Source organism: Macrotis lagotis, chromosome 3 (assembly GCF_037893015.1).
Source record: "Macrotis lagotis isolate mMagLag1 chromosome 3, bilby.v1.9.chrom.fasta, whole genome shotgun sequence".
Lineage (NCBI taxonomy): Eukaryota > Metazoa > Chordata > Mammalia > Peramelemorphia > Peramelidae > Macrotis > Macrotis lagotis.
In genome coordinates this window covers 9,439,489-9,565,469 of record NC_133660.1, presented here as the reverse complement: position 1 = coordinate 9,565,469, position 125,981 = coordinate 9,439,489, and the positions used below count along the sequence as shown (strand labels likewise).

The 125,981-nt window shown below is 38.4% G+C and overlaps 2 protein-coding genes across 2 annotated transcripts; one reads left to right on the top strand and one right to left on the bottom strand.

Moving 5' to 3' along the window:
- Window positions 1-4,357: 4,357 nt before the first annotated feature.
- Window positions 4,358-17,761, top strand: LAMTOR3 (late endosomal/lysosomal adaptor, MAPK and MTOR activator 3). The gene is made up of 7 exons (XM_074228101.1): window positions 4,358-4,444; window positions 4,525-4,568; window positions 5,622-5,656; window positions 12,538-12,596; window positions 13,911-14,044; window positions 14,839-14,902; window positions 17,169-17,761. Exons 2-7 carry the CDS (start codon window positions 4,560-4,562, stop codon window positions 17,240-17,242), a joined length of 375 nt encoding a protein of 124 aa, XP_074084202.1. The 5' UTR covers window positions 4,358-4,444; window positions 4,525-4,559; the 3' UTR covers window positions 17,243-17,761.
- A 1,959-nt stretch (window positions 17,762-19,720) lies between these two features.
- On the bottom strand, window positions 19,721-78,521 carry DAPP1 (dual adaptor of phosphotyrosine and 3-phosphoinositides 1). Its single transcript, XM_074228100.1, has 9 exons — window positions 78,280-78,521; window positions 47,851-47,973; window positions 45,304-45,437; window positions 28,449-28,579; window positions 27,679-27,726; window positions 25,782-25,844; window positions 23,953-24,038; window positions 22,736-22,823; window positions 19,721-21,986 (listed from the first exon to the last, which is right to left on the bottom strand). Exons 1-9 carry the CDS (start codon window positions 78,360-78,362, stop codon window positions 21,900-21,902), a joined length of 843 nt encoding a protein of 280 aa, XP_074084201.1. The 5' UTR covers window positions 78,363-78,521; the 3' UTR covers window positions 19,721-21,899.
- Between the last annotated feature and the right edge of the window lie 47,460 nt (window positions 78,522-125,981).

Below are 125,981 nucleotides of genomic sequence, written 5' to 3'. Positions count from 1 at the left end.
GTGAGGAAGAACAAGGCCCTTTGTATCATAGAATGTGTGAAGGGGAATAAACTCATAATCTCAGGAAACCGATGAGAACCAGGGTGTTTATTGCCAGCAGTGTCTGCATTTGTCCCTAGAAGTAGCTGAGCTTCTTTGGCATTGGATCAAGATGATCATCCCTGTGTTTCAGGACTATCAGTTGGGCAGTTGTATGCAAGCTGGTTTGATGAGGGGAGAAACAGACAGGGTCATCCTAATAATTCAAGTGAGACGGGAAGGTTTCGGGCTAAAGAGGTAAGCCATATAGAAAGGACTTGCTGTGACTGAGGAGGAGTTGGAGCCATGAGCTAAAGAACTGAGCGAAAGAGGAAGGCAATGGACCTGGTGACCAGAAGGATGTTGGTGTGCCCTGAAAGAACTAAGATTGGAATGCATGGCAGGGTTTGAAATGACCATATTTCAAATTTAAACAGATCATAGCCTATTGGAGGACCTCATTGCTCAAATAAAAGAAACTTGCCTCTCTTCTAAATTTAATGGATTATCAAGCACAAGGTCAGTCATTTTTTTCTCCAATTAAATTCTTTTCAGAAAGATCTGTTGTAAACAATTATAAAATTGTTTATATGTCAATCGTGGATACTTGAAACAATTTGATCCAAAGTGAATCTGAAACAATTTCTACAATCACTTCTCCCTTCTCTCTTACTGTAGAAGATGGATCTCTGGACTTCTCTGTGTAACAGAAAAGTGTTCTTTTGTACCCATGAGGCCTGGAATAAAATTATTTCCCACATGGGAGCCATGGTCTGACTGGAAAAGCAGGATTTGAGGTTTCAGGAACTCCTCCAGCTCCCATCTAACCTGAACCTCAGAGGGGCAAAAGCAAACACCAGGAAGAATTTCCCAGTTGGCACCATCAAAAAGATAAATGTATCCAATCTTAGGGAGCTTCTGACAGCTTGAGTATTAGTACTTTTAATTCGTAGAAACGAACTAAAATTTTTTTATTTGCCCACAACAGATTTGCTTTCTTTTGTCTGACCCTGTACAGGTACACTACTGTTTCATAGTCTACAAAAATAGTTACGGTTCTAGTACCTGTATTCAACAGTACTGTACTAGGTGCTTTCCAGTATTCCACAAGACTAGGACTGGGAGCTTATAATCTAATTGAGATACAACACATGTAATATTCATAGCATACCAAAGAGCAGGTAGATGGCACAGTAGATAGAGCACCTGCCCTGGAATCGTGAGAGGACCTGAGTTCAAATACAGCCTCATTCACTTGACCCTAATGTGACCATGGGGCCATGTCATTTAACCCTGACTGCCTCATATCTAGGGCCATCTCCAGTCATCCTGATTCATTTCTGGCCACTGGACCCAGATGACTGGAGGAGAGAGTGAGGTTCTTGACTTAGCACCTCCTCACTCATATCCAGGTCATGTTCCTGTCATGTAATCACTTTCCTGATGATGTGGCTTTCTTTGAGAATGAAGGGACAAGTATCTCTAAAATGAGCTGGAGAAGGAAATGGTAAATTACTCCAGTATCTTCAAGAAAATCCCAAGTGACTGAAATAACTGAACACGGCTATGGTAGCAATTTTAGATCCAGAAAAGGCCATGGATTGCTAAAGTATGTGAAAAGGCTTTTATGAAAGAATAATAGAAATGTATTGAAGAACATTTCAGATATGTAGGATACAACCCAATACTATTAAAGGTTGGAAAATTAGACCATGAAGGAAACCTGAATCCAACCCACAAATCAACTGCATAATAGGTGAAAAGAAAAGAAGCCTTGTTACAGTGACTTTGGAGTCATACCAGTGAACTTTTAATCTTGGTTCTGTCATTTTGACAAATTACAACCTCTCCAGCAATAAGAAAACTTTTTGTAGAAAGTAATCTTTGAGCAATGTGTAGACAAAGTCAAAGATGGTCTGAGAGATTCAAGGAAGGAGAGAGACCTTCCAAGAGAGAGGCCAGAAAGGAAGGCATGGAGGATACTCAACATATCACCTCAGTGGTTACTTCCTTGGTTTTCTGGTTCTAGTTAGAAAATGAGCAGTTTGGACTAAATGACATGTAAGGAAAGTCTCTTCCAGCCCTTAGCCTATGGTCTATCTTTTCTTCAGTTGAGTTTTCGGCTACCAATAGGATGTGGTTACCTAGATGTCCTGCCAGTTTGCCAAACTCAATATGTCCATAGGGGAGGTCGTTCTGGTCCCCACATTCTGGACTGTCCCCAGACCTTTGATTTACTGCCTGTGTTTCTTTTTATACTATTCCCCGTTCCCTTCTCTGCCTTTAACACCCTGTTTGAAGGTCACTCTACAAAGTCTAGTCAACATCCCACTGTGCTCTCTCTCTTTCTGTCTGTCTGTCTCTCGCACATGAGCACACACAAAATACTAAAAAGAGGGGAAGCACCCTGGATGTCTCACTATTCCTTGCTTCTTACTTTTGAGAAATGGTGTCATCAACAGTAATATGAAAGGGCTAGACTGGAATCGCTCTTAAGGTCACTCAGGCAAAAGGGAAGGAGAACATTTTGCTCCAAGCTCTGAATGTAAAGGAACAGGCTCTCTCCTCCAGAGTCATCTGGGTCCAATGGCCAGAAATGAATCAGGACGACTGGAGATGGCCCTGGATATGAGGCAGTCGGGGTTAAATGACAGGCCCCCATGGTCACGTTAAGGGCAAGTGAAAGCTGGATTTGAACTCGGGACTTCCTCTCCCGAAAGAGAAGTTGAGCAAAGAATAAACCTCCATTCTTTTTCTGGATCTTAAAAATTTGTGTAAAGGGGAGTACTGTAACAAAAGGCAAGAAAGTAAAGGGGTCAAATTGTGAAGGACCTTGAATGCCAGATTGGGAATTTCTCCCATATTACCAGCTGGTGGTGTGATGGAGAAGATGTTTGAGCCGGGAGTGACCCGGTCAGCTCTATGCCTTGGGGAAATGACTTGGGCATCTGTGTGGTAGAGAGTGGGGACAGGGAAATTAGGAGGCTGCAAGATCTGGAAAGGCAAAACTTGAATTATGTCTAAGGTATGGCAAAAATAAATGTACTTGCTTTGCCACTAATCCCCCTACAAAAGAGCTGTTATCCACCCACTCTTGTCAAGGAAATCATCTCATGGGTTCCACAGGTACAGTCTTCTCCTCTAGAAACAAAAACATAAGAGGCATTCCTGAATTGTAAAATCCAGTTCAAACTACTTTAATAATTGAATAATAAAAGCACATAATGTATGATAAGGGAGAGAGCCACCGTCCCGCCTCTAGGAAAGCATTAGTGGGAGGCAGGCCAGGGAGGTGGACCAGCCCTGGTCACAACAGAAACCCACGCGAACTCATCGAAGACATGCTTCAAAATATACTTCAAGTCCGTTTTTATGTGTCTTGTCTCCCCCATAACGCAAGGCCTCGGACTTGAGTCAGTTTTTATTCCTTCTTTTAATTTAATCTCCTAATTTGCCTGCTCCCAGTGCCACACAGATGCCCAAGTGGCTTCCCCAGCCGCTTGTGCAGATGGGGGGTCTGAGGCGAAGCGGGCGGCCTGGCCAGGATCACAGCTGGGAGGTGGCTGGGGCAGGATTTGGGTACCAGAAGCCTGGGCTGTGGGGCCTTGGCCGAGCCACGGATCTAATGTGGGCCTCGCTTCTGCCACCCAGACAACAAAATGGTGCAGCTCCTTCCGGAAGCCCCTGAATTTTCTCTTTAATTTTAATAACTGACTTTCGACATTGAATTTATTTAAAAAAAATTCTTTTTTTAGATTTTTGCAAGGCAATGGGGCCTGGCGAAGGCCACACGGCTAGGAAGTGGATTTGCACTCGGGGACTCCCGACTGCAGGGCCGGTGCTCGGTCCACCGCAGCCCCCAGCCAACCCCCAGCATGGAATGGAACCAACATTCAGTGAACACCGCCTCATGGGCCAGGCAGTGCCAAGTGGGAGACAGGAAAAGAAGGCCAAGAGTGCCCCTGCCCGCAAGGAGCTGAGTGTAATGGGGGAAAGGGCACACGCGCGCACACACACGCGCACACACACACACACGCGCGCGCGCGCACACACACACACACACACACACACACGCACGCACGCACACGCGCACACACGCGCACACACGCACACACATACACAGGACAAGAGCGAGCAGGCGCATGCGCAGCACTCCCCGGTGCCCTGAGGTGTGAAAGGGGCAGGTCTGGCGCATGCGCGGGACTCCGCGAGAGGAGGAGGCGGGGTGAGGAGTGAAAGGAGAGAAAGGGAGGTCCTCTTTCCCCTGGAGAAGCCGCTTCCGGGGTCCTTACCCTTTACCCCGGAAGTAGTGCGCTCGGGGCCGGGCTTCCGGAGAGGACGGGAGGGGTTGGCAGTCATGTGACGGCGGGTGAAAGAGGAAGCGGTCGCGGCCGAGGACAGCGGCGGCTTCGGCAGCCGGAGCCGGGTAGGGCGCGGGGCCTGCCGCGGGGCGGGGGGCGGCGGGCGGCCCCGGGGCCCCGGCCTCACCGCGTGTCTCTCTTGCAGGTGCGGGACCGACCGGCTGGAGGAAGGGTCTCGTCATGGCGGATGTGAGTGAGACAGCCGCCCCCCCCCCCTCCGGGACCCCCTGCCCCTTCCGCAGCGGGCTCGCCCGGTCACCTCCCGCTCGCCGAGGGGCCGGGGTGCTTGTGCGCCCCCAGAAGCCCCGCCCCTCCAGCGCCCCCTCCGCCTTGCCGGGGACCAGGCCCGCCAAAAGCCGCGGCGCCCCGGGAACGTGGGCCGCCTAGTACTGAGCGCCCCGCGCGGGCGGGCCCCGGGAGTGGGGGGGGGCCCGCCGGGGGGCTTCCGGTGTTTTAGAGGGGAGCCAGGGGTGTGTGGCCGCACGCGACCTCCAGAGGACCCGGGGCTCAAAAGAGGTGCCCCCGTCCCCGCATTAGAGCAGCTCCTGCAACCACTGGGAAAGCGCGCTGGCCTGGAGACAGGCACCCAGGCCCAGGGCAGCCAGGTGGCAAGGCGGGTAGAGCCCCGTGACCCTGGGCGGGTCGCCTGGTTTGCCACAGCACCCCAGGATCTCTTTCACCACAGCCCCAAAAGGGCTCGTGAAGGGTTGGGCAGAATATAACTTAGGCCTGACTCTGACTAACTTTGTGACTCAGCAAATTGCTTAACTTTTTTTATACATGGCAGTAATCATTTCCAACCCATCGGTTGGTTGTAAGGAAAGCTTTCTTGATACTTGACCTGAGAGGTCCCTTTAGCCCCAAATCTATGAATGGTCCGGATGTAAACTTTTTATTAGTTGTAGCTATTAGTCCTTAAATCTATGGGGACACAATTGTAAATTTGAAGATAGACTCTCTCCCACAGGACTCTATGTTTATGAGGGATTTAATAATGGCATATAGGAGTCATACCTAAGATGTGCTTTAGCTCTAACGAACTAAGCTCGGGAATTGTCTAGGTCTGTGGGAGGTATACAAATGGGGTTTGAATGGAAACTATCTTTAGGAGATTTTTTTGAGGGCATCTGGTGAGGAAAGCTTTATAAGATGCTATTCACCCAGATCTGAGGAATTTCCTAAGTTCTTTATTTCTCTCTTGTGATATTTTGTTAAAGCAAACTTTATATCTCCTTTTTTTAGGATTTGAAGAGATTCCTGTACAAAAAGTTACCAAGGTAAAGGACCCGTAGTGATGTCATCTTAAATTCTCAATCAGAGTCTCTCTTTGTTGCCATCTTAAAATAAAAATGCCACATCATTTGTTTTCCTTTTAGACTCATTCTAAGATAAAATTATAATGTACTTAGAAAGGCAATTAAGCTGACACAGAGAAAAGTTAGGGAAAGTCTGATTCTACTCACAGGTGTGCATGTTTTCCACTTACATCACAGCATATGCTATGTAGTTTATTTCCCTTGGGATTATGTGGATATTTTATCAGTTGAGCCTTTCTGCTTTTGCTGGGACAGTTTGTTTGAGGTGTTCTACTAATGAAAAGGACTTGAATTTCTCACTTTTGAGAATTGTCCTTTCTATTCAAATACAGTTCACCTATGTAGATATTTTTAAAAATTGGAAATGAGACTGGACCTATTGTGAGGAAGCTCCCCTTATCAAGGTAGCTTGGAATCTTCTCTGAAACTCACAGCCTTAGAGAGTTGCCTGAGAGGTCAAGTGATTTCTCCAGGGTCATTCAGCTAGTGCATGTGACAGGTGGGTCTTGAAACCATTCTTTCCTGAAAAATGACTTCAGAAAGTTCCTGAGAGTCCTATCTTTCAGATTTACTGATTTCTGAGAGATAGCGAGAGAATGCCATGAGATACCACTTATACTGTTATTGGCAGGGGAGGGGTGTATATGTATGTATGTGAATGTGGGTTTCTAAGTCACTCTGAGCTCACAGGGATCTTGATGCATATATATGGCTTAGTGCTCCTTGTTTTTGTTGTAGTTTGACACCACCATTTTCTCTGTATCCTTTGCCATTGCATAGAAGAATACTTAAGCTGTAAATGGACCATCCTTACTCTCACTCCATCTTACCTATCCTTTTTTCCAGTGTGTTTTATTCTCACAGTTCTTGGTTTGTGCTAGATGACAGTCTACTCAGCCCACCTCATCCTTCTCCATTGTCCTTTGGATACCTCTAAATACTGATTCTTCAGAGGCTCTAATGGACAAGGACTTGTAGATTTCATATTAGTCTCAAAGACTAAGGGCAACTAGATAATGGCACAGTGGATAGAGCATTAAACTTAAGTTAGTAGTGTGGGACCTTTGGCAAGTGATATATAACCTTTGTTGGTCTCAGTTACCTCATTTATGAGATATTGAAAGTACCTGCCTCTCAGAGTTGGTGATATTAGGTATTTTACAAACTTTACAATGTTATATGAATACATTATTATTATTATTGCATTATGGTTAAGTTTTTGGCTGGAGTATCCCCTCCTTTTTTTTTGGCTTTATTTCAAAGCCAAAATAAAATATGGCTTTTATGATTCTAGTCATCCAACTATTAATTTGATGTAGCTTTGTTGTTGTTTTTGTAAAGAATCAACTTCCAGTGATTTGGAAACATGGAAACTTAGTCCTTTTTTAGGACTGAAAATTTTTTTAAAGAAATCTAGAGAAGTCTTTCTTCTATTTGAATGGATAACCTCTTCATAAGGGAATATCAAAGAATAGCTAGGGGGATGCAGTGGCCTGGGTCAGGAAACTCATCTTCCTGAATTCAAATCTGGATTTGGACATTACAGTCTCTTCACCCTGTTTATTTCATTTCCTCATCTGTAAGATGAATTGGAGAAGGAAATGGCAAACCCCAAATAGGATCACAAAAAGTCAGACAAGTCTGAAACAACTGAACAACAGGAATGGGACTATCAGCATTTAAAACAAATATTTTTCCATGTTTCTAGGAAAGTACTGAACCATCATCACAAAGACCAAATGTTTGTTCCACCTGCCTATTGCAACTTTCTCTAGGCTTCTTTCTCAAATAGAAAATAGTAGTGTTTCTTAAACTAATTTGGCCATTAGACCTGAAATATATTAGAGTCATTTATGGAGGTTGTTTGGTCTGGGAGGTTAAAGAAAACTTTGAAGCAAGAAGGTGGAAGCAATCTTGTTCAGAGTGGGGAAATAGACACATGAGGATTTTTATATAGTTGAATGCTAGCAACATTCCTCTCATAACAGTCTTGATCCAGATTTTATATTTTTAGATAGAAATATCACAAATACCAACTGTTTTTCATGGAATGCATGTTAAGGCATTTTGTGCTTTGATAGGAGTCCATGGCAGGTGCTCTGGTGGAGTCCTAGATAACATCTTGTGTCTTTAACTCACTGAATTCTTTTCTCCGCCCTCAAAGGCCATGGAGTTACAGCAGAGGGCCAACTGTTGATGGATAAAAAGGTATAAATTTCCAAGTTACTACTGGACTGTAGTTAAGGGTTTTCTGTTGAAACATCTGTAAATTAATTAAAACCTTTCTAAAGACCTGATCTCTCCCCCCCCCCCCCCCCCCAGTGCCATTCTGCAATCTCATATATACTTTTATCTTCCCCAAGGAGATGTTTGCAAAGTACTAGGCACATAGAATATCAGTGGAATAACTAAATGTTTGTCCCTCCCCTTTTACTCTATAGGCATGATGTGTGTGGTGATGGGCATGTGCTGTTTAACCTCTGTGATTTTTCTCCTTATTTTCTTTGTGACTAGTTGAATTTAGACAGTAGTTTAATGCAATGAAACAGAGTGGTGGCAACAGGCTCACTTGAAAGTTCAACTGAGAACATGATCATATGATGAATTTTGAATTGTACAATCTCAAAATAGAAATAATTGGTGTTTTCTGTAGTTTAAAATTCTCTTAAACAATTGATCATCAACTTAGACTTCTTAGAACATTTTAAGTATTTGCATAAAGCCCATCCAACTGGAATGTATCATTTTGTGAAATTTTAACTTCTCTCTTCTTTCTAAAAATGTTGTACTCTCTCTTTATTACAAATAATTTCAGGTATTATTAGCGAAGTCTGTTTCTTTTTCCAGTGACAGTCCCTTATAGGGTTTATTTATCTTGAATGTCAACACAGGGCCCATTATTTTTATCAACTGATTTCCTTCAGACTCTACTTAAAATATTCTAAGAAGGTTTTGTCTCCATTCTCTAAGTTTTCCAATTTTCCCCCTAATCTTACTCCCCCCCCCCCCCCCACAGAAGGCAATTTGCCAGTCTTTACATTGTTTCCATGGTATGCATTGATCCAAATTGAATGTGATGAGAGAGAAATCATGTCCTTAAGGAAGAAACATAAAGTATAAGAGATAGCAAGATCAGACAATAAGATATCCGGCTTCCCTGAATGCCCATCCCTCCTGGTTTCTGATAGAACAATAGTGTTCCGTGACATATTTATTCCACAATTTGCTAAGCCATTCCCCAATTGAAGGACGTTTACTCAATTTCCAATTCTTTGCCACCACAAACAGGGCTGCTATAACTATTTTTGTACAAGTGATGTTTTTACCCTTTTTCCTCATCTCTTCAGGGTATAGACCCAGTAGTGGTATTACTGGATCAAAGAATATGCACATTTTTTGTTGCCCTTTGGGCATAGTTCCAAATTTCTCTCCAGAAAGGTTGGATGAGTTCACAGCTCCACCAACAATGTAATAATGTCCCAGATTTCCCACAACCCTTCCAACAACGATCATTATCCTTTCTGGTCATATTGGCCAGTCTGAGAAGTGTGAGGTGGTACCTCAGAGAAGCTTTAATTTCCATTTCTCTAATAAGTAATGATTTAGAGCTATTTTTCATATGACTATGGATTACTTTGATCTCATCTATAAATTGCCTTTGCATATCCTTTGACCATTTGTCATTTGGGGAATGGCTTTTTTTTTAAATTTGACTCAGTTCTCTGTATATTTTAGAAATGAGTCCTTTGTCAGAAACATTAGTTGTAAAGATTGTTTCCCAGTTGACTACATTTCTTTTGATCTTGGTTTTGTCTATGCAAAAGCCTTTTAATTTAATGTAATCAAAATCATCTAGTTTGTTTTGAGTGATGTTCTCCGTCTCTTGCTTAATCATGAACTGCTTCCATAAATCTGACAGATAAACTAGTCCTTGATCTTCTAATTTGCTTATAGTACTGTTTTTTATGTCTAAATCCTGTATCCATTTGGATCTTATCTTGGTATAGGGTGTGAGGTGTTGGTCCAATCTAAGTTTCTTCCATACTAACTTTCGATTTTTGCAGCAGTTTTTTATCAAAGAGATAGTTTTTATCCCAATAGCTGGACTCTTTGGGTTTATCAAACAGCAGATTACTGTAATCGTTACCTGCTATTGTACCTAGTCTCTAACTCATTAAAGTAATTTTTCGGAATTTTGATTGGTGTGGCACTTAAACAGGTAGTTTAGTTTTGGTAAAATTGTCACTTTTATTATATTAGCTCTACCTATCCATGAGCAGTTAATGTTTGCCCAGTTATTTAAGTCTGGTTTAATTTGTGTGAGAAGTGTTTTATAATTGTTTTCAAAAAGTTTCTGCCTTGGCAAATAGACTCCCAGGTATTTTATATTGTCTAAGGTTACTTTGAATGGGATCTCTCTTTCTACCTCTTCCTGCTGTATCTTGCTAATCACATATAGAAAAGTTGAGGATTTATGAGGGTTCATTTCATATCCTGACACTTTGCTAAAATTGCTAATTGTTTCTGGTAGTTTTTTTGGATGATTTCTTGGGATTCTCTAGGTATACCATCATGTCATCTTCAAAGAGTGAGAGTTTTGTTTCTTCTTTCCCAATTCAAATTCGGAAGAAATTTCTAATAAAATATAGTAATTTTTCCTGAAAGGTGAGGATCTCTTAGATTACTTTAGAAAGGGCAATTTCAAAGACAATTTCTTTCCACTCTCATTTTCAATCAATAAAATAGTTAAAATTCAGGCTATTGAAACCTAAATTAATAAGTACATGTGAATGGGAGTGGAAATTCTAATTTTTAATATACTGAATTCTAACAGGTTCTGGTATACTGATTTTATATAATTAGGAGTTGAAACGGTTATATTTAAGTACTGAATTTTAGTTAGCTTTTTCATTGTAACATGATGTCACATGAGTTTTCAAATGTTGTTTCTTCCCTGATAGTTTTTCAGAAATTCTCTTATGTATCCTCAGATTGTAGGTCTGTGTTGTCTGTTATTCCTTATGTTCCTATAAGACATAACTGGTGGTTTGGATAACCCCGCCATAGAGGTGCCAAGATTCCTGTTTGACTAGCATCCGTCCTCCACAAATAGGAAGACTGGCCTTCAACTTGGGGCCATTTTCAACATTTTAAAACTATGGCAGGTTTCTGGGTTATATCACAGAGACTTTGGTTTTTCTTTGTATTATACGGGTGAGTTTGTTAATTTGGGGAACTTACCCTCTAAAAATTCCTGTTTTGGCTGTGCAGGAAGGAAATGAAGTAAGTACCTGCTTCCCTTCCCTCTTTCCTGTTCCCCGGCTGACCTCCCAGTGGGCCTGCAAGTCCCCAGATCCTGCTTTCTGCTGCATCATCATCGGTATTTCCAGACCTTTCCATCCCTCCCACAGATGAACTCCCATGTTATCTCCTGAGATGCAGCATCTGCAACTTGAGAGCAGACCCGTAGCACAGTGGTCGTCATCCAGAGAGCTCTTAATAAATGCTTTTTCATTCATTCACTCAGTCAGATTGGCACTGCTCTCGAATGTCTAGCTGCAGTGAGGCACCTGGAGCACCAGAGGCAGGACCTGCCTCTAGATTGCCATGGAGTTACAGCAGAAGATTTACTGTTGATGGGTATAAAGACTAGGCTGCTTTTCACATCACAGAGGCATAATTTATTTTTAAAATGACCCATGGAGCAGCAATTAGGGAAAAGTGGGGGAGTGGGAATAGATTCTCTCTAAAGCATCTCCTAGATGACATCGTTGATTCTGTCTTTCTTTGGTGGATTGGAGACATGGAGATACAGTGTACTTAGAGAAGGAGGTCGAGGAAGAGGCTTGAAGACCTACCATTCTGCATAATGTTTTTTGGTTTTGTTATGGTCTATAGTTGGCTTAGTTAATCCGGGGAGAAGAATTGTACAACAGAATGAGGGGGTTAGGAAAGCCATTGTCTGGTAGCTGCTTACTCTCTTAAGCATGGGGCCACAAGAAGAGGAATGGCTCCATAACTTAGTACATGTGTTGACCATCTCTGCCTTTACATCATTAATTTTGTTAAGATAGTTATAGTTAGCTACTTGAGCATTCCATGTCAACATGGTGTACAGCAATGTTCTCTACACATGCTTCCTGTCATTGGAACATAGAGCAGTCTGAACACTTTAATGATGTTCAGAGTTTTAGGACTTCACTAATCAACCTAAATTCCACTCATAAATTTCAATAGTAGCTCATAGCCAACACTTAGATTTGGCTGATTTTAAGAGTTTTGTTGTAGTTGCCATAATTATTAGATTAAAGTACCCAGAGTTTTGTTGGGTATTGTGTGGGTATAGAATATGCTGGTGTTGTATGGCTCTCCATTGTGGAATGCTGCAATTTCTGAATTATTAGAAATGATTTTCAGGCAGTCAAGGACTAGAGACCTATCGAGTGGGTGTGGAAAGGCAGCACCATATAATAGGGAAGTGTGAGAAAGAATGAAAGGGAAGGCTGTCATCAGAGAACTGCATGCTTAAAAATGAAGATGGGCTGGTGGATAGAGAGCCCTTGGGCTGTATAACAGGAGGAAGTAGGGAAAGCCATCCCTAGCTAATGTGACCTTGTGGAAGGCCCTGGACAGGAGGTAGAAAGGCAAGGTTGGGCCAGCGTCTTAAGTGATTGAATGCAGTATCTGAATCCATGAGATCATATGTCTGATCTAAAAGCTCAGAGAGAGACAGAGAGAGACAGAGAGAGAGAGAGAGAGTGTGTGTGTGTGTTCCTACTTCAGGCTCATATTTTGAGAACATTTAGTATAATGTATTCTAACTAAACTTATTTTCTCTCTAGTGTTGAAGGTCTTCACGCCATTGTAGTTTCAGACCGAGATGGAGTGCCGGTTATCAAAGGTAACAAATATTTAAGTGAAAATTGTCTTTTCTGCTTGCACTGAAAAGCTAAGAAGTTTTACCCAATATGCATGATGAAAGCAAAATGAGGAAACATTTTTTTTTTCCCAGCAAAGGGAAGAAGCTTGTTCGTGGACTTTGAGAAGACATTTGTTTTTAAAACTGTTTGTTGGGGCCTGTAGTTTGTCATTGTCAGATATTTCATGTAACCTATTTGAAAATAGATCTTTGAAAGGTCAGGATATGTGATATGCTGTTGGTAAATCTAAGTTATAAGAGTCAAGTTTACAATTCAATACTTAAAACTATTAATAAATTGATAAAAAGAAAGCCTTTAAAGGCAAAATGTCTTTGTTTAACAGTTTCTTTAATGTAATAGACCTTTATACTCCCATTAAATGCCCTGAAGAAAAACTTAACTTCTAAAATTCATTTTTTCCCCTCTCTGCCTTCATTCTGCAAAATTTTTATACTTAGAATTGAGTTAACCAGAACCCAAGCAACAAGAATTCCTTTTTTTTTTTTTAGGTTTTTTTGCAAGGCAATGGGGTTAAGTAGCTTGCCCAAGGCCACACAGCTATGAAATTATTAAGTGTCTGAGACCGGATTTAAACTCAGGTCCTCCTGACTCCAGGGCCAGCGCTCTATCCACTGTGCCACCTAGCCAACCCCCAACAACAGTTCTTAACCAAAATTTTATTTTTGCATTCCACTTTCAGGAGAAAAGAGAAATCACCAGAAAACAAACTTATAGCTGATATTTATATTAAAAGAAACTTCTGGGGTCAGTATTTATTCAGCCCAATTGCCTAGTTACTTATGCTGTTTGCACCTTATAATATTTTGTGATGAAAATTGATTTTAAGAATGATGATCCAGAGTCTCACTGCACAATCCTTAGTTATCAGAGTCAACTTAATTTGTTTTCATTATATTACATATGAAAGTGTTTTTACACAAGTGGAACTAATCCTTTTTTACTTTATTTTAACTATAACATTCCTTGAGCATTTTAATTTATTTAAATCTTACTATATTTGAGCATGAGATACTCAAATGTTTTTCCTCAGTTATTTAGAGATTTGAGTATGTGGTTAAGGCTTCTTTTCTCTTCCCTACCTGATAAAGCTACGGAAATTCTTTTAAATATATATGTGTAGTTTCCTCTTTGCACTTAAGACGAAACATAAGAGGGAATGTTTGTAGACTTCTGAGTCCAAGGTGTTGTTTGTATTGCTCCATTTGCATTTAACCTGATTTCTTCTCTAGGCTCTTCATAGCCTATATTAAAAATATGCTATCTTTTTTCCCCAGTGGCTAATGATAATGCTCCAGAGCATGCTTTGAGACCTGGTTTCCTGTCAACTTTTGCACTTGCAACAGACCAGGGCAGCAAACTTGGACTTTCAAAAAATAAAAGCATCATTTGCTATTATAACACATACCAAGTAAGTACATAACTGTTGAACTATGGAACCTAAACTATTGAAACATTTAATTGGGATCAGCACAGTGAGTAATAATCCTTTATCAACAAAATCTTTAAATCAATTCCATTTAAACCATTTTACAGTGAAAAATCAAGTGGTAAGGAAAACCACTTAAAAGATTTGATAGTGAAAAATGTTGGGTCAGTTCAGGTCACTATTTCCAGCAGATGGTGCCATTAGCTAGACAACTGTGTGTCACTGAAATAATCTTTTCATTGATATTTTTATTGTTTATAGCTAAAGAATTTGTCTTGAAAAACCTAAAATCAGTATGTAAATTTGAATTGGCAACTAAGTCCTCTCAAAACATCAAATGTACTATTTCTTTCAGTTATAAAAGTAATTCAATATCAGTTCATTAGATTTTTGGTTTTTAAGTCTAACAGGAATATACATTTTTAAGACATAAAGCTCAACTTCCATCAGTTTGTCTAACTCCATCTCATAGTACATTGAATAAGGAGTTATTTACACAAAAGTGAGTAAATATTCAAAATTCTCACAGGTAAGTGGTGACAAAGAAGCAAGTAACCCATTCCAGGTTCTTTAACTTTTGTTATTAGGGAAAGAAATTAATATTATTTAGTTATTCATAGAATCATATCATATTAGACTTGTTGCTCATTTTAAAATTAAATGATAAGTAGAATATGGATCAAGACATTTCATTTTCACATTGGGAACATAAGATACTACATCTATTTCTCTAAAAAGCAATATGTATTTTATCCCCTACCTTTTGTTTTTTAAAGGTAGTCCAGTTCAATCGGTTGCCATTGGTGGTGAGTTTCATAGCAAGCAGCAATGCCAATACTGGTATGTTTTCATTATTTTAAATAGAGATTTAAATTATTGAGATATTGTACTTGATGTTCATTTCTACCCAGCATTTCAAATAGTCTTATGTATTGGGTGTTCTTGTCTTTATGTTTTATTTGCCCCTTCTAAAACAAAATAAATTTTGTGCAGGGCACTTTGATATTCTTCTTAAAAAAGAAATGAGTTTTTTGTGTTTGTTTTTTTTTTCCCCATGTCTACAGGTCATATCTTTGGAAGCCGAGGTATAATCTTATAACACGTTAGATCTTTCAACTTCCACACCAGTGCTTTATCCACTTTTTTTTGGTTAATTATCAGTTATTCAGTATATTCTAAAAGTTAATTTTTACAACTTATTTCCAATTATAGCTTGTTATGGGTACACTTTTCCAAAGTCTAACCTAGCGAAGTTTGAAGAAGCTTCCTGATTACCAAGATGGCCACAGGGTGATGAATTTTTCAGCCTCAATTCTTGAAACCATCCATCTGTTAAGTTGAATTGTGATTTAATAATTATAGAAATCATAAGTCAACATTTGCATAGTGCTTTGGAGTTTGCAAAACACTTAATCCTTGGATTCCCACAATAACTCAGTGAGTCTACATTTCACAGATGAGGAAACTGAGGCTTAGATAGGTTCTGTGACTTGTGTGGGTTCACACAACTAGTAGATATTTAGGACAGTCTTTGAACTTGGGCCATCTTGACTTAATAATAGTGCTCTGTCCACTATACCACCCAGGTACCTGAAATCATCATCATCATTAACATTTATATTGTGTCAAGAGATGCTATCTTGTTAGAGGCATCATTTTCAGATGAGGAAACTGAGGCTGGTAGGTTATGTGACTAATCTGTGGTCACACAACTGCGGGATGTGAGGCAGAACTTAAACTTGGCTCTGACTGTATGTAGCACATTTACCTTGATGACAGTTCCAGGTCTTTTTTTTTTTTTTTAGGTTTTTGCAAGGCAAATGGGGTTAAGTGGCTTGCCCAAGGCCACACAACTAGGTAATTATTAGGTGTCTGAGACCGGATTTGAACCCAGGTACTCCTGACTCCAGGGCCGGTGCTTTATCCACTGTGCCACCTAGCCGCCCCAAGTTCCAGGTCTTTCAAGTCCTTCTGTTACTGATCCAACTTGATTAAAGCTGGTTGAAGGAGTCCTTGGCCAGTCTCTGAGCTCATACTTCCTTGACTTACCACTTCAAGAGTGCTTGTGATGTGACAAATGGTAAAAGGATCCAGAAGAGAATTTTAGGGAAACCAGGAAGATATAGTCAGCCTAGGGAAGTCAGGAGATACTTTAGAGACTTACTATAAGAAAACTAGCTGGCAACTTTCAGATTCTGAACTCATGCAAAACATTGGTGGTGCTGTTTTTAATCTTAGGCTTAGTTTTTCATAGGAAAAGTTAATATCCTTATATATCCATAAATGCTATATGAAGCACAATAGAAAAATAATCTTGGCCAGGATATTTGGAGAACATAATGTTACCTCATCAATTTAGAATGACAAAAGTATACCAACATTTTTTTCAGATAATTTAAAAAAATTAAGCCTGTTTCTGCAAACATAAATATATATAAATACATTTAAGCAGATATTAATAAAGAGACTAATTAATGAAAAAGTTGTAGTTAAGAGACTATACTACTTTAAAAGTTTCTCGATTTCATTTGTGTTAGGTATTCTCTTTACTGACTGAATTTTAATCCTTCTACAGGCAATTTTCATGCATTACTAGAATCAAAGTCTTCCTTTTCTCTTCCCTAAATAAACATTGAACTGATAACCAATCTTTCCAGAATAAGCGTCACTGAATTTAGCCTGACACAATCTATCAACTGGTCTCTCCTTTAGTCTTTTACCGTTTCATAGCAGTTTATAAGAGGGGCGCCTCATTGACCTAAGTTTAGAGAAACCAGGTTATCTGGGTACGATGGCTAAAGTGATACATTGGAGAGTAGACCCATAAAATGAAAGGTTCCTTAAATTCTGATGCTTTTTATCTGAAAAATGCTACTGTTAATCTTTCAATTGTAACAGTATAAAATAAATAGATTTTATCATGGATAGGATTATTGTATTTCATGCTGGTCCTAATTCAGAGAAATATTTGTACCTCTCAGCAATGAAAAGTCTAAAACATTTAAGGTTATGTTTTGGAAGATATTCCAAAGCAACTCAAATTTTGTTTTGTTTTCATCTAAACTGCATTGCACCTTTCTGAAATTTTTTTTTTTCTTTGATGCAGGACTGATTGTCAGCCTAGAAAAGGAACTTGCCCCCTTGTTTGAAGAATTGAGACAGGTCGTGGAAGGTTCTTAACCTGACTAAGGCCTAACTAACCATGGCCATGTTGTGGTCCCAGTGAGTCCAGTCCGGCAACCTTGACTTCTTCAAGTAATGTGACTTCACACACACAGAAAAGACAACTTCCCCACCTTAGATTGAAGAAGTTTGTATTTATTATTTCTAAATCAGTGGACTGTTGTGTTGGGTTTTAGGCTCAATTCTTCTCTAGTATGATTTCTGGGGAGACCACTAAAATGGGTCATATCTATCACAGCTCCCATGGAGTTTAACTCAGCCATCAGTGAGGGATGAGATTCTTATCCAGTGCATCAGAATCGCAATGTAACTCGTGATCCACGAGCCCCCTAAGGCTCCCCTGTTATGTACAGTCCATGCTGGCTTGCAGTAGGCAGGCCCTGCTCTGTATATGCTATTGCTTTGTTGTGAATAATAGAGAACTTATTTTTTTGTGTGCTGTATTGTTGTATGTTTGCCCTGAGTGAGAGGAAGAGAGTCCTAACAGCAGTAATAAATCGGTACAATCACTAACTAGCTCTGTGTATATCATTGTGAGGTAGGAATTTAAGAAAGTGTTACTAATTGGTTTTTCTTTGGTTGTATGTCTAAAAGGAAATCTCTTGCTTTGGATTTACTTTTATATTCAGCTATAATAACCAAGTATTTTGATGTTTTTTTTCTTTGTACAATTTAAGTGTGAAGATCAATATCAAAGCTTTGGTTTGTGACATTTATATGAATACCATAATACAACAGTTCTTTTTTCCTTTTCCTAAATAAGGGTCTAAATAAAATAGTATTTTGTACAAGTATAGCTTGACTACTTAGTTATATAGTATGGGGGGGAATGGGGAAGGGAGAGAAGGTGAAAAGGGTCCACCTCTGAGGTTAAAAAGATGGTAAGGAGTTTCTCCTCATGGCTCAGTCCCTGAGCCATGAGTGCAGCTGATTGAGATAAGAGGTGATGAGAATTCTAAATAGGATGGTTGTCAGGTGACTTGAGAAAAAGGGGGTACCTGATAGCTGGATCTATGAGACTCTAGGAGGTTACAGATGGTTGGCCCAGACATAGAGCATCAGACCAAGATAAGGAGACTTGAGAGGATTCATTCAGATTTAGGAAGAGAGCCAGGATAGATGAGTGTTGTCAAAAAACAGGTAGGCTGAGGATTCAAAAGGCACTTGGACTGAGAGAAGCAGTTCAAAACTCATTCTACCTTCAGAGGTAGAGATGAGGATCTGAAAGACAGCACCAACCCTTCTATTGACTTGTGGCTGACTCTCTGCCCACAGCACTGCCCATGTGTGATGTGCAATGCAAAGGATCAGATAGTGCATTCTGAGGTCAGGGAAGCTTTTACATAGCTCAAGGTGGAGAAGGGGAAGGATGTCAACATGGAGCCTGCCATGGGGAGAGAGTATGTGAGGCTTCTCTGTCCTCACTTTAAGGAGTGGGAATCACTTCATGCTATAAGAAGGAAGTTGGAGCCAGCCTTTATAAACTTCTTGAATCTAAGTGCATCTTGTGTCACGATGGAGTTTTATCTTTTGGATACTTGTAGAAAAGAATATGTGATGTTTTATCTTTACTATCTTTGATTCTACATAGTGGGAAACTATTCCCTTTCATATTTTTAAATAGGATGCATGTAATTATATATTTGTGTGTATATGTATAAATATGTAATTTGTATGTGCATATAGTCAAGATAGTTTAAACTTGATTAAGCTTAAAATTGCTCTTAAGATTTTTGAGATCTGAAAACAGGCTTACATAAGTTATTTTGGAGGGGCTGTGTGGTGTAGTGGAACTACCAGAATTAAAATCAAGAAGACCTGGGTTAAAATCCTGACTCTGGATGGATACTTTAAGTTTATTATGGTCCTGGGATAATCACATAAGTTCTCTAGGACTTAGTTTTCCAGGAAATTGCACTTGGAAAATACTAATAGTAGTTCCCAGGTTGTGACAATCAAGTCACATAATGGTATATAAAAGTGCTTTGCAAATTTTGAAGCACTAAATAAACAGTAATTATTGTTATTATTACATGGCATAGTTTTGAGTGTTTATGCATATTAATATCTGGGAGTTGCTATCCATGTAAATTTCTAGATTTAAAAAAAAACAATTTAAGGTATCTTAATTAAACTGTGGTATAAGAAATGCCATGAAAAGCAAAAGAAAAAAATTATATGAATTTATACTCTCATTTTGGTTCTGTTTACATTGATTTTTGATGTTGTAGGAAGTACTCTGGATTTGAAGTTAAGAGCCTTGGGTTCAAATCCTAGAATGTAAGTGAGGTCACTTCCCCCTAGGAGACATGAGTTTTCTCATCTGTAAAATGCACTTGGAGTAGCACTTGGACTTTCTACCTCACAAAATTTTTGTTAGAAAAGTAATTTGTAACTTTACAGATCCATAGGATATAAATTGTTTATCAGTTGTATTTTTAATGACTAAATATTAAAAACAAAGTGAAACCGCATATGTTGGAAAATAATGCTATTTTTAATAAGCCGAGCAAAAGTATATAAATAAATACATAACATGCTATAAAAATACCTGACAGTTTATCTAAAACATTATGACCCACATAAAAACCAGATGTTTTTTAAAAAACCAACTTCTCTGAGTATACATCCATGTTTCCTCAGTTTCTTGTATTTTTTACTATATTTCTTATACTCAGTTGAGTACAGCTTGATGATTTGTTTCATAGCATCCATTATAATCCTCCCAAAAAACACATTGGAATTTTCTTTTAATGTGCAGTCCAAGCAGGTTTCACATGAATTCATCTCTCAGGGAGTTAATAGTAAATATAAATATAACCTGGCTTCACCCACAGTGTAGTTTCAGGGTACAGGCTGAGCAAGAGTCCCCTGAACTCTTTAAATTCCAAAGTTCTCCTTGAGATTGCTACTTAGAGGAAGGTTTCAAAATGAATTCAGAAGGCTAGGATCAATCTTTGTGTCAATAGTGCTTTTAGAATCATAGAATATAAAAATTTGAAACTGGAAGGGTTCTTCAAAATCAAGGCCAACAGAGGAAGATTAGATGGCCCCCACTTTACAATGCCCAGGACTATAAATCTAACATTTCCTTTCTCTAATCCGGATCATCCTACTTTTCCTCAGCTCTAAAACATTCTGTCTTTATTGTAAATCTCTTGATACTACATGCAACTTCAGTGGTACACCAAGTCTAATTTAAGCTCTGTATACAACTGCTTTGAAGACAAGTTCCTGAACTACAAGGTTCTAAGTACTTAGGAATCCTATTCTAACATCTTTGGGTTAATATGAAAACTGAGGTTATAGGATCATTAGAGCTCAAAGGGACCTCATCTGACCAAACTTCACTTTACAGAAGAGGAAACTGAGGCCCAGAGAGATAAATGACTTATATAGACAATAAGCAGGATTTGAATGAATGTAGGTCCTGTAATTCCTGAACCAATGCACTTTTCCACCATGCCACAATGAGGAAGGGAACTTTATACTAAGATATCCTTTAGATTTCTGTTATCTTCAGTCAAGTAGTATCTGGATTTATTCATTATTACAATGGGACTCATTTTTGACTTAGTCAGATTCCAGCAACATGCTACTTAAAAATGGGTTGATTTCTGACACTATACTTTCCCTCCATATAGACAACATCCCATAGAAAAGTATTTTAAAATACTTAACAAAAGAACAATTCTCTTTCAAGTTTTAATTTTGAACATTTTTTTTAAGGTTTTTGCAAGGCAAATGGGGTTAAGTGGCTTGCCCAAGGCCACACAACTAGGTAATTATTAAGTGTCTGAGACCAGATTTGAACCCTGGTATTCCTGACTCCAGGGCCAGTGCTTTATCCACTGTGCCACCTAGCTGCCCCTGTTTTGTTTTTTAATCAAAATATTTGATAATATTTTGATAATCTATGAGTTTCTTATTCTCATTACAGTTCTCAGAATACAATAGGTACTCAATAAATGTTTATTGTACGGAAAGGGAATGGCAAATTGATCCATTATCGTTATGAAGAAACTCCCAAATGGGGTCACAAAGCATTGGACACTACTGAATAACCACATCATTGAAAAGAAAAGAGCTCTGTTCCTCAAAGTATCATCTTCTCATAGTACATGAACTGCTTGCAAAACCTGTTGATTGTAATTCTTCCAGGCTTGGCAATTACAACTAGAAAGAAAGGGAACCCAATGAAATCACAGGAATCCAAAGTTTTGTAGCAGATAGGGCATAGTCCAGAAGCCTTAAGTTCAAATTCTGCCTTGGACAATGGATTGTGTGTGCATCTCAGCAACTCATATAACTTCTCTGGGCCTCCATGTTCTCTAAAAATGGGATTCAAAGCACCTACTTCACAGGAGTGTTGCAAGGATGAAATAGAGAATGTGTTGAGCACTTTGCAAATCTTCAAGCGCCATATGAAAGTGAGCTATTTTTGTTATTATCAAATGTGTGTTTCCACGAAAAGGATGATTTGAATGTGCCAGCTCCGGGAGATAGCAGTATCTGGACAGGGCAGCCATTTCCGTTCCTTAGCCCATGTGTCATTCTCATCTGTTCTTTGTCCTTGGAGTTGTTTTTCCTTGTAAGTCCACCAGCATTTACAACACTGGTTGTGGAATAGCCTGCCTCCAGGAAAGAATGGACATCAGTTGCCAGAAAGAGACTGCTTAAAAAAGAAAGATTGAGACCTCATGGTGCCTCCATCTTGCCCCAGCTGCTTCCTTATTTGTGACTGAAAAACAGAAGCAGAAACAATAATCATCTGCATATTTATCAAATTTGTTTTTCCTTGCATAACTCTGGTTATAATATCGAGATAGATAGATAGCATAGTTTGGAGGTTTTTCAAATGATAGATTATAAATACTAAAGGCAATATAACTATAAACTAAAAACATGCAAAAACAACAAAATGTAAAAAAAAGCACATAGACTTGCAGAATTTTCTATTATAAATCACTTTACCTTCAGGGAAACAGCTGCAAAGTATATGAACTAAACTTTTTTCCTCAATCAATACAATTGGTTGCTAACTGTGGACAATTTGTCATTTTTCAGACCACCCCTGCAAGTATCTTTAGCATTAGAAATATATGTCCTTATGTGGAGAAATGTGCCAAACTTCCATCATTGGATTCCCTAATCCCCCCTCTTCACCTGCAAACTGATATTGACCCCCTCTATAAATTAGACTGTTATGGTTTCAAGAGACGGCAGCTCAGCAACAATTGAGCCTTCCCTCAAAATTGTGAATAAATTAACAGTTATTCCACAAACCTACCTTCATTAGAAAAGGGAGTATCATTACCCCAGAGTTTGCTGAAATGAATTAAATCACACATGCAGTTCTCTGTTCCCTACGCAGAGGTCAGACTGCTGGTGATCCATTTCCTTATGTTAGTTTGAAAAAAAGTACAGATGGGGTTTGAAAGAAATAAAACATATTTAAAAGAGCTAAGGATAGTAGTGGGTCTTAATTACCATTTTCCATCGGAGTATCTTAATCCATTCATCTGCTTCTACTCCTGTTTTTGCGCATAAATAAAAAGTCCTATATGGAAATACTAAACTGTGGGGGAAGGGAAAAAGGAACAATTTAGATATAGCAGAACATCTTTCTTGCCCCATTCCATCTCCAGCCCCCCGCCCCCATTTTTTCTTGAAGAAAAGTACTTGGTAAAAGGATCAGTTGGGTTTGGAAGGACTGAGATCTAGGAAGCAATTCCTTGAGGAGGGGAGGCAGAACTGCTCAAATTTCTGTAATTGTGGCAGCCGCGTTCTTGTCTAATAAGAATTCAGAGATGAGAAGTCTAGGCTACCATAGGATGGGCATTGTGACCTTGCCATCCATCTAATATGAAATGTTGATTGGAAGAGTAAACCAAAAGAAAGGTATTGCCTGTGGTTTGCCAAAAGACTACCAAAGTCAGCATTCCCCTTCAGAAGCCTCTATTTGTGTTCATCTGGTATGATAAAGTATCGTCCTTTATATATGAAGGCCTCAGCCCCAAGAGAAAATCAACCAGCTCACTTGATCTATTTAAAGAACAGGCAGTTCACTTGTCTATCTCCTTGGTTGCAAGGTCAACGTAATTTGATTTACAAACCTGGCTCTGGCTTTTATCTACACCTGTACTACTGTCTCTGTAATTGGAAGCAATCAAGCATTTATTAAATGCCTACTATTTTGCAAGGCACATGGGAATGCAACAATAAAAATGAAAGTTTATATGGGGGTGGGGTAGAAATAGCATTCACATTTAAATAAATATAAAACAGGTGGTTAAAGCAAAGTGATTGGGTAGGAGAAATAGTAATTGATGTCTGTGGAAGGTCAGAAAAGATTTCATGGTGGAACAATTTGAGTCTAAAGAGTGAAGGTAAGAAGGACGTAGAAAGTGCTGGAAGGCAAGGTTGGGATTTTTAAAAAGCAGTCTGGAGCCTGGTTAAGTGTGTCTTTGAGGGAATGGGATGCCAATAGGAATTGTTCATTGTGTTAGCAGGGGAAATGTTGGGTATGTAGTTAAAAGAACACTAGAATGCCCTTCCTGATTATTGTCATAGGGTCTCCTGGTCTCCATATTTTGGCCGCTGAGTTACAAATCTTTCAACATGTTGAGATGATGCATAGTCTTCGGTCTTTTAGTCTCTTTCAGGAAAAAGGGAAGGGTAAGAATTTAATCTATATCACAATTTACCAGAAACAGTTGACTCTTTCCTGTGTGTAATCAAACTGTACAGCCGAGCATTCTGTTAGATCTAGTGTCCGAATTGGCTCTGGTGTCTGGAAAATAAGATAATCATGTTTGAATGTGAAGACTCCTGGAGCCTGTCCATTGCTCATAACTCCAATAGCCCTTCCCAAGATGTGTGACAACTTTTATTTCCACCAAGGAGCACTGAAATAAGAAAATACGTTATATTTGAAAGAATCACATGCTAAAGGTTTTTAGATGCTCAAGCCCCTGAGCATCAAAGAGAGATGGATTTGGAGTTCCCACTTCAATTTCATATGGAAGGGTTATTACATCTTAGAGACAGCCACATTTTCTTCCCTGCTTTTGATGCAGGTAACGTGTATCTAATGGAAGGAGAATGGTAAACAGGAGACTTGGGTTCTAGGGTTCTACCTGTTAACTGTTGTCACCTGAATATTTTTGAGTCTCAGATTCTTCATCCAACCCAAGTTTATGAATCCATTTGAGCTTCCATTTCCTCATCTAACTGAATCCAGCCCAAGTCTGTAAAACCAGGCATTACACATGCAAAACACACACACACACACACACACACACACACACACACACACACACACACACACACACGGAAGAAAAAGTCCCTGCCTTCAAGGAACTTCTGAATATGTGGGGGCAGTGGGAATACAACATGTAATCAGATTATCATATGCAGGATAATTTGAGGAAGGAGTCAACAAGACAGGTTGGGGTATCAGAAAAGGTTTGCTGTAGAAAGTATCTGATCAATAAAGTGAGCAAGATGGACTCAGACTCTTCCAGGTGTGACATTCCAGGTTTCTGCCTTCTGGGGGGAGAAGGGAGAAATGAAGTAGCTATAGGTTATGAATTGAATAAATGGTAACTCAATGCTTTACATTTAATAGCTTTGCAACCTAGCACCTTAGAGCTTCCAATATGTTGGTTCTCATGTTCTCTTTCCCCAAATCTCGTGAAGTAGAAAGAGGAGCTGTTACCATTGAGTTACAATTGAAGAAATGGGAGATTAGACATAATAAGATCTAGAGTAGAAAGGGATTTCAGAGGCGATCTAGTCCAACTCCCCCATTTTACAAATGGAGAAACAAGCCCAGAGATGTGAAGCTTCTTGCCCAAGGAAAAAACATTCAAGTTAGTAGCGGGACCAGAGAATGCACCCAGGACTTTGGATAGTCTCAGGAAAAAGCCTCATAAGTTTTGACTTGGGGTTGAGGTCTGAGTTTCAACCCTGCCCCCTCCATTTCCTGTTTGGACAAGTCACTTGGCCTAGAAACCTAGGTAGCAGGCAGCATGGCTAGAGTTCAGTTCTGGTCTCAGATGCTTACTAGCTGTGTGACCCCTGGGTAAGTCACTTAACGCTGTTTGCCTCAGTTTTCTCATCTATACAATGAACAGGAAAAAAGAAATAGTAAACCTTCAATACCTTTGCCATGAAAACCCCAAATAGAGTCAAAAAGTTGGACAGAACTGAAACAACTGAACATTAACAAAGGAGGGAGGGGAAAAGAGAAGAGAGCAAACACAATCAGGCACTGTGATTTCACAAATATTATCTCATAATATACTGTTAACCTATAAAATGAAAGAATTGGGTTGGATGTTAGATTAGACTAAGATGCCCTCTGTTTATAATTCCCATGATGCTTCATTTTGTCCTTAAATAATAGGCTAAAAACACTATGTTTTTTGTTGACCAACTCTGCTCAACAGAATAATATGAATTTAAGGGATTTCAGAGATCCTGTTTTCTTCTTTAAAAAAAATTTGATACTACATTGCAATCTGATACTCACCATTTGATCCTTGAAGTATTTCAGTTCATTCCTATGCAAAGTGAACCACCTGGTTTTCCAAGTCTAGGGCAAGGAGGGAAGATGAGAAAAGAAAATGTATAGGTTTTCAATAAAAATAAAAACAATATTTGAACTAAAGTATTTTCTTTGTTAAAAAAAAAAATCTAGCACAGGACTAAAGAATCTTTTATAAGAATCACTTATTGTATAGCACTGCAGACTAAATTTCCATAAAACAAAGTCACCCCCCGGTTCAAATCACTCAAACCCATGGCTTATGAGCCCCCACTAGTGTACGTGCTTTTAGGAAGACACAATGTAAATAAAAGGTATGAAATTGCGCAGTTTAGAAAAAAGGACACATTGTATTCCCTCTCATAAACCTTGAGCATATTTCCTTACTACAAATGCCATTAGTAGGCACTACATAACGACTATTTTTCTGACTTAGTATCCCATGGGAGAAACTGCTGCAATTGTTGTTTGTTACTCATGGATCGAAAACCCACACAAATCGAATCGCTGATTCTCCCAACCAACCATCTAGTAAATCTGTAATGGTCAACATAACCAAAAAAGTCAATATGCAAAATTTTAGATAATTTGCTCAGATCAATGAAGAAAGGTGATTCAGTGTTGAATAAGCATTGAAATTTCTTTTCAAAAAGAAATTGTTGAATTTAAAAGCATGAACTAATAAGTTTTTAAAATACAAGCTACTTTTAATCTCAAAGTAGCTCAAGTAGAGACATTTTATGTTGTATTACATAGGAAGTGGTATTGAAATATTGCATAAAAATTAAAGGCATAATTTCCCCCACCCCCACCTCTTTTCTAAGAAAATCACAGTAAAAAAGAGCAACTTGTGGGAGGTGGGCCAGAATCTAGACCTGGTTCTGCCTTTGATTTTGAACTGTTTTCATTCTGTAAGATGTTCTTGACTAGGTAACCCATAAAAGAGAAATCTTTTCAATTTCACACAGAACAGTTCCTAGGAAGTAATTCATGTCCTTCATTTCAAATCAGACAAAACGAGTTAATTACTCGTCCACAGATATTTTCTTGGGACATCAAGGCGGAACACTGAAAAGGACAAGACCACAAAATGAGAACAATCAAGTATGCTAATTCAGTATTATATTAAAAATGCTTTCTGGTATTTCTTAGACAAGCTGCCATGGCCAAATGAACCTACTGGGATTTGAAACCTCTTTTTAAAGGTACTAAATTTCTACCACTTTTATTGTAAAAAATAAGACAGAAGGAGCTTTCTAGAAGTTTTTTAAGAATCAATTTGCCACCCTCCCTGTCAAGGAGCCTGTTATGAAGCAGCCTGCTTGTAAATTATAAACCTCTTTGTAGGTATTTATCTTGGAACTCTGAAGTCACTTTCCTCTTCAGAAGGACAAACAAGTTTTGAATAATTAGCTATCACAGTGCACTGATGAGGTGCTTCCATCAACTAATCAATCAATTAATTTATTTTGGACCAAATCTGTGATTCCATTGTTATAGGGAACTCCTATTTAAAAAGAAAAAACAACTCCTTCTAGAAATGCGTTCGCTACATTGTCTGAAACATTGACTCATACAAGTATAGACATGTGTGTATTTAAATATATATATTATGTAGTTATAGATAATACATCATATATCATATGCTATTATATATTATGTAATAAATAATATATTTATATGATATAATATAGATTATTTGTACACATATATGCTCGTATAATTTGTCACCCAGAAAAGAATAATTCTTTCCATTAAATTCCATTGAAATTGAAAACAAAAATTGCCCATTGAATACTTCCAAGGACAGAGTCATGTCAAGTTTAGGAGTTCAGGTAGATGCTATACCATTTGCTAATTTTCCTTTTTGGGTGTCACTTACCTTCACTAGTCCCCCTTGTTTCGTTAGGTATCCTTCTTTGGTGCCCAGCTAGGAAAAAAAGCAAGAAACTAGTGAAACAGGAGGTTCCATACTGCATTACCTCTACTCTAAAGGAGTATTGGATTTTTCTCTAGTTCATTAACCTATTCTCTTCTAAGACCTCAGAAATTATCTGTACATCATGAGATGCCATGATCGCTTTGAATCATAGTCTCTTGATCTTAAAATGTGCCTCACGCACATTTTGAGTCTTGCCTTTTCCTTCTGGGAATTGTCAGACTGAGTTCTCTATCACTTCTTGGATGCTTCACATTTTTTCAGAGATCAAAAATGCTTTAGCAATCACATCCACCAATTGTTTTGATGCTTCTTATAAAACCAGAATTCTGCAGTGAAGGAGAGAGAGAGAGAGAGAGAGAGAGAGAGAGAAAGGATGGGGATTGCCAGTGTAGATTGGACAGAAGGCCAGGCAGCCTGGTGAGCCCTAGCTCCTGCTTCATAATGAACAGGATTTAGTAATAGCAACTTAATTTTAGCCAATTTGCTGAAATGAGTAGAAGTGCATAGAATCCAGTTAGGCACAACAATGTTTCAGGGTTTTCTATTTTCTCTTCCTATATAGATAACTATCTTTTTTGTAAAGTTATTTCAAATACCAATAAAACAGGAGAGTAAGAGTAAACCATATCATGTGGTTATTCTACAGCAGACCCATGGACCATCAACTATCCATCATTCTATTGGTAGAAGCAAACATGATAGTTACTCACTGAAGGAGCCGTAGGCACCAGGTCACTCTCTGTTCTTCCTGTCTGCATTGCTGTGTGAACCCTGACCGATTCGTAGATGGATGGCTCTTCCACTTGGCACGGGTAGGGATGTTTCAGAACAATCAAGGTGCCTGAATTGAAAGGAAAATACAGATTCATGCAACTTTACCAGAAACACAAAGTCAAAGGACAGGCTTTCTTGAGGATTTTGCTGAAATTGAATAGAGAAAATATCAATGTATTTCAGAAGTATTTATTGCAGTGCTCTGACTTCATTTCAGTTTTATAATAAGAACTTTAATACATTATGTATTAATCTCTGATCAGTTAAATCATACATCAATGCCCTCTTCCCTCGACTCCCCTCTCATCTCGTCACTAAGTACATTTGCTTTGATCAAGTGAACGTGAAATAAGTATGGACATCATATCTATCTGATTTTTCTCTTAATTTTAACTTGCAGGAAAACCCCATAGGCATCTAGATGGTGCAGTAGCTAGGGAGCTAGAGAGCAAACCCTTCATCAGATGCTTACTAGCTATTTGACCCAGGCAAATTACTTAATCTCTGCCTCATTTCTTCCATCTGTAAAAATGAGGATAATAATAGCTCCTGCCTCCTAGGATGGTGAATAAAAAGATAAGTGAGATAATATTTGTGAAGCCCTTTGTAAATTTTCAAATGCTGTATAAATGCTATTATTATTATTATTATTATTATTATTATTATTATCATTAATTAGTTACCAATTCCATGCAAGAGATGTGGCTGCTCAGGGTCCCTCACAGATGATGTGACCCTTGAACTGAGTTTTGAAAGAAGACAAGGATTCTGAAATCCCAGAAATGGGGATTCTGCATTCTAAGTTTGAGGATGGAGTGGGATAAGAGTTGCGGTGTTGGATTCTGGAAAGTCTTGTTTGTTTGGAATGTAAAATAAAATAAGGTCAGGATACTGTTAGAAATGTAGGGGGAGTCAGATTGTGGGTGGGTGAGAAGGGGTCTTAAATATTTAGCTAAGGAGTTTGTATTTCTTCATTTCTTCAAGCCTTGGTTTAAATGGTCCCATTTTCAAGTCATTTCCCTATTCTTATCCTCCATTCTCAACTGTTGGTGCTTTCTCTCTGAGATCACCCCTAATTTGCTTGAATGTATCTTCAATGTACATATTTGTTTGAATGTCATCTCATTAGATTGTGAGCTCCTCGAGGGAAGGAATGCTGGGGGGGGTTTTATCTTTTTTTTTTTATTAAGAGCTATTAATAAAACTTGTTGTTTGTTTGATTAGACTAGATTAGAGGGACCTCCTGAAAGTTTTGAGGAAGGAAGTCCTCAAATCTATGACTTTGGAAGATTACTTTAGCCAACTGTGAAAAGTCTGGACTGAATCATGAAAAATTCATTGGAGGCCAAAGTTATGATTCCAGTGAAGAAACTGCTACTGGTGTGTTTCATTTGAAAAGGAAGGAGAATGTCATAGAGTGCAAAAACTGAGAAGAAATCCTCAAAAGAGATGACTTTAATTCTGGCCCTTCTTTTAACTTTCAAAACTATCACCTATAGACCCAGATCTCAGTCAATCAATGAGCTTCATTATAAGTTTAACCAGACTGTCCAAAAGGCGAAGAATCCTCTGATTTAGAGATTCAACCAAAGCTAATTAAAACAATGAATAATTTCAGGACATGTTAAAATAATAGTAGTAGAACATATGATTAGCTTATGAAAATCATTAGCCTTTCTGTGTATTATCAGCAAAATCCAAGAAGAGATAAAAATTCCATTGCCAAAATTGCAAAATTTATAAAATATTGGAAAGTCAGATATTAGGTAAGTAGTATAGAACAAAGTTCTGAGCTTAGAGTCAGGAAGATGAGTTCAAAGCTGGCCTCATTTTAGCTGTGTGAACTTAGACCAATCATATAACTTCCATTCACTTCAGTTTCACCAATTATAAAATGGAGATAATACCATCTACTTCCCAGGGTGGTTGTGAGAATTAATTGTGATTATATTTATAAAGGACTTAGTAGATGCCTAGGACATAGTAGGCATTATAAATGTTGTTACTATTATTGGTGTTATTGTTAGGAATATTCACCAACTAAGATATATAAGAAAAGATCATGATTGGTTCATGCCAATATACTAAAAATAAGAATACTGTCTAAATAAATTTATAGAGTCATTGTCACACCAATTGATGTCCCAAAGCAAAATCAAAACTTAACAAATCAGGAAGATAAATAGGTCAAGAATCTCAAGGAGAATAATGAAAAAAAAAGTGAGATCTAGCATCTCACATTATATATCTAAGCAGTAAATTATTTAGTACTGACCAAAAATTAGGAAAGTTGGTCAATTCAACAGAAGTAAGGCAGTGTAATAGCACAGTGTTCAATAAACTAAGCATACTAACAACCAGGATAAGGATTCATATCCAACAAAATCTGATGAAAACCTGAAAAAAATTAGATTTAGATCATGCTCTCATAACACATAACCCTATAAAATCCAAATGGATACATAATCTAGTTGCAAAATATCATATTAAAAACAAATCAGGGGGGGCAGCTAGGTGGCACAGTGGAGTCAGGAGTACCTGGGTTCAGACACTTAATAATTACCTAGCTGTATGGCCTTGGGCAAGCCACTTAACCCCATTTGCCTTGCAAAAAAAAACCTAACCCCCCCCAAAAAAAAACAAATTGGGGGTGGTTAGGTGGTATAGTGGATAGAGCAAAGTGGTGCAGCATCAAGCGAGTAGAACCAGGAGACAATGCAGAGAATGCCTCAATATTGTAATCTAATATTGTAAAGCAATGCCAAAAGACTTAAGATTCTTTTTTTTTTTTTTACAAGGCAATGGGGTTAAGTGGCTTGCCCAAGGCCACACAGCTAGGTAATTATTAAGTGTCTGAGGTCGGATTTGAACTCGGGTCCTCCTGACTCCAGGGCCGGTGCTCTATCCACTGCACCACCTAGCTGCCCCCAAGACTTAAGACTCAATAAAAGCTGTGACTTATCATGACTTCCAAAAACTAATGATGAAGGATGCCTCTATGGAAACATTGGAGGACATTTTTTCTTTAGGCTACACATTAAATTATTAGGATGATTTTTTTTAGTTTAATCACCTTGGCCACTCCTGAATGAGAAATACTATTTCTGAAACAATATCTTAAGTGGGAAAAAATGATTTATTTTTTTTCCCCATCCCATGAGTTCCAGAAGGAAGTTTATTATCCCTTTTGATAGAATACCTCCATCTTGGTTTTAGGAATATGATGTTTCATGGGTATACTAAAAGTAATCTGACTTGCTCTGTTTGATGAAGCAAACTGTTTGCTCAACTTTGAATCTGTGTCTTGAATGTGGAATTTTGTCTATTTTCTAGAATGTCTTGAATTTTAACTTCAGAATAGGTTGTGTTAGTTTTTCGTTGGCATAGGTAGCTATTTCTCTCTGAGCAGAAATTGTTAGAATTAAATAAAAATTAATAAGTATTGTTTCTGGCAGCCTTGTGCCTAAAATACAGAGTATAGAATCTTCTATACTTTTTAGCTCTTAGTAGAAAGGAAAAAGAGATACAGAGTGAAATAAATAAATAAATGCCAATAAATGTGGTAAATAAATAAATAAATTTTTTTTGGATTTTTTTTTCAAGGCAATGGGGTTAAGTGGCTTGCCCAAGGCCACACAGCTAGGTAATTATTAAGTGTCTGAGGTTGGATTTGAACCCTGACTCCAAGGCTGGTGCTCTATTCACTGTGCCACCTAGCCACCCCTAAATAAATATTTGTTAAGTGACTTTTGTATTCTGTCCTAAGCAATGAGTATATAAATAAAAGCAAAAAAAAGTTTTTCTCAAGAAATTCACAATCTGTTGGGGGAAAATGTCACATAAAAAGGCAAAAAGAAGGGTCGGGGAAGGGGTACCAGGAGCAAGGGCATGATGAAATACTGTAGTGGGCTTGGGAAATGATGAGGTGACTACCCTGGATACCCTCCTTAAAGGGTGGAGAACTAGGAGGAGCTCTGATTTCCACCCTCCACCCTTTCCAATCAGAGGGAGGAAGTGGGGTACAGGAGTGTGGGAATACTAGAGATCTGTGTTACAGATGTTATCTTACAAGATGCTGAGGGTGAGTTATGAAGTCTAGAAGAAAAGCATGTTGGAAAATGATGTGCCATTTTTTTGGCTCTGCTATAGCTACTGATTACAATCATGGATTTTTGAAAGGGTGATGTGATTAAAAAAAGAAAAAGATCATCAATGAAACATTTAAAAATACACAAGAGTAGAGAAGGAAGTTCAGAAGGGAATGCAGATAAGTAGGATTCTGTTGTTTTTAATGCATTTAGTTTAATATGTACTTAAAAAAACTATCATAGAGATTCCCAAATCACATAACAATCATTTTTTTCTCTTCTTTGAGTGTGGAAACATTCATATTTGTTCACATTTTTCAAATTCATAATGTAGAAAATGTAATTTAAAAATTAAATAACAAATTGAGGAAGTTGTATTTTATTTTAGTGGCAATGGGAAACAATTGAAGCTTCCTGCATAGGAAATGATTTGTCCAGACATACTTTAAGATGAACTAGATTACTGTTTGGAGGAGAACTGGAGAGGGTGAGATTGAAGCATGGAAATCAATTAGATTGGATAGTTCAGATAAGATGTGGCTAAGGTCAAAATTAAGGGTGGTGGGCATATGAGTCTGGAGAAGGAGAGAGATACCAAAAATATTGTGGAGGGAAAATCAAGACTTGAGTGACTGGCATGGTGCTAGTGACCTTCAAAAAAAAGAAACAGTAGTAAAGGGACAAGCCAGGAATTCCTAAAACAGATTGAAAAATATGACCATAATGGTAGCATCAATTAATATGATGATCCTCCTGCCCCCAAAATGCATTGAAACTTTAGATCTTTGTGTAAATGGGATTATCTCCTACTAGATTATAAAGGATAGGGATAGTGTCTTATTCATCATTGTAATACCTAATATCTTGTACATAGTAGGAACTCAATAAGTGTTTGATGAATGAATGAATGAATAAATAAGTCCCTCTATGGATGAGGTTTAAACTTGGGAAGGACTTTGACAGATCACCCTTTGTTCACAGCCCTGAAGACCTGGACCAGGACAGCCCCAGATGTCCCTAAGCTCCTCCAGGACTTCAGCTTTGACTGTCCTCATCCCCAGAGTGGATTCTAAAACTTTTCCCCTAAACTATTCATAATTTAGCTCAATAAAAGAAGTATGAATGAACTTTCTGCTTCTGAGAAGTGGATTATAAACTGAGAGCAAACTATCAACTGATCTAGTTTAGATAAAAAAATGACAGATGAGCCAACTCATTGTACAACTTCTCATTTCTGTGACCTCAGAGGAGAGGTTTTCTTAATCTGACTGTTGGAACCTGCCTGGGGGAACACAACTAGCTCAATGAGGTCTCTTATGTTTTGGAAAGAGGAATTAGAGTGCCAGACCCAGACGAGGAGACTTCAGTTTACCATCTAGTCAGACCAAGATGGCTTTGGGGCCCACAGATAAGGGGCAAGAGTTGACCGGGGATGGGAGAAGGGTTACAAAGAGGAATAAGGGACTAGTTGCTTAGGAAATATGGCTACAGGTATTACTTCATTTCTGCCCCACTTCTACAAGATACCTCTGAAGTTAAATTTGGTTTCAGAATTACTCAATAAGAGGTACAGTTTTTAGAGTAGAGTTTCTTAACTCTCTCTCTCTCTCTCTCTCTCTCTCTCTCTCTCTCTCTCTCTCGTGTGTGTGTGTGTGTGTGTGTGTGTGTGTGTGTGTGTGTGATGGGCCCTTTTGGCAGTCTAATGGATGCATCCTTTCTCAAAATGTTGTTCTTGTTGCCTACATCTGGCTGTGTTCTAGAGCAAGTTTGTATCGACGAGGGAGGGACAGTTGATCCACTTTCACTGTGAGCATTTACATCTTGGAAATAAGCAAAGACTGTAAAATGATTTATTAAGGTATTTTTAATTATCTAAGCCTGAGAAAGTGATGGAGAAAATATGAATAATGAAGATTACAGTTAAAAATAAATGTGTGAATATTTTTTTACCGATTCAGTTAACCCTTTACCATCATTCTCCTACCTACATCATTCATAGTGGAAGGAGATGCTCAATTTCAGTTAGAAATTAGTTCCCATCTAAGTTTTCAGATGTCCTGAAATCTTTCTAGAGTTTTCTTGGGGGTCTACAGACCATAGATTATAAACTTAGATAATTACTGAATTGAATGACTGAGTGGGCTGGTGGAACACTGGGTCATGAGAGCTGGTTTCCTTGAATGTCTTAGGGTTCTGTACAGCAGGGGTATAAACACATGGGTGGCATTATTGTTGCAATACTCCCTGCTAAATCAGATTAAAACTAAATTGAGGAATATTCAATAAAATAAAAATACAATAAAACAGATAATATGAACATGTAGTTTTCCAAGTCTATATATAGCTCACAGGGATGCTCATGCATAGTTTAATGCTGTCCCCCCTTTTCTCTTTGAGAATGATACCACTATTGTAAAATACAAATATTTACAGACTATCACTCCTTTTTTTTTTGAGGCACCTAAAATTAAATAATTGTCCCAGGGTTTCCCAGTTAGTATCTGAGGCTATATTTGAACTTAGATCCTCCTGACTCTAGGGAGTGCTCCATCCATTACACCACTGCTCTGCCCTTAGATTATTGCTTCGAGAAACAAAATTGTCCACCGTTTAATTGTTGTCCTTGGTTTCAAAAGTAATATTGAATTGATCAATGGTAATGATGGCCAATTACTGCATTAGGCTTTTTTGTTAGTATTTTTTTCATAGTTCTATATGAATGGAAAAACACTATCATATGGTGGAAAGGGCAATGAATTGTGATTCAGGAAATCTGAATTCAATGGTTCTGCCACTAATTTGTGCTGTGACCTTGGACAAGTGATTTCACTCCTCTGAGATTCCATTTCTTCATTTGTGAAATGAAAGAAGATTTCAAGTTTGCTTCAAGGACTGACATTCAATGTTTCTGTGATTATGGAGTTTTATCAACCTCAAAACTTATGAGGTATCCAAGCAGTGAAATGACCAAAATTGAGCCTGGACATCTGTCCACTGAGCCATTAGCTCCTAAAAAGTAGTGACTACACATACTATTAATGATCTGATTGAACTTGAAGTTCAACCCTTATCATATTCTGGCTGGGTGCCCTGGCCCAGGCAACTTTAAGCAGAAAAGGTATCATTCTACTTTGGCTCCCTTAAAACCTTTACTCACTGAGGGTCTAATGAATGTTAAAAACTATCCTTTACCATTATAAGGAAGATTCAATGTCCCAAACCTTGTTGGGAATAAGCATTTCATCAGTTTTGTATCATGCTCCCATATGTTCCAATTTAGCAATTAATCAATCAAGAAACATTTGTTGTCTACTATAGACCAGGCAATGTGCAAGGGCTCTGATGGAAAAAAAAGAAGACAAAAAAGAAATAGTACATGATTCCAAAGAATTGACCTTGGTAGGATATATTGTAACCATCCTCATTAACCTCTCTATTTCCTATGACTGGAAAGTACCACCATTTTCATAATGGGGAGAATAGGAATCCATAGGCGTAAGTTGTTCAGTTCACCCAGGAAGTCTGGTCATGTAAGATATTTGGAATTCCATCATGAAACCCAACCCAAGCTTCTAATGGTTCAAATAATGATGGCAAGTGTTATTAAACACCACAAATAGAGAAACAACTTGGAGTCTCTGGTTAGGAAAGAGAGCCTGTCAAATGCCCATCACCTTGTTATCAGCATGCCATAGTCATTATTCTTGGAGCAGCTAGGTAGTACAGCAGTTAGAGCCCTGGACTTGAAGTCAATAAGACCTAAGTTCAAATCAAACCTCAGACACTGGATTGTGACCTTGACCTCTTAACTTGGTTTGACTGTGTTTTCTCCTCTATAAAATGAGCTGGAGAAGGAAATGGCAAGCCATTCCAGTATCTCTGTCAAGAAAACCCTAAATGGAATCACAAAGAGTCAACACAAATGAACAAGTAATCACCACACTTTACCCATTCATCTTTTTTTTTTTGAGTGACTTGTCCAGGGTCACACAGCCAAGTAAGTGTCTGAAGTCAGATTTGAACTCTGGTCTTCCTGACTCCAGGAAGTTGTCCCACACTCATCTTATTTTGAAGAGGACTTTTCATGTATTTGAGAGACTCAAGCTCTGTATTCCATTGAACCTTGTGTGAGAACTCATTGGCTAGCCAGTTGACCAGTTTTTATACTTGTCAACCCTGAGGCTCTGCTGCATAAATTTCAGATTATTCTTCTGTGATAACAAGTCCTTTCTCTCCTCTCCACTCAGAAATTCCATGTTTCTTGCTGGGATCTTTTGGTCCTTCTCCCTGGTTTTTGAACCTGTGGTCTTTCTGTTTTTCAATATATATATATATATATATCCTTGATAAACTATAAAACGGAATTTTGTAATGTACAGGTTGGACCATATATGCCCCTGATTAAAAACCTCTGCTGCAAGCCACAACACTGCTCCCTATTGCTTTTAAAACAAAATCAAAATCCCTTTAAAAGGCCTTCTTCAGTTTTACTGCAATCTATTTTTCCATTCATATTTACCAGGAGTTAGCAGCAGTCCAGGCAAATTGGATTAGTTCCTAGCTGTTACCCCAGCTCATCTTCCCCTTTGAAATCCTGCACTTCATCTGGGCCAGTTCTAGGTAATTTGCTATACGCAGCATCAAGCCCAAACTTCCTCCTCCTGTGCATTGAAAAGAAGCTCTTCTGGGGGCAGCTTGACAGTGCAGTGGATAGAGCACCAGCCCTGGAGTCAGGAGGACCCGAGTTCAAATCCTACCACAAACACTTCATAATTACCTAGCTGTGTGGCCTTGGGCAAGTCACTTAACTCCATTGACTTACCAAAAAAAAAAGAAAGAAAAGAAGCTCTTCTAACTCAGATTTATTCCAATACCTTTTCTGGATCTCAACTTTGTCTTTATTGTATTCTGCTTTATACTGCTTCACACTTATTAGTACACACACACACACACACACACACACACACACACACACACACACACACACACACACACACACACACATAATCTTCCCCACTAGACTGAAACTGCCTTTCAACTTGATTTTCCCCTAGATCCTAGAAAAGTGACTTATTTGCATAATGATCCGAGGTTCATCCAGTCCTTCTCAAAGGTGACTTACATAGTCTAAATATTTCATGTCCTCATTTTCTGATGAGCAAACTGAAGCTTAGAGAGATTAAATGACGTGTCCCTTCAGTCATAACAGCTGCTAAGTGATGGAATCTGACTCAGTTTTCTTGGCTCCAGATCGAGCTCTCCTTCCACTGCATATGATAGGTGAGGCAACATAGGACAGTGGATAGAACAGCTCCAGGAAAACCTAGATTCAATATGGGCTGTGTGACCTTGACTAAGTCATTTAATCTCTTTAAGCTTCAGTTTTCTTATCTGTAAAATGGAGAAAATAGCATCTGCCTCAGAAGGATTAAATAAAACGCACTAACCTTAAAATCAGTTCAAGTCAATAAATATTGCACCGTTCTAACTGTGGGGAAATACAAAGAAAGACAAAACCAAGCAAACCAAAATACCATTCTCCCCCCCAACTCTGCCCCCGCAAAAGAGCTCACAGTCTAAACAGGGAGATAACATGCAATCAACCATGTGTGAACCAGACAAATGCAAGGTAAATTATTGATAATATCAGAGGGAAAGAGGAGGAAAAGACTTCTAGAAAAGAATTCAAAGAGACAAGAGAAAGCATTGTAAACATGGGGGCAGGGAGCAGGTAGTGAAAATGTCTAGAGTCAGGTGTGTCTTGTGAATATGGGAGGACAAGAAAGTAGTATCACTGGATGTGTATGTGTGTGTGTGTGTGTGTGTGTGTGTGTGTATGTAAGATTAAGGTGTAAGAAGGCTAGAAAATAGGGCATCTAGGTGGCACAGAGGATAGCACACCAGCCCTGGAACCAGGAGTACCTGAGTTCAAATTCGACCTCAGACATTCAATAATTACCTTAACTGTGTGACCTTGGGCAAATCACTTAACACTGTTGCCTTAAATAAATAAACAAATATATAGATAAAGAAGGCTAGAAAAATGGGAAGGGTCCAAGGGATGAAGGTTTTAAAAAAGTCAAACACAAGTTTTAATATTTGATCTTAGAGGGAATAGGGAGCCACTTTTACTAAATAGGGAGTCACTGTTATTGATTAGACATATGCTTGAGTGCTATATAAATATAACTTTTATTATTAAATGGGCAGCTGGGTGGCACAGCAGATAGAGCAATGGACCAGGAGTCAGGAATATTCATCTTCTTAGTTCAAATCTGGCCTCAGGATGATCCTGGGCAAGTACTTCACCTGGTTTACCTTGGTTTCCTCATCTGTAAAATGAACTAGAGGAAACAGTGAATCATTCTAGTATCTGTCAAAAAAACCTCAAATGGGGGTCACAAAAAGTCAGATACAATTGAACCATAACAAAATGCAGACATATTGGATTTCATCAACACAGAAAAAATAAAAGAGGAACATGAATTAGGGTAGAACAGCAATTTATATTGCTTCCAGTTCTTTAAAACAATGGTATCACTTTTATTTATGAAAGTGTCATGGTCAGTGAAAATACCAGAAGTTAGTCAGTCTTCATATTAGCCTTAGCTCTACTATTTATTAGATATGTGACCTTGGATAAATAAATTTAATCCTCTGACCTTCTATTTTCTAATCTTTAAAAAAGGGTTTAAAAATTGGTTAGTGAGACTTCCTGAGTTCAAATCTAGTCTTAGATTCTTGCTAATTAGGTAGCCCTGGACAAGTCACTTCACCTGTTTGCCTCACTTTCCTCATCTGTAAAATGACCTGGAGAAGGAAATGATAAAGCACTCTAGTAGCTCTGCCAAAGAAAACGGGGTCATGAAGAGTCCGATATGATGGAAAGGACCAACAATAGCAGGAACATGAGAATGAAAGGACTTTAGAGGTCCTCTAAGATCAGTAATAAGAGTTCAGTTGGTTTTAAAAGCATTCTTCTTCTAATTTAGCACATTCCATTGGTTTCCTATTACCAAAGAATCAAATATAGGATCAAAAACAGGATATCCCCAAAGTCTTGGTGCATAAGTTTGAAGGGTGAAGAACTGGAAATAAAATTAAATTTCTCTTCTTGTACCTATTTATGTTCTTCTATTTTCATGTGTTGTTAAAAGCCTTAGTATCTTTAAAACTTCACCAAGACTTTTGGGATACACTGTATACCCTTTGTTTAAAGATCAAAAAATTCTCCCCACACTGTCTACATTTATGATTTATCAAATTTGCTTTGCGGATAGCACTCACTCTTTATACAGAGTTGTTACAATACCTTCTAAATGCACAAAAAAGAATGCTAAGTCAATGCATTTTATTATTATGTACCCTCTGGAAAGAATCTGAGCTAGTTAATTATTTAGGTGCTTTTCTTCTATTTTTCAGGGAAGGGGGAGGGTATAGAACAGCTCTTCTTTGCCATGGAAAATCTCATGGTCTCCATAATCTCTGGAAGTGTTATAATAGTCTTAAAATTAATTTCGAATCATTTTAGCTTTTAAAGTGCATATGTGTCACAGAGACCTTTGAAGACACAAGGCTTAGTTTTGTAAGAAAATCATGATAGACCCTTATAAAGTAACTGTGACAGTGGAATAACTTCCTTCAGTCTAGGATCAGAATATTAAGATGAGTGGAAGTTCATCATTAAAGAAAAAGTCAAATAGAATTTTCTTGGCTAACAAGCATTTGTGAAAAGAGGAAAGTCCAGATCTATGCAATAGTTGACTTGAACTCATTTCGTAATGCTGACTGGATTGTTAAAGAGGCAGGAGGTTGTTCAAGAGGCTGTAGATCTCCTGTATGATTATTTCCAAATACATTCCACACATTTCTCATCATTGCCCTTTGGTTCACCTTCATAGTCGATTCTTTGGAGATTTGAATGCTTTGGAAGAGCTCAAAATAAGGATCAATTAACAAGTTAAAAACTCAATTGCGGGCTAAACAAAATAATGAAGCATTAGTCATGAGAAAGTGCCTGATTGGCCTTATGTGTTTAAATTATTGACAAGAGTTGGGTTTGTACTTATTCATCACTTTAAAAAAGTTTTATACTTTAAAATTAAGTTTCAAGAATTTGAAGAACTCTAATAAATGTAAATGTAAGTCCAAAGCAATTTCTTATGGCAATTTGGAATGATTTAATACAATTCATAGTTAAAAAAATTTAATACAACCCATGGTTTAAAAAAAGGGATTAGAATGTAGATCGTCAGAAATGGAGGACAGCCTACAGATCATTTAATCCTCTCCATTTTGCAGATTTTTTTCTTTCATGACACAGACACACAGAAACACAAAGGAAGAGAGTGTAAAACTCAAGATAATTTATAAGTCTACATTGAATCAGAGCCTATTCAACATTGTGGTCCCTGAATACTGGATATCAATCCTAGGAGCCATTGTTATCAAAAAATAAATCTTTTTTTTTTAGGTTTTTGCAAGACAGTGGGGTGAAGTGACTTGTCCAAGGCCACACAGCTAGGTAATTATTAAGTGTCTGAGGCTGGATTTGAACCCAGGTACTCCTGACTCCAGGGCAGGTGCTTTATCCACTGTGCCACCTAACTGCCCCCAAAAAATAAATATTAAAGAAGGCATTGCTGTTCTATTAATCACCACTCATAACACTCACTGCTTCGACAACCACTTGTGATGATGACCTATACAGTTCACCATAGAATCCACCACAGACACACACACACACACACACACACACGGGCACATGCACAGACACACACATGCCTGTAATCTCATTGCTATACCAAGACAGTGAGGAAACATCTTCAGTCAAGGTAGATCTGTACCTGTTCTGCAACTTCTCATCTGAAGGAGTTTCTGGGATCCAGAGGGGATGAGTGAGCTTACTCAGATTCACAGAGTGCTGATGTCAGCTCTCTCTCCACTTTTTTAATTTTTAATTTTTTTTAATTTTTAATTTTACAGATAAGAGGTTTAGAGGGAGAATAAAAGAATCTGGAATTATGTTCTGAATTTCTTATGGCAATTTGGAGTGACTCAATACAGTCCATTATTAAGAAAAAGAATTTTCTTAGAATTAGAAAAAGAAAAAGTATTTCTCTTCATCAACAATTTTATAGAGTGTTTTCTATCCAGAATTAAATATGTTTTCTACCTTATTTAAAACTACAAGACAGAGAGAGAGAGAGAGAGAGAGAGAGAGATAGAGAGAGAGAGAGAGAGAGAGTGAGAGAGAGAGAGATTATTCAGGTAGGTAGATTAGGTAGTTCATGTAAATTTTAGACATTTTTTTTCCTCATTGATGACTATTTTGACTGCATTCCAGAAATTCTAGCATGCTGTCTCATTATTATCAATCTTTCACATAACTATTAATTATTTCTTTTGTTTTTAGGGTTTTTTGCCACCTAGCTGCCCCCTTATTAATTATTTCTATGATTTCCTCTTTGAATCTCATTATAAAGGATGCCATTATTGCTTCTATTTACATCTGTTTCTTTTGCTGGCGATCTCTATGTTAATTGCTAGTTTAATTGTTATGTTCTATAAAGAATATACATGCTTTTTAATATTTATTTGTAAATTCTTTATACCCTGGCCCATGTTTTATTTTTGCTAATATGATATTGAGAATATGCATATTCTTTAAGTTTCCATTCATGCTCTAGGTTGTTTAGATTGATAACAGTTTGTTCTACTCTTTATTTCCCTTTTTTGTCTATATTTTTATTAGAGTAATTCAGGTCTGAGAGAAGAAAGTCAAAGTCTTCTCTAATTGTATTATCTTCTATGTCTTTTGTGGTTCAGTGAGCTTTTCCTCTATTAATTTAGATGGTATACCATTTCTTGGATAAACATTCAATGCTGATCTTATTTCATTGTTTATGGTTCATTTAAGCACAATATGGTCTATTTCTCTTGATACTGAGAAATATTTTTTGTTTGACATCATGGTTGCAACCCTGGCTCCTTCGGAAGCATCTGATATGTAATATATTTTAATTTGGTCTTCTCATTTCTGAAATATATTTTTGTTTTTAGATTTTTTTTGTTGAACTTGTTGTGTCATTTTTAGATTATTTCTTTGGTATTGTTTTACAAGGAATCTAGTGTTGGATAGAATAGGGTGACTTCTGCTCCCTATCTCAAACTTCCTTCTTTCCAGGAAATGATTCAGAATATTCCAGTAGGACTACATGATTCATATTTTTTTCACTTTAATTACAAAGGAAGAGAGTGTAAAAATCAAGATGATTTATAAGTCTACATTGAATCAGAACCTATTCAATATTGTGGTCCCTGAATACTGGATATCAATCCTAGGAGCCATTGTTATCAAAAAATAAATCTTTGCTATTCTATTAATCACCACTCATAACAACACTCAATGCTTCCTCCACGGCTTTTGATGATGACCTATACAGTTCACCATATCCTGATTCTTTGAACTATTTGATATCAGTGGTTGAAAAATGGAATGTTCTTTTGGCATTACTTTGATAGCTTGTTCCCAATTTTAGAAATGCTGATAAAGGAAAGGGGAATTACACAATTAGCTATATCTGCCTAATTGGCTCCAGGCCTTTAAATCACATAGGCATGGATCTGGGGCAGGGCCCTGGGCTTTAAATGTCAAATTTCACCAGATCCCAATTATAATGAACAGAACACAAAGAAAGAAGAGAAAAGAAATAGCTTAGTGTCTCATAGGTGCATGTAGATATCTATGGAGCCCTGGACTTGGAATAAGCAAGAATGAGTTTAAATTTATCTTCATTCACTTAGTAGATGTGAGACCTGTAACCTTCGCCTCAGTTTCCTCATCTGTAACATAGGAACAATACCTACCTCCCAAGATCGTTGTGAAGTGCTTTGGAAACCTCCAAGTACTATATAAATGATAGGTATTATTATTAACATTATTATTATTATTATTATTATCATAATACCCAGGATGAATTTGCTGACAAAGTAGATATTAGCTTTGGAAAGCACTCTCTATTATTTATATAATAAAATGCTTTATTTATTTATTTTAAGTGCCTTCATTACCAACCCTATGCCAAGAGACCTATTCTGAATTCTGTCCTTGGATCTGTGTCAGAAAGGGGAAGCACAGAGATTTACATTTCATTTTGAACCAAGCAAGTTTCCATAGCTTACTGGTGGGAGAAGTATTTTTCCTCTGCGTGAATATGGAAAAGACCCAGAAGGAAGCAATATATGTTATGAAGGGACCAGAAAATAGCTTTAAGGAAGGAAGGTTAGGGGAATGGGGTTGATTTTCCCCAGAGAAAAATCCCTCCCTCCCAAAACCCTGAAGGATCTCAATGGCAATATATATCAGTGGCAATATATACAAAGAATTATTAAATGGATATTACTGAGCAGCTCCCCCTCCCATAATTTAGCAGCTTTTACTTGTTTCAGTTACTAGTCAGTGAAGTTGAGAAGAGCCACCAAATCTACCTTGTCACTGTTATTAATTTGTTATCTGTTGAGATGTCCTTATCAATAAAAAATCAATATACTTTCACTAAGAAGGGATTGTTCTTTACTATTGATTGATCAAAACCATAAATATTTGTTAAGTGTGTGCTCTATGCAGAGTTCTGAGGTGGGGTTGAAGAGAGACTTTAGGTATCTCAGGTTGACTTTATCATAATGATTTTTGTTCAATGTAGACTTATAAGTCATATTTCAGTCATGTCCTACTCTTTGTGACCCTCATCTGTGGTTTTCTTGGCAAAGATACTTGAATGGTTTGCCATTTTCTTCTTCATCTTCTCTTACAGATGAAGAAAATGAGGCAAGCAGGATCAAGTAACTTGTCTAGGGTCACACAACTAAGCATCTGAGTTGGAATTTGATTTCAGATTGTCCTAACTCCAGATGGGGTTCTGTGTCTATTCCTTCACCTAGCTGCCCTTATTTTATGATGAACAGTTTTTTACAGGCCTATTTTACATAGAACTAGTCTTGGAGTCAGGATAGGTCTGAGTTCCAGTCCCATCCCTAACATACACAAGCTGTGTGACCACTTTGGTCAATCACTTCACCTTTCATACAACTCCCAGAGATTTTAAGGTACGGTTCTGGAACGTTGCCTTTTCTATACTGTTGGAGGGAGTCCCCATACTTATTTCCTCAACAACTGGTATCTTTTCCTCCCTTAAACCTAACCAAAGGAAAAAAAAAAAACTTTTGATTCCCTTTTTGTTCTAAAATTCTAAAATTACTTTTTCTTTTAACTCAGCCAAGGAACTTCCTGATGAAGAATCATTTCATGGGTGCAGATTTGAACTTGCTCTTCAACTTAATTTTGGAATTATCTGAAGGGAGTGGCGATAAATGTTATTTCAAGCATTTATTTTTCTTACAAATATTTTCTCATTTGATCCTCATAATAACCCTGGGGTTCTGTTCTTATTCCCATTTTATGGTTGAAGAAACCCAGGCAAACGAGGGTTAAGTGACTTGGCCAGGGCCACACAATGGGTGTCAAATTTCAAATCAACTTTCTCTGATTCAAAGCTAGTAACAAGATAATAACACATTGACTATAAAGAAGATGAACTTGAATTTCACATGTTCCAATTCTAGTGTAGGTGACAAATCATTGTAGTCCTTTCTCCATCTTTCAAACAACCTCTTACAAGTCTCCAATTTAAACACAGCTTACCTGTTTCACTCCCAATCAAAGGCTGGTTTGCAAAGTGATTGACAAATTCCTTCAAACTTGAGAACTCATTAAAGCCAAACTTGAACGAATAGCCAGTGTATTCTACATGAAAGTGTTTGACAGACTCTTTGGCTCTGAAAGGGAAAAACATTGATTATCTCTACATATCTGTTATTTATATGAAATTCATCATTTTCAAAAAGAAATACATAATCCTGATATGATTCTAGTCATTTTTGTCCATCAACTAAGATATTTGATGTAGTGGTTGAATTTTCTCAGGACAGGGTCCATTCTCTAGAGGATCAGACAAATTCTATTTTGCAAAATACATGCAAAACCCAATTCCCCTCTTGGGTGGAATGCAGGGGAATAATCTTCCTTGTGCCTTTATTGGCTTACTTCTTGAAGGACCCCTTTGTATTCAGTTATAAAAAAGGGTGTGTGTTGAGACAAAAAAAAAGAATAGAACATACCTAAAAACACAGATACACACTCACCCACAAGTCTCTTGTATGCGTGGCTGTCTCCATTGACATCTTATAGTTTTTATGCATTGAGAACCTTAATGGTGATCTGTATGTTTATTCAGATTGTAAACTCCTTGAGAGCAAGAATTGCCTTCTGTTGTGCTTAGCATATAATAGGTGCTTCATAAATGTTTATTGATTGATTGCAAGAGGCAGAGGAATTTGACACAAAAGGCACAGGACTTGGAGACAGGGGACGGGGTCTAGCACCTAGTTCTGACATTTTCAGATTGTTTGGACTTGGGCAATACTATGACTCTCTCAGTTTCTTTATGAAATGCTTTCCTTAAAGGGTTGTTAGGAAGAAAGTTTTTTGGAAACCTTAAAGCCAGTAAATGTTGACCATATTCAAGTTTGTCCCCTCACCACCTCATTGCTAGACGTGCCTCTAAAGATTGAAAAGCTGGATCCCTAACATTCTTTTTGAATTCCACAGAGATAAGCTAGTGATGCCACAGTTTCTCCCTCATTGACCCACAGGGAACATTAGGGGTACCAGATAGTCCAAATGCCTCATTTTACAGGTGAAAAAGTGAAGCCAATGTAATTGAGTAATTGACTCAATCAAAGTCATGAAGGAAGAGACAGAGTTGAATCTTGGTCCCCTGCCTCTAGAGACAGTTCTTACTCTATTGTAACACACTGCCTTCAAGAGGAAGCTCATTCTTCCAGATCTCATCATCAAAGACAATAAAACACTTCCACCCTAATGCAACTCCTGCCAGGTTTGGTTAGGATGTTCATGCTACATATAGAATAAAGCAAATGCTGACATTTGGGGATTATCCTCATTAAATATGCATCTCCACATCTCATTGACATTCTAATGAATCTCTTAAGTAGAAAGCATCCTTTAATGCTTAATTACCTAAAAAGGATTGGATAGACATTACCCTTCAAAAATGTAACTTTTATCACAGGTACAATTTAATTGTGAGTGAACAAGCTTGGTTTGGCTGTTTTACTATAAAGGTTTGAGACTGTCTGCTATAAAGGTTAACCAGACTGTCTTAAAAAAGCAATGCAGATGTGATCCACTGGTATAAGTGTGGGGAGATCTAAGTAAAAATGGGAGGAGAATGTCAATTGAATTAATTTTTGCATCCCATTTAAAGTAACTTCATTAACCAGGGAAGAATATTCTTCGTGAATCAAGGGACTTCGTTTAGATTTGAGGAGTTTTTGATCAATTTGGAAGGAGTGAAAGCTAGTAAGAGGATATACAATTCCAAGAAGGTGCGTTAGTCTCATTCATACCCAGTGGTTCTTATATACAGAGAAAAGAGTTCTAGCCAAATTCCTGGGACTGAATCACTCTGGAGGTAGGGAAGAGAGAGAAGAGACTTTGATTTTCCCACCTTGACCAGAAGATGACTTCTTGGACTTCAAAAAGTCAAAGGATTTGAAATTTTTATCAGTGTTCTAACAGAATCTATAGAATAGCTGATGGGAGTATATACATCAGGAGCTGAGGATCAGCGAGATATACTAAAGAAAGACAGTTTGGGGATTCAAGAAGTGTTCGGTAGAAAGATACAGCATACCTAAGAGAACTTCATGGCGGGGGGGGGGGGGGTCAGTTATGAAGAAGAGAAAACTTTTAGCAGAAGGACTTCTATAAACAATGACTTACTCATTTTGTTTCATGTTCTCTAGCCTTGAGCCCACTTTCCCTGGTCTCTGCATAATATTATTATGTGTGGGTTACAGGATTGGAAGGCAGTCTGTACCAACTGTTCTTATTATATTACCTTAATAAATATTTCTAAAAACTATTTAAGTCTGCATAAAATTAATTTATATAAAAGAATAATCAATAAGGGACACACCCTGATGGGGGCTCGTGAGTGCCTACTACTAGAAAAAATATCCTCCATCCAAGAATCTTGAGGGAAAAGGAACTAGCTGAGCTCTCATTGGATCTGTGATAGAATATGCTGGGAGAGTGAACCGACAGCTTGCATTCCATTGATATAATTGCTCATTATTGCGCTGATTTCTTAATTGGATAACATACCTCACTGAAAGAGAGTATAAACCAGTCTTCTCATTACTGTTCCTTAAGAGGTAACTTCCATCAGTTCCATTTGAGAGAAGGAGTGCTTCTGCTGCGTGGCGAGTGAGATTGCCATGATACCATCTGAAAAAGGGAAAAGATCAAGATTACATTCAAGGAAGATGTAGCAATCTCTTGTTTGTTGAATTTTTGACCACAGATGAGTTTAATAATTTCCCATCCGGGTTAGAGTGTTTAGAGACAAAATGTGTTAAACTGTGATAAGGAAAGAGGAAAAAAATATCTATATTCCATTTGACTATTTGTACTTGAGGTAGAACTCACTCATTGAGCCAAAAACTAAAGAAGAACTGATACCCTGGAGAGCCTGTGATATACCTCTTGTCTTCTGGCCACAAGAAATAGGAACTAATTTTTTTAAGATCAGAGATGCTAGTTTGGAATGGCAACAGATCTATCAGGGTCTTCTTTTGATTCTATGTTCCATGAGTGAGCCATGAGCAGGTCCCAGACAGGAACAGAACCTTGAATGAAATAAGAACAGTTATAGGAGCTTCAATCTGCATATGGACTGGGATTGAGGTCTCTTGAGTACATGTGCTTTGCTTGTGAGGTGCTAAGATCCAAACTCAAAACTCCTGACCATAGTGGATTCCATGAATAATGCATCAGTTGAGGAATGTGCTATATTTCTTATACAAAGACTTCCTGAAAGAGTCCTGGCTTTGGGGGGGGCAGGGATGCTAAACAACATGAACTATGTTTTTCTTGGAACTCCTAGCTTTGGGATCTTCTTATATGATTTTTAGGGGAGACTTGGGTCTAGGAAAATCATTGGGAATGCAACCCCAGTTGAGTTCCTCCAAATCACTTGATGAAATCACAAAATGTAAAGGGAAGGGAACAAACACAATGAAGCATCAAGGTTGAGCTACAATGGATTTTCTCCCCTTCTACCCCCCAAGGTGGTGTTCAGTAAAGCAGAATACAACTTTAGAACACAGATGACATTTAATAAATTCTTATTAATTGAGGGATCTCTAGTGAATTTTCTTTTCTTAGATCCCGATCAAATACTCTAGTCTGTTAAGAACCATTTGGACCCTGATGTTGTCATCCCAAATATAAACTATCCTTCCCAACTTCTCGTCATCTGAGAACTTGAAGATCATATTATCTTTGCCTTTATCCAAGACATTAGTAAAAATGTCACACAGCACAGGGGTAAACAGGTCCCTGAGGTTCTCCACTGAAGACCTGTCATGTGGACATTGTATTTTGGAAATGATAATCCAAACAGTTTTGAAAGTTTCTCCATCTTTTTCCACAAGAATATCATTTTTATTGACAGCTTTGCTAAAATCTGGATAAACAGGTAAACAATATCCACAACATTCCCCTCAACTACCCGTTTAGTAATTTTGTCAAAAAAAGAAAGGAGGTTAGTATGGCAAGACCTGTTCTTTTTTTTTTTTTAAGATTTTTCAAGGCAATGAATGGGGTTAAGTGGCTTGCTCAAGGCCACACAGCTAGGTAATTATTAAGTGTCTGAGGTCGGATTTGAACCCAGGTACTCCTGACTCCAAGGCCAGTGCTCTATTCACTGCGCCACCTAGCCACCCCCAGCAAGATATGTTCTAGATCTTCACAATCTCACTTCCTTACTGGGACCTTGGAGCATACATTTAGAACCTCTATTCTAGAATTTCCCAAGAAATTGGAGTCTAGCTTATTGATTTTTAAGTCTGAAGACTTCCCTTCCTTTTTTTGAAAATTGGAACATGGGAAGAGGAGAGGAGAAAGAAAGACATTCATTTGAAAATCCAATGAAATTTTAAATTTTTTAAAAGAGAAAAGATTTGGACATTTGCCTTTCTCCAATCTATGATGCCTCTCTCTGTCCATGATGTTTTGACTTTTGAAAAAAAATTCAATTCACTAAATTCTTTATTAACTATTTCCAGTGATCAAGTTATAAGAAGTTTATATTAGAATGAGAAAGGTCTGCATTGTTTATATCTTACATAAATTATGCTGATGGTTTCATAACCTTCATAAAAGTCTCAACTATGAAAACTTCTTCCAAATATCACTTCTTGATAAGTCAAAAAAAAAACAACCTGTACCCAACAATACCCATAGTATGATCTTTCCAATATTCCTCTCAGCAACTCAGTAATTACTTCTGCCAGCTCTTTTGCAACCCAAGGTGGAGCTCATGATGCCCAGTCACCTGAATTCATAAAAGGCAAGCAGGTTACCTCCCCTCCAACTTTTTTGTTGGAATTCTTTACCCCTCTCCACTCTCACTCCTCATCCCTTTATATACCAGTAAGTAGATGCCTGGACTGTTAAAAAATTGCTGCATAAACATCTGATCTCTAATGAAGTAGCACCAGTCTTGTCTCAGGTCACCCAAACCCCCTATCTGCTAGTGAAGACCCACCTTTCTGAAATCTTTGGAATATATTTAAGAAATGATTAGAAGTTGATTTTCTAGGTCCTTCAAGTTCATTACTATTTAAAGAAGCTGGAGTCCATATTTCTTCCTGAGCTTAAGGGAAAGGTACTAATATTCAACTGCCTACTTTTCATGGGAAAGCCAAGCTGAGGTCCTCAGATACAGTATAATGGAAGAAGAATTCGAAACCAACAGGACTCACACCCATTCCATTTCTATCCTGCTTGTCTGACTGGTTTTTCTCATTTCTCCTTTTTTTGTATCAACACCTGTCTTCTGGGTGTGTCCAAGAGCTCCAGTCATGGGCTGACTTTTTTTCCTCTAAAGATTCCCTCTCTCCGGGTGATTTCATTAACTTTTATGGGTTCCATTTATCTTCTCCATGCAGATGACTCTCAAATCTACATAACCAGCTTCATAGGCCTGAAGAGTTCCAGGACTTCATTACCAACTTCCTTTTGATATCACCACATGAATGTCCCACACATATCTCAAAAAACACCTCCACAATGGAACTCATTATCTTTTCTTCAAACCCTCTATTCTTTTTTTTCAGAGTAAAATTTTGTTTTTACTTTATTTTTGAGGTTACCAGACAAGTAATATTCAAAAATGATCTAGACTCATGTACTAGATTTCAGTTTAGAATTTGAAAAATACTTTCAATTAAAATATTTTTGAGATTGTAGTTCACTACAATTCCCAATTTTTTTCATTTTTCATATAATATTTTTATTATATAAAATTTTTATTGTATATTTATTTTATTTGTTTTCCAATTCTATATACCAGTAGTTTCTACCTATCATTTTTGGTAAGGGTTTAAATTTTACATTCCTTCCCCCTTCCCTTCCCCTTCCCTCCATCCCACAGAAGGCAGTCTGATAATCTTTACATTGTTTCCATGCTATGCACTGATCAAAATTGAATGTGTTGCGAGAAAAAAAAACCATATCCTTGAGGAAGAAATAAAAGATTAGAGATAGCAAAATTGTGTACTACATAAGACAACTTTTTTAAAAAATTGAAGGTAATAGTCTTTGGTCTTTGTTTGAACTCCATAGTTCTTTTTTCTGTATATAGATGGTATTCTCCATCGCAGATCCCCTAAATTGTCCCTGTTTGTTGCACTGATGGAATGAGCAAGTTCATCAAGGTTGATCATCACCCCCATGTTGCTGTTAGGGTTAAACCCTCCATTCTTTCTGGCTTCTCTGTATCTGTTGTATGACACCTTTCTTCTAATCACTTCAACTCTTAACCCATCCACCCCATCCCAAATTAATATTACCCATGTTAGTTAACAATAAGTTGTATCAGAGATTCATTCAGATAAGGAATGGATTAGATATTCTAGAAGGTTTCTTCTGAGATTTTAAATAACTCAAAGGAAATATGGGGTAAGGGTGGTCAACAGATTTATTGTAGTTGTGAGAACCAAAACAATATTGAACCAATCCCATTAGCATGAAGAATAGTCTCCCTTTTGCTCATCTCTTTCTCCCCTAGCACCTACCCTCAGCAAGAAGAAAATCATTTTATGGAAGAATCGCTATTGCCTTGTAAAATCCTTGCTCTTAACTATCAATCAAACATGTACAAAAAGAAACTTGGGCATGATAAGAGAAGAAATCCTGGCTTTAGACTGCTTATATTACAGTATCAGCAACATCCTCAGTATCTCAATCATACCTCAAGAATGGAGGAGGCCTTCAGCCAAGGTGATCCAATTCATATGAATGAAATTTTGTCATAATTTTCTAATCCTCAAAGAAAACAGGTTTTTATTTTTCCCATGAGATTTTATTCATGATATTCTCTGTGAGCCATGTGCCCACAAAGCCTGGTTAATAGCAAAGATAGGAGCCTTCCCCACAGCAGTCATGTTTAACCCAGACTACTTTTTTGGTTGTTGCAGGAAATAATATTTTATTTATTTTTCCAACTACATGCAATGTTTTCAAGAATCATTTTTGAAAGGTTTTGAGTTTATATTTCTCTCCCTCCCTCCCTTTCCTCCCCCCATCCCTGATAGAAAGCAATCTGATATAGATCTTACGTGTATAATTAGGCTAAACATAGATCCATATTAATTATGTCCTGAAAGAAGAATCAAATTGAAATGGAAAAACAATTAGAGAGGAAAAAAAAATCTACAATACCCAAGAGAACCTTTAAAAATTGAAAATACTAAGCTTTGGTCAGCATTTAAACTTCACAGTTCCTTCTGTGGATGGATGGTATTTTCCATCACAAATCTTTTGGAATAACCTTTGATTATTGTGCTGTTGAAACGAACAAGTCCATCATAGTTGATCATCACTCAAAGTGGCTGTTGTTTATAATGTTCTTCTGGTTCTGCTCACTTCACTCAGCATCAGTTCATACAAATCTTCCCAGGTTTTGCTGAAATTCTTGATTTTTTTATAGAATAATAGTGCTCCATCACATACATATTACTACAATTTGTTCAACTATTCCCCAATTGATGTGCATCCCCTCCATTTCCCAATTCTTTGCCTCCACAAAAAAAGAGCTGCTATGAATGGCTTTGTAAATGCCAGTTGTTTTTTTTTTTTTACCCTTTTTCATGTTCTCTTTAGAATACAGACTTAGTAGTGGAATTGCTGGATCAAAAGGTCTGGTCAGTTTTACTGTCCCTTAGGCAAAATTCCAAATTGTTCTCTGGAAAGGGTGGATATTTTCACAATTCCACCAATGCATTAGTGTCCCAGTTTTCCCACATCCCCTCTAATACTGATCATTTTCCTCTTTAGTCACGTTGGCCAATCTGAGAGGTGTGAGGTGGTACCTCAGAGTTGTTTTAATTTACATTTCTCTAATTAATAATGATGTAGGGCATTTTTTTATATGACTATAAATATCTTTAATTTCTTTATCTGAGATTTGCCTTTACCCTTTGTCAATTTATCAATTGGGGAATGACATATTTTTATGAATTTGACTCAGTTTTTATACATATTAGAAATGAGTCCTTTGTCAGAAGCACTAATGATTAAAAATTGCTTGCCTTCCTTTTAATCTCGGTTGCATTACTTTTATTTGTGCAAAACTTTCAATTTAATGTAATCAAGATTATCCATTTTGCATTTATAATGTTTTCTATCTCTTCTTTGGTCATAAACTTCTCCCCTTTCCATAGATCTGACAGATAATCTCTTCCTTGCTCTCCTAATTGGTTTATGATAACACTTTTAATGTCTAAATCCTGTACCCATTTCTACCTTTTCTTGGTGTGGGAGTGTGAGATGTTGGTCTATGCTTAGTTTCTGCCATACTATCTTCCAGTTTTCCCAGCAGTTTTTATCAAAGACTGAGTTCAGGGGCAGTTAGGTGGCACAGTGGATAGAGCACCAGCCCTGGAGTCAGGAGTACCTGAATTCAAATCCAACCTCAGACACTTAATAATTACCTAGCTGTGTGGCCTTGGGCAAGCCACTTAACCCCATTTGCCTTGCAAAAACCTAAAAAAAAAAAAAAGACAATTCTTATCCTGGAAGCTGGAGTCTTTGGGTTTATCAAATAACAGATTAATATAGTCATTGACTACCATTTCTTTTACACTGAATCTATTCCACAGATCTACTATGCTGTTTCTTAGTCAGTACTAAATAGTCTTGATGACTGATAATATAATTTTAGATCTGGTATGGTTAGGCCACCTTCCTTTACATTTTTTTTCATTAATTTCCTTTTGTTCCTCCATGTGAATTTAATTACTATTTTTTCTAGTTCAATAAAGAATTTTTTGGAAGTTTGATTGGTATGGCACTGAGTAAGTAATTTAATTTAGGTAGAGCTGCCATTTTTATTATTAGCTCAGCCTAACCATGAGCAATTGGCATTTACTCAGTTATTTAGATCTGATTTTCTTTGAATGAGAAGTGTTTTATAGTTCTTTTCATATAGTTTCTGAAGTTGCCTATTTAGGTAGACTCCCAAGTATTTTATGTTATTACAGTTACTTTAAACACAATCTCTCTTTCTATCTCTTGCTTCTGTGTCCTATTAGTACTAGATGACTTTTAACAAGAAAAGTTTGAATGTCAGTTCAAGGAAGTTCCTTCATAGGTTTCAAAGTTATCTGTTTTCTAAAACTGTGTTTCCTGATGCTTATTTCTTGAGTACATTTCCTCTTTCACGTAAAGATGTCATCACCCTATATTTTTCAAGTTGGTTTAAAGCTGTAGTTTTTAAAAAAAAGGAAGTATCTTTGCATGTAAACATACCTAATTCACCAGCCTCAGTCTTTCACTAACTCAACTCAGTCCTAATCTCAGACCAGATCCTGAGATGAGCTCACAGCTCTATGTGACTACACACATCAAAGGGTCTTGGTTGAATTGGACAATGGATTTGTCAACTCCTTCAGCTTTTTCTTAGTTGAGAGGCATATTTCTCTTCAGCCAGTGAATCCTCAACAAGGCCTTTTATGTATTTCTTTTTACTTAGAAATGCTTTTTAAGGCACAAATCCCAATATGGTAAAGACCCAAGTCAATTATTTGAACCCCACTTTTTTATAGCAATGGCTGATTCTGTAAAATTGTAACCCAGCAATATAATATAGACACAGCCCTCATTTTGTTGTAGCATGATTTGATCAGAATTGCTGGAAACTTTTCTAGGGCTTCTCTTATTTGTCAATAATAATAATAATAATAATAATAATATAATGGCAGCAGAATACAAAATGAACAAAAAACCCCAAGGTGCTCTTTTGATTTTTAAGTTAGACAGAAGCTAAACTGTGACTTGTTATAAGATCTATATTCCATAGACATTCTACAAATATTGGCCAGTCACGTTGTTTGAATAACAAATGTATTTTTTATGTTGAAAAGATTATTTTATGGAGATTCATGCCGGGCAAGTGCTCACATGGTAGTCAGAAGAAGTGAAACAAGGATGCTCTCAAAGTCTCTGAAAAACTTTGGAAGTGATTGTGAGACATTGGAGATACTGGCACAGAACCACCCAGCATGCTTTACTATGTGCTCACATTAAAGAAGGCACTGTGTTCTATGAGCAAAACAGAATTGTAGGGCTCCAAAAGAAATGTGAGATGTGCAAATTTAGAGCCATCTCCACTCCAAATGTTCATATGAACTATTTCTGGATGACCTGTGGTGGAATCTTCAGAAGTCCCATTGGTCTAATCAACCACAATCAAATACACCATACACTCCAACAGAGTGATGCTATTTTGGTCTTCTTTGAGAACCAAGCTCTAGGGACTGGGCCTGTGAGTTATTGGTATAGGGATCCCCCAGTGATCGACTTCCTCTACCAATTCAGGCAGATACTCGTTTTGCTATTTTAAAATTTGTTGTTGAATTTTTTCAGTTTTGTTCAAATTCTTAACGACTCTGTTTGGTGTTTTATTGGCCGAGATACTGGAGTGGTTGGTATTTTCTTCTCCAGCTCATTTCTGAGGCAAATGGGATTAAATGAATTGCCCAGGGTCACACAACTAAGTAAGCATGTGAGGTTGCACTGGGATTCAGGAAGTCCTACTGATTCCAGGCCCAACACTCTTTTCCAAAGAGCCATCTAGTCCCCCCCCCTTTTTAAAAAAAATCTATATATTAAACATTTTTATTTATATATCTAGTTCTCTACATGTATGCATATGCATACATATAAATAACATTAATATACATATATATGTGAATTTGCATGCCAAACTTGCTCAGCAGCCATGCTACTCTACTCTATATTTTCCCAGATCACTCTTCTATTTTTTGTAGCCCATGAAGTCTTAAGAGAGTTCCGGTTGGGTGCTGTATCACACAGTATCACACAGAAAGTATCTGTCAGAAATGGAACTTGGTCCCAAGTGCTTTTGGTTCTGAGGCTTATAGTTTAGTTTATCTTTATCATTAAATTATTATTAAATAAAGCATCATAGTATCCTCTTAGTTTAAAAAAATGTTAATGAATACCTAATCTTTATAAGGGGAAAAACCCAACTCCCTAATATCTGTCCCTCTGAAGTTTGAGTTTTTATCTAAACCCTCATTTTAAAAAATGTTTATGATAAGCTCTTCCTTACCCTCCTATATATTGTTAGCTATATTTTATGTACGTAGTCTATCTAAGCAGGTTAGAATGTGAACATCACAATAGTAGAGAGCATGTGTTAAATAGTTTCCAACCTTAGTCCAGATAGCCAGAATAGTGATAGTTTTATACATGGTAACCTCAAGAAACGTTTTTTGATAATAATTGAAAACTTTCAATCACTGTCTATTCTCTACAGGACGCAATCTAATCTCCCAATCAAGGTACTCTACAACAGGAGTCTTCTTCAAGGTGTGGATGCTCCTCCTGATACAAATTGTACCCTTTTTCCAATTGAGTGGTTGGCCTTCCAAAACTGCTGTGGCCAAAAATTATCACCCCGGAGCCCTAGAGGGGAAGCTTGCAGAGCCAGTTTGTGTTGGACTTGGAAAATAGTCATATAGTTTGCTCTCTAGAAGATTCAAAACTTTTCCAGCTTGGGGGATCTGAGTTATGTTCTGCTGACAACCTTCAAGAACTCCTCCCCACCCCATACAAATATATGCACATATCCACCATGACAAAGGAGAGAAGGAATAACTTCTTTTTTTGTTTTTTGCAAGGCAATGGGGTTAAGTGGCTTGTCCAAGGTCACACAGCTAACTTAAGTTTCTGAGGTTGGATTTGAACTCAGGTCCTCCTGACTCCCAGGCCAGTGCTCTAGCCACTACACCACCTAGCTGCTCCTGGATCGACTTCTTAATAATAATTATATTAAGGATGTTCCAGATCTTTCTCTACATAAAATTCTGGAGTTTCCTTTTGAGCTTGGGATTCCAGTTAAAGGAGAAGATTAAAAATTTAGTAGTTATTGCCTGGGATAGGATAGGTATGATCCTGTGATTTCATGTACTTTGGAAACCTCTCAGCAAGGAAACTCTCTTTCCTAATGCAGGCAATATCTAGTTTTGCAATGTTGTCTAGGTCATGAGTGATTAAGTAACTTGCCCAGGGTCACGTAGTCAGTATATATATCAGAAGCAGGACCTGGCTTTCCATATGCCATGCCACACCTCCTCTGAAGTAATAGTTGTTAATGGAAGAATGTTTTCCTTTCATTTTAACCACAGAATCACATTACTTCCAGTTATGAGGAATTTCAGCAACCAGCTAGTTTATCCCATACCCCCCCAAAAGCACTGTTGCTCCGTCTTGCTTGACATGTGGTCATCTAACCTTGAAGGCCAAGGAAGTGGAGCCTACTTCCTCCTAGAGCAATCCAATCTCTCTGGCTATTGAGAAGAAATTTTCCCCTTTGTATTGTCTCTAGTCCTATTCTTTAAAGCCAAATGAAACCTAATCCCTTTTCCACATGCTTATCCTTCAAATATTAGAAGGAAGTTATCATATTCCCTCTAAGTCTTTTCTTCTTCAGAATGAACATTCTCTCTATATAAAACATAATTATATTTGCACCACTTTTCTTCAATAGTTCACCACCTTGGGGAGGTGGGAAGGAAGGGAGGGTGGTAGAAAAACGTCAAGCTCATGAACTTACAAATGGATGAACATTGAAAACTACCTTTGCATGTAATTGGAAAAATAAAATAACGTCTCAATTAGAATAAACACTCACTTCTATAGAATAAACATTCCCATTTCTAAGGATCAAAGAACCTCCGAATTTTTTTTAGGCTTGAAAGGGACCTGGCTGACCATCTAGTCTAATCCCAAACTAAAAAATTGTCCCTTGTACACCATATCTGGCAAATGATGATGTGCCTCTGTTTGAAACCCTCTGATGAGGAAGAATTCACCATCTCTCAGAGCAGCCCATTCCGTGTAATTATGAGGAAGTTTCTCGTAACACAAAGACTATATCTATTTTCAATTTCCAACTTTTTTTTTCCTGCTTCTTCAAATGAGAAAGCACTTTGGGCTCGACCTAACACATAATAGTGCTGTCCCTTCTGTCCCTCCCCATAGTCCCCAAACCAAGTCTAGTAGTTCCTTTTCCATGTGTCAATCTTTTAAATATTTAAAGATACCCCTTTCCTTTCCCCCTGCCCATTCCCTTCTTCTCTCACCCCCGCAGCCTTAGCTTCTTCTCCAAGCAAAACATCCGTATTTCATTCAGGTATTCCTTAGTTAGCAAGATCTCAACTCTGTAATTCTGGGACTACTGAACAATGGAATTCCTTTTTAATCTTGGGGTTACAGTAAAGAAAGAGACAAAATAGATTAATTACACCGAGCTATTGCTTGAGACAATGTAAGGACTAAATCCCCTTTATTAGAGCCTGAGCTTCATATAAGGGGTTGGAGGGGGGGAGGTGCTACCCTGTCCTCTATTAAGCTTGAAGGACACCCGATCCCTTACCTTATTTGTTGTTGTCATTCTGCCCTTTCCAATCTAAAGATCATTCTCCTTGACAGAGAAAATAGAAGTAAAATAACACTGAGTAGTTCTGCCTTCACTCTGCTGTCAGGAACTATCCCATGTACTTCCAGTCCTTTGTCCAGGCTCATCTCTCTTCCAATATAACTATAAAAAAGGTCCAACGCCTTGCTGTTTGTTAGCTTTCCCCCTGATTCCTTTTTCAGCTCATCCTCAGTGTTAGCCCTCCAGACTATTTTTACAGGTCTGGGCCACCCTTTTGGACCCATCTGATCTTGCTTTCATCTTCTGTACATACCTTTTTAATAATCAAGATGACTGGCAAATTCTTCATGCACTGATGATGCTGTGCTCTCAGAATTCAATTCCTGAGAATTTCCCATCCATCCTGGGTTGACTTGCCCAATAGAATTAGAGTTCACTGGCAGCTACCATAATTTGCACCCTTTGAAAAACGTCTTTCCCCAAATCTAGAGTGTATGTCAGATTGTCTGGATTTCCTGTCCTTTATTACAAACTCTTCGAGGGAGTGGTCACTTCCCTCACAGGTTCTCATCATTTCTCACCCCAGCAAGGGGTTCCTCCTTCCTTGTGAGAATCAAATTCAGAGTAATTTCCCTTTGTCGAATCCTCTACCATTGAAGGAACAACTTATTATTAAGGCAAGAAATTTAGCAGCAGTTCTGCCAGAGATAGACAGTCAGAGAGACAGGGACAGACAGAAATCAGAGAGTCAAAGACAGAGGCAGAGAACTCTTGCAGAATCTGGATAATTGAAATCCCCAACCACTACCAAATCATTCCTCCATGTTAGAATTATAATTTTTGTCTGAAATGCTTCATCCATTGCCTCTTTTTTGATTAAGTGGTGTGTGATAGATAGATGCCAATGACTAAATTGCTTTCTGTTGCTCTTCACTCAAATGTTGAAGTTCCTAGGTGGTTTTTACATGAGAATAACTTCTGAATACAACATGCTATCTCACTCTCACTCCTTTTATTTATCCTCCTTCTTTTGAATAAGGCATATTCATAAGGATATCTCACCATGTTTCTAAGATAGCTATGAGGTCAAAACTGTACCCTTGCATTAGGATTCCAGTTACATAATGCTTAAACAGTGGACATTTATGTATAAATAGCTGAAACTGTGGCTTTTGCCTCTAGCTTCTCTTTTGAATTTGTTTTTCTATGAACTTCTAGACGTCTCTATTACTATCCTCTTTCTTCAAATAATCTCTTTTTTTTCTTAGAACTAAACCAGTTTTCCAGATGTTGTCTGACCAGGACAGAATACAATAGGACTATGAACTCCCTAGTCCTAGGCACCTTGTCCTTCTTAATGTGACTCAAGATTTTAATAGTTTTTTTTGACTGCTTTATCACATTGGTGAATCAAATTGCATTTGAAGCCCACTAAAACCCTAAGGTCTTTTCTGATCTGAGAAACTGCTATTTAATTATGCCATCCCCATGTCCTTCTGGTCTGCGTCACCCAACAAAAACTTGTCAAGGGCCACATATAGAAGTTAATATTTATTTTTATGGGTTTTTTTTCAAGGCAACCGGGGGTTAAGTGGCTTGCCCAAGGCCACACAGCTAGGTAATTATTAAGTGTCTGAGGTCGGATTTGAACCCAGGTACTCCTGGCTCCGGGGCAGGTGCTTTGTCCACTACACCACTTAGCTGCCCTGAAGTTAATATTTATTTATGACCACAGTGTAACCTATATTATCAGTGAGTATAGTAATAAAATGCAATAATGCTGCATGAATGGACTTTGAGGGTCCCACATGATCTGCAGGCTGGAGGTTGGACACATCTAAATCATTGACAAAAATGTTGCCCCAGGATAAAGAACAGATCTCAAAGGCACTCCACTGGGTTTCTCTTTCTAAGATAACATAAAATCAATAAATTTGAAGTCAATCAATTCTGAATCCTTCTAATTATACTACCTTATAGTTCACATCTGATGTTCACACAAGAATAGTATAAGATATTTTATCTAACATTTTGCTAAAATCTTTTTAAAACATGATTTCTATATTTATTTGTTCATTCGTTTATTTATTTATTTGTTTGTTTATTTAGGTTTTGGCGAGGCAACGGGGTTAAGTGGCTTGGGCAAGGCCACATAGCTAGGTAATTATTAAGTGTCTGAGGTTGGATTTGAACTCAGGTCCTCCTGACTTCAGGGCCAGTGCTCTATTCACCGTGCCACCTAGCCACCCCCAAGACATGATTTTTATTGAACATTTGTAAGACTCACTTTTACATTAAGACAAATACTTTGTAATAAAAAAAATCAGCTTTTAAAAAAGGGATTTTTTTCCTGGAGTTATCATTGTACAGTTTAAACAAAAGGATATAGTATCTTAAAATGTGAACGTCATTCTCCAAGTATCAAAGCAGAATACTTATGAACTCACTTCATCAAAATAAACTCGACATTTATAAAGCATCCATACCTACATACATACACTTACTGATAAATATTTTCACAATTAACCCATAAAGCACATCTCCCTCTTTGGGTCTGTCTGCTTCTTTACCCAGACTGAGTCAACCTTCAAGAGGAATGGGATGTTGCTTGTATTCATTTTCAAAGAACAATCAAATAGAATAGCTACAAAGAGCCCTACTCATGTAAAATTCCACCAAAAATTATTGGTAAGATATTTCTGGGTTTTTATAATATACAAGTCTGGAAACTTTTATAATATACTAATCATACAAGTTCTGGAAACAAAATATATATCGTTTATAGAATTTAAGGCCTCTGCCAGTTTTGCTTTTCAGGGAAACTGACTTAAGACTAACCAAATATCTACTTTTTGTTTGCTGTGTCATCTTACATGGGAAGATCCCATACATTAGGGTTTTCCCCCCCGGTGTTGTCTTTTAGGGTAGGCTTATTATATGTCCATTTCATTAGTGCATTTTAAAAGATTTAATAGACTGTAGATAAAAACGGAGGTTGGTACCTGCAAACTTTTTTGGACACAACATGAGACATTTCTTAGAAAGACAGTGTGGAATTCCTTGTTGAGAATAAACAATTAACAATAATTTTATTAATTGATTAACAAAAATTAACACCGAAGTGCTGCTTCTTCCCATTCTAAGAGTTATGAGCAATATCTAGCATATATTAGAGCAGAAAAAAAAATCATACTCAAATCAGGGGACTATTTCTGCACAAAGTACCACCTATAGAAAGAAGGCCACATTGTCATTGTCATACTTTGCTAAAATACCTATTGAATTTCCCTATCTACCAGTTTAGTAATTCAGTTGGATTCGTTTGGTATGACCATGATGCTTCTCTGGAATTATCACTTTTAGATGATCTAAAACTATCTTTTCATTGAGGTCTACAGAAACTTGGGTATGAAAGTGAAAGGCACCAACTCTGGCTGCAGATATTTGACACTTACTGGCTGTGTGAGGCTGAGCAAGTCACTGAACCCTGACTGCCTCGCATCCAGGGCCATCTCTAAGCATCCTGATCCCTAAGGACTGGACCCAGATAACTCTGGAGGAGAAAGTGAGGCTGTGCTAAGTCACCCTCTCAGTCCAATTCACCTACCCGTCACGGCATCACCTCCCTGCTGACAGGGTCTACTTTGAAAATGAAGGACAAGCAACAACAACACAAGGTCTGGGATTTTTCCAGGAATCCAAGTCAAGCTCACCGTTGCTCATTTTTTCTTTCTTTTAAAAACTGGAATGACATTTGTCCTTTTTCGGTTCTGTGGCACCACTTCTAACGTCCACAGTCTTCTAAAATTTACTGCTAGTGACTCTCCCATCACATTTGCCAATGCTTTCAAGATTCTAGGCTTTATAAATTGCTTGTATTCTCCAAGGGCAGGCGGGGCTATCTTATTGTAGCTTTCCTAACCTTGTATCCACGCTGCCTACTAGCCATTTATCATGTCTTTTACAGTTGAAACATTATTCCTCTTGACAGACAGAGAAAACCTGAGTAGAAAAAAGAATCATGCAGTTATTACTTTTCTCTGGTGCCAGTCCTCGTGGGCCCTCCACCCCAAACAAGGACTCAGTCCTTTCTTGATACTCCTTTCTCCCATATCATAAATAGCTCTCTTAAGACCCCCCCCCCTTTCCTTCCTAGTCACAACCCTAGAACTTCTGATATAATCTTAGAGGGTTATGGAACACTTTTGTCTTCCTCCAGTTCTGCCTCCTTGAGACATCTAGGTGGTGGGGTGGGTAGAGTGCCTCAGAGAGTCAGGAATTTCCAAGTTCAAATCCAGTCTCACGGGAACATCAGATCAGAAGATATGGTAGTTTCAAATGCAATTCTGAAGGCATAAAGGAAAATAATTCCACTGAGAAAGAAAAACCGACCTCTACAGAGACCAGTGGTATATATAGCCCAGAGAACTCATCAGTCAAATCAGATTTTTTTTTTTTTAAAGATAGGTAGAGATGTAAGGATCAGGGCAGGCAAGCAAAAATGAATTCAACTGATCTCATCAGACTTCATTGAGAGGTCACACTTCATTTAGCTCTGCAGTTTAAGAAGGATGGAGGGTCCAGAGAGAGCAAATAGGATGGATGGTGAGACCATATTGTATGAGTATCTGTTGATAGAACTGGGAATACTTCGCTTGGACAAGAGAAAACTCAGGGAGAACATGTTAGATGTCCTAAACTACCAGAAAGTCCGTAATGTGGAGAAAGGATTAGATTTGCTTTGTTTAGATTTGTGCCATTTGTTTAGCCTCAGAAGGCAGAACTAGAAGCAATAGATGAGTCCTGTAAGGTGATTTTGGGCTCAGTCAGAAAAACAACAAAACTTCTTAACAATTAGAACTGTCCATTACTAAAATGGATCCCCTTGAGAAGTTCCCCCTCCTTTATAATTAAAATATTGGGGGGAAAAAAAGGATTAACACCACCCTATCAATTAGTTCTGGAGCTGATTGTATTAATTAATATCTGATTGTTTAATCCAGACCTCTCTACCTTCTCCATATTGTGCCATAGTATTCCATACTCCATAGTATTAAAGAATACTATGAGGTACTTTTTCAAAGGTTCTACTAAAATCTGCATCCAACAGATGTTGGAGGACAATTTGCCAGGTGTGTTAGAGTAGGGATCACTTTTGTGTAGGATTCAGGGGTCAGCAAACTCCCTAGTCCAACATCTGTTTTTGTAGGCCCTTGATCTAAGGATGATTGTTACATTTAAAAAATAACTTTAATTGTATTTGATAACTTGTTATTTTTAAATGTAACAACCATTCTTAACTTGCGGGTATATCAAAAATGGTTGAAAAAGGACCTCTGGATCTTGCCAGGTGATCTTCAGAATCTGCCTAAGACAATTCAAATGGAAGTGACTCAGTTTCCTGGTATGACACTGGTAGACTGGCCAGGTTTCACAGACATATAACAACGAGGTCAGTACAACAGCTCTTTGGTCAGTCTAACACCTCTTTTCTCCCATACCTTTCTTCAGAGTTTGTCAAACACTGAACTAGCTCCAGCAATGTGTGTGTGTGTCCATCTCATCATCTATATGTACATCCCTGGAAAGTATACTGCCAAGGTATCCTCTGCATTCAAAATTGCTCCATTTGTGAAAACTGATGATTTCACATATGGATGAGGTGGTACTGGCTATTGAAAAAAACCTATGTTTCCTTAGTATTAGGTCAAAATTAGTACAAGCCACAGAGAATTGATCCATTCTCTGTTACATCTCAGTTTCAGAGACTGCATTGAATACATAATTAATAGCAAACAAAAAAAAATCATGCACCAACTCTCCCTCTGCTTTAGTCTTAGCTTGTAGCCTTTTTCTAATTAAACAGTTTGCCATCAGTCCAATAGCTGATCTTGATGCCATTTGTTTGTCCTTGATGAAGGCTTCTGACAACATTGTTGAAAACATGCTTAAAAACATGGGAGCAAGCCTTGCTTCACTCCATTGATGATTAGGAAAGTGTGAGAGCTATTGACCATTGGTCAGAAGATTCTGCAGATCACTTTACAAGATAAGGTACTGGACACTGAGGTATTTTCTCAAGCTAAACTGCCAAGCATTTAAACTCTACTACAGAAAGCACAACTCTGATGGCTTGACCATATTGTTTCAATGTCAAATATATGTTTGCCTAAAAGACTAACTTACAGAGAACTCACACAAGAAAGGCACTCACATGTTGATCAGAAGAAGCAACACAATGACCATACAAGAAGCAATTTAAGAACTTTGGAATTGGCATACCTGGCACGGCACGCATGCATCAAAGGCACCATGAACAAAGTAGAACAGCAGTACCTCAAAAGAAATGTGAAATGTGCAAATTTAGAGCATCTGAACTTGTATTGGACTGATCAATCACAGTCAGACACTCTGTACCTTGACTCCAACATAGTAATGTCATTTTGGTCCTCTCAGAATGAAAGATGGCAACCAATCGACCAACAAACAAAAAAAAAAAACAGGTGTAGTTTACAAACTAACGTACAAAGATGGCTGCTGAGGTCCCTTCCAAGTCTTAAATTCCTGTAATGTCTCTCCTACTTTATTTTAGTTTAATTCGGTTTTTTGGTAAAAACTTGGTTTCTCTATCTCATCCAGGTTGGAAAAACAGGGGCTACTCATTGCCAAATCCCTTTCTAATCGGTGTGGAAACTTTGATCTGCTCCATTTCTGCCCTTATCCAGTTCACCCCAATTTGGTGTCTCCTCACTCTAGAGGCTCATCATATTGATGGCTAGTCTTAATACAGACACTTAATTAGACTAAAGGACTCATTGCAACTCAATGGATCCCCTAGTCTCAACCTCCCTTGAATCTGGGATTACAGGTGTGAGCATAGTACTTCTCTTAGGCTAGGAATCTTACAATTAAGGGTACTGAAAGAATTTCTGAATATGATTCCTAAGCTATTGTTGGTGATCCCAAAACACTGTGTAGACATGATTAAGTCTGAAAATTGACAGAAGTAAATGCTGAATCCTATATTTCCTTTCTTTCTTGTACCTTCAGTGTCCACTATGAGAATGGCACTATGATTTTAAAAAATCCCCAACAAATTATAAAATATTTAGATTGGGGTCTTTAAAAAAAAATCTTATCCTGAATTATAAAGAAGAATAGGACAAAATCCCTACTTTTTTGTTGTTGGTTTTTTTTTTGGTGGGGGGAGGAGAGAAGGCAGATAACAAAAGGTCTAAATCTGTGCTTTCATTTGACCTCCGCCAGGCAGCAGACACTTAATATAATAATAAATGATAATACTAATGACAGCTAACATTTATATAAGGCTTACTATATGTCAGACCATTCTAAGTCCTTTACAAACGTTATCTCATTTGATCCTTGCAACAATCCTGAGAGGTAGGTACTATCTTTATCTCCCTTTTACACTGGAGGAAACTGAGGCAGACAGAGTTAAAGTGACTTGCTCAGGGTCACACAGCTACCTGAGGTGGAGTTTGAACTCAGGTCGTCCTGACTCCAGGATCAGCATTCTATCCTGGAGACACACAACAGAATGATGACCACCAGAGAACATCAATGGCTCTCTAGCTTTGTAGGTGAGTTGTCCAGGTCACCGATGTTATCTAGTCAAAGATATTTCCTTTGTTTGCCCTTCTCCATATGTGTTCCTGGCCACACATGTGTTCAGAGTAAGCATGCTCCCCACTGTTGATGGGCTAACCCATGGTAGAATGTACCTCTGAATGAATGAAAACTTCTCTTTTATTTGTTATGTGCTAATATTTCTGATTTGCTCTTTTGCTCTGAATTAATAGGTCTTCTTATTAACATAGTAAAACAAAACATTGGTGGGGACTCATAAGCCGTTTTTTAAACTGGATACTGATCTACAAAGTGTCTTGACCCTGGAATAGCTTTCTGGAGACCTTCCTCTAAAACTTAAACATAAGTATCTGAGTTAGATTTGAATCTAAGTCTGTCTAAACCTTATGGCTAATGTTCTTTCTATTAAACAATGCTATACCAGTCCAGAGAACATTGACTTTTCCAGGAAAAGCCTTCACTTTCTCGAGTTAGCCTTTATAAAGGAGACTGAACATTTTTCTATGACTACTTCTCTCTGATGGTTGGTTAGTTCACACACACTGGTACCACTTGGGACTGACTTAATAAGACCCTATACTTACGTCCCGGTCAGCCTTCCCTCATAGGCCTCTGATATTTTTAAATGAATAATGACAATAATATTGCTAACAATTTATTAAACATTGTAAGGATTTTTTTAAAATATGTTAGCCCTTTTGAGCAATTAGACACTGATATTATGTCATAAAACTACTTTATAATTCAGGTGTAGAGGAGACAGTATTAATATCAACCTTAAATGCAAATAGAGCATTTTTTGATGTAGAACCATGAACTCATTCCTAGGAGTGATAAAAAAAAAAACCCACAATGGACTAGGAGTAGACCACAGTGGAAGAAATGCTGAGTCTGAACTTGGACTCTGGCCTTGGAGTCCAGGCACCTGAGTTCATGCGCTACAGCAAGCTGGCGGAGTGACTTTGGGCATGTGAGTGTACAACCCAAGTGCTATGTATGGTTCTGGGAGTGGGGAAAGTCATACCCATAGGGAAACAGGAAAGGTTCCTTGGAGGAGGTAGCTTTGGAGTTGAACTTTAAAGGATATGTTGGGGGATGTTCAGCTGGTTTTGGGGCGAGGAGGAAAAAATGTAAGCAAAATCATGGAAAGTCTGAAGGGTGGTGAGATCACAGATTACATCTGGTAGGTGAGGGAGTTTGAAATTGTGGGAGCTAAAAAGACTAAGCTAAGGAGTTTCAATTTGTTTGGCAAGCAACAAACATCTTATAAGAAACAATAGTGTGATAAAGGTTTATTTTGGCATTAATTTTTTTTTAAGGAGCTTAGGGTACACAGTGGATAGAGTGCCAGGTCTGGAGTCAGGAAGACTTATCCTCCTGAGTTCAAGTATGGTCTCAGACACTTAGTCTCTGTGTGACCCTGGGCAAGTCACTAAACTCTGTTTTCCTCAGGTTTCTTCTCAAATGGAGAGGGAAATGGCAAATCACTCCAATATCTTTGCTAAGAAAACCCCAAATGGATTCATAAAGAATTGGACACAATTGAACTTCAGCAAATAAAGATTTAAGGCCCTTGAGAAAGGGAATGTACCATTTTTTGTGGCTTACATAGTATGTAGCACAATGGTGGACACATGATACTCAATAAAACACCTGTTGGTCGAGGGATTTGTTCTGGATGTGTGACTTTTCTCTATTCCTTCTGCTAGTTGAGTAACTGGAGACAATAAATAGGGTTCTTTGGAAGGAATGTAAGACAATAATGGGGCCGGTAGCTGGAAGAGAAAGTCAAAGAAAAGAAAGAAAAACAGGATTACTGGAAGTTCTTCCTGAAACTTGTATAGGGAGTGGCTCAAAAAGACTGGACAACATTCAAGAATTATTTTCGTTCTCCCTGCGAAACTGGTGGATCAGCTGTCCATGCTTGGGAACTGGGTATGTGGTATATGGAGTGCCAAATTGGAGAGACAGTAAAAACGACATTTTAAGTAAGGCAGATCTTGGAAGTGGTGGTTGATTGGTTGGTTGGTTGTTGCCCTTTGTTCTCAAAGAGAGTCAAAATGATATTGTTGCGTTGGAGTCAAGATACAGTGTGTCTGACTGGCTGATCAGACCAATATGCTCTACCAATATGATCAGACCAATAAGCTCTACAGAGGTTGGGCACAAACAGTCCACATGAACATTTCGAATGGAGATGCCTCTAAATTTATGTATCTCCTGTTTCTTTTAATCTATTGCAATTCTGTTTTACTCATAGAGGACAACCCTCTCTTTGATGCTGTGCCAAACTTTGCCGGTGTCTTCCATGCCTCACAATCAATTCCAAAGTTCTTCAGCAAGGTCTTGGGTATTCTCAGATTCTTCTTCTGACCTCCATGAAAGTGAATGCCTTGTGGAAGAAGCTTATTTTTATCTAAATAAACATCTGGCATTTGAACAACATGGCCAGTGCATCAGAGTTGTGCTCTCTGCAGTAGAGTTTGAATGGCTGATGATTCAGCTTGAGAAAAGATCTCAGTGATTGGTACCAAATCCTGCCAGGTGCTCTTTAGAATCTTCCTAAAACAATTTAAATGCAAGTTATTCAGTTTCCTGGCATGGGATTGGTAGACTATCCAGATTTCACAAGCAGTAGGGCACTATTAAAGAAGGTTTCACATTAAGGTTGAAATATAAAATTCCCTGTTTAGCCCTTCATCACCTGGCTTCATTCTACCTTCCCAGTATTCTAATGCCTTACTTCCCTTCAGCTACTCTGTGACACAGTGACACTGGCCTCCTTGGTGATCCATCAAGAAGACAGTCTATCTCCCAATGGCTTGTGTTCTTGGTGACTGTCCCTTTGTCTAGCCTGGCCCTCCGCTTCCTCACGGCCTCCTGACTTCCCCCCGGATTCTCAGCTCAATCTTCCCCCAAGTTCTACAGGGAGCCTCTCCAAGGCCTCCTAAATCTTAGTGACCTCCCTTTGCCCCCAGTTTATCTTGATTCTATCTTGCTTGAACAGTTATTCGCACATAGTCTTCCCCATCAAAGTGAGAGAAGCTTAAAAGCACAGTCTTTTGCTTTTCTTTGTCTTTCTAGTGCTTAGCATAATGCTTGGTCAATAGAAGGAGATAAGTTCTTATTGACTGGCTGATTATGAAATCAGGGTTATGTGGCTACTTTTCACTTAGTATTCAATAAAAATCAGCTTAACTTTGAAGAAAAAACCCATCATAAAAGTATATCCATCAAACTGTATACCCCCACGAATATCAGGGTAATGATGAAGCGAGGGAAGGAAGGAAGTGGAAAGGGGATAAATTTACCAGATCCTAGTACTAACAGCAGTCAGGAAAACCACAACATTTTGTTCAGGCAGATCAGCCCTTAAGGAAGTCAGGAAGCTAGACAAGGATCCACCTGCTCACAATGATACTGTTTGGGGCAGCAGTTCTCCACACTTGTGATGTCCTCCCCGTGGACTCAAGCGTTCCCAGTCTCTCCATGGCTCCCACCTTCCATGATCTCCTAGTACCTCTGCTGTGGTTTGTCCTTCAATCTCGAAGAGGACCATGACATCAGAAAGATGAGGCCATGACTTGCAAATGAATTGCATTGAAGTGAGGGAGGGCTCTCAATTCATCCTCTCCTCTGGGGCCATCTTGGTCCATTCTGAACAATCAAAACTCAAACAATGAGCCCATGGGCTTGTGTTGGAACTTATTTTTGGCTCATCCATGAAAGTCAGAGTGATTTGGGTTTGAGTTATGATCCTTTAAGAACGAATTTGAGCCCATAAACCCTAAGATATCTTATGAGGTTTCAGTGCTCAAAATTTACATTCCTTTGGGCAAAGTCCCCATAGGTGAGATGATAAAACTCCATGTTGAAAGAGGGAAGAGAAGGAGGAAAAGGGGAAGGGAAGGGAAAGAATGGAACTAGACTGGAAAATCCATTGGAAAAATGCACACTTCCCATCAGCCCCCTTGAGGGGCTACACTAGTAGAAACAAGTTTCCTTGGTTTATGGCAAAACAATTGTGACCTTCAAGAAGAGCAAACAAAGCTTGTTCCTGAAAAAAATGGTATCTTCTTTCCTCCCTTTGCACAATTCCTTGAATAACCCGGAGGCTTCAGAGGCCTCTGGGTAATGAGCTCCTTGAAGGATCCACACCTGAGCTTTTGAGGTAGTGGTATACTGATGTTCTCTCTGACTCCCTCCATGCCCCCCCCCCCCAAGTTTATTTCCCCAGGGAACTCAGTTTTATAAAAGAAAGCCACCAGAAAAGTCTAAGGAGAGGCTATGACAACTCAATAGATTTTCCAGATTATTACCAAGAGTTTTCCTGGTACCTTATCTGGGATGGATACATACCATAGCAATTGCTACTGGAAAGGCTGTGTCCATCTGCTCTCCTGTGGCTTCGCTTACCCTTCCCGTAGCTTTACAAACCCAAATACTCCACCACAGCCTTCTCTGCCTACATCTTCTCAGTCAGCTATCTTTCTTCCTCCTCTTCCCACCCCTCCTGAGGCAGGGATTATCTTTGGTTTTGTGTTTGTTTTAGCGCCTAGTAAACAAGCACTTCCTGGGGCAGCTCGAGGTGGTGGGGAGGGGGGGAGGAATAGTGCATAGACTGTGGAACCTTAAGTCAGGAAGACACCTCTTCTTGAGTTCAAATCCAGTCTCAGACACTTACTACTGTGTGACCCTGGGCAAGTCCCCAAACCTGTTTGCCTCAGTTTCCTCATCTGTCAAATGAGTTGAATAAGGAAATGGCAGACCACTTCTTGGCCAAGAAAACTCCAAATGAGATCACAGAAGAATCAGACATGATTGACAAGACCGAACACATCCATGACAACAACATAAACATAATAACAAATAAATAACAATGACAGGGGCGGCTAGGTGGCGCAGTGTATAGAGCACTGGCCCTGGAGTCAGGAGGACCTGAGTTCAAATCCAGCCTCAGACACTTAATCATGACCTAGCTGTGTGACCTGGGGCAAACCACTTAACCCCATTGTCTTGCAAAAACTAAAAAAGAAAAAGAAAAAGCCAATAACAATAAATTTCATTCATTTATCATGCAGCTCATTTTTGTAATCCTTCCATTAGTTAGTGCCTTCACCTATTCCAAGGTTACTTCGTATTTCAGCATTTATTTTGTATATGGTTCCTCCTGAGAGAAATGATTCTTTCTCTCATTTTAATAACTAATTATTGAAACAGGGTTTTTCCTCCCTTTTCTACTTCCTCATCCAGAAATCAACCAGTGTGGGAAATCTTTCTCAAAGACTCGACCAGGTTAAGAGCTAATCAACAGTAAAAGAAATTTGATGTTTAGGCTAATGGATGGATTACTGCCTATTGTGTTTACTCAGAAAGGTTTAGGGGAAAATGTGGATTTTCCCTTTTGTCAGACAGAAGATATGGAAATTATATCTATTTTTTTTTAAGACTTGGTGATCTAAGTCATGATTAGACTAGATAAGATAAGATTAGATAAGACCCTGATTAGAATGAGCCCACAGTGCATTAAAATAGTTATTTTTTCATTAATTGTTAACTAATCAGAGTTGATTGCCACCCTCAGGAACACCCACTCTTCCAAGGGCATATCAACTGTGAGCCCACTGCCATGAGGAGTCTTTGGCATTCCAGACAGGCTCTCTTTTGTTAATAACATCATTCATTTATTAATAAGGCCTTTTATTAATAACATACTAGTCTTATTAATAAAATGATTCAATTGTCCCTAGAATGTTAGCTTATCAGAGACTTCCTTTCTTGTATCCAGAGAGATGCCTGGCAAGTAGTAGGCATTTAATTAGGGAGCAGTTCATTCGCTCATCGATTGATTTTTAAACAGAACTAGAATTTTCCCTGTACTTAGTTGTCTGGTGAGTATAAATGATTGCCTTGGCTATAAGTCCATTTATATGTATGTCTTCTTACCTAGGCTCCTGCCTTCCATGTGTCCTGACTCTAGGCCATACAATGTACTGCCCACTATAGACAAATTAATTCTTTTAAAGCATTGCTATGAAAGGTTTTGAGAAGGTCTCTCCCCTTTCATCAGAACTGCTTCTCATTACTTACTCAAGGCCATGCCATTAACCCTGAATCCAATTTCTTCTTTCCAGTTTTATCTCCCACAACTCTCCAACGTGGCTCCAGGCTGCAGCCCATCTGAATTTCTTGCCATTGCCCAAACATCTATCAGGCTTTCTGATATACAGATTTACTTTTGCAGTTCTCTCCTTCTCCCTTTTAATCTTCACCTATCAAAATCTTCTTTTAAATTCAAAGTCTATCCTGAAGTTACCTTTCTCCTCCAAACCACCATCCTTTCCCTACACTACTGACCACACAGACTTTTTATTCTGTAGTTAGACGTGTCCCCGTTTTATCTGCCCTACTAGAGTAGAGTTTCTTTTTGGAGGTAATCCAGGTGAAATGACTCACCCAGGATCACATCGCTAATAAGCCTTTAAGGCTGGATTTGAACTCATGATGATGTCTTCCTGACTCCAGGTTCAGCACCCTATCCACTGTGTCACCTCCCTTACCCTCTGACCTTAGTAGGTTCTCACTAAATGACGAATCAATTAATGACAGGAGGCATTTTGGTGAAAAGAGCGCTTCTTTTCGTTACTTTGTTAATAACGTGATTTATTCTGAATAATTGCTAAATAATAACAGTGACTCATCAGACATATTTTTTCCACATTTGCAAAGCACTAAATTAGGGAAGATTTGAGACTGACCCGAGACTGCCTGCCTGAAGGAGATGTGAATTATGTGGCTGAGGAAGAAACTTAGTTGCTCCGTAGGAGGGAGAAAAAGGTTGAGAATTGGAGGGGATCCTAAAAATATTCCTTTTCTAAGAAGGCAGTTGATGATGATGATGTAGTAGAATGAGTGCTGAACCCAGGCTTTACATCTTGCTTCTGCCATTTACTGTTTGTGACTCTGGAACATTCTACTTCCTCCTCCTCCTCCTTGGCCTCCTCTTCTTATCTATCTATCTATCTATCATCTATCTATCTATCTATCTATCTATCTATCTATCTATCTATCTATCTATAATCTATCTATCTATCCATCCATTCATCCATCCATCTATCCATCTATCCATACCTCCATTTACCTACTTACCAATCAACTGGTCTGTCTGTCTGTCTGTCTGGTATTCTTATTTCACCAGGTTGGAGGTACAGCATCTACTCATATTTATGAGTGCTGTACTCATAAATGATTAACAATAACTTATCTGAAACAAAATGTATGCACACACTTTTAAACTTAAACTTAATATGCATTATTAAAGTTTTTTCTATCACTTTCTTTTAGGTTTTTGCAGGGCAGTGGGGTTAAGTGGCTTGCCCAAGGCCACACAGCTAGGTAATTCTTAAGTGTCTGAGGTTAGATTTGAACTCAGGGACTCCTGACTCCAGGGCTGGTGCTCTATCCACTGCACCACCAAGCCGCTCCCCCCCCCTTTTTAATCACTTTCTTAGACAGTCAATAAAGCCATAAATCAAATCTGCTGATTTTTGAGGTGTGACTACTCACACTCAAAATTAACTATGGGCTTTGCCAAGAATTCCTTTGACCTGACTCCATCACACACACTCACTGGCCTGTCACAATGCTGACTGAAAAGCAGACTTTCACCTACTCTATTTCTGGAGACCTGGGCCACTTATCGTTCCTTGGCTCCCCAAGCCCCTTCATGGTGATAGTGTTGAACTTAGTATAAACCACCCTTGAAGTTCAAAACTCCTGCGCTCAAGAGATCCACCAAGAGATCTCAGCTTCCTCATTAACAAGGATTATAGGTATGCCCTGCCAGGCCAAGCTTATTCATCTAAGCCTCAGTTTCCTCAAATGTATAATGGGATAATAAGCACTTATTTTGTACCTCATTTTTTCTTAAGCCTTAAAAAAGTCAGTTTTTTAAGTGCCTTTATTTTTATAGAGGTTGAATAATTACCCAAAGCTGCTAAGAAAACAAAAAATAAAATAACAAAACATTTTTGAATCAATGAATTAATGAATAAAAAAATCAGTTTATAGTCTAATATACTGTCTAAGTATGCTATACTGTTTTAATAAACTAAGCTTCTCTCCACTCATGTTTAAGGATACACAACTTATATACATAGGGAAAACAATGGTTGTAGTTATATAATTTCTTTATTAACCCAGGTTAGAGGAATTGCTAGATTTCAGGATGATCCATGAACTTGGATTAGAAAAGAAATTGCATCTTTATCCATAATTTGTTTCCTTGGAAGTACTGTGAATTTTAGTCTATGCAAGGAGTCCATAGGCTTCCCCAGACTGTGTGAAAAAGAGCCCATGACACAAGAATGATGAAGAATCCCAGAGACGGTTCCTTAAAGACTTAACCCTTTTAGCTCTGGAACTGCTGCTGCCTTTGTATTTTTCAGCAGAATAGATGGGACTTTGCCCTTCCTAAACACCCAGGTATCCACGAGGGCTTTTGAACTGGACATTTAGTTTCAGAATTAGCCAGGAGGGGGAACAGAATTGGAGAGTTCTGTACCATTTTTTCTCTCTTCTTCACCCAAAAAAGAAAAAAAAAATCAGAGTAGAAGAAAAAGTTTATATCGTTTTGGAAAAATGTCACATTGAGTTCAAACATTCAAACGTTACTTTTCCATCTAAAATTTGCATGGTGATACTTTCTTCCTAAGGTATCCTCCATTTTTTTCTAGAAGAAGTGGAAAAAATATCGTCCAAGGGCCTCATTTTCTCAAAAACTCACCCTTTGTGCGTAGTTTTTCAAACTTCTATACTTGGAACAACATAAAAAAATGGAAATTTGTTCTTTTTCTCCCTAAGAGAATCTGACTATAATCTTATTATTTACTTTGCAATATTCTAAAATTCTTCTGACTGGAAGTAACTATTTACAATCTCTGCAGTTACAGTTTTTAAGTATGTATGTAAGTAAGAATTCTTGGGACTTTTGCAATTTCCAGAAAACCAGTTTTATTTTCTATCAACTCACCAGTTTCCTGCTGCTGAATGACCAAGGTGATGCCTCTGGTTTTTCTTCCTTGTTTTGTTTCCCACATCTCTCCTTTTGCTAAACCACCAACTAAAACAGAAAAAGCCCTTCCCCCTACTCTGTCACCATCCAAAAAGTCCCTCACCTTTAAGCTACCTCTGAAATTGTGAGGCAAATTAAAGCAGTTTTAGGTGAATGCTGCTTTTTGGCCACTTAGAATTTAAGATATCTGATACAGCCATTGAAATTGTGGAAGAATATGGCATCAGAGCTCACCGTGTATATAGATAGATTACAGGTATCACATAGGTAGATTAGAAATACGTGGGAGAGACAGACACAAAGAGAAAGAGACAGACTCAGAGAGACAGGAACAGAGCGTGAGAGACAGAGACAGAGAGATGGAAAGATGGAGACAGACAGACAGAGACATAGAAAGAGACAGAATGAAACAGGCAGATACAGAAAGGCACAGAGAAAGAGACAGACAGAGTCACAGAGACGATAGAGACACAGAGAAAGACAGATATAGAGGCAGAGAGAAAGAGACACAGAGGCAGAGAAGGGGGAGAAAGACAGAGACAGACAGACAGAGACAGAGGGAGACAGAGAGAGAGAGACAGAGACAGGCAGAGACACAGAGACAGAACAGAGAGACAGAGACAGAGATACAGAGAGAGGGAGAAAGAGACAGACAGAGACAGAACAAAGACAGAGACAGGAATAGGGACACATCCGAGCTATTTAAAACATGGCTCTTTGATCTTTCCTATCTTGTTGTGAAGATCAAAAGAGATAATTTGCAAAGGATTTGGTAGCGTCTGCCATATAGTAAGTGTTTAAAAACTATTTTTTAATTTAATTTTTTAAAGAAATTCTCCTCTCAATCCCCTGGATGACTCTATGAAACCAATTGCATTTCCTTGTTTCAATCCAATTCTAGGAAATAGAATTATTTAAAAAAACCACAGAATTCCAAGACCTTTATGTGTCATCATTAAAGAAATTACCATGTCTTTTAGAGGTGCATGCCAAAATAATGAGACAATATTCCAGGTTTATTTTTAAGTTTCATTTGCCTGGTATGGGCTTTATACAAATCTCACAATTCTCCTCCAAACCCATATTGTACTGTGTGCCATTTGGGAATTAGAATAATATCCCAGATACAATCATTTCCTCAAAAGGTATACCAAATACAAAATGAGGTAGTGTACATTAAATTTTTCAGATAACATTGAAATCCAAAATGTTGCTGCTTTTAGATATTTTGCTGTGAAAACTTTCTAAAATGTATTCAGTGTGGTTTCTTAAAATAGAAAAGAGTATCTCCTACATCTTTCATGGCTCAGGGTGAACATGTTGAATTCCCTTCTTTCTTCTGGGATGTCCATTACAACCTAACAAACGTTGGTTTTTGCATTGTGTCTCTTCCTTCTGTCAAACTGTCAACTATCGTATCTTACTACTGGCATAACACTTCTCTCTACAACTTTCTTTCCATTGTGCTCTATTTAGTTTACTATGGTTGGAAATTAGATTAGGAGACTTGTTTAGGTGGGAAAACTGGAGAATAAAAGTTACTAAATTTTGAGGGGGTGGGTGTTTGAGAAGTGGTCTAAAGGTATGCCTTTAGTGGTTTTGTGGCAGTAATTTTGAGGACCTGGATGATCTTTTTTCACTCACTTTTGGTTTGGGATTATATTCCAGCAGGGTTTAGATTTTTGGAAGTTTAGTCCTTAAATATCTAATTATGAAACACAAGTGTTCCAGAGATAGAATTCTCAGCTCTAAAACCCCCTTCTCTAAAAAAAAAAACAGAGAGAGAGAGAGAGAGAGAGAGAGAGAGAGAGAGAGAGAGAGAGAGAGAGAGAGAGAGAGAGGAAGGATTGGAGCCTGTTACAATAAAGGCCATGAAAATATCTTAATAATTGCATTTTTCAGACAACTGACTTCAGCTCCTCTCCTCATCTCATAATCCATGATGCTACCTCCATTATTTTTCCTCTCCTGATGAATAAAGTGCTCAGTCTAGATTAACAAGGACAATTCAGAAGTTCTGAGTCAAAGCCTCAAGTGACTCTGGGAAATCATCTTTCTGAAGTTGCCCATTTATTTTCCTAAACAAGTGATCACATTTTAAAAGTTTTTTTTTTAAATCAATATCAGATTGCCTTCTGTTGGGGGGAGGGAGGAAGGAGGGAAGGGAGGGTGGGGGAAAATTGTAAAATTTAAAACCTTACAAAAAATGATAGGTAGAAAGTGCTGTTGTATATAACTGGAAAACATAAAATATTTATTAAAAAAGATAGAGCTGACTCTAACCTTTCAAAAGTAATATTAAATCAGTTCTTAAGAAACTACTTTCCTCTCTTATCAGCATTTGCAGGAATAAAAGACCTCTGTGCATTATTGCCATTCAACAAACAGACTAGGAAAATGGAAAACAAAACAAAAACTACACACATACAGGATTATTGCAGATACTTCCTCCTTTTTGCTCTTAAAATTACAAAAACCCAAATAAAAACAAAAGCCAGCAACAAACACACTCAAACCCCAGTCCCCTTATTTATTATAGAATAAGCTTTATTGTTTATCCAGTCCACAATACACCCCTCTTACTGGTAGGAGTTCAGCAATCTCCTTTATCCTCACATTCTTGACTTTGACCATGAGGTTTCTAGACACCCAAAGTCTAGGCTGCATTACTGTATTACTGTATTACTGTATTACTGTTCCCCTGAGATTGTATTATCTGCCAACTTGCCAGATAAACTCTTGGGTTTTACAATAGGAAAAAAAAGGTAGTCTGTTACATGTTTTGTTTCAAAAGCTAGGATAAATGAAATTACTCATCAGAGGGATGATGCCTGGTCTCTTCCAATGTGGAAAGCCCCCTGGGACGTGGGCAACCCCTTACCCCAAGTCCTGGAGGTGGCCAGCTTCTTCCTCAGAGGAGTCCAGGTGGCTCATGGTTCTTTCTCTAACTTCGACTCTGCCCATTCGAACTGTTTCCCCACTACCAGGTGGGTTGGAGATGAAAGGAGGGAGCAAGACAGGCTCTCCCGGCTGCTCACTTGGTCACTTGCCACCAGGAGAACAGCAGCCCGGCTGGCAGGGAGGCAGGGCGCGCTCCTGCTGTGGGTGTGAACCCCAACAGTGAGGAAGTGAAACTCCCAGAAGCGCTCAGCACCCATCCACCCAAACCAGCCAGCCCCTGAGGCAAGAGGCGGCCCAGGGAGAGGCAGGGAAGAGGTTTGCAAAAGGCAGCTGATGCAAAACACCTAGAACCCAAGATCTTTTTGTTCCCCTGGGGACTCAGGGAGGGTAGCGGGAATCCAGACAAGTCTCTCTGGGTTTGAACCCCAGATCGAAACTTCCGATAGGAACCAGGCTGTAACTCTATCTGCTGCTTATAGTTCACCTGCAGTGGGGAGAGAACCCCCTCCTCCCCATGACTCACACAGAACAATTTCTAGTCTCTGAGTGATTATGTGATCATTACAATTCCACGGGGAGCTGGGAAAGCGGGAAAGGTACAAAGTGGCTCTCTTGGCCTCACTGGTCTAAGTTTTAGAGTATCCAGAAAAAAGGCACCTTGAGCCCAATTCCCTCAATTTACAGATTTGGAAACTGAGGCTAGAGAAAGGAAGTGACTTGCCCATGGCTAGACAGATGAATGTGTCACAGGTGGACCTGGGTAGACCTTCTCCCTCCAGAGTTACTGTTCTTCCCCCTAGACTCACCCCCCCCAACACGAATGACTTCTAGAGAGCCAGGCAAAGGGTGCTTATTAGAACTCCGAACCTACAGGTTCCATGCTGGCTTGAGTGTTAGTCGGTGTCCAGCACTCCCCAGGGCCTGGGAATGATGTGGTGGACTGGAAAGAACTCAAGGCCAAGAAGAAGACCTCACGGCCCACTGGCTGTGGAACCCGGGCTCAGCTGGTCTCCTTCCCTAGGCTTCTGCATTCTCATCTGTAAAATGGGATGCTACCTGCTTTAGCTGGCTCACAAGATTGGGCAAAAGAAAGAGAATCTGTGCAAAATTATATCTCTGCCCATACATCCATGTGTCCACATATGCCTATGTTGTGTATACATGTCTGCCTGTCTCTGTGTCTATGGAACTATGTGTGCCTGGGGGCATGGGTATGCTTGCATGTAGCGCCCTTGCTCTCAAGTAGTTATATTTTCTGAGGGGCATAGCTCTGAGTCTGGAGTCAAGAAGACCTGAGTTCAAATCCAGTCTCAGATACTTGTAAGCTGTGTGATGCTAGGCATGTCATGTAACCTCTGTCTACCTCAGTTTCCTCACCTGTGAGAAAAGAATAATAATGTCACTTAACTCCAAGAGTTATTTTAACAAATGAAGAAACATCTGTAAAATGCTGAGCTCAGGGTTGGATCCACATAGTAGGTGCTGAATAAATTTTCCTTCCTTCCTTCTTTCCTTCCTTCCTTTCTTCCTTTTCCCTTCTTCCTTCCTCCCTTCATTTCTTCCTTCCTTCCTCCTTTCCTTTTCCTTCATCTTCCTTCATTTCTTCATTCCTCCCTTCCTCCTTCCTTTCCTTCTTTCTTCTTTCCTCCCTTCTTCCTTCCCTTCTTCCTTCCTCCCTCCCTCCTTCCCTCCCTCCCTCCCTCCCTCCCTCCCTCCTTCCCTCCCTCCCTCCCTCCTTCCTTCCTTCCTTCCTTCCTTCTTTATCCCCTTCTTTCTTTCTTCCTCCCTTCCATCTTTCCTTCCCTACTACTTCCTTCTTCATTCCTTCCTTCTTCCTTCATTTCTTCCTTCTTTCCTTCATGTTCTTCCTTCCTTCCTCTCTTTTAAGCTTCCTGACTCTCTTTCACTCATCTCTGATTCCCTCTCCCATTTGTTACCCTTTGAAGTTTTGCTTATTCTTTTTATTCCCTATTATCTAATAGTTTAATTCTTCCCCTCTTTTTTCCCCTCAGTCCAGTAGATTTTCCCTTCCTCTCCTCCCCTCCAACTAGTCATGTTCATTAATTTTTAAATTTCCTTTTTTGTACTTTTTTCCCAGAGAGAATTTCTCACTCTCTTAATCATTTATGGTGTGTTTCTGTTTTCTCTAGACACTCATTCTCTGGCTCATGTAATTATTGAGTCATCCTCTATTCTCAGTATTCCTCATAGAATCAAAATTTCTGAGGTATCCATTCTGTTACCACCTTATAGAGTTCACCCCACATATTCCCCTTTTCCATTGTACCTCAATTCCCATAAAAATGACAATTCCTGTATATGACAGCAAGGACATTGCCTTATTATGATAGTTTCCCCTCCCACGACATCTTTAATTATCCAGTCCATCACTGATAAAGGTGTATGGTTTTTCCCAAGCACCAAATCATCCAGATGTACCAAGCACAAAGACCTCTTATTACTTCACAAAACATCTCTCTTCTGTCATAGGGAGCATTCATCAGTGGACCTCCTTCCCACCCAAATCAAGTCCTCTCTCATCTTGTCTCCTTTTCAATCCTTTCCTCCCCGCCCCACTTCTCTTCCAGAGAAACCACAGGAGTCATTCATTATTAGACCTTGACTTAATTCAAACATATCACATACTCCCTTTTATCCTCCTGCTCATTTCTCCCCTTTCATGCTCCTTCTAATTTCACAATGTCAAAACAAAGACATTGATTCACCTGTAGTCCTTCGGCATTGAAGAGGACCACACCAACCAATCAAATGACTGGAGGTGTGAGTTGCACAATTATGTTTATTATACTGAGGGATATTCTGTGTAAGGCATCCTTCTCACTTAGAGTGATATATAAGGCAGCTAGGTATTATAGTAGATGGTTCTAGAGTCAGGTAGATCTAGGGTCAAATCTAGCCTCAGAAGCATGCTAGCTGGTCAAATAACAATCCTATTTGTCTTGGTTTCCTCATCTATAAAGTAAATTGGAGAAGGAAACAGCAAACCACTGCAGTATCTTTGCCAAATGGGTTATGATGAATCAGCCATGACTGAAAAATGATTGAACCACAACAGTAATACAAAGGTTTTGTCCAAAATATCCCAGGTTCATTTCAATATTCATAACTAACACCTCATTTCTGTTTTCATCTCTTTATCATTGAGTACATTTAAAAGAAGGTTCTTATTGCTGCCTCTGTTGTTTTTGCCATCCTTGGCTACTGTATTAGTTTTCCCCTCCTCAATTTCTATTGTCTGAAGTATTTGCGGAGCAGATAATTCCTTCACATTTTTTCTAGAAATGTTAAAAATGTATCATTTATTATTGAATTAGTGAATCATCTTTTTTCTTTTACTGTTAAGTTCAGATTCCCAGACTATGTTCCAATACTTTTTGGAATACATTATTCCATTCCCTCTTGTATTTTCTGGTGGATGCAGAATTGTCTTGTTTTATTTAAATTTTCTCTATTTTTATTTAAAGATCTTTTCTCCTGGTTACTTGCAGAATTTGTTGTTTCTGAATTTAATTGTTAAATTTAACCATTATGTGTTTTGGAATCTTGGGCTTTTTTTTTCTTTCTGGAGATAATCTATGAATTCTTTCAATCGGTATTTCATTTTTTGTGTTCAATTTTCTAGAGAAGAAATCGAAGCTGTCCATAGTCACATGAAAAAAAATGCTACTACTACTCTAAATCACTGTTGCTTAAGGAAATACAAATTTCAACAAATCTGAGGTTTCACATCACATCCATCAGATTAGTTAAGATGACAGAAAAGGAAAAGGACAAATGCTATAGGGGATGCAGAAAACCTGAACATCAATGCACTATTGGTGCCATTCAGGAGGAACAATTTGAAACTGTTTTACTTTATATGGAGCATAATAGATTCTGCTCCAGATCTTTATTTTAATTGTGGAATTCTTCATTTCACATGTGTTTCTTATAAGCAACATTGTTGGATTCTAGATTCTAATCTGTTGCTATCTGCTTCCATTTTATGTGTGAGTTTTTCTTCCATTCACATTCAGTTACGACTGCTAATTTTGTTTTTCTCTCCCTATTTCCTTCTATCTTTCTTTCTCACTTATCCTGTCCCTCCTCAAAATTCTGTTTTTCTTCTGGCCACACAGCCTTTTAAAATATGACCTCCCTTTAATCACCCCATCTTTATCTTATCCCTTTCTCCTCCTACTTTCCTGTTGAGTAACCTAAATTTTGATATATAATTGAGTCTTTACATACATACATATGCCTATACATATATAATATATATCAATGAATGTATGCATTCACATTCTCTTTGAATTAGTATAAATGAGAGTGAGATTCAAGTGCTACTCACTGCACCCCTACCCCCATCATTTACCCCTCTATTGTAAAAACTCTTTCTTGAACATCTCCTTTATGTGAGATAATTTCTCCCATTCTACCTTTCCCTTCTCTTAGTGCTTTCCTCTCTCACCCATCCATTTTTTTTACATCATCCCTACATATCCAACTCACTCCTGCACTGTCTATGTGGAATCCTTCTTACTGCTTTATAATGATAAAGTTATGTAGCATCTTCCCATGTAGAAATGTAAACTATTTAACCTTATTGACTCCTTGATGATTTCTTTCATTTGTATCTTTTTCTGCTTCTCTTAAGTCTTGTATTTAAAAGTCAAATTTTCTATTCAGCTCTGATCTTTTTTTTGTCAGGAATGCTTGAAAACCCCGATTCATTAAATAACCATTTTTAAAAGAAAATTCCTTTCTTTTCTTTATATTCCTCTACTTTTTAGGGTCTTAATATTACAATACAACTTCTATATTAACTGTTTTTAAGCCAAGTATATATATTTCTTAGCTCATTTTTGCCTGTTAAAAATGAAACATTGTATAAAGCAAAGTATAAACTATACACACACACACACACACACACACACACACACACACACACACACCCAGACACATATTTGAAACTGGGAATGATTTTCAAAATCTCCCAAGGAAATGCTTAAAAATGTAGACATCACCATATTTCCTGGAGTCTTTCCATTTTTTCATAATACTTTAGTAATTAAAACCTAACAATACCCTAAGATATATTCTTAGAATTACCATGCCTCTCTTTTTTGGCAAGGTAATGGGGATTAAGTGACTTGCCCAAGGCCAGACAGCTAGGTAATTATTAAGTGTCTGTGACTGGATTTGAACTCAGGTCCTCCTGACTCCAGGCCTGGTGTTCTATCTACTGTTACTACCTAGCCACCCCATATACATTAGTATTATATAGTATCATCAAATGTGATATTCCTAGGGGTAGGTAGATGGTACAGTGGATAAAGCACCAGCCTTGGAGTCAGGAGGACCTGAGTTCAAATCCAACCTCAGACACAATAATTACCTAGCTGTGTGACCTTGGACAAGTCACTTAATACCATGGCCTTGCCAAAAAAACCCTAAAGGGGTGGCTAGGTGGCGTAGTGGATAAAGCACCGGCCCTGGAGTCAGGAATACCTGGGTTCAAATCCGGTCTCAGACACTTAATAATTACCTAGCTGTGTGGCCTTGGGCAAGCCACTTTAACTCCATTTGCCTTGCAAAAAAACTAAAAAAAAAAACCCTAAAAAAAAAAAATTCCTCATAGACTTACATTTGGTTCAGGTCTCAAATACTAAAATAATGATTAATATTTGACACTCCTCATTAGCATTGTCAATATTTATACTGTCATTAGGTAAATATAGTGGAAAATATTTCTTTTTTGTAAATATTTTTTAAATTTTAGAAAGGTTTTATTTATTTTGAGGTTTACAATTTTCCCCCAATCTCATTTCCCTCCCCCCAACCCCCACAGAAGGCAGTTTGCTAGTCTACATCATTCCCATAGTATAGATTGATGTAAATTGAATGTGATGTGAGAGAAATCATATCCTTAAGCAAGAAAAATATAGTATGAGAGACTTGCATAATAAGACTTTTTTTTTTTTTAAATTAAAGGTAATAGTCCTTGGTCTTTGTTCAAACTCCACAATTCTTTCTCAGGATACAGATGGCATTCTCCATCATAGACACCCCCAAATTATGCCTGACTGTTGCCCTGTTGGTATGAGCAAGTCCATCGAGGTTGATCATCACCCCCCATGTTGCTGTTAGCATGTGCAATGTTCTTCTGGTTCTGCTCATCTAACTTAATATCAGTTCATGCAAATTATTTCAGGCTTCCCTGAATTCCCATCCCTTCTGGGATCTAGTAGAACAAAAGTGTTCCATCACATACACATACCAGTTTGTTAAGCCATTCCCCAATTGATGGAAATTCCCTCAGTTTCCATTTCTTTGCCATCACAAACAGAGCTGCTATGAACATTTTAGTATAGGTGATTTTTTCTCCCCTTTTTCATAATCTCTTCAGGGCATAGACCCAGTAGTAGTATTGCTGGATCAAAGGGGATGCACATTTTTGTTGCCCTTTGGGCATAATTTCAAATTGCCCTCCAGAAAGGCTGGATGAGTTCACAGCTCTACCAACAATGTATTAGTGTCCCAGATTTCCCACATCCCTTCCAACATTGATCATTGTCCTTGAAGGTCATATTGACCAGTTTGAGAGGTGTGAGGTCGTACTTCAGAGATGTTTAAATTTGCATTTCTCTAATATTTAGTGATTTAGAGCAATTTTTCATATGATTATGGATTGCTTTGATTTCATCATCTGTAAATTGACTTTACATATCCTTTGACCATTTGTCTATTGGGGAATGGCTTGTCTTTTTTTTTTAATTTGATTCAGTTCTCTGTATATTTTAGAGATGAGTCCTTCATCAGAAACACTAGTGGTAAAAATTGTTTTTTATTTGAAGCATTATACCAAATTTTGTTTTTATTTTAGCTGTATTGCCTTCCAGAATATCATATTCCAAGCCTTCTGTTCTTTTAACTTGGTAGCTTATCTTGACTAAGACATTACAATTTTTCAGTAGTTTCTTTCTGAATGCTTTAAGTGTTTTCTCCTTTACCTGGGAGTTCTGGAATTTGGTGATACTATTCATGGAAATTTTCAGTTTGGTATCTCTTTCAGAAGATAATTGGTGGATTCTTTAAATTTCGATTTTGCCTTCTTGTTCTAGTTTATTAGGTCTTTGTTCCTTTAAATTTCTTGAAGTGTAATATTTGCATTCTCTTTTTAATCATGTTTTCAGAAAGTTAAATAATTTTAAAATGATCTCCTATTTTCTAAATAGATATTTTATATTTCTCTAAAAAGATATTTTTACATTTTCTTTTATTTCATCATTTGAAATGTTATTTTATTTTTCTTAATATTTTCTAATTCTAAATTTAAAGGGATTGTTACAGTGAATTTTTGTATGTCTTTTTTCCTATTTCCATTCTATTTCCATAATTTTTACAGTATTATTTTCATCAGTGAAATTTTGCATCTTTTTTCCAATTTGGCCAATTCTATTTTTTTAAGATGTTAGTTTCTTCCATATCTTTTTGTGCCTCTTACCAAAATGTTAATTATTTTTCCATTATTTTATTTTATCACTCATTTTATCTAATTTTTTCTCTACTACTCTGATTTTTTTTTTTTTAGTTCTTCCAGGAATTCTTTTTGGACTTGTGTCTAATTCACAATTTTTTTTTCTTTGAGTCTTTGCTTGTAACTATTTTGACTTTATTGTATTCTGAGTTTGTGTCTTGATTTTCCCTGCCACATAGTAAATGTTTAAGGTCAACTCTTTTTTCCTTTTCCCTCAAATTTTCAGCCTATTTCTTAACTTTGAACTTATATTAAAGTTGAACTCTGTTCCCAGCATAAGGTGGCGGTGGGGGGGGCACTGTCCCAATCTTCAGGCTTTTTTGCTTTGCTGTTTTCAGAGCTAGTTTTGGGTTTGGTAATTTGGTGCTTAGGTGACCAGGAAGCTGCATTAGGGAAATAGAAGTCCATAAGGCCTGGGATTACTTAGTCTCCTTAGGTAAAACTAATCCCTGTCATAGGAGGAAAAGTAGGTATAACCTATGTCTTGGGAAAGTGTTCGTAAATGTATTACTCTTATCAAACTAGGGCAAAAGTGCTAATAATGAATCTCAGTAGAGAGTAGCCTTGGAGGAAATCACCATTGCTTTAAGTTTGTTAGTGACTATGAATGTTCATAATGACATCTTTAACTTCCCAGGAGAGATTTTGTTTTCAAAGTTTCTGGAGTGGCAACTGAAGCGAAAGAAAGAGACAGATCCACGATACAACCTAGGGAAAATTCAGCAAAAACTATAATGGCAAAAAGTATGTATTGTAGTGTTCTAGGCCCCATCCCTTTGCTGACTGACACAGAACTTAATTAACATTTTAATCACAGATCCAACCCCTTGGCTAATATGAAAATATGGAAATTTCCCACAAAGGCATAGAGATAAAGGATGAGAGGTTGTAGATGACTTTGAGAGCCTCAGAGAAGCTTAGAGAGCATGGTGGATCCCCTAGGGTGGTGCCGTATGATGAACATAATAGATAGCCCAGAACTCTTCAGTGACAGCCACATGCCTAGGGTCCTGGTTGACAGATAGCACCAGCCTATACCACCTTATTCCTCTAAGCCACACTAATTGCTTGTCAAATTCAAGACATGCATGAATCAATTTTCTGGTCAGAATTCTTGTAACTAACCACTACTGGCTTTCCTAAGTAAAACTGCTCATTTTTCACTTTGCAATTTTAACTCTTTATGCAACCCTCTTCCCCAAAGCTACACTTTTTAGATTCTAGACTAGAGGCACTTACTGTTCAAGGTGTTTACCTGGTTGGAGACCTGGATATTCTGGGTTTTTAATCCATCAGTCATTGCTATTCATACTCCTCAGTAAGAAGTAATATGATATGTTTGGAGTATGAAGCTTGATTTTCTTGCATTCTCAAAGCAGGTGGGGGAAAGAGGAAGATTGGAAAGAGACAAGAGGGAGATTTGTTGATTAAAATTTTTTAAAATAAGTGGTAAAATGACAAAAGAACAGTCTCTACTCACAGATTTTACGTAGATGGCTCCCTTAATATCATCAGCTACATTTGGATGGAGAATGCTAATATCCCTAGTAACAACTATTGTTTCTGAGTTTATTAACACTTACTTTGATTTCTGATACTGAATGTAACAACTCTCCTTTGAATTAAAAAAAAAACTATTTCATTGAGACACAGAAGGAGATTTGTGCATTCATAGGAAAACATGCACCAGTTGAGGAAAGATGAAAGAATAGACGCTTATAGACAGAGAACTTTCAGAGTTTTGGATTGTGGATTGAGAGCTATAAGGAACCTAATAGTCAAACCTCATTTTAGAAATGAAGAAAACAGGACCCAAAGAGGTTAAATAACTTGCCCAATATCCACAGGTGGTTAGCGTCAGAGACAGGATTCAAGTCCACATCCTAAGACCTCAGAATCAGCAATCTTTCCACTTTATCACTATCCTCATTCAAACATTTGAAAATGTAACCAGTGGGGAAAAAAAATACGTAACCCTGGGACACAAATATCTGTGACAGGAAGGATACAATACATATTTTTATAACAAATCAAATCCAAAATCAGGAACATGGTGAATGGAGTCCAGAGACCATAGAGAGAAAATTGACCCAGCTAGATAATCATCTCTAGATGCTCTCAAGTCTCCCAAGATGCTCAAGAGTCTCCCAAGCATGTCAGAAGAAGAAAAATGAAAGGGCTTTGGGACTTTGAATCTGGAGGGAAAAAAAAATTGGAAGGGGCATGTAAAAGGGATTCAAATGGACTAGATCTTGAGTAGGGCACAAATTCTTCAGAGGGAAATGCTACTTGGAGGGAAGGGGACCATCAGCCCATGTTCCGTCCTGTAGCTTAAGGACACAAATGGACAGGAGACCTCAACCTTCCAAGCTTCCATGAAAATTGCGGTGGGTTACCTTGTAGAGCTGGCTTAAGGCCATGCTTGGGGAACTTTAAGCTAATGAGCTCTTCCCTTCAAGGGACAAAGCAATCTCTTCTTCATTTTGCATGTGCACCTTCCCCCGTCCAATACCTCTTTGAGCTCTACATTTACATCAGCATTACCTCTGTGAAGGGGATTAATGGGCTCCTCTGGAGTCCTGCCCATCTTCAAGGTGACTTTTCAGATCATTCACATTCCTTTTCCTGACTTCCACTCTGTTATATTGTCTCTTCCTTTAGAATGTAAGCCCTTAAGGACAGAGACGATCTCTTTTTTACTTGTATCCTCAATATTTTTAGCATATTTTAGGGTTTGACCCATAGCAGTGGCAGGTAGGTATGTAGAATGACAGTATAGAATGTGGGTCTGCAGTCAGGAAGAGTCATCTTGCTTAGTTCAAATCTGGCCTCAGACACTTCCTCGCTGTGTGACCCTGGGCAAGTCACCTCACCCTGTTTGCCTCAGTTCCCACCTCTGTAAAATGAACTGAAGGAGAAAATGGCAAACCACTTAAGTATCTTTGCCAAGAAAATCCCAAATGGAGTCACAAAGAGTAGGTCATGTTTTTGGTTGTTGTTGCTATTCAGTAATGTCCTATTTGTGACTGCATTTAAGTTATTTTTTGCTTTGTTTTGTTGTTTGTTTTTGAAAAGGGTGCTAGGCTGATTTACCAATTCCTTCTCCAACCCATTTTACAAAGAGGAAACCGAGGCAAATAGGGTGAAGTGACTTGCCTAGGGTCTGAGACTGGATTTGAACTTAGGTCTTCCCAACTACAGGCTGGGTGCTCTATCCATTCAGTCACTTAGCTGTTCCAGTTGATTCTCTATAATACTTCCTTTAGGTCCTGTTCCAAGTTTCCTCTTCTCTTCTTCTTCTTTCTTTTTTCAAGGCAATGGGGTGAAGTGGCTTGCCCAAGGCCACATAGCTAGGTCATTATTAAATGTCTAAGGTCAGATTTGAACTCAGGTACTTCTACTCCAGGGCCAGTGCTCTATCCATTGTGCCACCTAGCTGCCCCTCCTCTTCTCTTCCACCCCTCCTCTTGCTCTGCCCTTAGAGTAAAATTCAGTTCTTTTTTGACTCATATTTATAAATTCATAATGTTTCTGCATTTGGAGATGTAGTTATGAAATGGTTCATGCTTATGCCCCCAATAAACATTGACTGGGGGTGGAGCTCCCATGGATGACTCCCATTGTGCTCTCCTGCTGTCAATCAAGGAGCCTTAAGTAACATGTGTGTATGAGAAATAATATTAAATTCACCAATTGTATTCTTTAAAAATACATAATAAAAGAAAGTAAGTAAAGGATAGAGTAGGGACTGTCCATTCCTTAATTTTTTTTTAATCTCAGTGCTCCATTAAGCATTTCCAGTTGTAAAATGTCACAACTTTTCTGCTTGTCCATTTAGATACTGACCCTTATAGTCTTGAAGAAGGGAACTGCAGATGTGGCAGATACCAGTTGTGCTGGTGTAAAGGGATAACCACACCTTCTCCAAAGAGCTATACTCACTCTTCTTACCTTCTTTATCTATCTTCTATCTATCTGTCTGTCTGTCTATCTGTCTGTCTGTCTGTCTGTCTGTCTATCCATCCATCCATCCATCCATCCATCCATCCATCCATCCATCCATCCATCCATCCATCCATCCATCCATCCATCCGTCCATCCGTCCGTCCGTCCGTCCGTCCGTCCGTCCGTCCGTCCGTCCGTCCATCCATCCATCCATCTATCTATCTATCTATCTATCTATCTATCTATCTATCTATCTATCCATCTATCTATCTATTCTCTTAGTAACTTTATCAGCTCCTGTAAATTTTATGCTAACTCTTTCCATGTGACTCCCAAAGCTATCTATCTGGCCATAATTACAATCTGCATTATCAATTATCTTTTGAAAATTTCAAACTATATGTCTCCTACCCATCTCAATTCAACATGTCTAAAACAGAATTTATTATCTCTCCTCATACCCATCCCCCACCAAAAATCCTTATATTTTTCCCCCACCAAAAAACCCCCAAATAACTCAAAACTCCTCTACTTTATAACTTCACTATTTCTATGGAAAAGGGGCACCACGATCTCTCAAGTCATTCATGTTTCACAATCAAGGAGCAATCATCACATCCTCACAGTCCGACATCCAAATTCTATCTCATTAATGACAGCTATCCTCTCCCCCTTCCCATTTATTTATTTTAATTAATAGAATAAATTATCAGTTTTTTTCTAGGTACAGATAGCAGCTTTCTTCATATTTCCTTTACAGCTAATATGGGTGTTTATAATAGTCAAAATTACTTATTTCTTCAAAGACATCTATAAAACAATATTGCTGTTACTGTAATCAGTATTCTTTTGGTTCTGCTCCTTTCACTTTTTCATATATAGTGCAAGTCTTTCCCTGATTTTCTAAGATCACTGGACGGATCATTTCTTATAGTCTGGTAGTCGTCTATCACGATCACATAGCACAAATTGTCCAGCCATTCCCTAATTGATGGCAGCCATGCAATTTCTAGACCCTTTTCTCCAATCAAATAAGCACCACCTTGGTTCAGATCCTTATCAATTTTCATTTGAACTACTGGAATAGTATTCTCATTCTGCCTGCCTTTGGTTTCTCCACACTCTAGTATTTCTTTCATACAACTACAAAAATAATTTTTCTAAAGGTAAGCATCTCACACATCTATTCAGTAAACTCCATTGACTCCCTGTTATAGTTCTCAAGTGTTCTTCATCCAACATCTTTTTTTTTTAATTTTTTTAGGTTTTTTTGTAAGGCAACCGGGGTTAAGTGGCTTGCCCAAGGCCACACAGCTAAGGTAATTAAGTGTCTGAGACCAGATTTGAACCCAGGTGCTCCTGACTCCAGGGCCAGTGCTCTATCCACTATGCCACCTAGCTGCCCCTCATCCAACATCTTCATTTGGTATACAGAGTTCAAGGAAATCATTATATTTTTATTTTCATTCATCTTTAGTTTCCTTTGTATCCTATGTATTTTCTTTTGTGCAGTTAAAAATGTGATTCTAAAAAGTTCATAAACTTCCCCAAATTACCCAAGCTATCCATGAGCCCCCCCCAAAAGGTTAAGATCCCCAGCTCTAAGATCACATCCATTGAAACTCTCTCGCAATCTGCTTTCAGTCTACCTACCCAGCCTTATTAAAGATGACTCTCCTTCACATATGCTATAATCTGGCCATATTGACCTTTCTTGCTTTTTCTTACCCACAAAATCCCATCTCCATGTGCTTATTCAAACATGCTGTCATATTTGGAATGAGCTTCTTCCTCATTTTCATCTTTTAGGCTCTTTAGTTTCCTCCAAAACTCATCTTAGACACACACCTCCTACATAATGGGCCCATCCTGATCCCCCAACCCACTAGTTCCTTTTCCTTTCTTATGATTTATTCATGTATTTATTTTGTAATTATGTATTAAGTTTATTATTATTATCAATTGTTCATCATTTATTTATTACCATGTTATGGATTTTATTATAATTTGTTATTTGTTCTCTATTATTGATTTTATTTCTTTATTTTTTATTTTATCCATCATTTCTTTATTCTTGATCTTATTACATACTATGTATTTGCTTTATTTATGTATTCATATCTAGAATTGATAAATATTTGTTTATGTATTCATAATTTTCCCTAATAACAAATAGCAATAGCTAGTATTAAACACTAGGCTAAGTACTTTACAATGATTATTTCACTTGATCCTCACCACAACCATGGGAGGTATGTGCTATGATTACCCTTGTTTTATAGATAAGGAAAATGAGGCAACAAGAGGCTAGGTGACTCGCCCAGGGTCACACAGCTAGTAAATATCTGAGGCTAGATTTGAACTTGGGTCTTTCTGACTCCAGCACTGGTGCTCTATCTACTATACCACCCAGATGCCTCTCTCCAAGATAGAATGTTAGGTCCTGGAGGACAGGGGCTTGAAATAGCCTGAAAGCTGAAATGTTTTGCTTTTGTACCTCCAGGGACTAACTCATTGCCTAGCATACAGTAGATGATTAATAAACACTCATTAATTGGTAGAGAAGAGAAGATTTGAGAGAGGTCTAAAACAGTATTAATGTATTTCAGGAGCTGCCACATGGAAGGATGCAACATTTTCTATTTCAGTCCAATGGACAAAATTAGGTTCCAAGGGTGGAAACTACCAGAAGTGATTTGGCCCGTCAACAGGCAGTTATTATTAAGTGCCTACTGTTTGTCAGACACATTAGATTGTAGTAATCTAGTTCAATATAAGGAAGAAGATTTGTTTTTTACTTGTTTTTTAATGGTGAAAGCTATGCCAAGGTTGGATATCTGTCTAATGATGTGGGGGGTTTCTGATCTCTGTGTACAAGCAAAGGCAGAATGTTCACCATTAAGGAAGCCATGGAGATAAATTGTTTAATGAGTCAAGAAGTGAGATTTTATTAATTCAAAGGATTCTTTGATTCCAAAGGTTCTCACCAGTTTTGTTCTCATGCGCGGGGAGAAGTGTGGTTCAGGGGAAAGTACAAGGTTTGCTGGATAGAAAAGCTGCATTATGCACTTACTAGCTAAGTGACCTTGGGGAAGTCATTCAATCTATCACCTTTAGCTTTCTCATCTGTAAAATGGACATAATAACAACTCCTAATTTACAGGGTTGTTGAAAAGACCAAATGAGATATTTAAAGTCCTTTGCAATTCTTGTTACATTGCTATATAAATGGTTACATATATATTGAATAGACATGTGGTATATATATATAATATATATATATATATGGCATATATGTGATATACATATATACACATAGATCATATGTATATATATAATATATACATATATTGTGATATATCACATATACACTAGATATGTGTGTTGTATTATGTAAAATATGTATTATGGATACATGCTTATATTATATATTATATGCCTATATTATATATATATATAATATATATTGCCATATATTGCTATATTATATATATAATATATATCGCCGTACATATTGCCAGTTATTGCATTATTATTGTTGTTGTCATTACTTAAGCTCTGTGGACCTCGGTTTTCTCATCTATAAACAGAAGAGGGTGGATTAGATGCAGTTGAGATCTTTTCAAGCTCAAAATCCATGTGACTCCATGATGATGGGCTTCATTCTCTTCCCTATGAGGGTCTGACCTTCCACTTCCATAATCCTTCCTAATAATTTCACAGAGCATTTCCCGGACCATCAGAGTACACCAATGGGCCCACGAGCAAAATGGTGTTTGCAAAGAGCTACGTCAATGAATTTATTAAATACATGCATATGGAGTTCAGTAAGAACTCTTCATTTGACATAACCCAGGACTTCCTAGAACTGCAGGAGTATCTTATCAGCTAAAACAAATACATTAAAGTGATACCGAATTCCTTTCTGCAAAACTCTTACTTCAGCACTTTATCATATTAAGGCACTGAGCATTAAAATATGCAAACATCTGCCTACTAGTGTTCATGGAACAGGTGCTGTGTGTGCGTGTGAAGTGAGACACCATCTGTATGGAAAGGTCACGCTTAATTGACTTGGCACCGATTCTGGAATAATGAGAGCATGTATTAAAATGGAACTTACATGGAACCGGCTTTTGTTTTAAAGTTTGTCTAAGTAGTTTCTGGCTTAAATAATGAACCCAGATAGTGTTTCACACTTGTGTATCTTGAAGTCTAAAGAGTTATTTTTCTTGGACCCACTTTACTTGAAAAGTATTCACTATGGCCAGTAGATGTCAATGTAAGCAAGAATTATTTTAAACAGCCAGTCAGTCACCCTCTGGAAATGGTCTGCCTGGAAGACACTGGGATAAGAGGAGATACTAAAAAAAGGGATCTATGTTATAAGGAACGGGCAGGGGTGTGTATTTGAAATTAAGGTGATACAAAGGGGAGAAAGAAAAGAAGGGAATAAGCATTTATATATATCACCTACTAGGTGCTAACATTCCTTACAAAGATTCTTTCATTTCATCCTCACAATCCATTGTACAGCCAAAGAAACTGAGGCAAACTGTGTTTAAGTGACTTGCAAACAGCTATTTAGGGTCTGAGGTCAGATCTGAATTCAAATCTTCTTTACTCTAGGTGCAGAGTTCTATCCACTTTTCCACCTAGATATTCCTTCGAAAAAACTGGAAAACAATAAAATGTTAAAGAATCTCTTACAATGACCTTTTGTAGTGAGGGGCTAACGGGACCAGAGTAAATGGGGTAAGAGAGCTAGCAAGATAAAGTCGGCTTCAGGCGAGAATTTTGTGGGGTCTACAGTATAGTGGGAAAGTTTTTCATTGAAATATGCCATTTTAATTAGTGACCCTCTACCTACCGATCATAATGAAGACATATAGAATTCAACCCCAAAGGGTCTACAGGTAGGAAGCATAGATTTGTGGAAGCTTAACATGAAATTCAGGAAGAAAGCTTCAGAATGAGTTGCTAAAGGGGAGTCCATGTCTTGAAAGCAAATATCTAAATTTTGAGGAGCATATCACAGAAGAAAATTGACCATTCTCCACAAATTACCATTGTACATCAATGTCAGAGACAGAACCAATAATTGAGAATTTTTTATATTCTCAGGAGATGTCAGAGATTTTAGAGTACCCACAAACAGTTCCAGGAAGAACATTCTGGCCAAAAAAACCCTTTGAGTTTAAAATTTTTAATTTAATTCAAAAAATTAACAAGCATCTGATTTCATTTCCTTTTAGAGAGAGACAGACAAAGAAAGAAAGAAAGAAAGAAAGAAAGAAAGAAAGAAAGAAAGAAAGAAAGAAAGAAAGAAAGAAAAGAAGGAAGGGAGGAAAGGACAGAAGGAAGGAAGGAAAGAAGGAAGGAAGGAAGGGAGGGAGGGAGGAAAAACAATTCCTACAATATGCACAATCAATAAAATAGATTTGCATTTTGACCATTTCCAAAGATATATGTCTCCTTTTACATTTTGAGTCTATTATCTCTCTGTTATCAAGGGGAGTAATTCTCTCTTTATTAACAGTCCTTTCAAATTGTGGTTGATCAGATTCAGAGTTTTTCAAGTTGTTTGCCTTAAAAATTTTGGAGTCAGAGCAACCAAATTGTACAATGGATTAGAGCACTGACCCTGGAGTCAGGAGGACCTGAGTTCAAATGCGACTTCAGACATTTAATAATCACTTAGCTGTGTGACCTTGGGCAAGTCACTTAACCTCATTGCCTTGCCTCCTCCAAAAGAAAAACTTAAAAAAATTAAAAATGTTGGGGTTGTTGTATATAGATAGATAGATATAGAGATATATATCTATATATGTATATATGTATGTATTTCTCTAGTTTCTACTCAGTTCATACAAGCCCTTCCATATTTCTCTAAAACCATCTTGTTCATTAAAGAAAAAAAAGAACATTCTGTAATGATATCTAAAATAGGAAAGTCAAGCTAACTCAAGTAAATATAGCTTCTAAAATATTATCATCACTATCTGCTATGTTTATTGACTAAAAGAAACATTTGGATCTGTGAAAGTTCAGATTATCTAAGTAACAAGGGAATAGAAAAATGAGGAGAAGACAGAAATTCCTTCTAGTAAAATTATTTCTTGGGGCTAAAATATAAGTAGTTAATCAGTCAAAGACAGAGGTGAGTCTATTATATCTTTAACTCTGTTGGTCAGACTTGCTCCCCATATAGAGACTGAGGATTTAGGATTTTCTAAGGCAGAATTTAACATTCACTCATTGAACAACCATTCAAGAACTGCCCGCTTAATTTTTAAAAGCACAAACATTGTACTCAGCACTTGATTTAAAAGCATAAAAACAAACAGTGCAAACACTCAAAGAACTAACATTCCCTTTTTAGAAAAATCACCTGGGCACAGTAAATCAAATACAGGCAGCCTATAGGATGGAGAACTGGCAAGTTCTGGACTTGGCACATACTTGGTGTGAGCCTAGAAAAGTGACAACCTCTCTGGGGTGTAAGAATTTAGCTCCTTAAGACAATATGCTCTAATCTATAACCATTTGGGAATGGATTCTGTCTGGCTGGTGAGTGTACCTAATTCAAAATGGCATATTTCCTATCTCAGGTCTCAATGTGCGATGAAAATGTTGGGTTTTTCTTCTAGATGAAAGAGTTTATTTTGGTCTCTCTCTCCATATATACATATATATATACATATATATATACATATATATATATGTATATGTATGCATATATGTATATATGACAGATTAAATTAGAAAACTTATAAAGTCGTACTCTTGTGTATTGTCTCTATAGACAAATTAGTCATTAGGAAAAATTGTAAATGGAGTCTTTTTAGGTTTTTTTGTCTTCATTTTAAAATTTTTCTTCTTTCCTTTCTTCCTTTCTTTCTTTCCTGCCTTGATCTGTCTCTCTTTCTTTCTTTCCAAATGTGGATGTAAGAGGGAAAGAAAAGAAATGCTTGTTAGTTTTTAATAAAATTATTAAATTATTTCTTTTTAATATTAAAAATGTTGCGTTTCAAATTCTCTCCCTTTTTACAGTCCCTCTTCCACTTCTTGTGGAAAGCAAGCAATATGATGTAAATTACAGATGTGAAATAATGCTAAACTACACACATTTCCACATTAGCTGTGCTATCCGAAAGGAGAAAGGAAAAGTAGAGAAAGTTATATGTGAATTTGAACTCAAAATTCATCTGTTCTCTGTCTCAAACAAGATAGTATTTTTTTAATCATGACTCCTGTATCATTGTATTGATGAGAGTAGTAAGACTTTCATGCTATCGATCAGTGTTTGTTTTGTTGCTTAATGGCTTCAGTTGTGTCCTACTCTTCATGACGCTTCTTTGGGGGAAGTTTCTTGGCAGAGATACTGGAGTGGTTTGCCATTTCTTTCTCCACCATGTTTTACAAATAAGATTCTGAGGCAAACAGAGTTAAATGACTTACCCCATGTTAAAAGCTAGTAAGTGTCATTAGGCAGGATTTGAAATCAGGTCTTCCTGACTCCAGGTCTGGTGTTCTATCTATCCACTATATCCTAATTGCCTTTCAAAGCTGATCATCATTACAATATTGCTATTGTTGTATACAATGGTTTCCTGCTTTGCTCACTTCACTTTGCCTTCATTCTTACAGGGCTTCTTAGATTATCCCTTTTAATTAGGGCTATCTTGTCTTTTGTTTTGTCTGAGATAATGATTTCTACTCTTGACTTTTTTTTTACTTTATCTGAAGCATAAGAAATTCTGTGGCTGTGTGATATAAACTAAGTAGGACTATTTGGTTAGTCCAACTATCTAGATTTGATTCATGGGTCCTATGGATAAATATCTCTGGAATCTAGTCCAATTTTTTCTGAGGATAAATGCTATTTCCATTTCACCACTTATTTCTCCCTTCACCTATCTCCAAGAGAGATATTAGACCAGAATTTTAGGGCATAATTTGGGAGGAGTATTAAAAATGGATTAGGGCAGATTGGCTTTCAGTTGACATTCTCCAGTTTGGTGCCACTGTAGATGATTATAAATTGCAAAAGGCAAGCTTGGGAAGAATCTCACTCAGGGTTAAAAGGTAAGAGATCAAACTGAAAATAAAAAGATTTATTAGAATGCTAATGAAGACTGTTTAGGCTCTCAACAGCTGAGACTTCTTATAGATTAAGTTTACATGAGTACACAACCCATCATTAGCATTCTATAGCAGAAGGGAGATGGAGATGGGGAGAAATGGGCAAGTCTTGAAGTCATAGGCATGAGGAAAAAATAGGGAGGCATTTCTCCGTAGTTAGTAATACCTAAACTAGTGGAATCCTCATTCAAGATGGAATAAATCTGCCTCAACCAACCAGTTGTCAATGGGGAGAGAAATAAAGACTTGCCTTAATGGAGTCTCACACAAAGCTTTCCTTCAAATCATATCCTTGTGCTCCCTCCCTTGCTTCTCAATACCTGATAAGAGGATACTATTTACTTCCCTCTCTCATGTTCCATAATAATTTGAAAGAGAGTTTACAATCCAAATTTGTTAGGTTCAGCATTAGCATTTAGCATGAATGTGATATGAGTAGATAATTCGGGTCAAAAAAAAAGCATTTTGGTAGAAAAAGTCTACAGTATTATAATCTGAGAAAACAGGACTCCGGTGGGCAAAGGCAGTGCTAAAGTTACATCTAATACCAAATTCCATAACAAGAGAATAGATATTTGATTGGTGTATAGTTGATAGAAAAATGTCAAAAATAGTTATGCAATGGACTGGGAGTGTAGACCAGGTAACGAGATCAGGACAACTCAGCTATGACTAACAACAGATCATCTTCTCTTATGTGAGCTCTAGAAGCATAATGAGAGGTCGATATTGATAATACAAAGGTAAAACCTTACAGAGAATCTTTTGAAAAATGAAACTGTGAACACTATCATTTTCCTTAAGAAGAGAAAAGAACAAAAGAATTAAGACTAGTATTTTGGTACAAGAATATCATCCAAAAGGGGCAGAACAATTTTCTATTATAAATGTGAGCTGTTCAGTCATATTTGACTCTTCATGACTCTGTGGACCAACTACCCATGGGTTTTCCTGGCAATGATACAAGAGTGGCTTACCATTTCCGTCTCCAGTTTTAGGTAGGGTTAAGTGAACTTGCCCAGGGTCCCACTGCTTGTCAGTGTCTGAGGTCAGATTTGAACTTGTCTTTCTGACTCCAGGCCCAGTGCTCTACCCACTATACTACCCAGATGCCCCATATATGTGAGGTAGGTGGCCATAGATATGGCAGGTCTTCTCAAGAGAAGAATTTCACTTGGTTTGGAAGCATGTCCAAAGAACCATCACTGAGAAATAAACAGCAACATGATACCAGAGTTTGTTATCAAGAACTAAGGCAAAAGGAAAATTTTCCTGAGAAACTTGGGATTCTCAAGAATACTGGAGAGGGGCGGCTAGGTGGCGTAGTGGATAAAGCACCGACCTTGGAGTCAGGAGTACCTGGGTTCAAATCTGATCTCAGACACTTACCTAGTGGCCTTGGGCAAGCCACTTAACCCCGTTTTCCTTGCAAAAAAAAAAAAAAAACAACCTAAAAAAAAAAAGAATACTGGAGAGACCTGTAACAGAAACCAATAGAAACCAGATCACAGATAGATGAGCTTGAAGATGATCTATCTTAACTAAAGAAGAAACTAGAAAGTAAAATACGTAGAATGAAGATACATATGAGAAATCAAGATAGACATCTTGTTGATATAGAGAGACAGAGACTGAAACAAACTTCTGCCTTACATTAGAAATGTTCAGGAAGAAGCTGTTGAATTGAAATATATATGCTCAGTAATATTGAAGCTCATTGCTTCCTCATTAGCAGAGAGCTTCTGGAAAGAGTATTGTTTTGAATTGATTTCATGTGTGGGAATCGAATAATTTTTGCCTAAGATTAAAATTCCACCTTCTAAAAGAAGTCTTCCCTAACCCTTCTTAATTCCAGTTACTTCCCTATTAAATTATTTCTTATTTATCTTGTATATAGCCTGCTCTGAATATATTTGTTTGCATGTTTCCCCCAATTAGATTATAAATTCCTTGGGAGTAGACACCGCCCCCCCCTTTGTCTCTCTCTCTCTCTCTCTCTCTCTCTCTCTCTCTGTATCCCAAGCACTTAGCATAGTAGGTTATTAATAAATGTTTATTGATCAAAGAGGGTATATATTTCCTGCTTTAGACTTGAACTATAGGGAACTATAGGGTAGAGAAATAGGATAGAACCGAAGAAAAGGCTGTTAGCCAATCTATACCAGCAATTAATTCAGGTTTAATGGTGCAGAGCTAGAGAAAGGAGATATTGACGATCAGCCCATGTTATTAACCAAGTTAGCACAGACATAAAAAGATCAGTAGTTCATGTTATCAGTTGGAACCCCCTGATTCACGGCTAGACTAATTTATGATTTTGCAAAAGGAAACAAGTGAATACTCAAAACAGGCAGTTTATTAGTAAATTCTATATAATATTGATCCATAATTTCAACCTATGCTGATGCATAATTTATATGAATTCTTGTTTTTCTGTTCAATGGGCTGTTGCTATTGTGCTGTGCCTCACTGATATATTTGTCTCTTTGATAGGTAAATTAGTATGCAGTCCACTGGGCACATATTGTTATTAAGTGGACCGATTGCTGGTACCATTGTCTTGTTTTTTAGACTTATTTTCTCAATTCCAATAAAGCATATGCATGTACTATTGGAATTTGTACAAGTATTAGGTCCTAAACATAATTTAAGTTTTTAATCATTGAAGTAGCCTGTCTAGTAGTGCTTTGGATTGTGATACATTTATTGCATATCAGTATGATAAACATTCATTTAAGCTCTGATTGTTCCAGGATATGGAGGGAGAATGAACTGGTTCATGACTTTTTGTTTGTAGATGACTGTGAGATGCAACAAAGAATGGATCAATTCTCTATGGCTTCTGCTAATTTTGACCTAATTTGGCCTCAAAATATTTTTTGCCATAATAACCAAAAAATAAAAATAAAAGTAAAAACACCACACCATCCATAGGTGGATCCATCAGTTACAACAAATGGAGAAATTTTGAATGCCTTGGATAAGTTCACTTAGCCTGGCAGTATACTTTTCAGGGATGTACACATAGATTATGAGATTGACACACACATTACTAGAAGCTAACCCAGTGTTTGGGAGGCTCTGAAGGGCAGTGTGGGAGAGAAAAGTAATTAGATTGCCTACCAAACTAATGCTTTCAGAGCCATTTTGGTCTGTCAGCACCATGCTAGGAAATGGAATAACTTCCTTTTGTCTTAGGAAGATGATGAAGACCACCTGGCAGGAGAAGATAGCAGACCCTGAGGGCCTTTCTCAACTGAACTGCCAATTATTAAACTTCACTGCTAGAGCGTGACTCTGATGATGTGACCACATTGTTTGTTTGCCTAAAAGACTATTTTACACAGAGAACACACACAAGACAAATGCTCTTGTGGAGGTCCGAAGCAATACAAGAACATTCATATTCTCTCTATAGAACTTGGGAATCAATTTTGTGCTATGGGAGACACAGCAAAAAACCGTCCAGCAAGGTCAGCCCACATTAAAGAAGGTTCTGTGGATATGCTCTATGAGCAAAGCAGATCTGCTCAAAACAAACATAAAATGGACAAATCTGGAGACATTTCCTTTCCAAAAGCTCATATGTACTATTTGTGCCCAACTTGTGGTAGAACCTTCTGAGAGCCTATTGGCCTGATCAGCCACAGGTGTTCATATTGTACCTTGACCCCAATGAAGTGATGTCATTTTGGTCCTCTTTGAGAACGAAGGACAACAGCTAACTACATGCCAGATACTTTACTAAGTGCTGCGGATACAAAGAAAGTTAAAAGACAGCCCTGCTCTCAAAAAGATGACAGTCTAATAAGGGAGACAGCATGGAAATAACTATAAATTAACTATAAACTAGAGAATATAATATAAATTTGTTTATATAAACCATGTAAGCTATTCAATATAATAATATAATATAAACTATAAATTATATACTATAAGCTATATAAATTAGCTATATGCAGGATATATTGAAAAGAATAAACAGAAGAGGATTCAGGACCTGCCATAGAAGGTGGAATTTTAACTGAGACATGAAGAAACCTAGGTAAGCCAGGAGGTAGAGATGAGGAGTGAGGATATTCTAGGCAAGGGAGACAAAAGAGAACAATGACCAAAGTAAGAGATGGATTTCTTTGTTCATGGAAACAGCAAGAAGGTGAGTCTGAAAGAAAGAATAAGGGTAGGGTGGGAGTTCCTCCTCCTCCTCCTCCTCCTCCTCCTCCTCCTCCTCCTCCTCCTCCTCCTCCTCCTCCTCTTCTCCTTCTCCTTCTCCTTCTTCTTTTTCTTTATGATTTGAATCTTTTATCAATGTGTCCTAAAGAGAGAGAAGCTAGAATCTTGAGGACTTTTTGAAGGGAGAGCTGAGGGAGGACTACGAGAACTTCTTTCCTGAAGATGTGAAGAGTTAATTGTCTCAGAGAAAGAGTATATGAGGGACTTGCAGAACTAAACATCATTTTGGGGAAAGTCAGAGGTTATTTTGAGAGAACTGAGTTTAATCTCATTCAAGTTCAGAACCGAATGAGTAAATCGTAATTTTATTTATTTGTTTTGTTTCTCCTTATGAGAATTGAACTGAGTTAACTCTTATACTATGGAGATTTCCAGAAATACTTTAATTTCTGTCCTAAGAGAACTAAGTTGTTGGGTTGTGAACAACAGCGGTTGAAGCTGTTTGTAGAAAATTCTGTTCACAAACCTCTTTTCCTTGCCTCCTTGTAAAACCAAGAAGGAGTTGATTGGTCTTATTCAGTCATTTTCATTATGTCCAACTTTTCATCACCTTTTGGGGGATTTCTTGACAAAGATACTGGAGTCATTTGTCATTTCCTTTTCCAGCTCATTTTTACAGATGAGGAAACTGAAGCAGAGTTAAGTGACTTGCCCAGGGTCACACAGCTAACGAGTGTCTGAGGCCAGATTTGTACTCTGGTCCTTTTGACTCCAGACCTGGTGCTTTATCCACTGTGTTACCTAGCTGCTTGTCTCACACATGGTAAGTGGTTAATAAATGTCAACCTTTCTAGCATCCAACTGATTTTTTTTTTTTGCATGGCTGTTTATGGAACAAAAGTATTAACTGTCGTTTCTCTTGGATTTCTTGATCGTTATTTAGGGTGGCAATTGATAAGAAGTCAAAGAGAGAAAATCTGGAGCTCCCCAGAAAAGGACCATGCCCTTCTAGTCTAAATGCAGTGATTAAAGTAGCAGCTCAAGTTGAAGCTTCAGGGTCAAAGCAGGGCAGATTGGTACATAAACCAATAAAACCAAGATCCAGCAGGGCCTCCAGGAAGGACTGGCAGAGTGAAGGGTGAGTGATGACAGGGACTGCTTCCAAGGGATTGTTTGGTGCTTTCAACCTGAGCCAATAAACTGAGTAATATGAGACCACACATATATTTACCTTGACTGTATATATATATATACTTTATTTAAATTCTCTCATGCTGTAGTAGCATTTAGTAGTACATTTTGGATTTACTGGGTATACTGAGCAGGGGTGGACTGAATGAAAAAGGAGGTACAGACAAGAAATGCAATACCTATCGGGGAGAGTTCTTTAGAGAGAACTCGATTACTCCCATTTAACTCTCTGGGGATGCAGCCAGGCAACGAAGCTGACCCCTTGCCTAATTCTGGGACACCAATCTTTCCACATCCACTTGCTCCCATAGATCCCAATGTTCTCCTGTGACTAGACCCTGTTATGTTAAAGAGGGAAACTAATATATTAGTTCACATTAAGCGCTGAATGACTTAAAACATTTTTTTTGTTTCAGGGAGACATAAATTTTTAAACAGGGTCATTGGGAGAAGACAATGGTTTCAAAGAATTAAATTTCAAGAGCCAATGTATGGGAATGGATTTTTTTTTGGTCAGAGATAACTTTTGAGTCCCTGAACATGGACACATGCCTATTTTACCAAAGATGATACTGGCCTTGGCTAGTGGTGTAAGTAAATCAGGGTCATAATGAGTCACTCTCTAAAGGGTCTTGATTATATTTTGTTATATTAATAACAATCAATCATCAAGTATTTCTTAAATACCTCTTATGTGCCAGGTGATAACAATGAAATAATCTCTGTCCTTAGTCTCTATTGGTAGAAACAGCTCTATCTATCTATCTATCTATCTATCTATCTATCTATCTATCTATCTATCATCTATCATCTATCCATAACATACATACTTGGGATAGGGGTTAAACCTGTGATTTCCTTGGAATAGTGAACTCCTAAGAGGAAGCTTCTTCCTCAAATATATTCCAGTACCTTCTCATAATATTAGTCCTTGATTTAATTCAAACACAATATGCCCTGCCCTCTCTACCCCTGCTCTTCTCTCCCCTTTCATATACCTTCCAAACTTGTAATATTACAAACCAACAAATTTTTAAAAATACATTGATTCTCCTGTAGGTTGAATAATATATTAGGTAGCACAGTATATAGAGTAAGGAAGACCCTGAGTTCAAATCCAGTCTCAGACACTTAGTAGCTGCTATATGACCCTGGGTAAGTCACTTCATCCTGTTTACCACAGTTTCCTCTTTTGTAAAATGAGCTGGAGAAGAAAGTGAGTGATAAACCACTCCTGTATCTTTGCCAAGGAAAACCCCAAATGAGATCATGAATAGTCAGACTCAGCTGAAATGATTGAATTTGGTGGAAAAGGAGTCAAGCCTTGGTTATAAAGCTTGAGTCCTTTCTCTATTATTAAATACCATGATCCTGAAAACTACATTCCTTAGATTAATAATATTCATGAGAGAAAATAGATTTTATTCTGCTCTGGTACCTGTACTCTCTAAGGAGAGCTGAGTGAACAGGCTGCAATCCCTTAGTTTTCTTTCAGGTGGGAATTAAAATCTCCATTGGAGAAGGTGTGGTGAGAAGAGGCTAGAGATAATCTATTTTATCTCTCTTCAAGCCATCCAACAACACCCCCATGCTCAATGTGGGGGACAGTTTTGCTACATTTATTGTGTTAAATATTTTCAATTACATTTTAATATTGTTCTGGCCACCCTTCAGAGTGTTGTGGGTGGACTGTGGGGCTGTGAATCTGACACTTTTGATGTAGTAAGTGATGTTGATCAGAATTTTGAAAGAGATATTCTAAAAGGCAAAGATGAAGAATAGATGTATTTCATGTATAAGGGGCAGCCAGTACAAAGGTATGAAGACTTTAGAGAACAGGGTGGCGAAGTGACTTTTACAATACAAACATAGATACTTTGGCAGAAGGTACTGAAAAAAGGCTTCAAGCTACTCCGACCATCCCCCAGAATTATTATGCTAGACTGGGAAAGGACCTTCTTCCCGGATTTTACAGAGGGGCAAACTAAGATGGGGGAATTCCCCCAAGAGAAGGGAATTATTCTTGATTACTCAATGCTAAGGTCAATTGTTTCTTTACATTTGGCATCTAGAAGCTTGATGGGAGGGAGAGGAAGGGTTGTGGTGGAGGATGGGCATCTGTGGAGAAATTATAATATTTATAGTAATATTTTTTGAGAAAAAACTGAAAGATGTTCCTTCCTGAAATTCTGAGAATGAATATCATGTTAGATCTGACTGAGATCACAGGGAATCATCAAATGCAATGTCTTCATTTTATAGAAGGAGAACCAGAGATGCCAAAGGGAGAGAAAAGGATTGTTTACAATGACCAAAAAAGGAACATTCTACTCCTTCTGAAATTGAGGCTGACCTGGAGTGGAGGTCAATTGAACCCAGATCTAATCACTTCTTAGACTGTTAACGTTTGAAGATACCTTAGATATCTTGTCCACCTCCCTCATTTTAGACCGAGTTAGTATCAGGACAAAGAGTATATGAGGTCTCTTGATTTCCTCCCCAAGTAGCTGGCCTCTCCTCAGGACACTGGTCCTTCCAGAACAGTAGTCCCTTGTCTTATGACTCAGACTCAGTCTGGCCCCGAGCCCAGGCACCCTCTCTCCACCCTCCCTCACCCCGCTACTATCATTGGCAGGCTGATCTGAGACAGCATGGAAGGCAAAACTTAGAAGGAAAATAAGAAGTCTTACTCAATTATTGAGGCTAAACTGAGATGGGATGAATTGTTGCCCAAATCGCAAAGAGCCAGAAGGGACCTTGGAGACCATTGCATCCAACTTCTTCATTTTACTGAACTGGAAACTGAGGTGCAGGTCAGAGCAAGAGGTGGGACCCCAGAATCCACTTCCGATTCAGTGTCTCCACTGGGGACCTAGAGATAGCAGCCCTTAGTCCCGTGCCTCAGGAGAAGTAATTTAGCAGGAAGGAGAGTCCTCCAGGATCGCCTTGCCTCACTAACTCATTTGTCTTATATTCTGTGCTCACTGGGAAAGTTTAAGCAGCTTGGTAAAGTAAAAAGCATTTATTAATTTTATATTGACATTAATTTATATTATTGTTATGTGCTAAAGACTTTGCAAATATGATTTCATCTGATCCTCATAAGAACCCTGGGAAGTAGACGATTTTGATTAGCCTCATTTTACATTTGAGGAAACTGAGGCGAAGAGAGGTTGAATGACTCGTCCAGGGTCACGCAAGCTATGAAGCTTGATTTGAATTTAGGTCTTCCTGAATCCAGGCTCATCATTTCATCCACTGAGACACCTAGCCATCCATTGCCTTGCTTTAATGGGGAAAAAAAGATAGATTAGAAGCTAGAACAGCATTCTTTTTTCAAGGCTAGGAGAGATACATTTCCAGAAAGGAACTCCTCCCTCCATGAGGGATTCAGGATTTTCTTCTTTTGCTTTGCCCTTCTTGAAATGCTCCCACTCCACTCTGCCCCTTGCTCTTTTCAACAGATGGTCCATAGAGGCTGGGGAGAGTGATTCTGCATTTTCTCCATGGGGGCAGCCAGCCTCTCTGCAGGACCTTGCCCAATTATGGTTCTGCTGTCAGATAGAACTTCTTTACCCTCACCTAATCCAGTTCCCCAGGGACAATATGACCTTACATTAGTGCCATCAAACAGTTTTAAATTGGGAAGAGGGAGGAGAGAACGGTAATAGCTGTGGATTGACAATCTTGCTACTGGCTTGCGCTGCTCGTAAATCATCATGTCCTGCTTCACAAGCCCCCAGAAAGACAGCAATGTTCCATACATGACAAATCCCTTTATAATGGTTATTTATTGTATTATCAGCTACAGCAGCTGCACAGTTTCCAACAGGCCTACGTGTTAAACCTAGGCTGGTAAGTCAATCACTCCATACACACTCTTTATTCATATCACCCTGTTCATGGAAACTCTTAAGAGCCTTCTTGAAAAGTTATAATTAGGACCTGAAAACCATATAAGCAAAGCTGAAAACACAATTGTAGGAGGAAAAAGTTATGGCGCAGATTCATTAAAGGTCCTACCTAGAATTCTTTGAGTTGGTAGAAGGAAAAAGCCAATATTATAGACTTGTAATAGAAACAAAATATGCAAAAAAAAGAAACCCAAAGAAGGAAATATATTGTCTGTGAATGCACTCATGAATACAGAAATTGGGTTCTAGAAACAATTGAGGTACGGAAAATTGGGACTTGAAATATTTCTTGTTTTGAGCTTTCCATTTGTCATCTCAAGGTTCATCAGCTCAGTGTTGGATTACCTTACGACTTCTTCCCTATGGGAACAAACAACATTGGTCTAAAGCTATCTGAGAACTGTGAAGCTAGAAGGTATTGCTGAATGTCTTTGAGGAATTGAGGGAGCAGAACTTTTACTCTGTAAGGATCAGTTCTCTTTGATTCATAGTCAGTCACCAGGATTCAGTGAAATTCTCCTATGTTTAGAACAGAGGAAGAGAGAGGAAAAAAAGGCATTTATCCAACAATTCATTTGAGATGTGAAGTGAAAAAAAAAAAAGCTCTGGATTTGAAATCAAAGGACCTGGGTCCAAATCCTGTCTCTGCCATCTCATTGACCTTGGGCAAGTCCTTCAGCATTTCTGGGTCTTTGTTTCCTCAACTATAAAATGGGGTGGTATTGGATAAGATGACTTTCAGCTCCAGTTCTCAGTCTATGATCTTATTGGTGTCTTCTGCTTTAAAAGAGCTTACAATCTATTTGAACAGACATGCAAAATATATAAGAGGTTCCAGAAAATAAACCCAAAGACATACTTGGCTATTTTGGTTGAGAGGCCACCATTCTTCTATCTAGGTTCACCGTCTTAGAGTCATTTCCGAGTTTTGTTGATTCTCTTTGGTATCTTTCATATACCTTTTCTTCTCTCAACTCACAGGGCTACTATTCAAAGTTCAACTTTTGCCTTGACCAACTGCAATAGCCTATGGTCTCCCACTCCAGTCTCCCCCTTGTTAATCAAGTCTCCCCAGAACTGCAAAATTAATATTTTAAAAACACACACACATCTGACCACGTTTAATGGCCTCCTCCATTGACTCCCTATTGTCTCTAGGGCCAAATCTACAGTTTGGCAATGGAGCCCATTGCATTCTGGCTTTAGCCTACCTGTCTAAGCTTACACACTACACTGGTTCCTATACTTTATGAGGGATCTTGCTGATCCCTGTACACAACATTCCAACCCACCCTTATCATTTCATTGACTATTCATCATGTCTGAATGCTATTATTTATTTATTTTTTTAAGGATTTTGCAAGGCAAATGGGGTTAAGTGGCTCGCCCAAGGCCACACGGCTAGGTCATTATTAAGTGTCTGAGGCCAGATTTGAACCCAGGTACTCCTGACTCCAGGGCCAGTGCTCTATCCACTATGCCACCTAGCGGCCCCTGAATGCTATTCTTTAGCGCCCGCACTTCTCAGCTCTCCTTAACACATAATAATAATATTAATTAATTTCACTATAAAATTAATAAATGCTTTTTACCTTACTGAGCTGCTTAAACTTTTCCAGTGAGCACAGAATACAAGACAGATGAGTTAGTGAGGCATGAAGCCTTTTCTGATAAGCCACAGCTGCTAGTGTGGCTCCACTCTTCCCACTCTTATTGGCTCAGGATCTTGAATTTATCATTTCTATTTTGTAAATACTTCGATGGGAACACACCATTTTCCCTGACGGACAGTAAGCTGCTCAAGGTCAAGGGAGGTTTAATTTTTGCCTTTGAATCTTTAATACTGCACCTACTACAGGCAAGTGATTAGCAGATACTTGATGATTGATTAACTGAGTTAGAGATACACCTGATCCCAGTCGGTCTCAACAAAAATAATAAGATGGAATTCACCAACTTAATACAGATTTGGAAAACTGTTCCTTTGGGCAAAGTTTGAGACTGTGAGCGGAGATCCCAGGATCGCACAGGGACCAGTTAAGCCTCCCCTGACTTTTCAGCTACAGTCACATGTGTTAGGAACAAATTTTAGGCTGTTTTTCAGGAAGAATGCAAAAGTTCTCTCCGGGTCATCTGAAGCCTGGCTCTTTTTGTGAGGGAGAGATGCTGACCCTGCATCTCAGGCTGTACAGATACCTCGTCTGGTCTGGCTTCTGTCTGCAGTATCATGGTGCAGTGGAAAGAACACTAGGATTTGGAGCCAAAAGCTCTGGCTTGGAATTCGAGTCCTAACACTTGATTTCAGTCATGGTTGATGTTTGTATGATTCTCTGGTCAGTAGATAAATCCCTTTACATGTAGCCTCACTCAAAAGCCAGTGAAATCCTTGGCAAATCAATTCAGCTCCCTGAGTCTCAGTTTTGGCTTCTCTCAAACAGAGCTTAATAGAATTTGTACTAATGTTCTCATGTGGTTAATGTGAGGACAAAGCTTTTTATTTTTAAGATTTTTATTTTCAGTTCCAAATTCCCTCCCTCCTTCCACCCCTCCCCCACTCATTGAGAAAGCAAGAAATATGATACCTTTATACTATATATATGTGTGTGTGTGTGTGTATAATTATATGTATATATGTATATATATATATATATATATATATATATATATAAAATTTCCATATTAGCCATTTTGGAAAAAAAGTCATAAGTAAAATAAGTAAAGTAAAATAAATAAGCTTCAATCTACTTTCAGACTTCATCAGTTTTTCTTTCTGGAGCTGGATAACACTGAATCATTATGAGTCTTTTGGAATGAGCATAGATCCCTGTATTGATCAGAGATGCTAAGTCTTTCATAAGGAAAATGCTTTCTGCCAGGCCCAGAACACAATGCAATTCCAATCCATCTTTGTTGCATTTGAATGGAATTGCCCTCGATGAGCTCCACAGCTGCTGCACAGGCAATGACCAGACCACTCTTAGGAGCTTGATTCAGTCATAACTTAAGTTTTTTAGGGTTTTTTTTTTTTTTTGCAAGGCAAAACGGGGTTAAGTGGCTTGCCCAAGGCCACACAGCTAGTAATTATTAAGTGTCTGAGGTCAGATTTGAACTCAGGTCCTCCTGACTCCAAGGCCGGTGCTCTATCCACTATGCCACCTAGCTGCCGGATTCAGTCATAACTTGATGGGAGGACAGAATGATGGCCTTGCATGAATGAACAAGTAAGTGCCTAGCTGAAGGCCACAGCTATCTAGATAGAGTGGTTTAGGGGAATTTCCTTTCAGAGAGGCTCACCTACTTAGGAGAATCCCTCAGCCCCAGAGTGGAGGGTCAGAGCTAGGTGGATTAGCTCTCTCTGAGTGGTGGTGGTGGTGGTGGTGAAGGCATAATCTCTGGCTAAGTCATGTAAGGTGCTGGGGCTATATTGAGAATAGTGAGAGACAGTTTTGCCTTCAAGGAGCTGACAGTGTCACAGAATACACTATATAAATAAGAATGGGGTCAGGGAAGGAAGTTTTTAGTCTAGGGATTCCTATTGATGAGAAGAGTTGTAGTGAATTATCTTTCTTTTTATTTATTTTATTTTTTGCGAGGTAATAGAGTTAGGTGACTAGACCGAGATCACATAGCTAGGCAATTACTAAATGTCTGAGGTCAGATTTGAACTCAGGTCCTCCTGACTCCAGGGCCGGTGTTCTATCCACTTCGCCACCTAGCTGCCTCTATTTTTCTTTTTCTTTTTTTTAAAAAGGTTTTTCGATGTGTTTATATTGCAAAAATTTACAGATTACTCCTATCTCATAAGATGTTTCTTGTAATTGAATAAAACTGCTACATATCTATGTATATTTATACATATATACATCCACAGATATGTAGATCTCATTGTCTACCTTAAAGCTGTCATTTCTCTGAATGGTATATTTCATCACCAGTTCTCTAAAAATATTTTAATTTTCTTATTAAAAATGTATTTTTGGGAGTGGCTAGGTGGCACAGTGGATAGAGCACCGGCCCTGGAGTCAGGAGGACCTGAGTTCAAATCTGACCTCAGACACCTAGCTGTGTGGCCTTGGGCAAGCCTCTTAACCCCAATCGCCTTGCAAAAAACCTCCCCAAAATGTATTTTCCTAAGTTGATGAACAATGAAATCCACAAAAGCAGGAGAATATCTACAATAGCAACATTATAAAACAAAGTTTTCAAAGCTGTAGGAGTTATGACCAATGCAATCATAGTAGGAATGGTATCTAGTGATTTAGTTATTGTCCCCAGAGACAGAAATGAGGAGACAATGGGGGCGTTCACATGGGTACCAAGAGGGTAAGATGGTGGCAGAGCTGAGTGGGCCTAGATTTCCCAGTGGATGTCCAGATGGGATGCTAGCTGTAGCCCACACCTATCTAGATAGAGTGGTTTAGGGAAAATTCCATTTAGTGGAGTATCAGAGCTGGGGGTGCTGGTGAAGGCACAATTTCTGGAAGTTGGAGTTGGAATCTGAGGTTGATTGAGTCTCAGTTTTGCAACTTTTTAGTTAATGTGACCATGATTATGATGCAATTTAGCCTTTCCAAGTCTAAATCATTATATATGAAAAAGGAGGATAAAAATACCTCACTCAAAGAAGATTTGCAATCAGGGCCATGGTTTTACTTTTCTGTCCTTTTTGTGGTAAGGGCCATAAACGATACCCAGGGTAATGGTTATAGAAGGCATCTTCAGTGGCAGAGTGGAAGCTTATCTCTGTACCTCAGTTTCCTTTCTACTTCCATTCCTTTGCTTTTATTTTTCTCTTCTTCCCATCTCCCCCTTCCCCACTTTCTTTTCTTCTTTTTTTCTTTTGCCAAGGCAATGAGGTTAATTGACTTGTCCCAGGTCACATAGTCACACAGCTAGGTCACTATTAAGTGTCCGAGGTCACATTTGAACTCAGGTCCTCCTGACTCTAGGGCTGGTGCTCTATCCACTGAGTCACCCAGTTGCTCCCCCCCCCCCACTTTCAAATTAACTCTCCTGTTCTTCCCTGAACTATGGATAAGTTATGGTCTGTTCCATCCTTGGAGAGTGAATAGGGAGTCAGAAAGAGGAACTATTTTAGTTCCCAAGTGCCTCAGTAATTTGCCACCTCTCCCCAGACAGAATGTGTTGAGAGGGGGGCTCTGGCATGGAGGAGACCAGCTCAATGGTCCTGGACCCTAAACTAGGGAAGAAGGTCAGGGATGGGCATTCCCCCCACTCCTGTCCAGCTCAGAGCTTGGATAGGTGTAGCCAGCCCACGTTCTCCCTTCCTCACCAGAGGAAGCCCATGAGAAAAATCTGGAGATGGATGACTCCTCTAGCAAAGTGAGTCTGCCCATGTGCCTTCCTGTCCTCTCCACCCCTCTTCCCCTTTCTCCTGCCCCCAACTTCCCCTCTCCTCTCTACCCCCATCTCTGATATATCAGAACTCTGCCCAAGCACCACATTCTATTTCCCATCTTCTTCACCAGTGGAGCACAAAAGCTGTCAGTTGTTCTTCAGATGAAATCTCATCTTGGGACAAAGCCCCGTCACCCCAGCAAGGCTATCATCTACCTGAGATGGCGCAAAAACGAAACAAAAGGAAAAACCCTGTATAGTTCCTCGGGTTTTCGTGCATATTTGCAGTAGGTTATCTATGTTCAAAACATGTTGTTTTTCTGCTCTGTTCCAGAAGGGAAGATGCCCATGGTCAGGAAAGACAGGGGGTTTCCTCTGCCCTTCTCTGGTGGTTTCCAGACTGTGAGATCAGAGATAGGGAACCAGCAGATGTGCCTCTTCCCTCTGTAGCAGCTCCATAGCCCCCCATTGCTTACAACACTGGGTAAACCTCAGGTCGAAGCCAGAATGTCCTTCTGTGAGATTGGGGCCGGGCCTCCTTCTCCTTGCTGGAATCCACTGATGTGGAGCTGAGGATCACTTTGGCTGGAGGACTAGTCCATCTCCAGATGTTTCTCATGAGGTTGGTTCCTCTGGTGAGACAGGGAGAGAGTGGGCTAGAAATGCCCAAGCTCTGGTCTGGACCTTCCTTTGTTTCTCCAGGACCCTTTCCCCCAAGGCTTCACACCTAGAATGCCTCATTGTTGGACAAGCTGAACTAGAAAACTTGGAGTAAGGACCGATTACTTTACAAATGCGGGCAGCGAGGTGGTTCAATGGTTAGAGTGCCAAATCTGAGGGGAAAGAGTCATCTTTCTAAGTTCAAATCTGGCCTCAGACACTCCCTAGTTGTGTGACCCGGGGCAAGTCACTTTACCTTGTTTGTCTCAGTTTCCTCATCTGTAAAATGAGTGGGAGGAGGAAATAAATGGCCAACACTCTAGTATTTCCACCAAGGAAAGCCCACAAGGGTCACAGAGTCAGGCCTGACTGAATAACTCTATAGTCTTGCCCTTCCAGATTCTGCTGTGCAACCTTTCTAAATCCTTAAACTGCTCTGATGAATTGAGATGATGGTGGTGAGGCAATTACTCTGTAAGCCTCACGTAGGTACCTAAACATGAATAATTCCTATTCCCAGCCCATGGAATCCCAGGGGTTGGATTAAAAAAAACAAAATAAATCAAAATAAAACCCAAAGCCCAGAACAGCAACCTCTAAAAGAGCCGTTTAAATACGGTATGTTAAAAGAAGGTTCCCCACTCCACATTCTTCGCCAGTGGCTCATTGAGGCAGGGACAGCCCCTCCGTGACACCCCAGAGGCCCCATTTTCTTCCCCCTTCCCAGCACCATTGTCCTTACTCCTGAAAGGGAAGTCAAAGGAAAAATACACTGAACACACGGAGTGGGCCTTGTTCACCAATTTATTTTTAGAAGAGGTTTTAAAGAAATCTCCTAGCCACCTGTGGCAACGAAAGATCCTAGAATGCTCTTTTTGTCAGCATCCTGGGGTTAGCTCCCAGCACACTGGCTGTGCTCCAATCGGGGCCACTATATTTAGCCCGTCTCAAAGTTCTCCCTCGCACACGAACCAGAAGCTACTTTTTCATTTCCTGAGAGTTTGAAGCCAGGCCCTGCCATTGTCCTGTTTGCAGACTTGAGTAAGTCATTTAGACTCTGGGACCAGCCAGCCGTGGAAGAGAGTGATTGATGGACAGTGGCTCTGAAAATTAATTGTAAGCGTGATGAGAGGGGATAGCGTTTTCAGCCTTTTCTGACTGTGGGCACACACAAAAAAGTCAAGATTGTGGCTAGCCCGGAGAAATCTAAGGGCCTGGGCCCCTGGCTTTAGATTAACTGGAGGAGATTCTGTGCCTTTCTCTCCAGCCACTAATCTACATGAGAAAGAGCAGGGATTTGGGAAATGAGAAACTGGGGGACCCTAAACCCCAGAACCATTGAGAAGCTTTTTTTTTAAAGAAGGGTGACGTCTAGGTGTGATCTATGTAAAGGCACGAGTCTCGCAGCCAGCAACTGGTTAACCAATAAGTAATAATACTAACAATAAAGATGATGATGACGTTTGTCCTTCATGTCTGAAGATCCCAACAGCAGGGAGGGGACGCCATGACGAGCACATGAATTGGATTTGAGCGAGGGAGGGCTGTGCTAAGGCCCCAGCCTCACTTTCTCCTCCAGAGCCATCTGGGTCCAATGGCTAGATGGGAATCAGGACGCCTGGAGATGGCCCTGGATGCCAGGCAATCAGGGTGAAGTGACTCGTCCGAGGTCACACAGCTAGTGAGTGGCAAGTGTCTGAGGCTGGATTCAAACTCCCATCCTCCCGAATTCACTGAGCCCACCTAGCTGCCCAATAACTGATAACAGTTCAAAAGAAAATACTATCATAAAAAATAAAATAAATAAAAACATAATAACCATAATCAATAGCTATAGCAGTTCAAAAGAAAAACGAAGCCAGATGACACTAGCTTGAGAGGTCAGAGTGCTTCTGTTTTGTATTCTAAAGAGTTTTATTTCTTTCTGGAGGGAAAAAAATCACCAATGAGAAGTGAAAAACCTTTTCTAGTCAAGGCTCTGAGAAATAGCTTGACTACTTCTGGAGGGGCAAAAGTCAGGAAAATATTTTCTGCTGCTCTAAAAGAGCTTTCAGAGACCCCAATAAGGTCCACTCTACTCATAAGGATTCCTCCAGTCAAGAATTTCAACTGCAGAACTATGTCTCAATGGAGTCGAGCCTGCCAAGCACATGCTCCACATACCAAAATCCCAGGAAGACAGAGAGCTTGTTTATGAATTTTTGGGTGTATCACAATAGAGGTAAATATTTTTACTTAAGATTCAATTGATGACTTGGTGGAAACATTATAGAACAGAGGTTCTTTTGTTGTTTGGTCATTTTTCAGTTATGTCTGATCTTTTGTGATCCCATTTGGCATTTTCTTGGAAAAGATACTAGAAAGGTTTGCCATTTCCTTCTCCAGCTCATTTTACAGATAAAGAAACTGAGGCAGAGTTAAGCCACTTGGACAGGATCACACGGCTAAGACATGTCTGTGACTGGATTTGAACTCCCCCTCCTGACTTCAAACCCAGCACTCTAACCACTGCTCCACCTAGTTGCCCATGTGTATAGAGTAATAAGTTTTTATCGTCTAACCTGTAAAATGAGACATTCTGGTGCTGTATCCACTTCACCGCCTAGCATGGATTCTTTACTCGATATTAATGAACTTGTATATTAAAAATATTTTTATAATTACATTTCAATATAATTGGCTTTCCTTGTAAGTCAATGTCTTTTATTTCATATATTTACAATCATTATTTTAAGAATGGATCTGTTGGCTTTTCCAGACTCCCAAAGGAGTCCATGACACAAAAAGTTTTAAAACCCCTGTCTTGAAGTCACAAAATTTTATACAAAGCTATTATATCTCTAGCAGTCTCGTCATTTATTTTTTTGGGGGGGGAAACTTGTTTATTTCAGAGATAACTAAGGGAATAATGGAAATAATAACAGTCCCATGGAAAGCAATTAAGGATATAAGGAAGAGGTCAAAGGAAGACATTGTAGAGGGGTGCGATTTAGATTCTTTCATTTTATGCTATGGCATATATTTTAAAAGTACATTCCATAAAACTGAAAGTGAGGTAAAAATCCAGAGCTTTGTATATATTCCAGGTAATTTCACAAAATGGAAAACTAGGGTGCATGCTCAATTGGCAATTGAGATAAAATTTACACATAAATCTGTAAAGCAGTCTCTGTCCCACTCTCCACCAAGAACACATTAGAAACCCCATCTATGAATTCTCATTGGTCATTTCTAAGACTTATGTTCAATCACATGTCAGATTAATGCGACCCAAGTCAACTGAAGCAATGACATAATGAATTAAATGTTGAACTTTGAGTTAGAACCAAGTTCCAATTCTGCCTCAGTTAATTACAAATATATGATCCTGGACCAGTTTTAAACTCTCTGTGCCTCAATTTCTTCATCTGTATAATGAAGATATTGCTTCTGATGGACTCTAGGTTCCCTTCTAGTACTAAAACTATGGAACCAAAACAAATAAAAAAACTTAAGTGATCTACCTACAGTTATAGATAGATAGACACTACAGCTACAGATGCAGAAATAGTTATATAGGGTGTTCCAAAAGTCTTGGTGAAATTTTAATTTTATTTCTATTACGTAGAAGTATATATATATATATATATATGTATATTATACATACACACACACACACACACACACACACACACATTTCACACAGGGCAGCTAGGCAGCACCAGGTCTGGAAGCAGGAAGACTTGAGTTCAAATCTGACCTTAGATTTGCTGTGTGATCCTGGACAATTCCCTTAACTTTATTTGCCTCAGTTTCCTTATCTATAAAATGGAGAAAGAGCTGGCAAATCACTCCAGGATTTTTGCCAAGAAAATCTTAAATGAAGTCATGTAGAGTCAGTCAGACAAGACTGAAATGATGGAATTATGCTCTTTGACTTGATAATCATGCTATTGGAAATATATCTTGAAATTATAATTACAAAAAGAGCTCTAAACAAAATCTTTATAACAGCATTAACCTAATCGCAGGAAAAATGAAACAACCTTTTTTTATAGGCAGTAGGAAATTGCCTGAACCAACTGGTGATTATAAAAGACATAGAACATTCTACTATTTTCAAAGTGTTTTATGCTTTGTTTTTCTAATCCTCACAAGAGCTCTTTGACACAGATGCTATTATTGTCCCCCTTTTCCAGATGCGGAACCTGAAGCTGACCCATATTTATTCTAACGTTATGTCTATCTTGCTTCTTTTCAATATGAAACACAAAAATGTGGAAAGATACAAAGTGGTGCAAAGTGGGAAAAATAGAATGAAGCCATTTAGGGAATAAGGGAATACTCATTTATCTAATATCTTTCACTGGCCAGGCATTGTGATAAGAGGCATTTTTGTATGCAATTATAGGGCTAAATGGACAGAAAAATTGCACAGAAGTAGGTCATTAAGTGATGATAGTTATTTTGTACATTGCAGTCAGTTGTAATGAAGTCTGCCTGATGTATAAGACTAGTCAGTCTGCTGTTAGGCTTTTTCAGTGGGGGTCACAAAGAAAACGCCTTTTCCAAAGTCCCATTTTGAAAAAGAAAAAAATTATCATTGAACTTAGATCCAAAAAAGTGAAAGTGACTGCTTCAGCTGGCCAAAGGGGATAGTTACTGACGATAAACAAGATTATCTCTATGCTTTAGAATTCCCTGTTAGATCCAAGGTCATAATTAATTCCAATGAGCTTTTTTTTTTAAAACAAAACTCTTATTCTTTTCTTTAGGTTATGAACCTGAGTGTCGAGAAGTCTATTTAATTTGGAGCATTTCTTGAATTTAAATGGGAATTCATTTAGGGCACTCACATCCTTGGGGCGGGGTGGGGTAGGAGGGTGGGGGTGGGAAGGAGAGTTGGAAACTGCCCAAATTTATTTTCCAACTAAACATTGGATTACTTGCAAATCAGTGGGCTGATTATACTTTGAAATCTCCTTCCCATTTAGTAAGGGAAATTTCTTTCTAGAGTGTCTTAACATCTGAAAAGACATGCTTCTTTTATCAGATGATTTTATCTGAAGTTGAATTGCCTTTGTCTCTTCCTCCCCCTCAAATTTTCAAACAACGCTATTTCTGGGAGAGGATTGAAGAAAAGAGGTTCCTTAAGCGCCTTCTTAGTGCTCCAATGTGAATATCTTGTTTAAGGATAACCAAGGATAACAAAGATTTAAAAAATAAATCTTGATCTGTCATGACACTACAAACCAGTTTCTTCCTTAAAAAACAAAGACTGAGAGTTCAGTTTGTTTTGTAGAAGACAGCTCCCAATAATTACTTCAATTCTCTGCCATATTTTTCTAAAGATGCTTAAGTAGGAATGTTCTAGCCCCTTCCCTGGAACCCTTTAGAAGGTGAAATAGGGAGGAAACAATTTTATTCTTGCTTGTTATCCACTTGCTTTAAGTCTCTTTAGACTTACACCAATACTACAAGGATCTATTATTTCCTGAGTTTGGGTACTCCCTTCATTGACAAAGATTGATATTCCTTTGTCATTTAGCTGATGGTCTTCTAGAATTACTATTTGAAAAATTCACTGCCTCATGATCAATATGATAATATGGCTCTAGTGGACATGTCTGAAAACCTTTCCCTATTTCACCAGCACCTGTCTTTCACAACTCAGGATTACATAGAAGGAGACGTTGGAGAAAGACCTTAGCAGAGGATTTAAGAATATATGGTATAGGGGGGCGGCTAGGTGGCGGCTAGGTGGCGCAGTGAATAGTGCACCGGCCTTGGAGTCAGTAATACCTGGGTTCAAATCTGACCTCAGACACTAATTACCTAGCCATGTGGCTTTGGGCAAGCCACTTAGCCCCATTGCCTTGAAAAATCTAAAAAAAGAAAAAAGAATAAAAAAGAATATATGGTACAAAAAGTCTACTTTGAGCAAGCACATGGAACACTACGGACCAACTCAACTCATGTGCAAAGAATGTCTTTGATCCAGTCTGTAGGTAGGTGAACTGAGCCTCATATAGGTCTAAGTACTTTACTTTGCAATATGATCTCATAATCTTGGGAGGTTGGTGCTATTATTATCCATATTTTACAGATGAGAAAACTGAGTCAGACAGAGGTTAAATTATTTGCCCCATATCACAAGGCTATTAAGTGTCCACTAGATTTGATTGCAGGTCTTTGTGGTCTTGGGTCCCAAAACTATCTCCCCTTATCATATAAAGTTCTTACAGAAGCAGTCGAACCATTTATACAATAGCAATAGCATAGCAAACACAAAAACTCTGAAAGACTCAAGCATTGCTCTATCTTCCAACATGATTGATGACGATGATGTTTGTCCTTTGTTCTTGAAGAAAACTATGCCATCAGGAGGTGGTGCCCTGGATTTGAGTGAGGTGGGGTGCCGCGCTAGGACACTTTCTCTTCCAGGGCCCGATATAAATCAGGATGACTGGAGACGGGCCTGGAAGTGACACAGAGTTAAGTGACTTGTCCAAGGTCACACAGCAAGTACATGTCGAGTGTCCAAGCTCAAATTTGAACTCAAGTCTTCTTGATTCAGGGTTGGTAGTCTATCCACTGTACCACCTGGCTCTTAGGTGCACTATACCCAAAGATGATTAGGGAAAAACGAAAAGAACTTATATGTCCTAAAATAGTTATTGTAGCTCTGTTTTCAGTGGCAAAAAGCAGGAAATTTCTGGGATGTCTATCAATTGGGGAATGGCTGAACAAATTGTGGTATATGATTATGATGGAATATGATCCTATAAAAAATGATGAGCTTAATGATCTTAGAAAAGCATGGCTAGACTCATGCAAAATAAGGAAGAGGAGAACCAAGAGAACATTGTATATCGGAACAACAATTTTCTTTTAAGAGGAACTTTGAATGAATGTGTCATTTGACTATTATGCGTACCCAAATTAACCACAAAGCACAAAAGAAGCAAGATATTATAGATAGATATATATGTGTGTGTGTGTGTATATATATATATATATATATATACATATATGTATATATATCCATGAAAATATATATCTGCATCTAACACTAAGGGAGAAGGGAAGGAAGATGGAGAAAATCAGAAATTTAATGATAAATTTATTATATATGCAAAAGGGAATGTACATTCTAGATTTGCAGTTTCACGTGTAATTTTATATACATTTTATATGTATGCATATAAATTAAAAATAAAAAAAAGACTTAAGAACTCTGGTTAAGGCAATGACCAACCAAGTGTTTAGAGCACAGATAATGAAGCCACCTATTTTGGAACAGAGAAGTGATGGATATCATACAATGGAGATGCAAAATGAGACACATTTTCTGGACATGATCTAGGTGGGAATTTGTTATACTTGATCCTGTGTTATACTAGACCATTTCTTTCCCCTTTTGAAATGGGAGGGGGAGATAGAAGGGAGAGAAAATAAAAATCTTCATTTGAAAAAAATAATAAAAAATGCAAGGGTAGAAATTTAGAGAAATACTTCAGAAATTACTTCATTTATTATACCTGGATCCCCAAATCAGTGCATCTACAAGGTGATTAATCAATGTTTGAATGATTTATCTCTTTGAGTCTGGGTTTCCTTGTCTGGAAAATGGATCTATACAATAAAAGAGACTCAACCAGTTGTGAGGATCAAATGAGATTTTGGATACAAGCACTTTGCAAGCATAAATCCTAATCTAAATATAATTATTATTTTTTTTTTCAATTCTTTGGGAGGCAACTGTAGGCCCCTAATGTAGTCATTGACCATGCCAGTGAAGGTGTCCTCAAAGGCCATCTGCAGAGTAGACTGCCTTGTGCCTGCTCACTACCCACTAATCCCAGAAGGCTGGACGAGGTAGTCATGCTGTTCTAAATCAGTTTGACTAACGGGGACTTTGTTTAGACACCTGCTCCCTTTCAGTACCCAAAGGTAACTGATATCTCTAAGCATGTACGTGCCCAGACAGCTTCCAGATCCAAATAGCCAACTAAAATTATCCTACTGGAGCGACCTATTTGAATCTGCCATTTGCTCCTTAATTTTCTCCAGAATACCATAGTGAAATGAAAGCTGGGCAGCCCTAGAGACCTCAGCTCACTTTTCTCTACCTTGTTCCCTAAAACAATCTTGTGGGTCCTTGCCTCATCTTGACTAGAAGCTCCATGAGGGCAGAGATTGTGTCTGTCTCTCCTCTGAAGCAAAGTCGACTCCAGTAGGTGCTTAAATGTTTGTTGAATATGTTGCTGTGAAATGGTGATGGTTCCCAAAAGGTAATAATAGTCACGTGATGATTAAAGGGAAGGATGAGTCTGGGGGCAAATCCTGACTGCTTGCCAGCTAGGATGGCTCAGGAGTTAGTGCTGAACTTAGAATCAAAAAGTTTTGCAACGGAATCCTGCTTCTAACGCATACAGCTCCAATCACCGTGGGCACTTGCCTCATTTACTCTCCCTCGGCCTCAGTTTCCTCATTTTCAAAATGAGTTTAATAATAGAACCTAACTCACAGGGTTGTTCTGAGAAGTTATTCTGAGACAACCTAAAACACTTCTTTCCAAACCTCTAAGCGCTATATAAATACCTGGCGGATAGTTTTATTAACTGTGTGACCCGGGCAAAGTACTGGGCCTCTCTGCGCCACACTTTCCTCATCTGTAACAGGAGATGGTTGACCAGATGAGCTCTAAGGTACTTTCCAACTTTGATTTAGTTGAGGAGAAATGAGGAAAGATTCTAAGAACAGCAGCCTTGCTAGCCTAAGGACTTCCATAGGAGAGGAATTCCCATAATTACTGTAAGTTTGTGGTTAGCCGTTTGCATATTGTGGCTTCCATTTGACTGTGGAGTTTATAGAAGTCAGGGAACGTTTTTGCCTTTCTTTGTATCCATCAGCACTTAGTATAATGTTTGACTCTCGTATAGAATTTAATAAGTGGTTTTTTAATTGACCTACAAGTGAGATATACACCCAGATAAAAAGTAGCTAATAAGAGCAAATCTGTTTCTACCACTTTAAATTCAATTTACAATCATGGTGGTAACAAGCTGAAAAGAGATGACAAAATACTCCAATCTTAGGGAAAAAAAAATCTTGGCTCCTCGAGTGGATGCACCCCACAACTCATTGCTAATGTTCAATTTGTCAGCTAACAACAGATTTCAGGAATTGCAAAATTTTCACAATCCATCTGTTAGGTGCTCATATGAGTTGTTGACTCTCTGACTTTCAGTGTAATGAAAATAGCTATTAAAATATTTCACTGAAAAGTAAAACCTTCCCTAACATTATTAACCTTACTAAGTAAAACTATGGAGTAAGCCATTATCAGTTTGCATTGGATGGCATGCTGAGCTTGGGAGTCCTGAATTCAAATTTCACTTCAGACAGCTGTGTACCTTGGGCAATTTACTTAATCTCTGTCTGCCTCGATTGTATAATAAGGCTAATCATGGCACCAACCTTCCAGGGTGGTTGTGAGAATTAAATGAAATAGTATTTGTAAAGCTCTTAGCACAGTGCCTGTCCATAGTGGGTACTCAGAAATGCTCTCTTGTTTTAGGTGAAGGAATTGTCAATGATGCAGACTGCTATAAAATCTCTCTCTCTCTCTCTCTCTCTCTCTCTCTCCTTCTCTCATTATATATATAAAATCTACCAGAAAGCCAAGTGACTTTATAGTCTCTACCCCAAGTGAAACAAGAGAGCAATGAGATATTAATAACTCAAGGATTTCAATCAGAGTAAAAATGATTATAACTTGAAACACTGATCAATGATCAATGTCCAGTGGCTATAAAACTCAAAATTTCCTCACCCAACTCCCTGATATTATAGTCCCCCACACTTGATACTTCATATTAGAAAGTAGAAATGGAAAATTCAAAAGCTTTACTTTTTCAGTTTTCATGAAAGTATAGGAGATTGAGATGTAATCTGGAAAGAGATCAAATTTTGGTGAGAGCACAGTCTCAAGGAAGGGCTGAGAGAGTCTTTGGGGTCATTTAGTCCCACCCAGAAGTTGAAAAGAGCTCTAGCCCCTGTCCAAATCTTGAATCTCTTCTACAGTATTCTCCAGGGTCCTCCAGAAGTCAGCCCTTTAATAAGATTAAGAGAGCATTAAGATTTAGGGGACAATTTACAGGTATCATCTAGGCTCTGCTCAGGCATATCTAGTCTCAGGAATAAGATAGTTGAGGCTAGAGATAAAGGATCTTGTATCCCTTAGAGACACCAAGTATGAGAGCCAAGCTAAAAGCCATTGACTCACATATGAATCAAAATTCAACCCTGGTCAAATGTGACGATGCTCCATTGATGTTTTTATTAAGTCACAGACCAAAGAAGGACTAGTCTACCCAATTAGATTAGGATTATAGAGCCGGAGGGGTCTCACAGCCCATTTAGTTCCATCCCCTTTCTTCAGAGATCTAGGGGAGTTTAAATGACTTCTCTCAGGTCACACATACAGGTAGTAGGCATGGACACAAGATTGGAATCCATGTCCTTTGACTTTCCCCTGTACCAGAATTTGTCATCATTCTCCTTTGTAAAAGCAGCATTTATTTTGACAATGAATCAACTAATAGATTTCTTTTATTATCTGAGCTTCTGTCATATGCTCGGAACTATGGGAATTTTCACCAGGTGTGAAGATCCATTGTTTATAACAGAGATCCAAGAGGGAAAGGATTCCATTTATCATGAGGTTGCTAGCCTCAAGAATGGGCATGTTTCAAAGTTCCCAGGTTTTCAGCTCTCATGAGATGGTGTGCTTGTAGACCCCCTCCTAGTACTGGTTGAAAAGGTTTAGTTTCTCTTCTCCGCTCCCTTGCCCTCCCACTACACTGACCATGGTAGGGCAATTGGAATACTCCCCATTGCCACCTCCTTACTTTTCTTCTCCCTCCATCACTTAGCATCTCTCTTCATTAACTATGCAGAGGGTCCTACCCTTGAGCTTGCTTCTATTCACAGATATTCTACTGCCATATTCATGAATTCTGAAATTTCTCCATACTACCAGTCTTAGAATCTCTACTTCTGTTCTTCATCCTCACCATGGCCTTCATTCTTTCTTACTCCTCAGTTCTTTCCCAGGTTATCAGAGGCAACAATCTCCTCCCTTCCTTATCTCTAGTCTACTCAGACTTCATGAATCAGTTGGACCCTATACTCTCTTCTAATAATGTTTGTCCCTCATTCTCGAAAAATACCATGACATCAGGGAGGTGACGCCGTGACAAGCACGTGGATTGGATTTGAGTGAAGGGGCCTGTGCTAAGTCACCAGTCTCACTTTCTCCTCCAGAACCAAATGCCAGCTATGAAACAGGATGACTGAGATGGCCTTGGATGAGGAGCAACATTAAGTGACTAGCCCAAGGTCACACAGTTAGTAAAAGTCAAGTGTCTGAGAGCCGAGTTGAATTCCTGTCCTCCTGACTCCAAGGTCAGTGCTCTATCCATTGTGCCATCTAACTGCCCTCTCCTCTGCTTTTGAATCCCTTGCTTCCTTGCCCTATAATTTACATGCCTTGCCTTGGTTTATCTTAGTATCTTCTTCACTTCTATTCACATGCTTCTCATAAAGCTGGACTGATTGGGTCTATTATGACGTTGTTATCTGATTTCAAGTGAACCCTCATTGTAGCAATTCTTCTCCTTTTCCTTAATTGATTTGCTGTCCCACTTTCTGGGGTGGCTCATACTATTCCTCATGCCATCCTGGAGTGTGAGGACATTATTTTCCTCCTTCTTTTACTCAAAAATGAGATACTGATCCTCAGAGCATTGTGTTGAATTTATTTTCAATACTCCTTTGCTAATTTTATCTGAGCACGGATTAAATGTTGGCTTATTACAATGTATAGTTTTTGATTTCCTGGGGTGATGTGATGATTTTTTTTAGGTTTTTTTTTTTGCAAGGCAATGGAATTAAGTGACTTGCCCAAGGTCACACAGCTAGGTAAATATTATGTGTCTGAGACCAAATTTGAATTCAGGTGCTCTATCCACTGCACCACCTAACTGCCCCATGGGGGTGATGTAATTATATAAAGATTTTAACCCCTTGTTCTCAAGCTGATGTTTCTTTTAAAAAAATCATTGGAATCATAGTTAATATTTGTTTTGCTTATGAAACTAAAGATTCAAGTTATTGGCATTACTTTCTGTTTACTTGAATAAACACTGACCCCAAGATATTCTGAAAATATGGACTTGTCATTGATAGGTAAAAGGAGGCAACTCAGAGACAGAGGAGCTTCATTCAGAAGAGTCAACTCGTGATGTCCTCTGCATATGCTTGTGCAATGTCTTCCCCTTATTATGGTTAAGTAAATTTCCTGTTGTTAACTACTGAGTAACCGTCTCACTTTTTTTCCCCAATGTCTAATAAAATCTACCTCCAAGCTGACCTGAATTTATTATGCAGACTGAGTTTAGATAGTTCTGACTAAGCAGGAAAGGCCCTTGAACCAAATGAAATATATACATATAATTTAAATATTCCCACTCAGAACCCAACATTTCAGGCTTGCATTCAGGGTAAGGGGCAACTAGGTGGAGCAGTGGATAGAGCACCGGTCCTGGAGTCAGGTAGACTTGAGTTTAAATCCATTTTCAGCCACTTAATAATTACCTAGCTGTGTGACCTTGGGTAAGTCACTTAACCCCATTGCTTTGCAAAAAAAAAAAGCAGAGCAGAGAATCACATTGGGGAGGAATCAAGCCCCATTCCTAATGTTGAACTCTA

Coding starts and splice junctions, on each gene's coding strand:
- LAMTOR3 (XM_074228101.1), top strand. Junction 5,657..12,537: donor CTGTACAAAAAGTTACCAAG/GTAAAGGACCCG, acceptor TTTTCTCTCTAG/TGTTGAAGGTCTTCACGCCA. Junction 14,903..17,168: donor AAGCAGCAATGCCAATACTG/GTATGTTTTCAT, acceptor TCTTTGATGCAG/GACTGATTGTCAGCCTAGAA.
- DAPP1 (XM_074228100.1), bottom strand. CDS start 78,362: ATGGGCAGAGTCGAAGTTAGAGAAAGAACCATGAGCCACCTGGACTCC. Junction 28,580..45,303: donor TTTGATTGGGAGTGAAACAG/GTAAGCTGTGTT, acceptor CTTTCAATTCAG/GCACCTTGATTGTTCTGAAA. Junction 24,039..25,781: donor AATACTTCAAGGATCAAATG/GTGAGTATCAGA, acceptor CTTATTTTCCAG/ACACCAGAGCCAATTCGGAC.